Source organism: Anastrepha ludens, chromosome 2, assembly GCF_028408465.1.
Source record: "Anastrepha ludens isolate Willacy chromosome 2, idAnaLude1.1, whole genome shotgun sequence".
Classification (NCBI taxonomy): Eukaryota; Metazoa; Arthropoda; class Insecta; order Diptera; family Tephritidae; genus Anastrepha; species Anastrepha ludens.
In genome coordinates, this window is record NC_071498.1 from 64173979 (window position 1) to 64318157 (window position 144179).

A 144179-nucleotide genomic window follows, 5' to 3' on the forward strand; every position below is an offset into this window, starting at 1 on the left:
ATCCGAAGCGGTAGAAATAAGTTGTCCCCAAGACGTGCGCAAAAAGGAAATCTTCTCGCTATTCCAGAAGCAAGCCGTTAACCGATGAACTAACACGGATTCCTGCAAAATAACTAAACAAACGGGGCCCAATTTCGACAAATCCTGAACTGATAAGTCGTTAAGACAGCCACGGGCAGACAAATTCAGACTTACGTCAACAATAAATGGCCACTAATTTTTGGAAGACCATGCCAGGAAAATGGGGTGGCCTTGTAACGAGAGATGTAGAAACTGCAATTAAGAATAGTCTTTCAGTCGTTCACTCTCTGTGTGAGTGCCCAAGTCTGGGTACTCTAATGAATGCTGGGGGTTTTCTCGGTGGTTAACTGGTGAGAAATTTCAGAAAAGAACATAGACGACGCAGACAGGTTCATAGTCAACTCAAGATGGTTCCATTAATAAAAAGCAGTGGTGTATCAAAATGGCATCTTTTGTGCTAATTTGGTTTGGGCTATGTCACTCAGACAGCATCTCCACCACCACCATCACGACGGTAGCCTATTGTATTTTGCACCTAATATTTGTTTTTTTTTGTTTCTGTCGATACAACTAGCAAGTACAGCACTCAGACATTATTAAGTCCATTGTACTGCACTCGGCTTCCCTTTTTAGTTTTCTTGAAACCTACCCGACCTCTGAAAAAATCTGAGTAAATCTTGTGGTGCCAAACACCACATCAGTACCAAAGATCGAGAGCCTGATTCGAGCGAAAGTCGGGCAGTCGCACAGAAGATGGTCTTCCGTCTCATCCTCCTCTCCACATGCTGGGCAGAGTGCACTGTCTAAAATGTCTACCTTTTCCATGTGCTTCGCCCATAGAAAGTGGCTCGTCATCAGTCCAACCAGCTACCTACAGTCCCTTCTGCTTAATGACAGGAGAACCTGCGAGAGTCGGTCGGGCATGACAGTTTTGTCCACCCAATAATGAAATCACAGTAAAAAAATAATAAAAAAATATTCAAAAATAGGAAGTCAATAAACTGCTGCATTACTTGAATCAATTTTCAAAGCCGTTATGCCACTCAGAAATGGATACCTCCAAAAACGAGCTGTTTAAAGGCTTCAATAGTTAGTTTCTTCAGGCGTTGAAAATTGTTGACTTCGCATTTTATTTTTGATGTGAAATCATCAGATGCCAAATCAGGGCTGTAAGGCGGATTATCCATTGACTTGGTCTTTTGAATGCCCAAAATTTCTCCTTTGTGAGCAGATACGTGAGAGTGCGCATTGTCTTGCTTTTAAGTGCTTCTTCCACGATCAATTTTTCTCGGGTTAATCTCGTCTTGGAACACCCATACTGTCGAGCGTTGTTTTACTTCCAGCTCATACCTATGCATGGATATTCACCACTTCTTACGATATCATAGACGTGCTATGAACCAACGCGGCTGAATTTCTTCAGTTTCTTCTAATTTCAATATATTTCTTAACACCAATCGACAAAAGTACTTCTTGGAGCAATTGCCAAGTTATGGATCTCCAATGAGGGCAAATATTTTGGACGATTTTCATGTAATATTAATTAATGTAATAATATTATGCTGTTCCCACTAATGTCCAAAGATGCTTTTATTTCACGTTATGTCACATGACGATCTTGCTCAGCATCGATTGTTCTGGTACAACCACCGTTTCTGGAGGACCTTCACGAAATTTATCCTGCATGGTTTGACGGCCACGTTGGAGCTTATTGTTTCAAGGCGTTTCAAAGTGACTACGTGTGGTGCTTCAACGGCAAAAATCGAAATAAGTTGATCAATGCACTCCTATTTCTATAATCCACATCGAAAATCGTAATAAATCAACGCACGAAAACTCTCACGAGTTAATTACATCTTTTAAGCGAGATGTATTTGTAAACTCACTGATAAAAGAACAAACAGAAAGTGAGAACTTTATACGTGTATGTATGTTTGTGCTAACAAATACCAAAGTTTTCGATAAAAATATCAAATTACATCGCGCGTACCAGGAAAAGCGAGCAAAGTGAAACAGCAGTTTTTGCCTAGCCATACTTTATTCAAGTGGGGAAATAACTGATTGTGGTATACTCCGGTGAGCATTCGTTCCTTCTTTCTATGTTCTGGTGACATTTCCTGCCCTTGGCTTCTTCGAAGAAGATTCTCCCATCAAAATCTGCTATTTTGAGTTTCATGTAGCGAGTTTTCATCAACAGTGACCACTCAATACGAAATTTTTTTTTCGGATTTTCCTTAAGTATAATCGATAAAGCTGCAGTGCACCGCATCGAAATTATTCATCGTAAACAATCGTAAGCAATCGCTGCAACTATCAGCTCGTTGGCCTTTTCAGACTTAATTTAAATCTTTATTGCCATTCCATATTTTATCTTTTTATTTCGGCGTTCAGCAAGAAATATCCAACTTTCCTAACCTTTCATTGCTATAGTTTCTGCCATGACTGTCGTCTGCTAAAGCGAATCAAAGCAAGCATCGGCAATCGCACTGAATCAATCACACCCATGGCAGGAGTTCAGTAGGTACTTATTGATCGAGCCTCGTACATGAAGCGAATTATGCAGCAAAAAATGCCATACATTTATTTTGATCCCATTTTCAGACAAATATATGTACATACATGCATAAGCATATCAGTTAATCATACGGAGAGTATTAGTAGAAAATTGATTAATGATCGTCAATAATGCATCAGCAATTTTCGTTTGTTGCCTAAGTGGTGAATGTTCAGGAGTGCAAATAGACCGCTGATGGGTGATTACTGGTGGCAAGCATTTTAGTAATGGTGTCAATTCAATTAATTAAGCTCACTTGCGTGCTGAGCGCGCAGACTGACATTTAACCCATTACCAAAAAAAAAAGGAGAAACAAATATGAACGTAAGAAAAAAATAATAAATAAGACCGCCGAAATGAGGTGCTAACAGTTACTGCAATAGTTTGCCCGAAAAATTAATTTACTTGGGTTGTAAATAAATTTAGAGCTGACTGTATTTCCAGCAAAGAAGCTACAAGGACTTCAACTGTATGCGTCACTCAAATAGCATAGTACATTTTTTCTTAGTGACCCTTAAATGATGATAAATACTTCATGGTAATAAACGAACTGTCGTGCCATTTAAAGTTGAAAGGGCTGAAACTAGAATTGATTCTTCCGTAAATACCGTGAAGTCATCGATAATTTACTCCATAGCTTTTCAATACGTACGAAGTATCAACGAGCTCACTCTCGAGTTGCGGTTGAAATGTCAAAATATGCGAGTATGAGTAGTCTTGTTGTTTACCTAAACATAAGGTCGACCCTTGGAAGTTTACATATTCATTTTTGAACATGTCGGTGGCACTCATCACGAGAATGGGCCCAATATGAGGTAGGTGCTACAAATAGGAGGAGGAGCTCGGCCAAACACCTAACAGCAGTGTACGCGCCAATTATTTATTTATTTGTTTCGAAGCAAATAATTTTCTGGTCTGTCCACATTCAACTTTTTGTCAAATTATTTATCTAAAATATGTATTTAACTGTTTGCTTTTCTAGAAGAATTCTACAACGCAAATTCCAAATTTCACTATCTAAAATAAATTAAAAACTCGTATCCACCACAACCAAGTCATATCAACCACAAACGAAGAGGAGTCATTTTTCACTGAAGCTTCTCTGAACTCTAATTAATTTTACGTAATTTATTTTGTTTTACAGATTAATGAGCTGAGAAGTACAATAGTAAAAACTACGCACAAAAACAAATCATTCGATTAAAACAAAATTATCAAAAATAACATCAATGCGGTGACAAAAAAGCAGCAAATCAATGTCGTTCAAAAGAAAATATTATCGGCGTTAACTGTAGTGAGTTTTTTTTTAGTGTTGTGTACTGTATTCATGTCCGTGCCCTTAAGAAAATAAGACAACTGTCAATAAGTGTAAAGTGTTTAAAGTAAGCAATAACCCTTATCCCGTTTTATTTAACCAAACAATATTTTTAAACGATTTTACTATAAGAAACGAACAACGAAGCTACACCCACAGAGATATTCCTCTCAAATGGCCACGAATTGTGAACATATCGAGGTCAGCAACAGCAAAGATCCACGTAAATGCTCCATTGCGAGCACCGCTTCAACCGCATCGATGGCGCACGAAGAGCATGCGGACAGCTCTGAAAAGCTGCAGAGCAAAAGCGATAACTCCCTTTCCGATCAATCGACTAGCGCCAAAGTTAGTCAAGTTGTGCCGCTGCCCACTGGTCAGCATCGATTAGGGGACGATGTATTTGAGAACGCTTTCGACGCGTCAATGGACTGTTTAGAGCAAGCCGAAGCGGATGGCTACGAATCAGACTCGGAAAGCGCTAATGAGTACGATGATACGGTCAGCACTTCGGTGACGACTGGACTGCGCCGCATTGACAGCGACAATCAAACTTTCTCGAGTGGATTTGGCAGCTCAATGTTGAGTAGCTTTCCACCGACTAGCGCATTCGATTATAATAGTTGCAGTAGTAGTAGCGATAGCGAGGGAGAAGTAGGCAAAGATATGCAAAATGACGAGCGCTTGGGGAAATTCTTCCCGGCAGATTCACGCAATTTAGATATCTTTCATACGCGTCCCTATTTGCTGCCATTCGTGGAGCGTCGACGTCTGTCGCAGTGCAAGGAGGAGGATGAAGATGATGGCGATAAATCACCACAACCACATACAAGCGAAATGCCGGCGCCCAAATTCGAGAAACTCTCACATCCTACACCGCCCCCACCTCCTCCACCACCACCGCCAGCCACAGATGAGGCATCGGCGGAGAAATTCAAAGAGCTGGAGCGTTTGCGGCAGCAGTTCATGCACAAGATCGACATTATCAACACGAACAATGTGGAGGATATCAAAACCGTAACAGTAACCGCAGAGCATGTGTCACCGCCTCCGCCACCTCCCATACCGCCAACAATTTTGCCACCTTCGCTGATAAATTTGCTGCAATCGACTAAGAGAAAGGCGGTGCCGATGATAAAGGCATCCGAGCCCCAAGAAGCGATAATGCCGGCACCACAAAAATCACCAGCGGTATGTGAAACCTCCGTAGAAAATCGCCCAGGTACAGACACTACCAGTTGGAGCGCCAGCAGAAGCCCCAAAGTAAATACACAAACAATGCCATCCACGCTAATGACGCCCACTAGCGTCGCTTCAAGTTGTTCTAGCAGCGCAGTAGCCGCAAATACGCCAAAAAGCACGCGACCTCTGTTACAGTCTGCCGGCAGCTCCGAGAAACTCATCATCAAAGGAAAATTTACGGTTACCAAAGCAAAGGAGACGCCCGAACTCCAACAATTGCGCACCGAGGCGGACAAGCTCAAGCATTTAAGCTCAAGCGCCAATGCACACACCATTAGCTTCCCCAGCAGCTATGGTGGTTATACCTCTGTGCAGGGTCTATTCTCGCAGCGTTACGGTAGTCATAAATTTCCTGTCGCTGTGCCGCATCTTTCGAAGAAATTTTTCGATGCATCTTTGGTTGAAATTCGCACGCCGGCTGTGAGCAATACATCGCTCAATCAGGTAGACAATGAGGAGCGTCCGAAGAGCGAACAGATCTCAACCCCAGTCATTCCTTTTCTCAATCATCACCAAAGTTACAGTAATTGTGATAATAGTTTAGTCCAAACACGAGGTGATCTAGCGCATTTGGATGATGTGTGGATCAGAAGACGGGCGAACACAACGCCACCAAAGAGGCAAATAACGGATGAGGGTGCATTCGAGAGTGGCCGCACAACAGCTGCGCCATCAGATGATGTAAGTCTTACTATGTAGCAAATTTGGAATTATGTAGCTCCGTAGGTGAACCCTTTTCTGGGAAAGAACGTAAGAACTCATGCAATTACTTATTTTACATTTTTATTCCTCAAAGGTATTAAATCTAAGTGAAGCCGCAGCAAACTAAAACTGGTGCGGTGTGTTTCAAGATCGCTGCAGGGTCTCTTAAGTTCAAATTAAATACATATTTTGAGTGGGAATTCATTACCTGTTTATTTGCTTATACAGCAGAGCATCTACATGAATGATTTTCGAAAGGTCTCCCGCGTGTGCGTTTAAAGATGTCAATTCGTTCGGTAAAATTTTCTGCAATATTTAGGTATGATTCCGGCTCTATCTGAACAGTTCTTGATGATAATACCACCTTATCCATATCCCGGAATATGTTTCAGAAGATTCAAAATACAATTTTAATCCTCAAAAGTGTTATTAACGCCTTCACAGTACTCCCCATCAACTACGACGAGTTTGATCCAGCTCTCGATCTTCGCTTTTTCCATTACTGCCTTTCTGCTGTTAAAACGCGTTTCTCTTAATTGTTTTTTTGACTCGATCAAACAGAAATGGTCGCCGGGAGCCATACCAGGTGGATTCAATGGCTGTTTGATGGTATTCTTTGGTGATTTTTTGTTCGTTACCGCACGGTGTTTTCACCTGAGAAGACCTCTTCTTTTTTTTGTCGGGACAACTAGCAAATACAGCACTTAGATAACATGAAGTCAATTGTACTGCACTCGGGTGCAAAAGAAATCTGAGTAGATCTGGTGGTGCTAAGGAGCCAAGGAGATCGCTTCGAGTGAAGGCTGGTCAGAGTGCGCTGTCTGAGATGCCTACCTTTTCCATGTGCTTCGCCCATAGAAAGTGGCCCGTCAGCAGTCCAACCAGCTGCTCACAGTCAATTCTGCTTAATGATAGAAGAATCTGCGACAGTCTGATAGCTGCAGAAGAGAGTGGCAGAACGGGCTCGGGCCAAAGAAGTTGGTCTCAGAGCCCTTGAAGAACCGGAACCGTGATCGGTCCTGGAGCCATCTGTGGAAATGCGAAAAGAGTGTTTTGCCGGGTCCATTTTCAGAGTTCGACCACAATCGAGCTTATGATGGGATGGAGTCATGGAGCATGGAAAGAATCGTTGGATCGAAGTCCATGCCTTCTCTGTTGTCGAATACCGAAAAGGGGCCGTCCCAATTCCCATTGTGATTCAGCCTGCAGATGGGCTGAATTGCTTTGGATGTCTTTGATTCAACGAGTGACTTCCAAAGGAGTTTACTATCGAGGATTACTCCAAGATATTTGATTTTTTTCGATAGCTAGATTGTAACTTCTTTTAGCTTACGCAGAACGAGTTCGATAGCCCATTAGCACAACACCAATTGTCAACCATATCGCGAGTTTTTTGCACTTTTCTACAGGTGTTCATAAACGAAGGGCCTGTTAACACACAACGTCGTCCTATCAGGCATGCAGTGAAGATTTTCAAGGCTGCAATCAGGCATAGGGTCCACCTTTCTTCAGCATGACAGGATATATGCCATCTGGTCCGGGCGATTGGTCGATTTGCCATCAAATCTTTTGGCAGCCTCATTCACCACAGACCTGACAACGTACCAGTCACGCTGAAAATGTGTAGCAGCAGCCTCTTTTAATAAGAAAAGATCCAAACAAAAATTTTCCGAGGAATATTTTCGTGGTGCATTTTAGCCCTCCATCGACCCTTCAAAATTAATATTTTTTAGATTTTAAATTTTTTAATTTTTTTAATTTTAAATTTTTCGGTGTTTGACCGAGCTCCTCCTCCTATCTGTGGTGGTGTGCGTCTTGATGTTGTTCCACAAATGGAGGGACCTACAGTTTCAAGCCGATTCCGAACGGCAGATATTTTTTAAGGCAGAAATACACTCGGAGGTTTGCCATTGCTTGCCGAGGGGCGACCGCTATTAGAAAAAACTTTTTCTTCATTTTTGTGTTTCATCGAGATGCGAACTTACGTTCTCTCGGAATTCCGAATGGAACCCATTCGGCTGCAGCGGCCGCCAATTTATAAAAATTAGGATCAAAATTGCCCGCACCGCTAGGAAAGCTTGGATAAAAATGTTCCAAAAAATATGCGCCATAAAATTTTATTATAGAGTCTTAAAGACAATATTGATGGTAAATATAGTTTTATACGAGTTGTTTGTCTGAACTTTAGACCAGATAAGGAAAATTTCACATACATTTCAAAAAATGTTAATACAAAACGGCAAGTGATTAAATATTCTACAACTGCGCCTTTTTTACAATTGCTATACCCCCCATTCTTGTATATTTTCGGCTGCTGCACAGTGTTAGTTTTATACGGTTTTCGAGTGAAATCAAACTAATTTTAAAAAATTTTAGATTTTATACTTTGCATCTGTGAAAATAGATGAAATCGAGTTGTGGCAGCTGTCAAAACAAAATACAAATTGGCTGTTATTAGAAGCGGTGCTGTCAATGTCGAAAAACTTCGTTAAGACTTCCAAAAATCACACTCAATATTATGATTGAATGCGATGAACTTCAAGTGAGAAAAAATAATATGCAGTAAAATTCTGTGCTCCTTGAACATTCCATAAAGCGAATGAACAGCCAGATATACATACATATTTACTTAAGTACGTGCATACATATGTACATATATACATATATTGTGAGGTGTGACGTAATTGAATTAATTAATTACAATGAAAATTGGTTTCCGGTAATTGCAGCAGTCATAAATTTAAACAAACACTTATTATTATGAAAAACAGACGCAGTCCTATCAAATTAAATAATTAAGCGCTTCCTTCTCATCTTTCGCACGTACCTACGAGTATTCGCATTCCTTCACACATACATACATATGTATATGCATACAGTGGCTCACAGCTTATTTCATGCAGGCGAACTACTAAAACTTCGAATGCTGTATTTTGAAAGCTAAAACTTTTTTTGAAAGAATTTAAATATCCAATAGTTTATACGCAATTGCAGTACAAAAAGGCACTTCATATATTTTGTTAAGCCTTAAATAAAAAATATAAAAAACAAAAACACAAAACAGTTCAAAATCTTGTGTCACAGCTTGTTTCATGCAGTATTAATTTTTTTCTTAAATTTAAGTTAAACTAACGATTTTAAAATGATTCAGTACTTTCTGTGGTACCCTTTGGCTTTATTAACAGCTTTTAACCTCACTGGCATTGGCTCCACTATCCTTTTCGTTACTTTCGGTCCGATTTTGTTCCACTCCTCCAAAATTACGGTTTCTTTCTGATCTCTATTGCTTATGTGATGTGTGCGGATTTTTGTTTCCAGTAATGACCATAAATTCTTGATGACGTTCATGTCAGGTGATTGAGCCGGTGGTTGCATTAAATGTGAACAGTTGAATGACATATGAATGAGCCATGCCTGCACGATTGCCGCCTTATGTTTAGGCTCATTGCCCCGGTAGAAACGGAAATCTTGAGGTATTCCAAGTTTCGCACCACTTTGGAGTAGATTATCTTTTAGAATATCGAAGTACATTGTTTTGTCCATAATACCCTCGACAAACACTAAATTTCCTACTCCGGCTGCTGGCATACATACATGCCCATACCATTACACTGCCAACAACATGTTTCACGGTCGGGTTTATGTTGCTTTTGTGGAGCACTGTAGTAGGTTTCCACTAGACGTAAGACACTCCATCTGAGCCGAATAGGTTGAATTTGGACTCGTCAGAAAATATTACCGTTTTCCAGAAATCAAAATCTTTCATTTAGCGCTCGCTGGCGAAGGCAACTGGCTCAATTGATCTTTTTTATTTATGAATGGCTTCTTTCGTGCTACTCGACCATTAAAGTTCTTTTCACGTAGTACTCGTTGCACTGTTTCGACGCAACATGATTTGCCCACTTCCTGCTGATTTTCGTTTAGCAGTTTTGGAGCCAATAGCATTGGGTTTTCTTTCATTTTTCGAACAATTAAACGCTCATCACGTTCGTCAAAAATTTTATTTGGGGCACATCGGCCATTATTTTGCACCCGATTTTCATGAACGAAGCGTGCAATGATACTTTGTACTGTAGCAGCACTACTCAAACAAACTATTTCCGCAATTTTTCGCTGCGACTTTCCGCTTTGAAAATGCTTGATGACCAGTTCTCGCTGTTCAATCGTAGTACGTCGGCCCATTTTTTATATTGTTTTATATTGTCCACTTGGCGGTCACAGACATACTAAAAATTGCATAGAACAATAACTGTGCGCTAGTTACATACATAAACTAAAAATTCAAAATACCGTTAACCAAGCGACTAGCCGCCGCCAGAACATAAATAAGCGCTTGCATGAAATAAACTGTGAGCAAAGATATCGCATTGTGGTTGCATATCATCCCGTAGTGTGAGTGGGACTATATTTCCACGAATTCTGCTCTACTCATTATGCTAGCAAACCATTTAACTAAATATTTACATTAAATTTTTTAATTGCGACAATTTCTCATTCTGCAATAATTTAAATTCATAAACTGAAACTGCATGAAATAAGCTGTGAGCCACTGTATGTATAGTACATATGTACATACATATGTGTTGTTGCAAGTACAAGTGTTTGTATGTATGTATGTATATATGTACAATGACAAAAAGCTATCCAATCAACTTAAGAGTGCATAATCCGTTGTTGTATTATTGACAAACTATTGGCTTAGGACCATTGGCATGAAAGTACTTATTTGTATGCGAATATTTATCTAACCGCTTGTATGTACATATACGTATGTATGTGTGTGTTCATACAGCCGTCGAACGATACCAAAATATTTACAATTGTCTGCTTTTAACTTCAGCCGAAATAGCCTTGGGCTTTAGCCATTGTCGGTCAATACACCGAATGACGAGCTTTGCAAGAGGCCATTAGCCCTAAGACCTAAAGAAATGCGAAGTGGGAACGATTATGATTACGAATATTGTATTTTAAATGTTACATACATACATACATATGTACATATACAAATGGAGGTGTGTTTGTATACAACTGTTTGGCTGATTAAAACGAAAAAAAATATGGGTGTGTAGGTATTAATTGCCGCCTTACTTCGGCTCCAAAAGCGTAACGAGTAATTTTAGCATTCGATTATTGACTCGTACAGTTGTGTGCATTGCAATAGCGTCTGTCTGTACTAAAGTTTTCAAATCAACAGATTTTACTAAGCCCTTTTATATGTAGATTTCAGCTCCGCTATTTTCATACATTCTAGGTTAGGTTAAGTATTTGTGACAGGCGGTTTAGAATAACCAACTCACTTAGACACCATGATGCAGGCCGGTTGTGCTGCCACTGTGTAACACAAGAAACTCAGGGTTTATTCATTACTGAAGTGCAGCTATAAAAGCTGTTCGAAAAAAATTCGCAGAAATCCCCTTAGAAAGCAGAAAATCATGTCCAGGTAAATGAATATATCGACAGGATCCATGTCGAGACTAATTACAGATGCTCCCCACATGAAAGTCTTCCGTCACTCAACTGGTCATCTTTTGAGAAGGCGCTTGAAGAAAATTAGACTCAACAAATGTAAGCAGCTTCTTTGAGGGCACGCGGTCAATGGTCATGAAAATACTATTCTCACAGATGAGAAAAGTTTCACTGTTGAATAAGTTTTTAATAAGCAAAACGACAAAATCGATGCTAAAACTTCTAAAGACGAAAAAAACGTTATTCCAAGAGTTCAACGTGGTCACCATCCAGCCGCCGTAATGGTGTGGTGGGGTGCGTCTTGTAAAGGTGTTGCATCTCTTCATTTCTGCGAGGCAGGGGTTAAGACGGGGCCAAACGTGCGCCAGGAGAATGTTTGGATCTTCCAGCAAGATTCCGCTCCAGCCCATAAGGCAAAAACCAACCAGCAGTAGCTAAAAAACAATATTCCTGGGTTCATAGCCGCAGAAGATTGGCTGTCTGGAAGTTCAGATCTGAATCTATTGGACTACAGTTTGTGGTCAAATTTGGAGAACATGGCCTGTCGAAGTTCTTACAGCAATTTGGAGAGTCTCAAACAATTTTTGGATCGAGCAGAGATGCCAATTTCCATGGAAACCGTGCGTACTGCAATAGCTGAGTAGACTAATCGTAAAAGCAAATGGTGACCATTTCGAATGAAAATTTAATTTTCTTTTTAATATCTACACGATTAAATAAAACCAACTTCATTAAAAAAAAGTTAATAATTTCATATCTATAACGTTCATAACTTGTAACAGAACTTATGGCAGGACTAAGTATGTATGCACGCCCTTTATTGGTTGTTGGGCCGAGCTCTTCCTCCTATTTGTGACTGACTGAATACTACATTTAAAAGTAACGAAAGTAATAAAATAAAGCAAAACACATTAACGAGTGCGCAGCCTTGTATTGTTGTACCTTACTTTTCTTATACCTCCCTTGGACTCTATATAAATAAGTATTTATATGGGTTTTTATGAATAAACTTTCTACTTACGGAAACTTTTTAACAGTTTTTATCATAATTTTTTTTTGTTGCTTATCACATTCATTTTCGCTTCACTTGGCAACAATACCTCAGCATTTGTAAGCTCATCAAATATTTGTGTACACTTTTGGAAAATACTCAAAGGCAAAGTTTTACTCCCAAAGAGGCAGAAGGGTACACAAATATGTGAGACAAGTAACGAAAGAAGTTAATAAGCCGATATTAGGGTGGGTCAATTTTTTCAAAATCAGATTTGTATTGTACATAAAATGGATTTTTTTGATATGTAAATTAAACAAACTTAGATTTGGATAAATGGCTGCCCTTGCGAGGGGCCCCTTGAACAAATATTCAAAATTCGTCCGTTGTGATACCATAAAGGGGGTGAGGGGGAAAGTTGAAGGAAAGGAACCGAATGGGTGGAAAAAAAAGAAGAAGGTGCTTTGGATTAGAGGATGACGGCTAAATTAAACTAAATCTTGCAAAAAACAATTAAATTTTACACTATTTCAAAAAATTAAAAAAAATGTTATTAATCATTATTTTTTTTTTACAATTACACTGCCCTGCATCGGTTTTGCGAATAAGATGGGACCTAGTGATCCCGAAGGGAATTTTCGCGCTAAGCACGAATACGAGTTCAAAAATTTTCCATCACGTCAGGTTTTCGAGAAAAAGGGGGTTGAAACCCCTAAAAATAGCGTATTTGGCCATTTTTCAAAAATTGTGGAGCAGACCCCTGACGTGCTACGATCTTCGTTATTGTCAGTAATTGAAGGTCGAACTTTGCTCTTTGAAATAAGCCCAAACCCAAATTGTTCGCATGCACCCTTAGAGTAAGGGGCTGTACTTATGTCTACAGGGGTAGAGAAAAAAATGAACACAGGAACTTATCTACACCCAAGATAAGATATAATGAAAAGTGCAGTGTTCCTAAGGTATTTAGTGTCGCTGATTACAAATCTGAAGTCAAACATTCCATTTAAAAAGAAATAAAAAAATCAAATTCAAATTTTCAAATCTAATACATCGTCTGACACACGACCGCACACCTGATAAAATACATAAAAAAGTACCCGTGTTCGTCCGCCATTTTGAATTTTGGGAATCTAACTACAGGTTTGTAATCAGCGACACTAAATACCTTAGGAACACTGCACTTTTCATTATATCTTATCTTGGGTGTAGATAAGTTCCTATGTTCATTTTTTTCCCTACCCCCGTAGACATAAGTACACCCCCTACTCTAAGGCTGCATGCGAACAATTTGGGTTTGGGCTTATTTCAAAGAGCAAAGTTCAACCTTCAATTACTGACAATAACGAAGATCGTAGCACGTCAGGGTTCTGCTCCACAATTTTTTAAAAATGGCCAAAAACGCTATTTTTAGGGGTTTCAACCCCCTTTTTTTGAAAACCTGACGTGATGGAAAATTTTTGAACTCGGATTCGTGCTCAGCGCGAAAATTCCCTTCGGGAACACTAGGTCACATCTTATTCGCATCAGAAAAATTGAAATTTGCAGGGCAGTGTTATTTTAGGGGTAGTCAGAACTTTCAAAAACTTGATTTTTTTTTGCATTCTCTGAAAGTATAATTTCTTAAAAATATTGTGTGAATACGACAAATACTCTTCGAGTTATTCAAAAATTTACAAAGGGCGCTCGGCCGCTTCAGAGCGTTGCGTAACTTTAAATGAGTTTTTCTCAAAACTATGTTTTTTGAACTGGTGATCACTGTAACTTAAAAACGCTTGGTAGATTTCAATAAAATGTATGCTGCTTTTGAAAAACATAAAAAGCTCGTGCCTGATCGAAAGATTTTTTTCAAAAATTTCGATTTTTTTAACAATAAATTGTCGGTTTTTTTCTCCAAAATGTGGAAAATATTTCCTGAGGCCGCTTCGATCAGGCACAGGAATATCTATTAATAAAACTAATTTCTTTTGTCCGCTTGATTCTAGATGAATCTCCAAGGACTTGTCATGATCACCACAAGAGACTTTTGGAGAAACGGGCTCCGCACAAACAGCGATAACTTTTACAATTATTAATTTTTTTTTTTTGAAATTTTGCTAAAGTCTAGTCGAAACATGATGTACTATAGCTATGTTTTGATTTTTGTAAAATAAAGCAAGTTACTAGTAAACAATTTTTTTTTATTAAAAATAATCATTTTTTCGCGCCTCTGACTGCCCATAACTCCTTAACAACGTATTTAAACTTGTGATTTTTTTTCTTTAACAGGAACTTGAATTTGATTTGCTTTTCAGGTATTTTTGCTTCTTTCTAACTTCAATTCTCCCGTAACAATTTTAACAATTTCCCCTTAATTATCGCATTAATTAAATACAGCTTTTTTACAATTTCTGGGCCTTGAAATTGACCTTATAGCTTTTCACTGGTGCACTTTTTTATACAATTTTATGTAGAACGACGCTAGGAACGATGTCGAGAAAAGTCGTTCCTTACAAATTGTCCCACCCTAATGTGTATGCATGGCGTGTGTTTTAAGTAAAATATCAAAGTTTTTGACACATAAAAATCATCAATGGCTATTATGCGCGCTCACGCCTGCTAGAGTGATAGAGCGACGTTTATCGAAACTTCTTCCATATGGAAGGTGCTGCTGGTTGCTAAGTTATTTCATTATTTTTTCGCCCAGATTTACTACCAGCAATAAAATTTAAGTTTTTTTCAATTTTTGAATTAATTGCGAAAGTGAGCGGTGGCATGCCCATTTTTCAAAATGTGTATGCACCATCATCATTATCATCAGGCAGTGTTACAGCTCGGCGTGAGCTTTAGCTTCATCAATTAGCCCTCTCATAGTTCCATGATTCAAGACAGCAGACCCCCCAGTTATGTATTTTCAATTTATTGATATCTTCAATGACGTCGTCGAGGCAGAATTTCCTAGGCCTTCCTTCTTTTACATCTTCTGGCCAGTGCGTGGTAATTTCAGAAGTATTTTTCGAAGCGTTTCCTACCCATGATATGACCTAGCCATTGAAGTCTTTGCGTTTTGTCGAACTTTACCACTTCTTCCCCTTTTCGAATGCGCAGCTGCTCTTCGTTGTATATTACTTGATTCTAAATATAAGTATAACCACCATCTTTCAGCCGAATTAGATCATACACTTTTCGTAAGACTCTTCTTTCGAAAGTTCGGAAATTTGGTCCATCCTTGAATGGCCCATGACGCACGGCACATACGTAAAATTTGGACTTATTATTGTTTTGCAAATACTGTATTTAGAAAGCTCTGTTTGCTACAACAAGTCGACTTTAAATGTAGTCCTGAACACTATTGTCACTTTTTAGTAGTGCCGCCCAGTACTTGAAACCTCTCCACTCCTTCAAAAACGTACAGACAAATTCGGTTCCGCCTTTCAACCTCGCGTAACATTTTCATGTATTTGCTCCTATCGAAGTTGATATGAACCCGACAGCCTTTGCTTTTGTTTCGATGTTAGAGAAAAGTTCATCCACGCTCCTTCGATTTCGAGCGCCTGAATAGATGACCAGATTTCACATTGTCCTTGATTGGGTAGTGAAAAACCAAATTTGTATGTACTTTAAGGTAAAGATAAGAATATAGGCATTACTGTCGCATGACAGGTGGGCATGGTTATCAACCGATTTTGGGCGTCATTGCAAGTGTACCAGTGTTTAGAAATCTTCCTATTCTTTCCAAAACATCTCGCCTCCTTTTAATTCAGCCAAAGTCCCTTGAAAGCAAAATGACTATCCTCCTCTCTCTGACTTTTATATTTGGCGTGATAAATGGCCCTCATTACTGGTTGGTATCCAGTTCCAGGACTCTTGGTTTTATCTTCTTTTTAAAAACTTCAGTACAAATTTTGAGAAATAAATTTTGTTTCGAATTCGATTTGAAAAAATTATAAATCTTCCAAAAGGGTGACTAATTTTACGCCACCTTGTAGTTTATTGGCCTTTTCATTAAAACAAATAAAAAACTCATAATTTTCGAATTTTTTCCATAACCCAAATTTATAACTAAAAATGCTTCATTTATGGAAAAAATTCACCAAAAGTAAACAAATAAAAAACGAAACTTATGAAAAAGCAAATGGAATCCCAATAAACAATTAAAGCTAATAATAATGTTTTGTTGGAATGCGGAGATGGCAGCAAAAAATGATTACGTAAACAACAACGATAAACATAAACAAATAAATTAGGTAACGTGGAAGATAGCACGCCAAAGCAAAGCAAAAATAGTGATTCAATGAGTCGAATAAGTTTTTATGATTATAATTGTTGTTTTTGTTTGTTTGCGGAGCTAAACTTGCAAAGTAAACAGGACTTTTCATATAGGTATAAAAAATAAAATTTGTTTAATTGATTTATTATTTTCGGAATATTAGTCATTATTGGATATGTATGTATGGATGTATATTCACCTCTCGTCTCAATACCATATTTTAGTATATATACAGACGTAAATACATATGTATATGCTCCGGAGTGAGAGAGATCATCAGCTGGAATGCCTTTCCAGGTCTCGGCGCAAGCCTTTTGTATTGGATTCTGCATTGATAAAATCCTATCCTTTCAACGGCTCATTTACTTGCTTGACAATGAAACGCTGCCAAATCAGGTGAATACTGGGAGTGGTTGACACTTAAAACGGAATTTGGGTATGAAAAAAGTCCATCCAAATGTCATCGATGATGCATTTTGTTCAACAAACGCCAATTTTTTTTTATTAATTATTATTTGAAGTCTAAAACATAATTATAGTTTTTGCGGACCTTTTATAGTCCGGGAGCCAGGGGTCATTTTGACCTCATCATTTCATGCCGACTGATTTTAATGCTGAAGGCAGACGCCATCCAATGAATGACGAAACCAACCGTCAGCTGGTCCAGTAGCGGTGGGTACGTGCGTGGGATGCTGCGAAACGTGTCGAAACAAAATTTTTAACAACTCATTTAATACCGGCTTAAATTTTTTTTATGTATTGCAGACATTTAGTAGAATAAAAAAAATTGTCAGCTGCGCCGTAGAGGGGGAAAATACGTCAGCTGAACAGGCGAACTTGTAAAATAAATTAAAAAGTAAAACACTTATGGCGATTGAAATTTTTTCACATAATTTTGGACACATATGAAAATATAATAAGGATGGTCAGCTGCGTTTATAGCGGTGGGAAGACCGTCAGCCGTTTTTATGTTCTTACATAAATTGTACATGGATTTTGTCTGAGGGGACCCCTAGTGAAATTTTATGCCACAAAATTTTCTTTAGCATTTTAACCCTTTAGTGACCTTCAAAATACTATTTTATTCGTACTTTCTAAAAAGGGGCCAAAACGACCCTGCTTTAAGGGAATGTTCCATTAGTAAAATGTTCTACAAAATTATTCCTCGTAAAATTTTGCTATATTTTCCTTAATACCAATTTTCTCTGCGATATGTATTTTACCTCTTTTTTTTATTTATTCTAAAAACACTTAGGCAAAATATTGCAAAATTGAAATGGTCAAAGCAACGAAATTTGACCAAAGATTGCAAAACAATTTTAAAATTTTACTATATGGGTGTAGGTCTTGCATCCTGCGTTGGAGTTATTGCGCTCCTAAAAACTCTGTTGCGCAGTAAAGTGTGCTCTACATGGAAGAAAATACTCAGCATCGCAGGCAAAACAAACATCGTCATAAATCTTCGCGATTTGCGAGCGATTTCAAACTTACAATTTACTTATATGTATTCTTGTATGATTTTCTTGATTTTATCTCTTACCCTTTCCAATTTCGTTCAGCTTTCAACAGCAGTGGTTACATATGTACATGCATATGTACATACATATGTCTTTTATATATCTACTATAATGACTTTTTTATTATTCAAGTTTTGAACTGCCAAATACTCGTACATTACCCATCATTCAAATATTCAACGTTCGAAAAATAGAACTTTTGTGTGTCGAAACATATGTATGTATGTGCATAACATATATAAACACATATAAACGTAACATATAAAAAAATAAATATTCAAAATATTTAAAAATAAAGGTCAATGATTTGTTGGTTTGTTTATTTAGCACTAAAAAGTTTACGCATATTTTGCCGAGTTTGTTAAAGAATGAAATTTTACAATCTTGGTTTATGACGTCAATGGTAATTTATTTTTTTTTATATTATACTTTATATGTATGTGTGTAATTGCAAGCTTTCAAGCTGATCAGTAGCAAAGGGTTTGAAAGTTTACTCTTAAATTAATAGAAATGAGAAAAATTGTAAGCGTATAATAAAAAAAATTTAAAGAATTTGCATATATAATTTTAAGCATACATTGTTAAAAGGTGTGAGACAAAAAAAAGTAAATAATTACAAGTGAGGTTGAACACAACCTGGTATCAGTCCGTCAGTTCTTAAAATAAAAAACATTAGACATATGATTAAAATAACTGACGTTTTCATCCGGCAACTCTCATCGAGGGGAGCTTAGAGGCTTCCGGCTACTGCAGGGTTTTTAAATCTAGATTTAAGCAATTAATATGACGACAAGATTACTCAGCTCGATGAACCTCACTCCTTCAAAATTTGCTTGCTTTATAGACCCTCAAGCAATTCTCAAGCACCTCAGGTCGGTAACGACTCACATACATATGTATGTATATATAACTTCCTTTAACTCGGGTTATAGCATAGGACTAGGTAATGACTTACTAGGAATATATTTAGAAATGTCAAAGATCCTCACAATATATACGACAGCAGTAGCTGTAGTCCGCAATGTGTAGCGGACCCAAAGTCATAGTGGTGGAGAAAAGTACTTAGGAACCGGTTCTGTGTTTCTTGCTTTCAAAAGTTAATAAGAGGGACAGAGCAACTACTAACAGCAAATAAAATAAGTGAACATCTACAGAGTATAATGGGCACTTTGACTCTCGGGGTCTCAAAAACTAATATGCAGCTACTGGACGGTGTACTGGATTATTGGTCTTATGGTCGGCAAGTTTAGCGCTCCGAATAAAAATTTCTATATTGAGAAAGAGGTAGAGTCTATTAAGCAATTCAGAGCTTCAGAAATCCTCTTCTATTCGCTACTTCTCTGCTCGCTATCTCTCTGCTCGGCTCACTTGACGAAACATTTGCATGTAAAAGCAACAAAAAACTTTTCGCTGCCAGCGAATATGGTTATACCCCATTAAATTGATTGAACTCAATATTTTACAAAGAAATGTAATTTTAGGCAGCTGGAAAAAGGTGCCAAGATATGTTTTTTTTTATACCAGTTGCTTCATCATGACAAATATCACTTGCTAAGGCTTGGCGTAAAGAAGGGGCCTATATTTGTGAGGAAACACTTCTCCGAGTAGCTGGATAATTTAGATACAGTCTTGTTGAATTGACTTATTGGATTCGCCAAAGAATGGGCTGGTTTAAATATATTTAGTTATAGAACTAGGGGGGAAATTATTGGTCCCTTCTTTTTTTCAAAACATTTAAGATATCAGTTTAAAGCTCGAAGTCTTATTCTGCAAACCACCGGAAAGGGGAACCCACTGTTTTACACCGATTCTGCACGGTAGATATCTTCTTTTTATGAGCAGTTGTTTTGTGGCGGAAGAGCTGTTGAAAAAACTTTTTTAATATTATCACTAATGGGTTCTTCCAAGTTGGAAAGGTCCTAATAGTGTAACAGTAACTTTAGTAATAGTAATAGTAACTTGAGGTAGATGAAATAGATAAGCTTTTTATAGCCATTCTTAAAATTGAAATGAAATTTGAATAGGTCGAGCCAAGGAGCACCAAGAGGTGGCTCCTAAAACACTCAGGCTAAAAAGCCCGTTGCATTTAAAGCTCTGGAAAGAGGGTAAATAGTCAAGGAGGAAAGGAGAAAAGTATAAGAAAAAGAGATAGGAAAGAATAGAGACAAATGCAAAGGTAGTTAGTCCTTTGAGAATTTTCCAGATTCTTAGGCAAATCTGTAAATATCCTTCAGTTTTAGAGAACGAATATTACTCATTCACACGACATCGGAACCCAAAATTTGTAGCCTTGCTCTTGCAAAGGCAGGACATTCACAGAGAAAGTGATCTGTGCTATCCGCCTCCTCCAAGCAAGATAGGTATATCGGGTCCTCAATGATTCCATTAGTGGTCATATACTGACCCCATGGGTTGTGTCTTGTAATAATACCGATCATCAACTGATCGTCACTTCTCCCAAGTTTTATGATAGTAGAAAGTTTGACAGTTTTCTGTTCGGACTTGTCACAAAACACTTTGCAATTCTGCAGCGTTTTAGACCAGACCATCGCTCTTTATGTAAATTGCATACATAATCGCCGATCCTATTCATGATTCCTACGGAACTGATTCCGATTATTGGCTCTGGCTGATAAACTCTGGCTGATCATAGCCATTCTAATATTAGAGTCCTTTGTTTAAAGCAATAAGTTTACCTGTTCCCTGCCGACCGCTAACGTTCAGAATATCAAAAAGCCACCTTTAATAACTTCAAATCCCTAAAATCTATTTCTGCTAATAAGCTTAAGAAGTTCAATTGCTATAATAGCAATTATTATACATCGAATTGTTGTGTCCAACAGGGGTCGGTTATCGTGCCAAACAGAGGGAGGAAGAATTAATCCAATTACTTTTCCCAGCCTAGGTTACAAGGGTTGCTCAACCCATTGATTTTATTGCATAATGAATAAAAATCTTTGTGCTTCCCCTGAAGTACAGCTATTTACCCCTTTTTCTTAACAATTTCTTACAGAAAACCCAAAGTGAGTTGAATGCTCGGGCCAGGCAACTAATAGGAAAATGTCGTATCATGAGAAATTTTTTTTGGCCAGGATTGTGGGAGTTTCTATAATAACTCTGTCTAATACTGATCACTCAGCACGTTCAAACGCTAATAAATATGGAAGAAGATTTGCCCTGGGTAAACTTTGCAGAAACCACTAGTAGCGCAGAGAGTCGGGGTTTTTTTACGTCAGGTTATAAGTTCAATATTTTGGGGGAAAAGGTAAATAGTTTAACGAATATAGGATGTAACAAAACTTCGAATATAATTTCTGTTCTTAAATTTCTTCTTCTCTTCTTGATTGTCGCGTTAACTGCTTACGTGGTTTTGGCCGGGTTTAACAGAGCGCACCAGTCAGTTATTTCTCATGCTAACCGGCGCCAGTGGGAAACATCAAGTGAATCCAAGTCCTTCACCACCGGATCTTTCCAATGCAAAAGAGGCCTCCGTTTTTCTCTGCTATCACCAGCTGGTATCGCATCGAATACTTCCCGAGCCGGAGCATTTGCATCTATTCGGACGGTATGGCCCAGCCACCGTAGACGCTGGATCTTTATTCGCTATGACTATGCTGTCGTAAAGCGCATACAGCTATAACTCTCACAATGCCATAGTAGAATTAACAATAAATTTATTTGTAGTACATTTTAACCATCTACCTTCTACATAAATGTAGGTTAGGTTGAGAACACAGGCCGACAAAATTTAACCAACATTCAGACCCAGAAACCAGACTATATATTTCCGAAGGTTTATGATGCGCTGAATCCAAATCTGGCCTCAGAATTGCTCTATTAGTTTGAGTTTTCGAGATATCCTAACCTAAAAGTGCAAAAAAACCCATTTTTGCCCATATTTGAGGTTATGTAGCCTTGCAGATGTTTTCTTTCAATAAAATTAAAGGATGGCATCTTTAAATACAATCCTTCTTTTTTCAAATGGCGTTTTGTTTGCTCAAATATCATTTTTTTTCGCAGAGATATCGCATTTTGAAATTTTCATGTTTCGAAATTTTCCTACACCTGAAAATCGATTAAGATAACATAGACATGATATATTCGATTACTAATTTTCTTGAATTGAGTCTTATTTTTCTTAAAATTTTGTCTCACACCATAAGTGTGCTGACTCACCACATCCCTACACTATCTAACCTTTGGGTACCGAGTCACACACAGCCCTAACCCCTAGAAACCACCCCTATCATACCGCGAGCAGGCTAACCCACATAACCGCAAGCAGGCTTTCCCACAAACTCCAAATTTACATACTATTAATCCATATATTTCAGGCCCTCAAACCCAAGAAAATTAGTAAGCGACTATATCATGTCTATGTTATCTTAATCGATTTTCAGGTGTAGGAAAATTTCGAAACATGAAAATTTCAAAATGCGATATCTCTGCGAAAAAAATTGATATTTGAGCAAACAAAACGCCATTTGAAAAAAGAAGGATTGTATTTAAAGATGCCATCCTTTAATTTTGGTGAAAGAAAACATCTGCAAGGCTACATAACCTCAAATATGGGCAAAAATGGGGTTTTTTGCACTTTTAGGTTAGGATATCTCGAAAACTCAAACTAATAAATTAATTTTAGTTATCAATCCGAATTTCGCATGGACAGAGAAGCAGATATTAGTTTAAATTATTTCGGATACTTTTCCTTGTAGACTAGTGGAATTAGTTGAAAAAGATAGTTAGAGAGTTAAATGGTTCCACGGAAGTTTTAAACAAACAATTTTACTTGGGGTCACCGAAGACGAAAACCTCGTAAAGATTAAGGTGAATGCGCAAGAAAGCTTTTGGTATATTTCCATATTTTCCGCTACAAGCAATTTTTTGACTTAGGTTGAGGGCTGAACGGCTTGATAAAACTCACGAAGACGTGCATTTTTAATTATATAAAATGATATCTTCGGCTCCAGACACATAGCACTTTCAACACAATAAACCTTAGTGGCATAAGTGAGATCATTTTACAGATCAGCCAGCTCTACCTAACCTAACTTATCCCATAGATTGGATTGAATTTGAAGCAATTTTTCGGGTCCAGAGTTGTTGGTGTTTCATGTTTTTTTATTCCATATTAAAGTAAAATAATAAGAATGGCATAATAATAAATAACAGAACGAATGACTATAGCAGAAGTTCCGAAATATGGCTGTCGAAGCGCTTGGAAATGATAAATGGTTAATAATAATTAGCACATTGCCTGCTATCTTAGGTTTCTCCTAATTCCTTAATTTATTTTAGTAACTCCTCTATACATTATTTTTTTTTATCCCGTTCTGTCATTGGCGTACTTTGAACCGTTTCGTCGTGCTTTTCTCATCGTTTTTGAAATATATTTCTTTTATTTTGTATTAATTTTGTATTTTTTATGTTAATCTTTTAGTTGATTCGTTTGTTGTTTGTTTTAGTTTAGTTTTTCGCCTCTCGCATGTCTTGTATGTATTGGACATTTTTTGTGGTTTCTTATCGTTTTAGAAGTATTTCTCGTTTGGTTGAACTTGATTTGCATGTTGAGTAATTTACTTCTTTTTCCAATACTTTTTTATTTTATTTTATTTATTTTTTTTCCAATATTTACATTTTGTTTACCCATTCACCAAAATTCGTTGTGTCTTTTTTCTATTGACGCTTCGCCCTTGGAGTGCAATGTAGATACATACATACTTACATATATACATACATACCTATGCTTGTATACGCGATGCGCACGTGAGTGGAATACATTTTACCAGCTTTGGAACGCGTGTCTCTTGAAGAACTCTGCTAATGATTTATTTAATTTTATTATTATTAAATGTGGCCTTGTTCCCATTTGGGAGCTTTGTTGCATGAATATTAAATTTTAGTGCAAATTGAACTGTGCGTTTAGGTATCTCTAGCAGTAGGTAGGCAAAATATTTATAAAAATAATTTGGTAAAATTTTGCTGCATCGACAGATTAAATGTGCAATTGTGTTAATTGTGTTTTTGGCGAGCTTTGTATTTCTTTGAGTCTCTGATTTTCCGATACATCAGACAGCCAATTCTCGATGCTTCAATTTGAATAGGACTTTTCAGATATAATTTAACAAGGGAAATGTATTTTTAGCAGAATTGTACAAAATTTCAAATTAATTAGTTTAACTGAGCTAATTATGTTTCTAACGGACTCTTGAATCAGGTCAACATTTTTTTTTTGCAAAATCTTAGAAGTCAAAAATTTTCATTTCATTTTCAATTTTCATTTTTAAGTCATCAAAAACTATGCCTTAATTGATTTTTAGCAATTTTTTTTTAATATTGCAAGCTGCAGTACACTTCCATATACTAGGTTGCACAATAAGTTTTGCGGTTCGATAAGAAAAAACAATTTTATGGTTGGAAATACACTTTATTTTTCCGTAAAGTCTCCCTGAAAACGAATACATTTGTTCCAACGAAAATCCAATTTATGAATTCCATCTCTAAAGAGGTTAGTGGTAGTCAGAGGCCTGAAAAAATGCTGATTTTCAATAATTTTTTTTGCTAGTCAATTGTAAAATAAAGACAAAAATAAAAACATAGCATTAATACATCATGTTTTGACTTGACTTTAGCAAAATTTCAACAAAAAAAAAATTTTATAATTGTAAAAGTTATCGCTGTTTGCGCGGAACCCGTTTCTCCAGAAGTCCCTTGCGGTGATCATCACAAGTCCTTGGAGATTCATCTAAAATCAATTAATCTTGTGCCTGATCGAAGCTTTTTTTTCAAAATTAACAATATGGCGGCCTCAGGCAATATATTTCAGATTTTCGAGAAAAACCCCAACAATTAATTGTTTAAAAACTCGCAATTTAAAAAAAAAAATTCTTCGAGCAGGCACGCATACTTTAAGAAAATGGAAAAAAACACACAATTTTTTGAAAATTCTGACGGTCCCTAACCCCTGAACTGTTAATATGGAACCTCTGCAAAAAACGCTTCCACAGCTGTTGTAACCTCATCATATGATGAAAAACGCGTTCCAGGCGTGCATTTTTTTAAGTCTGGAAGCGGTGGATGCTCCAACAACTCGAACTTCAATGCATAGATTTTAGCCATTGTAATGATGGAAAAGATTTTTTTTTTTTGCAAACTGGATATTTTTCACGAACTTTCTCCATCAGTTGGTCCAAAAGGATACAATAATATTCAGAATTTATTGCTTTACCAGTTTGCAAGTAATCCACAAACAAAATTCCTTTCGCACTCCAAAAAACTGACAATTTCTGGACACGAACGCGTTTCGGAGCCAATGAAACAAATTCACACCACTCTTTAGCCTCTTGTTTTGGTTTAGGATCATGGTGATAGACCCAAAATTGATCCATAGTGAAGAATCGGCGCACAAAATCTACTTAATCGTTTCGAAAACCCTCTAAACGTTGCTGAGTAGATCGCATTCGAATTTATAATTGGCGCGTACACTTCTGTTAGGTGTTTGGCCGAGCTCCTCCTCCTATTTGCGATGTGCCTTTTGATGTTTTTTAAAAAATGGAACGACCTACAGTTTTTGGCTGACTCCGAACGGCAGAAATTTCTTATGAAGAGCTTTTTCATGGCAGAAATACACTCGAAGGTTTGCCATTGCCTGCCGAGGGGCGGTATAGCGGTATTAGAAAAAGTTTTTTCTATCATTTTACTGTTTCATGCACGGAGACTCGAACTTACGTACTCCCGAATGGTAGTCACGCACGAACCCATTCGTCTACTCTACTCCAGTTAAAAACTTTGAGGACTTCCCCGGACGAGGCTCAAAAAAATACCTCTCCAAAGCAAAATCAGAAAATTATTGATTTGTTTGTGACAAAGTCGAACTGTTGCGTGAAACTGAAGCCGTTTTAAGGAAAAATGGTCTGAATGTATCCAAAGACACGATTCGAAGACGTTTACGAGCAGAAGATCTTAAGGAAAGAGATATCCATGTGCATTTGCCTTAGCCCAGAACCGATTGGGCAACGTAACATTCACAAATGAAAATATAAGTAAAATAACATAAAATTATTCTATGGTTTAAGACTCTTTTTAAATTTTTTACTTGGATAAACTTATGCTACTTTTTCCCTTACTTCCGAATTACATCAATGGATTAAGTACAGGGTGCGGCACTCGAAGTGTAACCAATTAAAAAGAACTATAAATTTAGTTTGGAAAATTACTTTTATTCATTTCAAAGTAAAAAATATGTGAAAATAATACAAAATTAAGAATCAACTTACTTTTGCTCGATAGGACTACCTTTTGCCTTGACTATGGCGTTGAGACGGTCCAGAAACGAATCGCAAGCTGCCCGAATGTGACTTGCAGGTATTTTGGCCCACTCGCGAACAATGGCTTTTTTCAGCACCTCATGACTGTTGAATCTTTTAGTTCGGACTTTGCTCTCCAAAATAGCCCAAAAAGAGAGTAATCCACCGGATTCGCGTCTGGTGAATTTGAGAGCCATTGTGTGGACAATATGAAGTTCGGAACGTTGTTGTTTAGCCATTCTCGGTTCACTCGAACTTTGTGAGACGGTGCCGAGCCCTCTTGAAACGTCCATGGTCTGCCACCGAAATGTTTGTCTGCCCACGGCTTCGAAGCAACGACCATAATACTTTCCCGATAATATTTCCCATTTACTTTGACGCCAGGCTCGATGAAAACGATTGTAGAGCACTCATCTGCGGTTACAGCGGCCCAAACCATTACCTGTGGCGGGTGGCCAATTGATGACTCAATTTCTCGTATGAACGGTCAGTCAAATAAACCATATCATTTTGGGAGTTAACGAATTGCGCAATTTGAAAAATTTTCTCGTCACAAAACACAGTGTTCGGTAATTGACCGCTTTCGGCCAAGCGAAGCAACTCTTTCGTTCTCTCAAGTCTGACCTGTTGCTGCTTTGGTGTGAGATCATGCGCCTTTGGATCTTGTAAGGCTTGACTTTGAGATCGTTTTCAGTATACGGCGGATGCTACGGTCAGATATTTTCAGTTCTTTTGCCATTTGATTGGCACTTCGTCGGGGTTTCTTCACTTTTTGAAGCATTTCACGTGACGTTGCAGTCTTTTGATGACCACCTCCTTGACGTTTCGCGATGTTACCAGTGTCGTTGTAACGAATAATGACGAATGGGATATACAAAAACTTTATTTACTTTAAGGTGCTCTAGCTCACGCACAATCGCTGGTTGTGATTTGCCAGCCAAACATAATGCAATCACACTTTTACGTTTGAAATCCATTACAGATTTTTTTATTTCGCGTTTACTCTCGGCAAAATGCTTCTGCGCGCTTTGTAAACAATACTCTGGACTGTCATTTAGCCAACTAACAGACAGATGATGGTTGGTTACACTTCGAGTGCCGGACCCTGTAGCATCCGAAATCAGTGGTCAAACACATTTTATTATTGGATCATGGATTGCTACAAAAAATCATTAAGTGAACAAAGCGTTGATAACCAAAATATAAAATAAAAGGCATGCCAATTTAAAAATAAATATGTATGTAGTTATTTATGAATACACAAAATACTCGTATTTTCAAGCATTTCATTAGTTCCCGCTGGCGCTTCTTCGAATAATACGCAGATAATCTACTTTAGCCAAATGAAATTTAAAGATGTACATACAAACATACATGCATACACATATACATGCATACATACATACATACATACGTACATACATACGTACATATATTTATGTAGCTACTTATTCACGAAGCCTATACATATATGTACATATGTATGTGTGCATGCCTCTCAGCCAGCTTCCATGTTCCTTTATTGATTCTATTTCACTCCTTCCATCTTAGGTTGCCATTTGTTTATGTGCTGCTGCTAGCAAACACGTGACTTTACTTTGTGCCGAAGGTTTCAACTTTCCAGTTTACACTTTCTTAGGAACTTGTTGCATTCGCATTTGTTTTATTGCGCCTCGCTTCCATGGCTTCATCTGGCACATTGACGTTCCCTTTTTACTTTATTATAATATTTTTTTTTCTTTTTGTTTAATATATTCTCAACGGTTCTGGTTCTTCAAGTTCTCAGCTGTATTTGCATACCACATACAGACATCAGGCAGTGCTTTTATATACACACATACAAACATACAACAACGTGTTCTTCGTCACGTCATGACGTAATTGATCAACAAGCAGCGTACAGCGAAATATTCTTGGCATCAGCTGGCGCGTTGATTGCTTTCATGTACGCATTTTGCATACTTACATATTTACGTACATACATACATCTGCAGATTAAGTAGACATTGGGTTTAAAAATAGCAAACGTAATTTCACTATGAGGAGAGGATTGTCATGGGAGTCAGCTGGGTTCAACAGATGGAATAATTGTCACTTCAGAAAACTCGTGCTCTTTCGTCTTTAATTTTGTTTTGGCTCTTTGGCTTGGTGAAACACACTTTTATCTTTTGACTTTCTTTTTTTATTTGTAAGTTGTTGTTGTATATTCTTTGAAGTGTATGGATAATACCTTTTAAAATTTTGGGCTCGTTGTGTTCTTGTAAAATTTACTACCAACAGGCAAAATGGCAGCGAAAAAAGGCATCTAAGCTTATAATAAAAAGAGAGCTGGATGAGTAATTATGGTGTGGCGCATACAGCTTTGAGAAGCTTAGAGTCAGCTCCTCACTCTACAGATGCCTTGCTACACATCCACAGGGTAGACCAAAAGCAGATGTTCCCACGACAGTCGGTGCTACGTAGCCGGAACGACCTGGATTACAAAACGATCCGGGCTATCACTCCAGCAGCATTTCCTGGACATGTATTAGGAATGTGTATGATGTTACAACAACAGCAACTAAAATCAATATTTAAGGAGGCTGATAGATTTCAAGTTTGCTTGATAGCTATGGGTAAAGAAAATTTTTGAGGGGAACTTTAGCTGACGTAGGAACCTCGGATATGCTTAACAAAATGTATTCTTTTCACCATGAATTTTTAAGTATTTTTCAGTCATACGCTGTATGTTCAAAAAGTATCGCGAATTTTTTCAAAAATTATTTATTTATTCATTAATATATATTTTGTCCCCTTCAAAGTAATCCCCATGAGATATCAGGAACTTGTGCCAACGTTTTTTCCAATCTTCGAAGCACTTCAAAAAAACATTTTTTTATCTTGTTCAGCTCCTCCTTCGATGCCGTCTTTATCTCGTCAATGGTAGCATAGCGTCATCCTTTCATGGGCCTCTTCAGTTTCGGGAACAAGAAAAAGTCACAGGGGGCCAGATCTGGAGAATAGTGTGTTGTTTTTGACCAAAAAGTCGCGCACAAGCAACGATGTGTGAGCAGGAGCGGTATCGTGATGCAAGAGCTAATAATTGCTTCGCCCAAATTGCGCATAAACTGTGGGGATCCTGCAGAGAAAGAGACTTCCTCTGCAATTATCCGGGTCTGGCGGCTAAGCGCTTTAGGTTCCTTGGTGTACCTTTTGTGAATAGCAGCCAGCCTTGATCCCTTTTCTCTTCTCCACTTCATCAGCAGCACTGGATGGCTGTAGATGCTTTTTCTTTGTATAAATTTTGTCATTTTTCGCAGGTGGTGCTCTTGCCATGTAACCTAGTTACCTAGGGGCAGGTTTGGCATTTAAAACTGCATTTTAACAAAAATACTATTTTGACTCTGCTACAGTCAACTGAAAAGCTTGCCTTTAAAACAGAGTTCTGAATTTAAAATGGATTCAGCGTGATTTTAGAATTTTTTTATTTTTTGTTAACAAAATTACAATAAAAAAGTGTTCTTTATTTGAAAAGTTTAAATCAAGATTGAAAAATATGCTTTCCACTAAGGCGATATTTCAGGATTTTATTTGGCTTCTCGCCGACGGAAGTGTTGCTATCAATCGAAACAGTATCCTCCTCCAGATCGGGAGCTTTGATGTTCTGGGGAAGGCAGTCTTTGTTGTTGTTGATACCACAATTTCACGAAGGAGCTTGGGAAACACCAAACAAAAGGGTGTAAACGCCAATTATATACAAGGTGGCGCAAAATTAATAATCTAATTGATTTTTTTAACTTTTTTACTAAATAAAAAGTGAATTTGACGTTTACGCGCTCCATTGCTTGCTTGTTTATTTATATAATGCAGTTGTCTAGTTCACTAGTGTCAAATTGGTAAAAAATTTAAAACTTCCGATAGGGTGATTAATTTTGCGCCACTTTGTACTAAATTTGTCTACTTCACCAATATTAAATATGATTCACGGACGATTCCAGTTGCAAAAATTGTAAATCTTCTGATAGGGTGATTAGTTTTGCGCCACCTTGCATAGGGTTATCTAATAAGAGGTGTTATTTTGATATTCAAAGAAAAATGCTATTTTTTTATCTAAGTGATCGGATGTTTATTTCATTATAAAGAGGAAGGTACGCCGTTAGTAGTGGAAAATAACATCAGGCAAATGAACACCACGACCACGCTGACAGGGCAATATCCTTTTCATGAAATTTTCCATAACCGAATTACAAAGTGGCTGCCCTATGTCCTCGACAGCCTCACGAATTCCATCTTTGAGGTCTTGAATCGACCCTGGGCTGTTGGCGTAGACCTTCTCTTTCACGTGGCCCCAAAGAAAAAAGTCACACGCGGTGGCCAATTGTGATCACCTCTTCGAGAGATGACACGGTCCGGAAATTTTTCCCGTAAAAGATCATTGGTTTCGTTGATTGTGTGGCACGTAGCGCCGTCTTGTTGAAAATAAACGTTGTCCCGATCAATACCTTCGAATTCCGGCCATAAAAAATCGTTAATCATCTCTCGATAGCGCAATCCAATTCAAAATAACACTGTTATTGGAAAACCCTATATAAAAACAAGACAAAATATTTTATAACGTCAATCTCGTTATTAACCCTCTGTTGGACACCTTTTTTAAAACCTTCGATTAGGTATCCGGTAGGCCTTTTTTCATCCTGTTCGAGGAATCTTTTTAAAAGGTTATATCCAAAAACCCATAGAAATTTTAAATTTTATAAGGCTACCTGGAAGCTCAAGTCGTTAGCTAAAATAGAAATTTGTTAGACTCACGTCCAAAGCTGAAAAAGACAGTCTAGCCAAACCCGGGTGCCCAACAGAGGGTTAAACAGTCACACCTCGCATACTGAAACATTTACATTTATTGTATTTTTATAAAAGAACCTTAGATTTGGACCACCCTTTTTTTGGTTCCACTTCCAGTTGCTTTCTATTTACTTTCACACTTTTTTGCTTTGCATTGCCAATTTACGAGACAGTTTTTGGCCATAACCAAATATGACTTAACAGGACAAAAAATTTCTACGTCAGCGTTCGCATTGCAAACAACCTCTCAATTATTGCGACCCATTATCCTTTACTTTAGATGCTATGATTATCCGCTGCCTTTGTTGACTTGCGTTCACAAATTAATTGACCCCGTTCGATTAGGTCGCTGCGTGACTCCCAGTGGCCAAAATTCACTGCGGCCATTTAACTTGTGTCAACAAGTGTCTAACCACTACTTATGCAATTATAACGGGGTTTGATTGCAGTAAATGTAATTTATATGTGCACAAACATACACACATAACAGTATGGCAAAGGATCTGTTTGTACTTTTTCGCCAAATATAGACCGCGCGCCAGAAATGTACAGCCAGTGCTACTGGCGCTACTGAGTTGTACAGTTGCTGCTCTGGATTCTCTATTTATTAAGTTTAATTAAAAAAAAATTATTAAAAAAAGCTTTTTATGCAAAAAACGCCCAGAACATATACTCACAAACGACATGTACACTTTCAGGAACAAGATGGTCGCTTGCCCGGTTCGCGACCCTCCAGCGCACCGGCGGAACCCAATGCCAAAGCAGCACGCAAGGCTTCCAAAAAGATGGAGAAGGAGGCGAGGTGAGTGAACTGCCAAAAATTTATTAAAACTTATATGAACTTAGATAATATAGAAATTCTTACCTATTCATCCCGCCAGACGTCAAGAAAAGGAAGCGAATCGTCGCGAGAAGGAGGCACGGAAACTGGAGCGTGAAACGGCGCGTCGTCAAGAACGAGAGGCAGCCAAACTCGAGAAACTCAATCGCAACATGGAGAAAATATCGCGCAGTACAGAACGTGTTGGTGCCACACCGCGCTCCGGTTCGCTGGAGCGACGTCGTAGCGGCGAAGACTCGCCGGTGCTCAATCAGTCGACCGTGCACGGTATTGCGAGTCCCAATCGTCGCCCGACCATATTCGATGTGTTTCGACAGCGCGCCAAGCCAGATGCGAAGCGCAAAGATTCAGCGCTTTTGGTTGCCGGCAGTGGCGGCGTGACTGGTACGCCTGGTGCTGAAAGCAGCAGCGCCAGCAGCACACACTCGGGCGGCAGTGGCGGCATAATGAATCAAGTGAAGGTGGCCATGCAGAATTCAGGGCTGATCGGCCATCATCATCACGACAAACGTCAGCATCCGGCTGTCACGATAACCGCTGCCGAGGGCGGCAGTGCGAAGAATAAGTACAAAGATGGTTCGGCGCATCCACATCAAGGCAGTGATGCACAGGTAAGTGGGTGAGGAGGAGGCGAGTGAGTGAAGGCGATTACAGGAAATTAAGAGTAGAGAAACAGAAAATGTGCCAGGATATTTGAAAGTCGATTTTGTTTTATAGGAAGGTGGCATTTAAATGGTGCATTAGTAGAGAGCAAAAAGCACTACTTTAAGAAAGAGGAAAACGTAATTGTTTTAGCGATTCGTGTGTGCCGTCTTAGGAATATAAATTTGTAAAAGTGTACTTGCAATACAAGTAAAATATCTAAAGTTTTTTTTATGCTCTAGAAAAAATTTCTGTTAATAATTTTTAGCACACAATTTCAGGCGCATTCATTAAAGGTGCTAACACTAGACCAACAACAATGTTTTGTACGTTTTTTTGTGACGACAAAGTAGAAAACAAAGAATGAATTCGCCTTGTTCCATTCTGTGCTGACAGCTACATGGACACGGCGAAAGAAATAAACAAATCAGCTGGTTTACTAATACAACCTTTAATAGATTCGCCTTGATTATATCAGGATTGTTTTTGTTTTTTTTTTTTTACTTTGCCAATAAAATTAATAGACCTGCATGAAACGCGTCGTCCATATTAAGGGTTTTCCAATTAAGGGTTTTCCAATTAGAGGTGTTATTCCCGTAAAAGATCAATGGTTTCGTTGCTTGTGCGGCACGTAGCGCCGTCTTGTTGAAAATAAACGTTGTCCAGATCAATACCATCCAATTCCGGCCATAAAAAATAGTTAATCATCTCTCGATAGCGCAATCCTTTCACCGTAACTGTTGCTCCAGCTTCATTTTCAAAAAAGTAAGGTCCAATGACTCCACCGTAACATAAACCATACCAAACAGTTACACGTTGGGGGTAGGGAGGATTTTCAACAATAATTCTTGGATTTTCTTTGCCCCAGATCCGACAATTTTGCTTGTTGACGAAGCCACCGATGTGGAAATGGTCCTCATTACTCAAGATGATTTTTTTATGGAATTCCGCATCATTTTCATGCATTTCAACGACCCAATCAGTAAAGACACGACGTTGTTGATGATCGGCCGGTTCGACTTCTTGTGTTAACTGGAATTTATGAGCCTTAAGACCCAAATCTTTATGCAAAATACGGTGTAATGACGTTTGTGAAATGCTTATTTCCAAAGAACGACGAGGAATGGATCAACCTGGGTTTTCTTCAACACTTTCGGCTACAACAGCAATATTTTCGGCAGTTCTTGAGCGACGTGCACGGGTTTTATTCCTCACATCACTAACTTGTCCCAACAGCTCGAATTTTTCACCAATTTCTGTATTGCGGTCCGACAAGGTGCTTCACGATGACCCAAAAATGTTCGAGTTTTACGAACCGTCTCTGCAAAATTTTCACCATTTTTATAGTGCATTCAATAATTTCAATGCGTTGTGTAAGCGTAATGGCTTAGTTTCTACTCAAATATCAAAACATAACAGCTTCAAAAGCGACATCTACCGAAATAGCGGTAAATAAATAAAATAACATCTGTTATTTGGAAAACCATTTATGATCCACCTTTGTACGAGTTACATATCCTTGCTAAACGTCCGGACTTTACTTCTTCAATCTTCTCGATTTCGCCACCCTGATAGGAGTCCCTGATAAACCAAATTTATTTAGTCTTTGAATCAGAAGCCTGATACGCTTCCAATCAAAATAGTATCCTCAGTATACCCGTTTACCAATTGCTTTCCGGTATTGTCTGGTTTTTGGGCCACCATATTGCGATTTTTTATGAAAACATAATTTTAAAAACTCGCCACGTACTCTCAATGCGATTCCAGACCCCCACCCCGTCGGGAGCTGTTACCTTCAGGCAGTCCCTGCACCTGAAGATATAAAATCACTTCTTAAAATGTGCAATGACGTAAGCATAAGTTTGGCTTAGATCATGAATACTTCAAAATCCTTATGGACTTCAGAACTAATTTCTATTGGGTCCGAAAAATGTAAACCTTCCTCGGGTCCCACTTCTCTTAAAAGCTGAAGATTGGGCGAAATTTAACATTTGAGTCAAGGCTCAGTGCGAGTATTCACGAATTATGTGAAGTTGGAGGGAAAGATTGGTGGCGAAATCTTCTATAAACATTTTCCCATTGAGCTTAAACTTCTTCCTTCTCTCTTTGACAGCATTACACGCGGGGTGCGTCAAAGCTTCCTTCACATTACTTCTCCAAAACGGCCGATATTGTGATTTTTTGCTTCGCCGTTACGTATTCCCAAATCTTTGAGATCGCTTTCCACTGCGTCTATCCATCGGATTCTCGGTCTGTAATTGACCTTTACGCCCATTAGGCGCACAGCTGTCTCGTTCTGAGTGAGATCGTTTGGTTCGGAGGTGTACCGGATTCTATAGGTACCATCTTCCATTCATTCTTATTGGGCCGAAAATCTTTCTTAAAATTCTTCATTCCATGTTGGCAATCAGCGCGCAGTCAGCAACTTTAAGAGTTAGCTTTGTAGGTTTAGACAAGAGACGGGACTTGAACAAGTTAAGGTGAGCATAATACCTTTTGCTTGCAGACTACAGAAGTTGAATCACCGCTACATGCCAACACAACTCCCAAATACTTAAAATGCTGTCCCACATGAAAATTTTGCACCTGTGTAGACCGCCTCGACTTCAGCAAATACCTATATCGTTTGCTCTCGTTTACAAACAGACAATTCGCAATTTTTTATTTTTTTATTTTTAAAATGGTTTATTTTAAATCGTTCGCATTTTTCGAGGGAATAGCGATGACATCTGTGCAAGCACATATTTGGTTTTTTTTAATTAACAAGTTACCACCTTTGTAGACCTCCTTTACGACGAAGTGCAGCATCAAATTAAATTTGACAGACCTTGTTTTACACCTGTTTCAATAGAGAAAGAATCTGTGAGCTTCCCTTGAATGATACCTTTTGCTTTGTGGTTTGTGAGCGTTGTGATAACGAGCCTTATTAGTTTGACTGGTATTCCGAGACTTAGCAGTTGAATCCCATATCTTTTAACACTGTGGAAGGCTTGTTTAAAATCAATGAAGAGGCAATGATTAGCTAGCCCGTGTTCGTGATGTTTTGCGATTATTGTTGTCGGTTGTTGATTTTCCTCTACGAAATTCGCATTGGTAGTCATCAATAGGCTTAAATTTAAGTTTAGGCTCCCGAATTACTGCAGTGTATTCCAAGCAGATATATAGAGATCGCTGAGAGCCGACCAAGGCCCTCGGCTCTGGTCGCGAATGAGGTCGCGAAGAGCTTTACTTCCCTTTCGATTCGCATCCGAATACTTCGTTTTTGAGCTGATTTGAGTGCCAGTTTACAATAATATTCCTGGAATTTGTGATGACGATAATCAGGCTAACCAGGCCGCTCTTGAGGTATATTAGTTTCTCTGGTAAAGGGAAGAGTGAGGGTTTCTATAGCTACCTGTGCTTCGCTTAGTTCAACTAGCGCTCAGTGAGCATCTTGTCATGTAAGTTCGTGCGATGGTTCAATTAATTGAAAGTCTCAAATATTAAATTCGTTAGTTGTAAGACGTGACTCGGAAGAGTTTCTGGCACCAAGTGAATTTTATATTCATCTTTTCTTTGCCATAGGAGCCGTCATCGAAATCACTATTCGCTGCAAAGTTGAGCAGCCTTTCTGTGGCCACCATTGAAGTGGTGGCGTTCGAAGGAGCTTCTCATGCTAACCAAGTTGTAGCCCTATTTATTGGAGAAGGTATTAACTGGTCAATAGGAATTTATAGCTACAATACGGTGATAATCATAATTTCAAGAGCCCACTGTGGTGACGTGTATAAGGAAATTCGAGTTCTCAATCACAAAATAGTGAAATATTTGTATGAATTCAGATCTCCAAATTCCTAAAAGGTTCAATGCTTTAAGGTTGGTGTCGGGAAAGAAAAGTTTTATAGAACAATTAACACCGCATCAAAAGAAGAGAGTACAGTAAGGTACGATGCACTAGACAGGGATAGTTTACTGGGGCGGCAGCTCTTGGTCGTGAAAAACCCGAGTCATTCCGATAACGTGGAACCGGCTGCCATGGGAATGTTGCATGTGAAGGCACCCCACACGATACTAACCACCACTCACCTAACACCCCTTTCTCTCTGGGTACAACCTGACGAAACAACAACTTTTCTGGGCCTACCGTTAGATGAGCTAGACAAAGACGACAAGTGATATACTCTACACTGACAGGGCTTAGTATTGCTGCTACAACAACAACAATAAGAGTACAGCCCTATTGTATTAGTTTTCAATATCTGGAAATTTTTAGCATCTTAAAAATCCACAAATGTGCTGTAGTTCTTTAAGAAAATGCCTTCAATTCTGTCACTTTTCGATCTGCTCTTCATTTGCTGAAATGAAAACAAAAATCCTAATTAACGGTAATTTATTGCACTCATTTCACTTTTCCTTGTCTATCTAAATACAAAATTCACATCTCACTTTTTCCTTCATTCATGCAATTTTTTGCCCCATTACTTGCAGTACTACCACACCGTTACAGCGGTACGGCGTTCCGATGCATCCCGCTCACCAATGACCAAAGTAATGGATTTGTTTAGGAGCCGTTCGAATTCAGCGGCAACCGAGGCGGATAAACGCAAAGCGGTGAGTTTAAATTTAGCTCTAATTTATTTTTTTCTGGCCACTTTTTATTATTGTAATATTTATTCAACACACTTAATGTGTGGTGAAATGCGTAAAAAGCTCTTCGAAGTGGAAGTGCTTTCGTCATTATCGTGAGGTGAGCTTACTGGGATAATTGTTGAAAAGCTCTATTATGGAAAGGTGGAAAAGTTTGCTTTACTGTAACTATTGGCCGCTAGATGACGCTAAAGCAACTTAATGTGTTTAAAAAGATAACCAAACGAATACACTGGAAAAAATGTAAATTTGTTTTATTCAAAAGCCGATGATCTTTGTTGCTAAGGCATAATTGTACTTGTTTAGGTTTAATTTATTAGCCTTACACAATAATAAATAATCAAATGAGTAGTACGAAGAGATGATGGTAAATAGTAGTCTTTTAACGTTTTCTTCAGTTTGAGGCAAAGTGAAAAGATCTTTACAATTCTGGCCAATACGAGTATCAGATCGTTAACCGACTTTCAATTAATTCGACAGAAACAGCTTAAGGGCTCACGTAACAGAGGATGAGTTAACAAAAACACTGAGATTGTGTTAGTGATATACAAAAAAATCAACATAACCTTCACCTGGGTTACTTCGTTATCCTCTGAACAACGACTGATTGGAGGAATGTGAATCGAGCAGGCAGAAATCGGCTGCCGAGAGCCCTGTGACTTGGCAGCCGATGTTGATCGCACAAATGTGTTTTTCACCATAGCTAATGGCCAAACCTGGTAAATCTATTAGCCTTAGGTTTGACGGTTCTTATGTGGCTCCACAATCGTTTATCGGTTTAGGCCGAAATCAAAACGACTTTTCCAACTGCCTCTATTCTGTGTAAAATTGCTCTAAATATTCATACCAGCTGCAGACAGGTGCTTCGGAACTAGACCCTCGGTTTGTTTTCGCAGGTGTCTTACTTTTTTCTTCTTTATTTGCCAATTCGATTCCGAATATTTTTTCATCCACCTAAATCAAAGAGCCTTTTACCGGAGCATTCTAGTCCATTGAACCCAACGCAATTCTTATTTGAATTTTACAGTGTCAATGTAACCATAAAGCTCATGGAGCTCACCATTCGAATTTTTTCGATGCACTCCGTTTGCGCAAACAACGACAACCTTAAAAATAAATAAATAATTGGCGTGCACACTTCTTTGGGGTGGTTGGCCAAGCTTCTCCTTCTATTTGGAGTGTGCGTCTTGATGCTGATCCACAAATGGAGGGACCTACAGTTTTAAGCCGATTCCCAACGGCAAATGGGTTTTTATGAGGAGCTTCTCCATAGCGGAAATGCCCTGGAGGTTTATCATTGCCTGAAGAGGGGCGACCGCTATTAGAAAAAACTTTCTATCTAAAATTTGGTTTTTTATGTACGGAGATTCTAACCTACGCAATCCTGAATGGTAGTCAGACACCAACTTATTCTACTATGGCGGCCGTTCGAAAAATCATACATTTGTACAACGCAAGCTCCATCTAAGTATAACGGGCAACACCAATAGAGAATTTGCTTGGTTTGAGCAACAAAAGTCTTCCTGTATGAACGCGGTCTAATGAAACTCTCTTGAAATGGAGTAGGCAGCATTGAAAATAATGAGTTATAACAGTTTTATGGCAGTATAACCATTCTAACTAGCGGCGAATCTCGTTCGATAACTTTGATGTTGCTCCACATGCAAATTTTTCGTCAAGTGAGCGGAGCGCAGAGAGAGAGAATCTTATATTAATTGTTTTTATTGAGTGCTGCCGTCACATACATACAAACACACAGACATGATCGATATGCTGGCACGAAGAGGAAGAAGGATGCCGAACACTTTGTGTGCTTCTTCCTCACCTTAGTTAGGAGGAGTTTGGAACTTTTTGGTTAGATTTATTGAGTGTGGAACACTTGGGGTTTTCAAGGTGGCGAGGTATTTGTAAATATGGTTGATTTAAAACAAAATATTCGATAACCAGTATTGAGTACTTGTTGGTATCGAATTTTAATCTATCTTGATTTATACTTTATTGATTGTTAATGCTGATAGCATTGGAATCTAATTTAATGGCAAAACAATAGAAGGCAATTTTTCATAAATTTTGCTGTCGATCTATAAAATCTCAAAACTCCACCAAATCAACCATTAAGAGCTGTCAAAACGAAAGCGCCCAAACTATACTTTAACACATACACATGCATGCATATATCATACAATCATACGCATTTAAATATGTATATGTATGTGTGCATGTGCACCTGCTTATGAATTGCCAGCTTTTCATTCATTTGCTTCACGTTTGTCGCTCGATCATATCTCTCCTTCAGATAAGTATAAGCGTATGTATGTATGTAAAAACTGAAAGATAAAATGAAAACAAGAAACAAACAATAACAACAAGTAGTTAATAAAATCCAACTACTGTAGCTCACTTCAGACAATTGAATATTTGAAGAGATTATCGTTGTTGCGTAAAAGGGGGAAAAATGCAACAATTAGGCACATGCATACACACACACATACATACATGTGGGCCTCAATGACGTTGCTGTCTGCAAGAAGTCGAAATAGAAAGTCGAAATAATTCCTTATAAGTAGAAAACATCAAGCGCACACCCACGTTATCATCAATCAAAAAATTGTACGAAAAATTGAATTGGTAATGAGTAATAATTGCTATAATACGCAAAAAGGTAATTTATCGTAATCAAAGCATATTTATATGTATTTGTTGTTGCTATTATTTATTAGCTGGCATACGCCCGAAGGACGAAACATGCAGCTAATCGGTACGCTGTATTCGAAATATGTCGAAATGTTAGCTTGAAATGAAAATTTGTTTATATTTTTGTTTTTATTTTTTAATAAATTTAAGCTTGTGAAATTTATTGTTTCAAATTAAGACTTGTGGAAAAATTATTAGTAGCGCTTGCAGTTGTTTTCTTTACCAAAGATTCGACTTAATTGAGTTCGATATAATTGAGTCCTCCTTCAATTGCACCCTAATCTTTGTAGAATCATCATAATTTGTTCTAGCTTCTAATCTGTTTTCCTATGGCGAGCGAATGATTTAAATTTAAAGCCGCGTATGCCATCCGAATGCCCAACCCGGCTCTCTCTTAGACTTATTTACGGAACTGGGCTTGGATGAGAGATACTATGATGAGTAGAGGACACAAAAGACCATGAGGTCGAAGTGCAAACCTGTTTATAAAAATATAGTTCATAATAGAACAAAACCCATATAACTAAAAGTTTTATACTTTGTATAAATTTTTCAAATTCAGCAAAGAACAATTAAAAATTAAATAAAAATATTTTTTTTTTAATAAAAATAACTTATTTTTAATTAAAAAAATAAAAAAAAAACACTTTTTTATAAAAAAAAAAATAATAATAAAAAAACAAATAAATAGTTAATATGCAATGTGTCGCGCTAATATTATTGTTAACATGACATTTGACACTTGTGAACTAGACAGTATAGCATAGTATTTTATACTACAGACAAACAATGGAGCGCGTAGAGATCAAAAGAAAGAGATCAAAATATTATTTTTATTTTTAATTTGAAGAAAATGTTATTCAAAAACGAAAATAGGTGATTAAGTTTGCGCCACATTACATTTATACACATATTTATACAAATATTAGGAAAAAAAATGTAGCTTAAAAATATTTGGAAATTGTAAAAATATAATGTGACTTAATTATGTGAGCACAAGTGTGTCTATAGAGACATAAATTCCCACGATGGAAAGAATTTAAGAAAAATTTACAGAAAACAAGCGACGAGTTGACATCAATTTTTTTTTTTCATGCGACAAAATGTCTGCTTTTATTACACTGTGATGTGGATTTAATTTGGTTTTTTTTTTAACATTGAGAGAATTTTATTAAAATTAAAAACTTTTTTGTTTAACCACCCATATGGGGTTTGTATGCAAATAATTTTTGTTATCATGCAAAAAACTGTGAAGCACAAAACGAGAACAAATTTTGTATTCTCTGAATCAGCTGTTACTCGTATTGTTATTGTTGTTATAGGTGTATAAATATTCCCCATGTACGGGGAATGCTGCTCAAGTGGCAGTCCTTGGCCGAATATAAATCCGAACGCCTTACTCGCTCTCGCATTCACCGCTGCTTGCGATTTCGCAAACTATGAAATTCATATGTAAATAATTAAAAAAGGTTGTTTTTTTCATATAATGTTGGCTAACAGTTACTAAAACATATCAGAAGCAAAAGCTTGAAAATATAAACCATAAATAAGTAAAGGTAAAAGCGGCGAACAGCTGTTCCACAGCGATCATGCCATTTACGCCTACAAATTTATTTTGAGCTTTCAAGCTTTCAACTCGTATGCGCTCATTTCATGCGCACTCTCTTTCTTCGCTCTTTCATCATTGCATTAATGTTCTTTCGGTTCTCTGCTACATGCATTTTCGGCTACCGGCCGCATTTCCCTACCCCACATCCGGCTTAGGCCGATTCACTTATCCAGGCAGGTGCATTTTGTTTCCTCTACGTTTGCGGGTTAATGTGCGCGCATTTCTTCCTTTGCTTTATTGCTTTCTCTAACGGCAGCAGCAGCAGCTCAACTGTCATTTATTTTGTGTTCGATTGCTTGTTGTTGCTTGTTGCCAGCACCAGTCGTTGTCTGTCCCCATAAGCGCCAATTCAAACAACTCGCGCCCGTTGCCGCATTCTAACGCCAAAATTATACACGCGCGCGTCTAACTATTTGCCTTTCTTTGCCGCAAACATACGAGCACACACTTTACGCATTTTTTTTATGATAGTTCCGAATTGATGTATTTAGCTAACTGCTGTGTTTTAACCTGTGTTTTTGACTACCGATCAGCTTGCGGTAATACGCGGTTCCTCGCAACTTTTGCTTTGACGAAAAAAAAAGTATTAAACCAATTAATTCGGTGTGATTATTTTATAAAGAAAACATATAAAAAAAGATAGATATATTTGGGAATAAAAATTATTTGCTTAACGTGCTTTAAATGTGCTGAAATGCTTATCTTCTGCCATCGAAAAGGGTTATGTGTATGAATTAATTTCAGCAAATCAAGCAAACAGTGTGAAAACTTGAAGAATAAAGGCAATGTGGAATTAAAATATCAAATGATAACAAAAAGGCCGGGAATAGTTGTGCAATAAATTCTTAAAAAATTACCTTCAAAAGGGAGTTATCTACAAATGTTTGTGCTGGAAAATGTATGCTTGAATATGAAATTGTGTGGTTGTGTGTTTTGTGTAAATTGCCTACCAACAGCCGATAGTAATACCCTTTGTGCTATGCTAAATATATTTGTTATAATTTTCACTAAAAAATAAAACAAAAATATTTTCGTATTATATAAATATAAATATTAATTTTGTATTTTATATCAAATGCAAAAAATCGCTAAAGGTGATTATTATTTTATTTACAAACAACGCGGGCAGTCAAATGTCAGATGTCTTTCTTATCACATCAATCACAATGTTTTGATACACTACAAAACACTGACTTCAGTGTATAATTCCTAGACAGCACCTTTTTTCTGTCATCTTTGCCAATTTTCAAGTAGATAGATGTACAATTTTACACGATAGCACACCGCGTTAAAATTATTAAAACTTGTTATGAAAATTGTCGATCTTTAAGAGCAACATATCGCAAAATTCGTGATTTTTTTGCTGGTAGAAATTATCCAAATGAGTCGATAATTTAAAGGTTGGTGAAAAAAATTCAAAAAACTGGTTCTATCGAGGATAGAAAAAGAACTGGCGGACAAAAGGCTGGACGTTGAGTTCTTGAATGAATCTTCGAAAATCGATATCTCGACGTTCGGCGGAGATTACTTGTAGATGTGCGGTGGTTATAGAGGGCATTTAAGTTATGCCATTTTTCACATATAAAAGAGCCGTCTTTTGAATAAAAATAGTGAAATCTGTAAGAATCCAAATTATTTAAAAAAAAATCTGGATGGTTCTTTTGAGAGACTCTTTATTGTAAATATGTCTATATGTTGCTTAAAATTTGTATGCGTGAATTAAAACAAAAAAAAATTAATAAATTAAAATAAAAAAAAAATTAATGAATTAAAATTAAAAAATTAATAAATTAAAATAAAAAAATAACAAATAAAATAAATAAAAAAATTAATACATTTTTTTCTCATAATAAAATATTGATAAATTAAAACAAAAGCATTAATAAATGAAAAAAATTATAACTTAAAATAAAAAGATTTATAAATTAAAATAACGAAATTAATAAATTAAAAGTTAAAACATTAATAAACTGAAATTAAAAAAATTAATAAATTAAACAAAAATTAAAATAAAAATTAATAATATTAAAATAAAAAAAAATTATGAAATAAAATTAAAAAAATATAAATTGATATAAAAAATGATTAAATTAAAACAAAAAAAATTATAACTTATAGTAAAAAAATCAATAAATTAAAATAAAAAATCGATAAATTGAAATAAAAAAAATAAAAATTTAAAGTAAAAAATTAATAAAGCAAAATAATAATAATAAATTAATATAAAAACATTTATAAATTAAAATGAAAAAACTAATAAATCAAAATAAAAAATTAATAAATTATAATAAAAAATTAATGAATCAAAATAAAAAACTAATAAAATAAAAAAATAAATTATTTAAAATTAATAAATTAAATAATGAAATTATAAATCAAAATAAAAAATTAATAAAGTAAAATATAAAAATTAATAAATCAAAATAAAACAATAATAACAAAAAAAACTTTAAATAAAAAAAATTAATAAATTGAAAGAAAGATAAATTAAAATAAAAAAATAATAGCTGTTGAAACTAAACGAAAACTGAGAAAACACTATGGATGTGATATCAATAAAAGGATTATTATGCAGCTTTTTTCAATAGCTATGAATGTGATATTCATATTTAATATATGGCACTAAAAATGTAATAAATGGTTACGAGACTTGGCGCTCAATATTTTATTAAATACTTTTTTTTTATTTATTTTTTTTTTCATTTTTTCTCTATTAACGATTCTTATTCATTGTTTAGAAGCCTTGTACAACTGCATCTAGTATATATAAAACTATACGAATACGCAAATTTTATTTGATAATTTAACTTGAAATGAAAACACAGTAAAGTAGTACTAAATGCGGGTTTATTATTTTTCAAAATATTCTCCTCTTAAAACGACCTGTTTACAGCGACCTTCAACAGCTTCTTCAGACTTTGAAAAACGAACATCTTCGAATTTAATTTTTCATGTTCGGTAGCAAAAAAGAAATCATTGGGTGCCAAATCCAGGTTCTGAGGCGGAAGACCCATTCAATGAATTACAGCTCGGAGTAAGCCAGTACTTCCTTCACAATCGCGCTCCATACCACTCGGTTCATTGCGCCGCTTCTCTTAGCATTTATAAGAGACAAATCTGCATCAACATCATCTGCCCATCTTCTTGGCGGTTTTCATGCTTTTACTGCCCCTAATACGAGAGTTGAAAGTCTTTTTCGTAATTCCGTTGTCGTCCATGAGTAGGTGTCGAAACCATTTCAGCCGCTGGGTTTTAGCGAAACGTACAATTTTTTGACCTGATATCAGCTGTTCGATCTCATCGTTGTATCTGCTTATTCCCTTACTGGTCCAAATATCCTTCTTTGGATTTTATGCTCACAGCTAAAAGTTCTTTATCTTAGATGTCAGTACCTATGCATCGCAGCCATATGTTGTTACTGGTCTTATTAGCGTCCTATAGATTTGTAGCTTACACGACCTCGAGAGTAAATTATTTTTGACAAGTTTCAGGTGAGCAAAACAACTTATATTAGCAGCTTGTGGCATAACATTCCCAGATTAGGAGGTTAGGAGGTCTGCAGCGCTGCTAAGGTTTATACCCAGGTATTTAAAACTCTCCATTATATGAAAAATATATGGGCTGACCTCCAGGTTGCCGTAACGTGTAACATTCAAAAATCCAACCTTACCTTATCGACATTAACTTCAAGGCCGATCAGTTTTGCTTTAGTTATCAGCTTCAACGTACAGTCAACAAGTGCGCGTTGGGTTCTCGCAACGATTGCAGGGTCGTCAGCATAGCCGCAAACTGAATGTTTTTCGTGAAAATAGTTGCTCCAGGGCGGATATCGCTGATTACAAAGATTAAATATGATCCATGTACACTTGTGGTCGAATAATTAAGTCACTTCATCCTTTAACAATATTCACAAAATATTTCTTGATAATTTTTTTTGATTAATTTTTGTAAAAACATAGTTCAAGAATAGCAAAAACTACATAAACCAAAGCTGCAAAAATTGCAAAAAATACTACAATTTATAAAAAATTTCAAAAAATTAGCAACAAAATTTTTAAATTATTAATACGATTTCTTTAGAAATTTTGAGAGTCTGGAGTTTTATAGCCCATTCAATTTTACTATAATAAAGTGCAAGTTTGAAGTCGCTCTTAAATCGTTTTGATTTTTGACAATCTTTTTTGCATGCGATGTGGAACATTTTCTTCCATATAAAAAGCTTCTGATCCTGTGGTTTTGTGGAAGGCTACGCGCTGCACACCCAGAAGTTTTCTAAAAATTCTGCTTTTTATATATTATTATATATACAAATTTAACAAAAGTAATCAAAATTTGTATACAGTCAAAGTGACGGCATGCTTGGCGCTGCTGCTACAGGGTAAGCCGTGCATGCCAATTGTTCAAATATTTTTTTAAGCTTATATATATAATAGAGACAATAATAACTTGTTTGTTATTTATTTATTTTTTTATTTTTTACTTGGTTTTGGCAATTTCCCAGAAAATGTAGTTTTCTGTTTGTTTGTACTTTTTGTTGGATATATTTTTCGTATTCTCGTTTGGCTCCAAAGTTCGTGTTTCTAGTGTTAAATGTACATAAGTTCCTCAATTTCTACCATCTACTTTGCCATTGCAAAGTTTGCTGAACCATTCTAAATAAAATTTAAATATATGAATGGCGTACGACGTCATTTGCAAAATTTATAAATCTTCCGCGAGGGTGACTAATTGTGTGCCACCTTGTAAAATTGCCCATGCAAGCGATGTATATCTAATTTGTCCTTCTTGTTTTACAAAAATGCAATTTTCCATTAAAAAAGTTCACTGTGCGGCGCATGTCGATTATAAGGTAGTGAAATTTAATTATTTTCACCGCTGAATTGTGCAGCATGGAACGAAAATTTCACTACAAATTGAATGTTATATTTCCTGAAAGCAAAGCTTGTCAAACAGTTTTATTTATTAGATTTTCAATATTCATTTTCAAATGCATAAAAGCATTCAGTTTTATGTTTGACTTCACATTCGTTGCGCAGAAAATTAAAATTATAAATAGAAAAAATATATTGGTATGCAGGAAAACAAGCAGGGAAAACTTAAAAAATTATAAAAAAAGAAATGCAACAACATTTAGTGAAGCATTTGAAAATAAAACTACAAAGAAGTTCAAAAAAGTTTAACAGACGCTTAAAATTTTAAATTTAAATAGTATAAGAATTTTGTGAAAATAACCAGTGCAACCAGCACTGCCCTTTTTGTTTTTATTCATCATTTAAATTTTTATTATTAAATTTTTTATTACTAAATTTTTTAGTATTAAATATTTATTTGAAAATTTTTTATTACTAAACTTTTTACTATTGAACTTTTATTACTCAATATTTTCTTTTTAAGTTTTTTATTATTAAAATGTTTATCATACAATTTTTATTACTCTTTTATTTTATACATTTTTTTATTATAAAATTTTTTATTATTAAATTTTTTATTATTAATTTTTTTCTTATTAAAATTTTTATTATAATTTTTATTACTAAATTTTTTATCATACAATTATTAAAATTTTTAACATTAAATTATATTCTAATTTTCTTTATTAAATTTTTTCTTATACAACCTTTTTATTACTAAATTTTTTATTATTATATTTTGTCTTACTAATTTTTTCATAATTCTTTTATTACTAAAATTTGTTCACATTTTTTATTTTTTTTTATTAAATTTCTTAGTATTAAATTTTTTATTATTAAATTTTTCATTAGTAAAATTTTTATTTTTAAATTTTTATAGCATTACAATTTTTATCATACAATTTTTTTAACTCAATATATTGTTTAAAGTTTTATAGTATTAAAAATTTTTCCATACTATTTTTTATTACTAATTCTTATAAAATTTTTTATTACTAAAATTTTGATTATTAAATTTTTTATTATTAATTTTTTTATCATTAAAATCTGTATTATAAAATTTTTTATAAGTAAATTTTTTATTATTAAATTTTTATCATAGATTTTTTTATTATTAAGTTTTTTAACATAAACTTTTTAAATTCTAATTTTTTTTATAAAATTTTTTTTATTACTAAAATTTTTATTATTAAACCTTTTATTACTATTTTATTAAATATTTTATTAATAAATTATTAAATTCTTTTTATTAAATTTCTTATTATTATTAAAATTTGTATTATTAAGTTTTTTCTTATTTACTTATATTAACTTATTAATCTTATATTTTTTATCATTATATTTATTTTTTTGTTGAAAAACAAAAAATTTACTTACACATGCCAGCCCCACAATTGCACGCTCGCCAACTCTGACCTACCTTGTTTACTCACTCAGTCGCTCACTTAATTAATCAGCAACGGCACGTGACCGGCCAATTGCCAGCAAATGCTGTCAGACAAGCGTCAGTGCCTCCAAGCAGTCCGCCAGCTAGCCAACCACAAGCTCATCCAACCATCAATCAACGCCGCTCCAAAGCTATTGTGGCATGCCACACACTCGCGCGTCTGCTCAACTGTTCGCCTACGAGGCACCAACACCTCACGCTTAAGCTTTTAGAGATTACGTATACGCAGCGTGTGACCATTGCAAATACAAACATATGTAATAGGTGTCCCATTAAGGTAGTTTATTTGGAATTTAGTGATTGATTTTTATTTTTGCTTTGGTCATGCATTTTACAGTTGTCATGTGTGAAGAGTGGGGTTAAGTCATTAGGGATCCGCTACGGAATTGGCGAGTGTTTTTTGGGAGACGGTTCGAAAATGATGGTATTTCGCACTGTAACTCTAAGAATTGGCCATTAAGTTGATGCGTTCTTTTTTTTGTTTGAAGAAGCGGTGAACGCCAATAACGCAACAACAATTCCTGAACTGAGCAAATGGACTCAACGCATTAATTAATGAAATTGGGCCTGTGTTATGCAAAACAGCCAAAGAAATGTTCGCCATCACTCACGGTGCGTTCATTTATCGCATATTATTTTGCGTCCACAATCCATACCTCTACATTCCTTATTACGTTAAACACATCAGAATTTTTCCAAAATTCATTTGGTCTTAACGACACACCCTATTCATGGTGTGCGCACATTTTGTACTCGCTGCAATTTTGCTTTAAAATAATTAGCAATTTAGCGTTAATTTGTCCGATGTGTAAGCGGCAGATTGTAGAGAAAACTGCATACGTACATCTGTAGCTACACCTGTGTTTTAAATAATAGCAGCATGGCAGGTTGTAAAGTTTGACTGCTTAATTTTTTGTATGTAATTTTTTAATAAAGATCTTAAAGATATTTTAAAGATAATAAGGTTAATACTAAAACAAAAACCTATTAACCTTTTGCAAAAATAAAAAGAAAATCGATACATCGAAAATTCCTCGTATGCCGTTTCGTATCTATGCCATTTTGAAGTGTTAAAAACGGTGAAATTTTTTATTTTTTTTACGATGTTGTGCTCGACTATTTTTTTTTTATGAAGAAAATGCACAATACTCCCAGCAAAAAAATTTTAAAAATCAACGCAATTTTTGAGCCACTTGAAACTTGCAATTTGTTACTCCAAAAAGTTAAGTTTGCACACTTAGATTAGTAAGTATTTATTGTAGTGTATACTATATTTTCATATAAAAATAAGAAAAAATATAAATTTAAATGTTTATACAATTTTTTTTTTATTTTTTTAATTTTCTACAAAGTTTTAAGCTTTGGGTTATATAGTATTTGTTGTAGCATAACCTATATTTTCATATAAAAACAACAAAGTATTTCAATAATAAATAACTAGTCAAAACATCGCAATATCTCCCGCTGCTATTATTGTGCACACAGGTGTATATTTTTTACATGCAAATGCATGTACATATCTTCTTTTTTTTGTTTTTGTAAAGAGGAAGTGCAAAAATCGCACTCAATGCCAAAAAATAAATTAAACACATAATGTGCCGTCACAGTTTACATTAAATATTTTGAAAATGTTATTATATTTGTTGTTGTCACCCCCACCAATTTATGTGAAGGAGCCAGCTGTTTTGACGCCAAAAATTTTCAAGTTCATTGACGGTCGAATAGAGAAAATGGAAAATCATTGCCTGTCGCGCAGATATTGCAAATTTGTGTGCGAAAAATAATTCTTAAAATGTAAACAGATTTTCGGTTTTTTTTTTCTTCTTGACACAAATTCGTAATAATTTCAGCAATGCGCTAAAAAGTAAAACAGAGTAAATTGAACGGGCAGGTGCCGAGTGTCAACAAACAGTTGTTTTGATTTTCTTTTGAGCATTCAGAGTATTTTGAGATACATATTTCTTAAGAAGATTAATAAATTAATTATTTCATGATTTATATTTTTTAAGAAAATTAATAAACACAAAGTCCTTAGATTCTTAAATTTGTATGTGATTTCTGTGAGGAAAGTGACATTATCCAAAAAAAATTTTCTTTTTCTTCAAACACCTTCAATTATTTCGGCATTCAACTTCTTAATGTGGCCATTTGAGCATTTTTTATTACGATTTCAAAGTTGAAAAAACGAGCAATAAAAGTCTGCACGGGTCAGAGGACTTTAAACAAATTTTTGAATTTTTACATTTTTTCGTGCAAACAGAGGGGGCTTCCACAATTTCATGCTGCCTCCGTACGACACTTGGTTGCATTAAAATATTTTTATGAGAACAACTCACTTAAAGGCTTGCAATTAGTGAGAAGGGGGTACTAAATATGGTTTCGAATAGATATTTTAAAAATTGGATTTAAATGCGCTTGAGGAGGGATGATATTTCCTGTTCCTATAGATTTTTTTTAAAATGGCTTAGAAGTGCTAAAGAGCCATTTTAGGTCAGACTATATGTTAGATTTCCTTGTAGACCTGATTGTTAGAGATATTTCGTTAATAATAATAATAGACTGACGCATATATTCTCAAATTTGTAGTGGAATCTTAAAATTGTCCAACAAATGGTGCAACCCCTGAATGGCGGATGATTTTTTATGCGATAAATTTTAATGGCAGGATCTGCTTTTGCCTTTGGAAGATTGCATTAAAAATTATCGCATCGCTTGCTAAAGCTTAGCGCTGTCAGATTCTAAACATATGTTTAATATGACAAGTGCTGCCAGCTTGCTTAATGCATACATAAAATATGTTATATTACTGTGGTTCTAATACAACTTTGGTCAACTCTGGACATATCATTGCTGCGACGGCAGCTTTGATGATGCATTAGGCATTTTCCACTCCCTTACCCGCAAAAAGAAAAAAAAAATTCCTACTAAATAAATGTTCACTACATATGGCAGTTGTCACCTTTCAAAGTAGTTCATAAAAGTCAACAACCCATTGGAGCACCGCTCATAACAGACAAATACAATAGAATAATCAATCGAAACGAAATGTTAATTGATCAATAACAACAAATAAAACAACGAAGTAACGAGCATGTCAATGTAATAAAAGAAATACCGTATAGCGAATTGTAAAATTGTGTACGAGCATTAGGGTGGGATCGTGAAGTCGCTTCTTTTACGCTTTAGTTATGACAGCGACAAAACATAGCAAAAAGTAGAAATGGATTCATTGTTTTCAAAATATTCTTATTAGAAGTCAATACACCTCTGCATTCGTCTAAACCACTATTCACGAAATTAAATTCATCCTGCAAGGATCGACGGCCACGTTGGAATTCGTTGCACCAGCCTTTTACAGTGGCTAAGTGCGGTGCTTTAACGCCAAAGGACGGAGTAAGTTTATCAAAGCACTCCTCTCTCGATAATCCTCTTAGAAAATCGTAATAAATCCTCCCAAATTTTGAATGAGAAAGATCAATTTTCAATGAAAAAGATCACATAAAGCTCGTAAGTGAAAACGTTATCTGGAAGTTTATGCTTAAAAATACCAAACTTTTCGATGGGTATATCGAATTTCAGCTCATCACTGTTACAAAGGCTCAAAATATATACGGCAAGCCTCTTAAATAGAAAAAACATGCCATAATATATAAAGTAACTGCCTGGCGGTGGAAGAATTTTAAAAATTTCGTTTTATGAATTCAAAAATGCTTTTCAGAATACAAAAGATTTGTTTTTCATGAAATACAATAAAAAAAATTTTTTTATTAAATGCAAAAGATTTTTTTTATAATTTTATAAAAAAGATTTGTTTTTCATAAAATATAATACAAAAGATTCTTTTTCTTAAATACAATATATTTTTTTTTTTGTAATTTTGATAAAATTTCATCAGATAATCAAGAAGGTTTTGGTTTTTCATTACTTTGCTGAATCAAACAAGAAATTTACTACTCATTTTATGAAGATATGATTTTAAATAAAGCTGAAAATATATTACACATAACAATAATGAGAAAGTTTTAAGGAAATATCTACATTTTTGCCTACTCTTATCCCCGTCATGTACGCATATTTTTCCAAAAACTAGATTTAATTTATATATTTATTTATTTACAAGGTGGCGCAAAATTTTGTTTTCGAATAATTTTTGTACTAAATAATCGAAAAATTATTTTACTAAGTAAAAAAATTTTGGTAACTAAAAAACTTTTACTAAATAAAAAACATTTTCTACTAAATCAATTTTTTACAAAATTTTTTACAAAAAAAATTATTTTTTCTAAATCAATTTTTTATTAAATTTTTTTATAAAAAAAAATTGTTGATAATTTTTTTAATAAATAACACTTTTTTACTAAAGTTTATTAAATATTTTTTGTTAAATAAATTTTTTTCCTAATTAAATATTTTTTTAATAATTTTTTACTAAATTTTTCTAAATAACAAATTTTTTTTACTAAATAAAAAAATGATTTTGAATGATGAGAATCTTTATTTTGACCTTTATGCTTGTTACTAAATAAAATTTTTACTAAATAAATTTTTTTTTTTAAAGTAAGAAAATAATTTAACTAAATAAAATTGTTTACTAAACGAAAAAAATTAAAAAATCTTTTACTAAATAAAAAAATGTTACTAAACAATTTTTTTCTAAATAAAAAAAAAGAAATTTACCAAAAAACATATTTTGTTTTACTAAATACAAAATTTTTTCTGAAAAAACATTTTCTTATTAAATAAACGATTTACTAAATTACGATTTAAAAAAAGTTTACAACATTTTTTTATTAAAAATTTTTATAGTAAAAAATTTACTAAATTTTTTTACTAAATAATTATTTTTTTTACTAAATAAAAATGATTTTGATTGATTTGACTTTACGCTTGTCTGTTTGTTTACTGCAGCTGTCTAGTTCACGCCATTTGCAAAAATTAGAAATCGTCCAATTGTGCGATTAATTGTGTGTGATTAATTGTGCGCCACCTTGTAATCCGAATTCACATTTTGTATTTTCTTTCCACTCTTATCACATTTGGATTAAGGGTTAAAATGAAAGAATTTTGGCATATCTGCAGTTTTCATTCAACATTTTTTTTTATAAAAAAATTGTTCGGTTCCCTCAGAGCAATAAGTACCCACATTTTTCTTTAACTCATTTTTTATAAAAAGCCGAACCGTGCACTCATCGTGAAGAACCCTTTATATCATTGAACGCATACCAAGTGCGTGAGTGTATGTGCGTGCGCGCATGCAAGATAAAGTGGCTGACCTCAGTAGAGCAAACTAATAATTCACTTCATCGAACGAAGTGAATAACTGAATTGCAATTAATAGAATAAAAATGGCAAGTAGTGGAGGGGGAAAACTGAAAGCAAGAAAATATAAAAATTTAAAAAATGATCGCTTAAGTTGTAAAAGCAAATCGTTTTAAGGAACAGAAGTTAAATTAATAAATAATTAAAATAATAAATAACTAAAATAATAAATAACTAAAACAATGAATACTAAAAACTGTCATGAAATGAAAACATTTATAAGAATCGATTAAATCCATTACGTAAAGAAGTAGCATTACATTAAGTTTGTAAAAACCATAAAAAAAAAATAAAAAATATAAAGTAAAAAAATAAAGAAATAAAACAAGTATTTTAATCACCTAAACCGAAAAAGGCACCGCAAAGCTGTAAATAGATTTTTCAACTAAATCAACAATTTTACTTTAAACACATAACAAATAGTAGCTTAAAAGCTTTTAATATATGTACAGTCGCAACTAGTTAGCGAATGTTTATAGAAAAATGCTTGAAATTTAGAAAGTAACTAAAAAGGTAATGCGTTGCCGCTGCCGCAATACTTCCGAGTTGGTTTTTGTTTGCACTTCTCAGTGCACTCCATCACTCAGATAATCAATCGAATGTTGGTTTGCTAATTACATGAGATTGCAGCGCTTTTGTTTACATTAGATTTGTAAAATGCGAAAAATAAATTTGAAAAAAAAATATTTATTACAAATATGTGTAAAAATTACGGAACAAAACAAACAAATTCTCACTTCCAGTCGGGTGCGAATTAATAATTGCAAAGTTGGAGTACAGTGAACGCCAATAAATAATGCCTCCAATAGATAAATGAACAAAAATAAGGAACATGTCTTTAATTGGTTGCTGAGAATACTTAGAACTAATATTATTTTAACATACACCTCGCGGCAAAAGGATAGCTCGTCAAATATTTTTATTTATTTATATCTATTTTTATTTTTATTATTTTTTATTTATTTATTTTTTTTTATTTAATTTTTCATAATTTCTTTTGTTTTTTTTTTTTTGTTTTTAAGATAATTAGTTAATCTAACCAAAAATCCAATTTTTAAATTTATATTGAACAAACATGAAACAAAATCGGACAAGCTTTACATCCCAATTCCGCGACTTTTATTCGAATTTCTAGAATGATTTTTGGTATGCAGTTTTATAGCTTATTAAATTTTAATATAATAAAGTGTAAGTTTGAAGTTGCTAAAAAATCACGTTGATTTTTTATAATTTCTATCCTTGACGGTGTTGCGCATTTTCTCCATATAAGAGTATTTTGATAGTTTCGTTTTATGTAGAAAATGTATAAACGTATATTGTCGCGTGCTGAAGAACAAATAAATTTGGTGGGCTCTTTCACCTTAAATTCTCAATTAAACAAAAGTTTTCTTTTATCAAACGATTTAGCCCGCACAAGCCCTATAAATACCCCTCAGCGCTTTTCACAATTCGGAAGTTCACACATTTTCGCATGCCATTCAATTTGTTGCCACAATTTTTGTACATTTTTGGCGCCAAATTTGATTAGTATATTTTCATGACTTACTATATGTATAGTTATGTAAATATATTTAGTTTTGAAAGTATGCCAAATAAATTATTAGTACATTATTTAATAGTACATTAGAAACACACGCCACATAAAGAAATGAAATGCGACGGCTGAAATTATTTCCCCGACTGCCATTTGTGGTGATCGTTAAGCAGCTCTTAGAAGTACTAAAATGTAATGGGTTATGGAGGTGCTTTAGTGGGACCTGTATTATAGACCACACCATTTCTTTTAGAGCTGAATAAATCTAACTGAAATCTAGATTAGGCAAACGAAACTTTGTCTAAACCTAAACCCACTACTATCTAGATTTGCTCCCAAAAAGGAAAATAAAAAGTGTCATTAAACCTCCCTAAGGATAAACTGAGAAGGACACGGGCAATTTCTCAGGTCATTCAGATCAGATTGCGAAGTCGTCTGCACAGGATTGGTATATGGTCCACTGACTCCTGTCGTTTCTGCCACCTGGCCGCGAATATCCCAGCATAACTTCTTTTCGAATGTGAAGTTATAGCGCGAAGAAGATCGACATATCTCGGTCAAGTGCGGCCAGAAGAAAGGCTCATACGTTCAGCCCAACCCAGCTCTATGTTAGATTTATTAGAAGAACTGGCCTACATTTGTATACAAAGTTTTGTTTATTTTCTGCACTGACGTCATCCGATTGTTGAAATCGCCGAAAATAAAGTAGCGGTTTTCGGAAGGCGCCACCTTCTGTAATCTCTGCATGGTTGCTTAAACTCTTAAACTAAGAAAAATTTATCAGAGCAGGTTTAGCAACTTTTAGGGAATACGAAGCGCATATTTTCGTTAAAAATATAAAGTATGAGCTGAAGTTTCCTTTATATACAAGGTGAAGTCCAAAATAAACAAGACTGGCGTCATAAAAATGTTTTTGGCGGCCCCATCTTTTTAATAAGTTAGTGCGTTGGAAGTAACATCACTTCTGACTTCCAGTGAAAGCTTGGTGACATTCTGATAACTGTCATAAATGACAATGAACCTAGTCATAAATGGCAATGAACCAAGTCAGTAATCACCAAAAATTCCATGGCAATTGTTTGAAAATTTATCAAAAAAGAACCGAAATCATTGTTGAAATTCATGGAATCGGAGTTGAATATCTCCAAAACATCGATTTAACGCATTTTAACTGATCATTTGGGCTTACAAAAGGACTGTGCCCGTTTAATTTCACACAAATTAACTGAGGACCAAAAATTGCTCAGAATTAAACATTCGAAAGACCTCATTAAAGAGGCGAGAAAAGACGAGAACTGCTTTTACAACATTGTGACTGGTGATGAAACGTGGTGTTTCCAACATCCGACATGAAACTAAGGAAGGCCCCAGACGAGTCACCACCAACGCATTTGTCGAATTCGCCCTGAATACCGCGAAGGAGGAAGCTGGCGCTTATTGCATGATAATGCTACATCTCATCGATCCACTCTTGTAACTGATTTTTTGACTAGAAATCGCATTTAACCATCAATCACTCACCGTATTCGCCTCATATGGCTCCCTGTGGCTTCTACCTATTCAGAAAATTACACTTGACCATGAAAGGAAAACGTTTAGCGCCCATAGAGGCCATTCAAAAGACTTGTACCGACATCATGGAGGACATTCCGGTCAATGACTTGAAACACTCTTTCGAAAAGCTTTTAGATCGCGCAAAACAGTGTATCGAAGGAGGAGACTATTTTGAATAAATAAACTCGAAGTTATCAGAACAAAACTTCTGTCGTTTCTATTTTAGCTCAGTCTTGTGTATTTTGGACTTCACCTTGTACGTGCCGCCCAATGCAAACTGAGCAATTCAAAGAGCTTAATATCTTAAATATGCTCTAGTTGGATTAATTTAAAGTAAAAGTCAACACAAAGAAAATATTTTAATATTTAAACTTAATTTTTTTTATTTAAGTTTCTGCTTGCTTAATTTATTATTTTGTTAAATTTTACTCAAGTTCCTGAAAAAGGGTTCTTAAATCACTGCTAGCTATTCCGCTCACTTTTGTAATCTCATATTTCGCCACAATAAAATATAAGAAATTGAATTATGTTCTAGATAATCCCTGTCAAACACAAAGGCAAAGTACGAAGTAAAAATAAAAAATAAAAAAAAGTGAAGTATTGAAGTTGACCATACAATGCCTATATCTCAATATCTGAGGCTATCTTATCGAAGAAGAACTTATCAAATGAAGTATACGCTATACATTTTTTTTATATTTTAAAATTTAGTTAGGTGCTCAATTGGCTCTCTATTTATCGGGGAGCGAAAGGGAAAATGGCAAATTAATAAGGCGTACATACCAGGGACGTTTGAAAAGTCCGTACAAAAATAATAACTACTTAATTGTTTGAATAAATTTTTTTAATTTTTCGAGTTATTTTGGAAGTGAAACTTCTTACGCGTCGATGAACGAGCGAGAATGGAGAGTAAAATATCAAGGCCTTGCAACGTTTTGGGTATTTTCGTTCCGCGAGAGAGAAAAAAGATGTAACGTAGAGGAAAAGGAGAGAGAGAGCTATACCTTATATATTGTATAAATCTTAGATACACTTTAGGCTACTTTTCACGAGTTTTTCCTTGTGGTTGCTAATTTCTAGTGAGAAATAACACTGCCTACTTTTTGGCGCTGTTTGTTGGTGCAAACTTGTAGGAAATATATTTTTGGTGCCTTCTTTTTGGCGTTATATTTCCTTGGTACCTACTGTTTGGGGCGTTTTTTGGTCCCAATTTTTTTGGTGTTTTTTTTTTGGTGCCTCTTTTTTGGCGCTTATTTCCCTTTCCTGGCTATTGCTTGTGCATACTATAAAGTGCTATCCATTTAGGTGTCGGATTTATTGGTATTGCCTAGCGGTAATTTGAGCCGTTGCTGCGGTCCTAGAATCGGTACCTGCACCGGTCGACCCCTCTCCGTTTTTTTAAATTTTTTCTATTTGTATTCTCTGCAAATGTTGTGAATTTATTTAGATATATATTCTCTCTCTCTCTCTCTCTCTCTCTCTCTCTCTCTCTCTCTCTCTCTCTCTCTCTCTCACTCATTCTCCCTCTCTCTCTCTCTCTCACTCATTCTCCCTCGGGTCTCTCCCTTTGTCTGTCTTGAAAGTTTCACTTCTGTTATGTGTACTCTACACGCACTCTTTTTCTTTAAGTTTTTTGACTCCTTCCGAATAATAGGATTTGTCTGAAAAGTAGGCAATGGTTCCAGCAATCACCTTATTTTTCTCGTCAGGCCTGTTTTTCAAATTGGATAACAAATAGTAGTCTGAATATGAGAGATGTGCAACCAGTTGGAACTCTGCCTCCATTAATTTTGTGACCACAACTACTGAGGCGGTGAGCTGGTGCGCTGTGTGATGGAAAACGACTTTTTGAAAATCACTCGTCTTCCTCGATTCAGCGAATACCAAACGCAAAGGAATTGATCGATCTGGCTGAAACTTGGTGTGTGTGTTCTTCCAAGGGATGCTTCTAACTAAGCATAGTAGCGATACGCGCTAGTAGTGCCATCTCTCCGACTTTGCGGTGACTTTTCAAACGCGTCTCGTAGTAAACGGTTTTTTTTCGCGGAAGCTTTTGATGATACCTACAATAAATTAGTAAAAAAATATAAGACCTCTTGGAACCAGTGTCATATTACTCATCAAATACACTCACAACAAGTTTTCAAAACAACTTAAAAGCTTCCCAGTTGGACTTGCAAGCGCATGTGCCCACAAGGTTTTTTATCCTGGAAATAGTGACAAAACCTGAAGTTTTGATACCTTTTGCGCGAAGGTGTGGCCAAAAAAATAAAAGATGGTTTGTTTGCTTCTTAACAATCATCAGGTTTTCATATGCTTTTATTGTTACCTTTTCTTCGCAACGGTCTGTTGATGTTGTTGTTGTAGCAGCATACTTACATACGGGAAATGCTGCCAGAGTAACAGTCCTTGGCCGGATATAGATCCGGGTCGTTTCGGTAACGTAGAACCGACTATCGTGGAAACGTTCGCAACGACCTCTCAGCACCTGCTGTTTTTAGCCTTAAAAACTACCTTTGAAAGTACCCTACATTTTTCTATTCCTTTCATGCTTCCTTCTCTACTTTTAGCAAACTGAAAAATATGCATATTTTTGGCTAAGAAATCAGTATGCAAGAGACATGATTTCAGAAGCACATTCCAAATGTCCGACTGGGTTATTAAGAAAATAAATATACCAATGTATTAAAATTTTCCAAAAAAAAGTAGTAAATTTGTGTAGCTTGTAAAATGATTGCCAATCAAATAAATCATTTATAAATAAATATACGACTATTTTAAATTCGCAAAGATTGGTTTGAATAATAAATGACGTCAATTAAAAAATTTGTTAGAAACTTGATGATTTGAGATTAATTAATTAAAACTAATGGATTTATAGTGCAGTTGTTCAATTGAGCGTAAAATTTTAAAATATTTGCACCCTCTTGGTTCAAATTAATCTATGCTTCCTCCAATAACTTATTTATAACAGAAAGTATCGGGTTTCATTCCCACTTTCCGACGACAGTCGGTTCTACGTTACCCGGATTTATATCCGGTCAGGGACTGTTGTCACTCCAGCAGCATTCCCCGTTCATATATGGGGAATGTTTATGCCATTTGGAAACCAATTTAACAGCAATGTTGTTGTTGTTGTAGCAGTAACTTTGCCCTGTCAGTGTAGTGTAATCACCGGTCGTCTTCGTCTAGCTCATCTAAGGTTGCAAAGACAGTGCACGCTGAGACGAAGACGAAGATGAAGACGAAACGCAAGCAATCAGCTTCAAACGCTGCTGTACTGAATTTGAAGACGAATCGCTTGCTAGTTACCGTGGTTTTTGTTTGTTTGTTCTGCCTATGCTTTGGCACGTTAATTAAGTTAAGACAGTCGATAAACAAGTAATTAAATGAGAAGTAATAATCAATAAAAGGCATAAAACTAAATATATTTTAAATTATTTTTTACCTTAACGTCACAATTAGCCTTTCAGCACATATAATTGGCGTTTTATTAAAATTAGTCCAATTTTTAATAATAAGTGGCTAAATTTTAATTAGAATATAATCAAATGCGCTAATTGTCATTCTGGTATATTCCACAAATTTCTTTTCATCGTGGCGCAGCTCATCATACAAATGATGAAATTCACCAAATGCTTCTCTTCCCACATTTATAGGGTGTACTTTTTTACTTACTTTTATACGTTTTAATTTAAAATATAAGCTTTGCTCAATCAGCAGGTCACCATCTGATGAGGAATCCATTGCGACTAACATAACAAAAGCGCAACCAATTCGTCTTGCACTGTGCAACCTATTCGCTTACTCGCAACGCAAGCAATTTCTCTTCAGCTTCGTCTTCATCTTCGTCTTCGTCTCAGCGTGCACTGTGTTTGCAACCTAACCTTTTTAATGCTAGTTGCTTTTTTATTTGTTGTTGTTGTTTTAGAAGCTTACTTGCTTCTTCAGTCTTCTGTTTGAATTGGAGTATTTAATTCGTTCATTATAGAACACATATCAAATTTATATTTATGCTAAAAATAGGAGAAAAAGTAATTTTTTGTACTAAAACTCGATCCCAGTGCGCGTAATCACTAATTTATTTATTTAATGTTCTCCTTTTTATTAGTGTAATATGTAGAATATTAGAATACAGAGAGCAGACATAGTTTTCTGCTCTCTGTATTCTAATATTCTAGAGGAAGTTAATGAAGAGAGAAGGCGCAAATGTTAAATAACATTTTTCCTTGTTTTAGATTGAAGATCGATAACATTCTCTGGTTCTATGTTATAAAGATGTTTACGCTGTTAACATAACATTTTCTTATATGCATTTTCTGTTATGCCGACAAAGTTGACAGCGTTAAGAGAGTTTTTAAGTTTTGATACAACAACAATTGCATGTTAATTCGGGTATTTAACTGCTAACGGAAGCTCGAAGGCAACTGGAAATATGTTTTTAGCGAAATAAAAATTAATAAAAATGCTGAAGATATCTTAAAATAATTACATTTCTCTCTCTTAACATTAACACCTTTTATTTTTAACAGCCAATAAGTACTTTCTTAAATTACATCTACTGGTGGATTTTATGCATTGGAGGTTGAATTTTTAGGCTGCTCGATCTAAAAAAATGTCCCCAACCAACCTGTCTCCAAGTGCGCCTTTAATTTCATAGTAAACATAAATTATGTGCAATCCTCAGTGCGGCATCTCATTTAATGGATAATTTTAGTTTATTTTCAAACAATTAGAAATATTCGCATTTCCTAGAAAAATGAGCATTGAAACATGAAAAGGTTATTTTCTTATCATTATTCTTATCTTATTTTTTTTAGTACTGTTCAATACTACGTACGAGCTCACTTTATTTTCAAAAATTTATTGACACATAAAAAATAATAAAATACAAACATACAGTGGGGCTACGGGCAAAATAAAAGCTTAGTTTTCTAAACAAAAACAGGTATTTTAATAAATTATTGTAAAAATTATATTCGTTTCTGACACGTAGCGCTTGCATTTGCTTGTTGTTTAAATCAAATTGAAATAACTTTGTTTACACTTGCGAGTGTATACATAAGTATGTATGTATGTCATAAGAAGATTTGTGCACAAATTTATTAAGGAACTTACCCACGTGACTTAGCAGTAATAATAGATGAGTACATGCATGCAAATGTATGTATGTATAGAAATTTTTGGAATTTTAAGTTTTATATCAAATACACCAACCTGATTGCTCAATTTTATGAAAAATTTTCAAACCATATTTTCTCATTTATACGAGTGTTGTCGTCGGCTTATCAGCAGACCATAGTGCGGCGATCTAAAGCAGTAGCCTCATTAATTCAATTTTATTACTAACATTATAGGGAATAGTTTCAGTCTCAACTGGTCATAATTGTTAATTAGTTTTTTTTTTTTTTTGAATTTTTTTTCTTTATTTTTTTAATTTTTGTTTAAATTTTTTTTTTAATTTTTGTATAAATTTTTTTAAATTTTTTCAAATAGATACTCAAGTACATATACATATATACATATATAAATATAAATATATGCAACCAGGTCATATTTTCAAAATAAAAAACAAAAGCAAAAAAATATTATTTTATTTATTTTTTCAAAAATTGTTTCATGATTTTGCGCACCATTCGATGATACCCGCATTCAAATGCTTATATCCAAGGCTATTCGTACAGTTAGTGGCAGTAGATCATTTATACAGTCGAACTTCCATATAGTGAATTCGCACGGGACCTGAAAATCACTTCACTATATAGAAACTTCATTATAAAGAAACATTGATTTTTTATGTAATTTTATTTAAAATAATCAGTGAGTTTGGTTTGAATTACAGTCTTCCATTTTTCATTTTCAATAAAAGCTTCCAAATCATGTAGAGAGTTGAAAACATTAATCGGCACGTCACTCCTCATTTCCACAAAGGTTCTAATTACGCTAATGGATGAAGCAGCTTGTATCAACGTAGGTAATGCCTCCTCAGTTTCTGCCAATTCTTCAACGGTCAAATCGTGTACATCGTTGTCTGAAATAATATTTACATATTAAATTTTTGTTTGACTATAAAAAGATAAATGCTTACCAGGTTCAGCTGGAACTCCGCGACTTTCAAAAATGCTGTTGAGAATATCTTCTTCGGATGGGTTGTCCCAAGTCTGCACACCATTATCAACATTTTCGTAGTCATCAAACGATGCTTCGATATTTGCTACTTTTTTAAATGAAGACTGTAAAGCAGCCAAATCTGATATTGAAAGAAGGTCCTCTTCATCCCAATGCTCAAATGGAATCTGCATAGCATCTTTTGAAAATCCAGCCTTTTTAAAACAGTTGGCAATTGTTTCTGGTTTAACATAGACATTCCATACATTGCTAAGATTTCGAACTGCTTGCAGCAAGTCTATGGCCACAACAGAATTTCCCTCATCCACTTGAGTCAATATATTCGTTAAAATTCGTTTTCTGTAATGTTGTTTCATGTTGTAGATAATGCCTTCGTCCATTGGTTGCAGTAACGAAGGCATGTTGGGAGGAAAATAAGCGAGATGAATGTTTCTCAACTTGTCTCTTACATCTTTAGGGTGGGCAGTGCAGTTATCAACAAAAAACAACACCTTTCTGTTTTGACCACAAGATTTTTTGTCGAGTTTTACAATCCGTTTCGTAAAAATCTCACTGGTCATCCATGCTTTTTTGTTAAACTCATAATCGACACCTAAAGATTTTATTCCCTTGAAGCACCTCGGATTTTTGGCCTTTCCGATTACCAGCAATTTTAGCTTTTCTGATCCAGTCATATTGCTTCCCACCAGGACAGTTATTCTCTCCTTGCTTTGCTTCCCACCAAAGCATTTTTCATTTTTGAATGCCAGTGTTTTAGTTGGCAAGCATTTGAAAAACAAAGCAGTCTCGTCGGCATTAAAATGTCGTTAATGTTGTAATTTTCAATTAATTTCGGTAAGACGTTCGTTACCCATTCATCATGGTTTTCTATGTTGGCGTCAGCACTTTCCCCACATAATGTCTTTTGAATAACGCCATGCCGACTTTTGAACTTGTCTAACCAACCTGTACTTGCCTCAAATTCGTGGTGTCCTAGTGCTTCCGCAAAATCTTTGGCCTTTTGCTTCAATAATGGTCCAGATAAAGGGAGATTCTTACCACGTGCAACGAGTAACCATTTCAGCATTGCTTCGTCAATATCCTCAAAATGACAAGGTCGAAGTGTTTTGCGTTTGGTATTTACTGCCAAATCCTCCGCATTTTTTAAAATCACTTCCTTATTTTTTAAAATATTTGATAAAGTGCTGGGAAGAACTCCGAATTCATTGGCAATATCTTCTTTTTTTTTTTCTTTCCTTCATTAACTTTGTTAATCATTAATAACTTTTTTTCAAGCGAAATGCTGCTTCGATGCGTCATTTTAACTTCAATCACTGAATAAAACTGTAATAGCTCAGCTCTTTCTGTTTTAATTTTGGGATTCCCCTCATTACAGTTTGCCCACATCTAACTGTAATTTTTTGCAACAGAAAACTTTTGAAAAAATCCACTATATGGAGACAAAAACTTAGGACGCTTGAATTTCCAGCTGTAAAATTTGTTCATTATATAGAAAACTTCACTATATAGAAATTCATTATCAGGAGACAAAAATACACCGAAAGTAGAACGAAAAAGCAGTGTCTTCGAAACCAGTTCATTATAAGGAGAGCTTCATTATATGGAAGTTCACTGTAGAGAAGTTCGACTGTATTTATTTACTCTCTCAATTGGCAATCTTTGATTATAAAATTTGACATTATAGGAGCCAGAAACAAAAACAAAATACATTGCTCTTGTCATTTCCATGGCAGCCGGTTCTACGTTAGGGGGCGTCCATAAATTACGTGAGGTGTTTTTTTCAATTTTCTGACCCTCCCTCCCCCCCTGGTGAGATGTCGTGAGATTTTATTCAACCCCCTCCCCCATCCCCCAATCTCACGTGAGATTATTCAAAATGTGGGTTTCTTATGTAAACGCGTTGGATTGATATTGTAAAAAGTAAAAAAATTTGCTTCGTGCTTTTATTTACGACTAGTTAAGACTAGTAATCAATATTGCTGAGAGTTATAAGTGTAATAAAAATTTAACAATAGAAGACTTAAATCGTAACTACTGCGATTAAAAAAAGAATATCTACTCTAATTCAGTCCATGGAGAATCAAGCGCGGTTTCAAGAGAGACTATTGGGACCAACATGTCCATATGATTTTCAGTAAAATCATGTGCTCCTTCAACTTCGTTCTAATCTAGCCACTGTAAGCCGTTGACGCTTGCGCACAGTAACTCATTAGCTCGTCTTGTGACAATCCGTGAGGGTCGCACTTTGCGGAACATACGCGCTTGCTTAGCTGGTGTAATGTGAGCTGCTCTCCTGTGCTCTGCAGCTCTTGTGATAGATGCGAAGTAAATACCGCATGTACTGCAGCATATTTTCTCTAAATCATCACGTATACTTGGGCAATAGAGATCAATAGGCGTGCTGATGAAGGCATTCAGCGGTTGAATCGGTACGCGTATTAGAAATGGAGCAAATGATTTTCCGTCATGTTCTTTAAAGTCCGGAATTGTCAAACGTCAACCTGAGAGATAGGGCGTTCGGCTCATAGTGGCGCGAAAACAACCGACGGGCTACACTGTACCGCAAATTCAGATTAAATTGAGCTATTTGGTATAAAACAAATATGACGGTTTGACATGTATCAGTAGTAATGTATAACGTCGAAGTATGAATGAAATTATTTTCTTTCGAACGAATTAGTGAATGATCTTAATCATACTACGATTACGCTTGAGATTAAATCTTAAGCATGTACAATTTTTTTGTTTCAATCAGAAAAAAAATTGCGTGATATTTGCCGAGACCCCCCCTCTCTCCAACGTAAGATTAGATGAGATTTGACTCGACCCCCTCCCCCCTTAAACATCTCACGTAATTTATGGACGCCCCCTTACCAGAATGACTCGGGTTTTTCCCCGACCAAGGGCTGCCGCCCCAGTGAACTAGCCCTGTCTAGTGTACCGTATCCCCACATTGCTCTTGTTGTTTTTACTCTAATGCTACCAACTGTTCAATGTGCTTTGCTTATACCTAAATACAAACAAAGAGTACTACCGTATGTTAATATAAAAGCATTTGGTGGCAAAGCGGGACTGTTCAGGGGATCATTTATTACTTCCATGTTTTGGATGGTCAAATAGTAAAAATGGAAGAATGGAATGTAGAAGCCAAAGAATGCAAAAACTCCTTTCTTTCAAACATTTAAATTCAAAAGAATTACCCTAAAACTTCCAAAGGTTGCTGTTCTTTCTCCTCAACTATTCAACTTTTAGATCTCAAAACTTCCCCAACTAACAGGTGGAGTTTCAGCGTTGCTTGGCCATCCGAAGCAAAGTTGTGAGAGTCACTTCGGCTGACAAGCCATTGGGTGTTCGGCAGCAATATTCTGCACTCTCTTCTCATGCGTTCTTGAGGTAATGGCACAATTCAGGCTAGCTTTGCTTGATTGGCTTCGATAACTGCCAATTTTCAAATTTCATATAAAAATTAAAAATATTTGACACCTCCAATTTTTAATGGACAAAATCAGTCAGTGTTAACGTGACTCGGCCCTTTTGGCACCCCTTAATGTGATTTGAAATGTATTAATATTATTTAAAAAAGTGATGTTCAAATATCATTTTCTTTAACTACTCAATTAGTAGTTATTCTCCGCGTGTAGCCCATTTTAGTTTTTTGTGTGTTAAATTTTTTCCATGTCTCATATTCATATTTGCTCGGCGCATTTATGAAGCCTTTTTCTCTTTTTTATTTTGTTTCCCCCCTTTGCTTTTCTTTCTGCATATTTGCCTTTAATTAAATTATCGTTTGTATTTACGTTTTCGCCTTGAGTGGCGACGCCTCGCCACGAATTTTCACACACCCGCACATGCATAGGCAAACATGCTTGGAGTATCAACAGATATCTATGTACATACACTAGGTGTGATAATTCTACGCTCCTCATGTTTTTAAATACTATTTGTCATCATCGCTATTTACTAACGTAAAAGTCAGGCTGGCGACCAAAAATTATGCATCTCCGCAATGCCACGCCATAGATTCTAACGGTACTTATTTCGGTAATACGTGGTAAGGAAGGGTATCAAAAGTGTAAGCTCATCATTTAAGGATTCGCTTTTTGAGTTGTTAGAAATTAAAATTTTTATTTAATAAACTATTACTTTATCCGTTTTCGATAGAAATCTGTGCGGAGCCTCACGATGGAAGCAAAAACAAAAAATATTGACATTGGCGAGAAGAAAGTCATAATAAAATTTTGGAAAGAGTGCCAAAAATATTGGTAAATAAGAAGAAAACAGTCAGGGAGTGGACATCAGTTCGGACAGTAATTCAAAAAAACTACAGAAATATCGGAATTATAACTTGAAGGCCAAAAGCATGGAAACCATATAAATTAACAGAAAGGGAAAATCGCATTGTTATAGGGCATGTGAAGAAAGATTCAAGGATAACTGATTCAAAAGTTAAAGATGAAATAATTTCGCTTTCACTGCGAAAAGAGTCGCAAGAGAAACCGGCTGTGATAACTGCTTCTAGTCAACGCATCGTTCCCTTCAATTTTTCCTTCCAGTATGAATTGTAACATGTGGTATTAGGTGTTATCCATTATGTGTCCAAGAAAAGTTGTCATGCGACGTTTTATTGTTTGTAGAAGTTCGCGGTCTCGATTAACTCTTTGTTAGAAACCAGATTGGTCCATGGAATTTTCAAAATTCGCCTAATATCAACATTTGAAGGCCTCGAGTCTATTCATGTCCGAGATTTTGAGTGTCCAAGATGCCATGCCCTATAAGAGTACAGACCACCAATAACATTTCACAAAACGAACTTCAAGATTCATTTCGAAGCCATGGCAGCTTAAGATCTTTCTAAACTTACAGAATGTAGATCGACCCAAGTCAACTCTAGTTCTTATTTCGGCTGATATCTTAATTTTCATTAAGCCAACAATGGATAAATTTGCTCACTTGGATTTTTAAAACAAAAATTAAAGCAAGACGCCGAGATGCTAATGTTATCAAATGAATGCTGCTTTTGAAAAGCCAATGATCCCAAGCATACGTAGTAAAGTTATTGCTTCTCTTTAATATCCCCAATCTATTGCCACCACATTCACAATCATAAACCCTGTCGAAGATTTATGTGCGCTTTTGGTAATAAATATAAGGAAACGTCCAATTACAAGCAAAGAGGTTTTGAAAAATGTTATGTGGGAGGAGTGGGAGAAGATTTCTGTGGAAGAGGTTACAAATTCATAAACTCTATGGCCAATTGGCTTAATTCTCCCTTGGGCACCTAGGTCTGGCCGTACCTTTTCGAGTTTGAATTTAATTTTCTATCGATTTATGGATATAACCTTTTAAAAAGGATAATCAAATAAGACGAAAAAAAAAGATTTAAAAAGTTACACCTTCGGTTGGACAGAGGTCTGGCTAGACCTCTATGCATTTATCTGCATTTGTATGGAAATATGTGGCAAATGCGTCACATTTATAATTAATTTTTAAGTATCCCATTGAGCTACATACAGAAGCAAAAATAATCGCTGAAAATATTTTGGTTAGTGAAAAAAATGATTTTTTTGTTTTGGTCTTTATTTTGACTCATATCGAAGAAGGTTGAAAAATAAAATTTGACACCTCCTTGTGGACAAACACGACAATCTCCCTTTGCTATGATTGTATCGGCTCCGGTAGGTTGGTTAAACATTTTTCTAATAGCGGACGCCCCTCGGCAGGCAATGACAAAGCTCCGAGTGTATTTCTGTCATGAAAAAGCTCCTCATAAAAAATATCTGCCGTTCGGAGTCGGCTTGAAACTGTAGGTCCCTCCATGTGTGGAACAACATCAAGACGCAGGCCACAAAGAGGAGGAGGAACTCTGCCAAACACCCAAAAGGCGTCTACGCGCCAACTACCCACGAAGGAGCGTTGACTTATGACACTAAGTGTATATTTTGGCTCAGCTCCGTGAGAGCGCATTCGGCAGCACATTTGTTGCATCCCATTGATTTCTACACTTTGCAGGTATTCTTATTTTCCTGTTGACTTTTTTCTGTGTAAATATTTTGCCTTCATTCAGCGTCTTTGTACTTAGCTGCTCTTCTACATTTAGTTTTTAATACCCTTTATCTCGGAACTGTATTTAGATCAAACGTTTCTCGTGAATTTTGAAAATATTGATGTTATTCGATTTTCAATATGCCATCTTTATTTGTTTTCAAACACTTTGTAGCATTTATAGTTCTATATGGCTGAGCAGCACACGTCATGCAGCATTTGAGATACTTATCGAGGACTTCAATACCCTGCAAAACACTGTTTTGGGTGCTAATAATGTGAAATATTAATAGTATAAAAATCCATGTTATTAATATATTTATTATTCATATATTATCATATATTTTTGCTTTTAATTTGTGTGTGTTTTTGTGTTGTAACCAAAAAGAGGTTATTGTACAATAATTCGTAATTCGTAAATTTAGCTGATAAGGGTTTTTGCAAAATGATGAAAAGTTCAGTTAAACATCAAAGCAAGCACTGCATCTCATCAATATCTTCACATAACAGTGAGACTCTTTACAAGAATCCCTCGAACCAGAAGGCTAAATGAATACATTCCAACAAGAGCTCATCCCGAAGCTCAAATAATGCATTGCACCTCATCGCAGCAACAAGTTTTTATCAAAAAAGAGACACAAGGCTCAATAAATTTATCAGGAAGTGATTTTTCACCGCACTGGTGAGCGCCATGATGTACAGAATGTAAAGACAACGTCAGACCATTACTCGGCTCTCAGAGAATTTGAAGGAATCAGCGGATTTGCTGGCTGGGGTTATGATAGCGGTTCATTTACGACAAAGGATGGCAAAAATTAAGATTGTGTGGGCAATGTACGAAAAAATCAACGCAACTATTGCTCACGACACTGCCATGCCATCTGAACGACGACTGATTAGAAGAGCACAAGAATTCGCATGTGTCTTTGGGTGTGTGCTAACAGAACTTACGAGTTATTAAGCTCAAATAAATTAACTTGTTAATAGGCTAACCAAGAAGCTCGGTTAACTCTCGCTATTCTCTGTTCCCCTACTCTCTAAAAAGGGTATGGATTTCATTTTAATATCAAGTTTTGAACACAAAAATAATACAAAACAATTATTAAGCCCACTGAGATTAGAATTTGTTTTCATAAATTGTCCTTAAATTTTCAGAAAAATAATGTGATGAGATGGAATAGCTGGTTTTTACACTTTTAAATGCTTCCTTTTAGTTAGATGGAGCGCAATTGAATTGGAATGTAGGGAACGTAGGGTAGGGTTTGGAACTCTGCTTGATGCATCTGGCAAATCCTCGGAATTAGCATTGAAAGTTAGCTTGAACTGGTGGCCATCTCCACTTGGTAGATATTTAAGAGACTTGCTCTGATGCCGTATGATCCTTTCTTGCTGCTTGACTACCATTCTTTGGTCTGGGGTTTCGAAATCCATTATGGGTATACAACTTTAAATGATAGGAAATAGTTTTTCTTCATTGCGGTTGACACACAGCCGCAATAGCGAACTTCTGAATGCACTTTTGCTGTGCGAAGAGCCTCTCATAAGAATCATCTGCCGGTTGGAGGCGATGTGTGCGCTAATTATGCATATGCATACACATACACACACATTCATGCTTACGTGAATATACAAGCAATACAATGTTGCATTCATTTTCATTACTATTTCGTCATTTGACGTTGTCTCATTTCACAAATTTCCTCAATTAAGCTCAAGGTCAAGGATTAATTTGTTGTCTGCAGGTTTTTGTTTACTCTGCGTATTCAATTTAATTTCCCTTTTTGTTGTTTTCATCAGTACGGTTGGTTATTTTTGGTTTAGTGCAATGATTGAAAATTGTATACAACTACAAACATACATACATATGTGCATATGTATCTACAGCCCGTGACAAATGATAGCACAACAATATTTCCACTATTTAGTTTTGATTTTTTTTTTTTTTTTTTTTTTGTTTTGAGTACTCATTGTTTTTATAGAAAAGTAAATTTTTCATCCTAAATCAACGGTTTTTAATTGGAATTCGTAGATAAATTTCTGGTACACAGATTTGTAGTTTATTAAATTTTAATACAACAAAGTGCAAGATGTATTGTACAAAGTCCCGTTGATTTTTTATAATTTTTTTCCTTGACGGCTTTGTGCATTTTCTTTATACACAAAAAAGTTGTCGTGCATTCGTTATATGCAGAAGATTCGCAGCACTGCCAAGGAAACAAGTTATAAAAAGTTTGTGGATTTTTTTTAATCTTTGTATACAAATTTAAAATTGAATTTATATGATTTCTGTTAAACTATAATTAATAAAAAATTATGAACATTAAAAAAATTAATTTTAGACATTAGACAAATAGTCAAACTGGTTGCGCTATCGTTTTGTAGCGGAGTGTACATGTACATGTATGGTAAGCGTCGAGTTTGAATATTCGTAAATATTATTTATTGTTTAAGGGTTTGTGCTAAATATTAATTAACATATTTTTTTGTATTTTTTATAACTTTTTGTCTTTTATTAATTATTTAATTTTATTTACTATTTAGTTTATTTCGTTTTCATTTATTTTATTTGATTGGTTGGTTGGTTTAAGGGTGACCCCGCATCGGAGTGCCACATAGACCGCGAGTTGGGTCCGTTGTGTTGCCCTAGAGCTCATTATGTTTTATGATTTCCCCACCTAACCGAAATTTTAATTGTAGATTTTGGTCAAAGATATTAATTCGTTTCGAGAATTTGATGAGAGATTCAATTTTCAGGTTCGAGAGTACTGAAAGATTGTCAATTGTGGGAGAGCCTAGAAGAGCGAGTCGACTTCTGGCTAGACCGGGACAACTGCACAGCAAATGTCTACTCGATACTTCCTCATCTTCGTCCCCGCAGTATCTGCACAGGTCGTTTTGAGGAACCCCGAGCCGACGTGCGTGAGTGCCCAAAAGGCAGTGGCCGGTGATAAGAGATATTATATGCCTTAGTTCGTGTTTCGAAAGACTTATAAGGGTTTTTGTCTGTTTCAGATTGTAGGATGGCCAAATTTGTCTGGTAGTGACGCAAGTAGTTTCCACTCGCCACCTCAGATCATTTTAATTTATTTTAATGCCATTTTATTTTGCATCATTTTTTATTTTATTGTATTTTGTTTTTTTTTATTTTTTTTATATTTCATTACACTTTATTTTTATTTATTTATTTTTTTATATTATTTTATTCCATTTTATTGTATTTTAATTTTTTATCTTATTTCATTCCATTTTATCTTATTTAATTTTTTTTATTTCTTATATTTAATATTATTTTTTTCCTAACATTTTATTTACTTTTATTTTTTCCCCATTTCATTTTATTTTATTTTTTTATTTTTTATTTCACTTTGTTCTATTTCATTTTATTTTATTTCATTACATTTCATTTTATTTTTGTCTTTGATTGCATTCCATTTTATATTATTTTAATATTTTTATATCAGTTTTTAAAAATTTTCTATTTTATTTTATTTTTTGTTTCACTTTATTTTATTTCATTACATTTCAGTTTATTTTTATTTATTGATTTCATAACATTTTGTTTTTTTATAATTTTTTTAATTTTATTTCATTTTATTTTATTTTATTTTTTTATTTTTTATTTCTCTTTGTTCTATTTCATTTTATTTTATCTCATTCCAAATACTTATCTTAATGCTTTTATTTTATTTCATTACATTTTATTTTATTTAAATTATTTATTTATTTTTATTTCATATTATTTTTTCGTAACATTTTATTTAGTTTTATTTTTTCCCAATTTTATTTTATTTTTGTTCTTGATTGCATTCCATTTTATATTATTTAATATTTTTATTTCAGTTTTTAAAAATTTTCTATTTTATTTTATTTTTTATTTCACAACATTTCAGTTTATTTTTATTTATTGATTTCATAACATTTTGTTTTTATTGTTTTTTTTTTTCATTTTATTTTATTTGTTTTTTTATTTCACATTATTTTATTTCATTTCATTTTATTTTATTTTATTTTATTTTATTTTATTTTTTATTTAACTTTATTCTGTTTAATTTAATTTTATTTTTATTTTTGATTTAATGTTTTTTTTTGTTTTTTTATTTCATTTTATTTTATCTAATTCCAAATACTTATTTTAATTATTTTATTTAATTTTTTCCGTTTTATTTTATTTCATTTCATTTTCACTTATTTTTTTTACTTTCTTTGTTTTGTTTACTTTATATTTTTCGCCTTTATTGCTAGGCATTTCGCTAATAATCTTATCTTATTTTATTATTGTTGGACATGCAAGCTTAGGCTTAAGCGGATAGCCTAGAAGTGTTTGTATGTTTATTTACAATTTTGGAGATTTTAATTTAAATATTTAGATAAAGATTATTGTTTGATAAAACCGTCATAAAAACTTGAAAAGTTTAACAAAGAATTTACTGATTTAAAGAGTTGGTGTTAAAAATGGACTAATACCATAGTCATGTGGTGTGTTATCGCTCAATTTCATATAACACGTCATAAGAGCAAGTGTGCACATACATACATGCATATGTTTATTAGCAGAGCGTGATCGTCTGCTAGTTCGATCCCAGCATTTTGGCTGTTATAAACTGTCTCACGGGACAAGCTTTTTCATTAGTCCGGCAGAGGCACCGAAAGTGACATAGCAACAAGTATGATAGTTTCCAACATGGATGTTGTAGTGAGAGTATTTCTGGCTGTAGCGTAACAATTGAATAAACAAGCAAGAGAACGGCGTTGTAGGGGAAATTCGCTCGTGAATAAGAATTAAAGAAAAAATGCAACAATAATGGCTGATCCCACAAATGTAACTGTTAGTGCAGAGCTATTTGCGTGCATAGTATTCTATACTCCCCATCTCATCCTCATCATGTTCTTCCTCTTCTTCTAAGCGCCACAGTTCGCTATCTCTCCCTATTTAAAGCCATTTCCTTCCAACGCCTCACGTTTAGCTTTCTAAGGTTTGCATCCAGATCTTCGATACATCTTTTCCTTATGTGTTCTCTTTTTCGGTCTCCAACCGGGCACAATTCAATTTCTTATCGTGTTGCTCTCTCTCTCTCTGAGCATTCTTCTAATATGCTCGAGCCATCTTATCCTCTGAGACTTAATGAACTGTATACGGTTACGTTGGAAGCTCTTACGAGTATAGCACCCGATAAGTCAAATTTATGTGCAAAATAGAAAAAAGTTCTTTCTATTACTAAGAAATATTTATGTATGTAGATGCATATGCATGCATATCTTAAAGTGCGATTATACGAAAAAATCGTATACTCGTATTGTCTGCTTCTCGAATACTTTTTTTTTGCAAATTTATCTTTCAAATTTGCGTACTAAATCCGAAAAATCTGCATTAGCTGGCATTAAGTTATCAAAACAATGCACAATTGTAATCTGCATTTTTAACTGTCACTTAAGGTCATTAGATTATATAGATTTATATAATAGAACATAAAGAGCGTAGTCACTCATCAACCGAAATAAACACAATTAAAAAGGGGAAACTCAAGCTGTACAACAGAGATGAATGAGATGATTTTATGACTTGAAATTGTCTATGTATTATGACTACGCCCATACACATATGTATGTATGTACATGCTTAAGCTTGTACAGTGGCTTTCAGAAGTATTTTCCATAGTCCCCAATATGTAGAAATTACAATTTTTTTGGGTACTAAGAAAAGGAATTTACTTTTTTAACTGCGTATTCTAATTGTGGCGCATTATGTAAAGAAATTTGGTAGTCAGCAACCGGAAACGAAGAGCTGCCCAACAAAAACCTTAAATAAACTATTAAGCACGGCGGAGATTCAGTCATAGTTTAATATTCTATGGCTGTTCGGGGAGTGCGATATGATGGATAAGCATTTTCATTTGTGCTTTCTCAAGGAAATTTACATTTCAGTGTTGAAAAAATGCATATATCAGGAATGAATTTTTATTTCAACACGATAATAATGGCAAACATATGGCTTATGATATTAAAATATGGATTCTTCTCAACAGAAATTATATGCAAATACCTCAGGGTATGAATCCTATGTAAAATAAGAGGTGCTATTTTGATATTCAAAGAAAAATGCTATTTTTTAATATAAATGATCGAATGTTTATTTCATTATAAAGAGGAAGGTATGCCGTTAATAGTGGAAAATAACATCAGACAAATGACCCCCACGACCACGCTTACAGGACAATATCATTGTCATGAAATTTTTCATAACCGAAATGTCCTCGATAGCATCTCGAATTACATCTTTCAGGTCTTGAATCGACCCTGGGCTGTTGGCGTAGACCTTCTCTTTCACGTGGCCCTAAAGAAAAAAGTCAGAAGGTAATCTAACACAAGATCTCGGTGGATAATTGTGATCACCTCTTCGAGAAAAAACACGGTCCGGAAACTTTCCCCGTAAAACATCAATAGTTTCGTTGCTTGTGTGACACGTAGCACCGTCTTGTTGAAAATAAACGTTGTCCAGATCAAAACCATCCAATTTCGGAAATAAATAATCGTTAATCATCTCTCGGTAGCGCAATCCATTCTAAAAAGCACCTGTTATTGGAAAACCCTTTAGTATGAACTATATTTTTATAAAACAAAATTTAAATTACAAAATAAATAATCAAATGGTCTAAACTTATCAGTATGTGGTGTACACTTTATTTTGATGCTGACGGTATATGTATGTATGTATATAAATATGTATATGTATAAGCATATTTCCCAACATAATTTCCAACCGCCAAAAGCGAAGTCATTTGCATTGAACTATGAACCGTTGTATTAAGAAATTAGGTTCCGAAAGAGCTACAAGACTTGAACATTTTACTAAAAAAAAAAACAAAAAAACATAAACCAAAAAACTGCTTTCTTTGAACTTTTTATTTTCAAAGTAAATCATATTTATCTGGAGCATTGGAGTTTTTTTTATTACTTAACCAAAAAATTTTAATTGAAAAATTATGCAAATATACTCGTATTTGGAATACATTTTTTCATTTTCCAATTTTGAGTAGTACTCAAGACGAGTTGGCGATGATAAGGAATTTTAAAAATAACTGCCCAAAGCGTGCTTGACCCTACCTAACATACACACACACACAATTTCATATAATTAAGCTGAATGAAAGCGCTGCTGGTGCCATCTGGCGGTAAAGAGCTGCGTTGCACAGCTGGTGGTCGAAAGCTTTCAACAGTGCATTTATTCATATGATTTCTTTTTATAACATTTTAAAAACTTTTTTAAAAATAAAAATTTTTTAAATTTAATTTTTTTAGAAAATTGCAAAATTATATAATTTGCCATAAGACATAAAACTAAAAAAAGGCAAAAATAATGAAACAATCAATAAAATATTTGTAGTGCTTCAATTAGGAACCCACTCACTTACGTGCATATACAACTAACTATTTTACATATATACTCGTGTGGTAGAGTATGTAAGATATGCGAGGTGGCTGTGAAACAGTAGCAGAAAAGTGAGCTGAGTATGCAATTTTAATCAAGTTTATCAAACTAGCAAACGGACCTCAATATTTCGACAAAAATTTTAAAGAGTGCAAAGAAATTCAAAAACAATAAAAAGTCAAGCAAATGCAACGAAAAAAAAAACATTAAAAATATAAATGAAGAAAAATTAAAATAAAAAAATAAATTAAAAAATTAAAATAAATTATAATAATGAAATAAAATAAAGCAAAAATTTATAAAAATAAAATAAAATAAACTAAAAATAAATTAACGTAAAAAAAGCTGAATTGACTAAGCAATATTAAATACTTTTAATGAACATTTTAAAAACTCCAAAATTTAAAAAAGTGCAATACAGTGCCAGAAGAAAACTTTCAAGAAATGCTAAGAGAATGTACATAAAAAAATAAATAAGTACGCGCTGGATTAAAAAAATTATTTTAATTATAGAAGTTTAATTAAGAGCAGATATTTAACATTTCGTGATAATAAAAGTTATAAAATAAGGCAAAATACAAAAATTATGTAGTTTTAGTAACAAAATAGTAAAAACACGCACAAAAATTATAAAAGTAACAAAATTGTAAAAAAAGCAACAAAAAAATTATTAAAGTTATAAAAATAACAAAATAGTAAAAAAGCAAAAAAAACAATTTTTTTTTAATGATAGAAAATTTAAATGGGAGTTTAAACTTAATACTGAATACTGAATATTTCCAGATTTAAATTGTTTAATAACAAAAAAAAATCCAAAATATGTTTAGAAAAGTGCAAAAGTTAAAATCTTTAAGTAATACGGCCTGAAAGTGAGGGAAACCAGTGAAATTTCTTGAAAATTAATTAGTAAAAAACAATAACAGTAAAATAAAAATTAAAGGGTGTCGACGAAATCATAAAAATTTAATTTTAAGAGCGAATATGTGAAAATTATTTTTATGAAAATAAACCAAATCAATTAAAATCCAAAAAATCAGTAAAATTCTCTAAAAATAGTAGAAAGCTGCTTAAAAAAGAGAGAAATAATAATTTGGAAAAGAAAATTTTTATATAAATCGAACGCCACAGGTACATTCATTAAAAAAATGGGCGTAAAAATAATCAATATCGATAAAAATAATAATAATCGAATAAACAAAACCTCCTAAAAATAGTTTAAAGCTGCTTAAAAAGGAGAACAAAAAATATTTCGAAAAAACTTTTATTTAAATCGAACGATTTTCTTTTAACTTCTTCCGTAAAAATAGAGTAAAGCTGCTTAAAAAAAGAAAAAAAAATTGGAAAACAAATAATTTGGGATTTTTGTTTTTAGATCGCACCGAACGCCTTACTTTAATAAACCAAAAGTTCATAAAAAAACAATATCAATAAAGTAAATAAAACCTCCTAAAAATAGAGTAAAGCTGCCTTACAAAAAACAAGAAAAACTCTTTGGAAAAAAATGAAAAAAAATTTTGGAAAACAATGCGTTGAATAAAAAAGTATTAGAAAAACAATTTTTTGCGAAAAAAAATTAACAAAATTTCGAAGAATAAAACTTTTTAAGTAAAAATAAAACTTTTTACATCGAAAGATTTACTTTTATACAAAAGTGTGTAAAAAAGTGCGTAAATTAAATAATTAAAATCTCCTAAAAATAGTGTAAAAAGTATGTAAGAATTATTTTTATAAAAATAAACCAAATCAATAAAAATCCAAGAAATCAGTAAAATCCTTTAGAAATAGTAGTAAGCAGTTTTCCAGAGCTTTCAAAAGTAAAAAAAAAAATTTTAAAAATTATTTGCAAAAAAATAATTAGAAAAATTTTTGTTTTTAAATCAAGTGATCTACCGCTTTATTTTACAAATAAAAGTGCATAAAAATAAACAATATCAATAAAATAAATAAAACCTCCTAAAAATTGTTTAAAGCTGCTTAATAAATAAATATTTCGAAAAAAAAACTTTTATTTAAATCGAACGAATTAGTTTTATAAAAAGTGCATAAAAATAAACAAATATCAATAAAATCAGTAAAACCCTCTAAAGATAGTGTGAAGCTGCTTGAAACAGCAACAAAAAAATATTTTGAACAAAAAGAAAGTAACAAAAAATCCAACGCTTAATTGCAAAATTGCAAAATTCATAAAAATATTCAACTCAAATGTGATGCTAAATTCAAAGTGCCAAAATTGCTTTCAATTTACTTACTGTGATCTCAAAAAGTTCCAAAACCAATTTGATAATTTAGTATTTTAAATAAGCCATATTTAAAAATTGAGAAACAACAAAGAAAAATATTCAAAATATATATAAAAATTGCATAACGAACTAGTCAACTAGCAAATTAAAAAACGATATATATTTAAACAAATATATGAATTAAAAAAATTTATAAATTTAAAAAAATATTTAATAAAAAAAAATATACAAATTTAAAAAGGTGTATCATCAAAAACTCACGAAAAGTCTACGAAATTAAATACAATATCAAATATTTAAAAAATTCGCATATGAAATAAATGTATGAATGTGATACAAAAATATTTAAAACAAAGTAATTTTATTATCAAATATAAATTTTAACCCAAAAAACTCGATAAAAATCATAAAATATGTCTGCTGTTAAACGTTGGATTTCCCGCTATGCCAACAACTCATCGTCATCGTCCTCCTCTTCGTCGTCACAATCAAAAGCGTCACGTGGCCGCAGTCAGTCGCTCGATGTGCAAGCGCTCGAGCGAAGCGGTGTACGAATGCTGCTGCAAAATGTAAAGGAAGAGTAACGAGCAAATATTATTTATTTATTTATTGTATTAGGATAATAAATTGAATCTAAGCAAATCCACTGCTAGCGCCTACCAGCGAAGGCTATCGTTAAGTATACATAAATATTTTTTGCCTAACCATAAATACTACCAAAAATATGCGACATTGCTTGATTTATTTAGCTTGAGCTTGCAAACACACCTCGACACCTATAAAAAATAATAAATAAATGTTGCGCATTAAGTTTCCCACATATTTATTTAGATTTGGGTAGGGGAAGTTGGAAAGAGGAAGGGCGGTCAGTTACTATGGTGGAGCACGCGAAGTTGTTCGAGTACAACAGCTCTATGTGCGAGAGAGAAAGACCTCTTGCTACTGTTGAGAAAAGTCTCCTTATAGCTTTCAAGCACACGATATATCTACATATGTACATACATATGTATGTCTCGCAGGTGTCTTGATGGCCATGGTTGGGGCTTAAATGGAAAGCTTCGGCTGATAGCGGTGCAAGCAGTTTGTGCTTTCAATAATTTCATAAACTTGCGGAGAATTTCAACTGTATGAAAAATAAAATAAATTCCTGGTTACCCTACGAAATTTTGAAATTTATTGAAGCAAAAGTCACCGCTGCATGAAGTTATCACATTTTTGAACCGCATCAGCTAAACTCTGCGCCTTGTTCGGTCGTGCAATTCTTCATGACTTAATCTGACTATTCTTAGTACTTACACGTGGCAGTTGTGAATCCACAGCGCTGTACGATCGACATGAAAATTGCGCCAAGCTCATGCAGTTTATAAGACATCCAATGGTTAGTCACTGTTTAGTGAAGAACGTCTGGCTTTCACCTGATGTCAGTTGGCACTGGAGAGATATGATTGAAACCTTTATGGAACTCGACCAAAGTCGCTTAGACGATTTCTGTTGCTATCAAGAGAAATAAGTTATAATTTATGATTTATAAAAAATGATTAAAAAATAAAAATTAAATTTCAAGTTGGCCAAATCACCTATAGCTTTTGTTTATAGAACCTGTACAGAAATCTAAAAAAATGTCCGCATGTTTTTTATGCGTTATGTCAAACTTAAAGAAGTAAACCTATAGATTCACCTTGAAGTAAATGGCAAAAGCAACGAATATTGCCTAAAACAATTTTGTCCGTGTGACCGTAAATGAAACATCAAAAGAAAATATTCTGTGTCTCCCTTCCAAATATCTCTGCATGTAAATCGAGACATAGAAATTTATTAAAACATCTTAAGGCACCTTTCTGGTCTAAAGACGTGAAAATTGAAGGCGTCGAAAATTGAACAAAAACAATCGGTATCAATTGAAAATCGTTTTTTTTTTCATTAGATCAATTCTTTATTTACAAAAATAAAAAAATTTAATATTTTTTTCAATGACAATAATAAAAAAATTGCTTCCAATGACGTAACACATGCCACTGGCGTAACTGATTGAGCTGTTCAGGTACGTTTGAAAAAAAAAAAACTCGGTCGATTATTCATCAAGAGATATGTCGCTATGGTGGGTGGGTAGCAGATTTACAAAAAACAAAAAAAAAAATTCTAGATATTTTATCTGTTTATTGGAAAAACAAAAAAAAAAAGGATTTTATTCCACGTTCTCGCTCTTAAACAATAGAAAATTTGATTATAAAACTATAATTCTGCTACCCGCGGGAGCCACAAGTCTACTCAATAACATATTAAAAATTCAAATCAATGGGTTCAGTACTTTTTGAGAAATTACCAACGCAAACTCGGAAAAAATAGTTTCGAGAAAAACACGGTTAGAGCGCTTATACCTGGGCGTCGTACTCCAAATCGATCTCGTTTGAAAGGACTGTAACTTCTAAACTTCAACGAATTTCAATATAAAAATTTGCAAGTATATGTATGTTTGAAAGTATAAGCTATCATAACATGAAAAAAATCATTTTTTTCGAAATTCTAGACCAGAAAGGTGCCGTACGTATATACATATGTACATACATACGTCTCAAAAGGGATGCGTTTTAAGCAAGTTTTATTCAAAATAATGTCTATATTGAAGGCGTCTTAAAGACTCTTCATTTCTTACAAATATTGTGGACTTTTGTTTTAAATAATAAATTATTTTTACATTATAAATATTTTTTATATAATTTAATCCGCAACCATTCAACAAAGTTTGGTTGCTCTGGTTCTTCTTATGCAACTAAACCAGAATATTCAACACTTTTGTTGCTAATTTAGAAAATTTACAAAAAATTATTATTTTTTTATTTTTTTTATTTACAGCGAGCAGCAGCACATCAACAACAATTGGCAGTGCAAAGTGAGTACATCGAATGTAAAATGTTTGTTCCCCATTTAATTTCATTATAAAATAATTACAACGAGTAACAGAAAGCGTGGCATTTAAATGCTTAATTAAAATTGTTATAATTTTTTTTTTTTGTACCAGAATTATGTAAGTCTTCCGTTTTACTTTCATTTACTTATTTATTTTCTTCCACCATTGTTTATTTTTTGTTGTTAGGGGTCTGGACTACTAGGTTCCAGCATTGTTTCCCTTTGATTTCGGAATTTCTTCTCTTATTTTTAATTATTTGTGTACATATATGTATGTATATGCGCATATGTTCAATTTCAATTCAATCCACCAACAAAAATATTTTCGTTTAGTCAATTATTTGTACTTTTGGACGCGCAATGTTTTCGTACACACATTAAAAAAAAATATATCGACGCAAAAAATGTATACAAATGTAATTAAAAATTGTAATGTGCAGGAAAATCAACCCCATTGATGTCAATAAATGCCAAAGTAATGTATGTACATACATATGTATGTATGTACATGTGAATATAACCCAGCGAATGGATAATATAACAAATACTACAAAGTGTATGCAAAAGCAACCAAAACAACATTTTGCCTAACCTTGACTTTGAAAAACTCCTCAGAACATAAATGTAACAGCAACAAGAAAAGCGAAGAAGCAAACGATAACAAAAACAAAAAATCTGGAGCAAATTGAATGCAGAGGGAATGGAGCGAAAACAAATTAAAACAAACACACACACGCGCACATACGAACAAACCAGTTTTGAGCAATGGCAACAAAAATAAACATAATACATAAATATAAAGTTTGAAAATAAAAACAAAAAATACTGCATTGCATTTCAATGCTCTCACTCACTCACTCACTCAGAAGGGGAAAAGTGAATTCCTGAGAAACTGCATTTATTCAAAAGCCCAGTAGCATGCACGATTATGAATATAATATATTATATAAAACATATCTACATATTTATGTACGTGTATGTATAGGTGCAAGTGTAAACAAACAGGATCACTATCAAAAAAGAGGGCAATAAGACATAACTGATCGTAAAACATTTTTATGGGACAACATAGGAAGAGAGTTCTTCAATGTCATGGCAGCGGGAAGACCTTGAAATTAAACTGTTTTATGTGAAGAAGTTTAAACATATGACAACATTTGTATGTATGTACAAACCTACCTTTATTTATATACCTATGTACATACATATTCACAGTGACGCATACCAGTTTGAAAGAGTGGTCTCTGCTTGGGACTTGAATACTTTAGCGGCTTATGTAAAGAACTTCTATTTTTTTTTGTATTTATACAACAATTTCAAAGTTGCGATTTTAAGGAGGGATTTAACTGCCCTTGTTGTTGCTTTTAATCGGGCAACATAATATGTATATTTGAATATTTTTATGCTGCCAGCAGCTGCTCAAGCAACTCGACAAGGGAACATTTTTTTTTTTTTAATATGACAATTTTTTTCTCATTTAATTTTGGGGATATGATTTAATATTATATTATCGGCCATCTGCTACAAACCACGCATTTTATTCCGAAATCGAAATTGAAAATTGCACCAATTTGAGCTGAGTTGAGATGAATTGAGTTTAAGATGTAATAAAATTCACGGAATTCGAAGTTAAATGCGAAACAGCTGATTGTCAGACAACAGAAATTTCTATTTGATTTGCGTTGAAATTAGTATTTTTTTCTGCTTATTTCTTGCATCAAAACAAATTGAAAAGAAATGAGAAATTTGAGCCACATCTTCTAAAAGATCACTCCAACGCTTCGGACATTAGAGGCGGTGTAAGTTACAAAGCTTTCTGCTCAAGATTAACGTACGACATTTTACAACTTTGGGCCTTTTAAGGTATTAATAAAGCCATTCTAGTTCATAAAGTTGACAAAGTCATACTAGTTCGAGAGTGACTAGAATGTTCCTAGTTATAAAATGACTACTTGAGGCATTTTTTTCTATTAATATAAATAAGATTGCTTCAAATGTGAACCATGAAAAACGACCACTTTCTGCTTTATGAACTAGAAAAAGGCGCACTAGTTCAAAAATGACTGGAATTTTACTACTTACAAAAGGACCACTTCGAGGTGTATTCAAAGCAAATATTTTTTTCTATTAATATAAATAAGAATGCTTCAAGTGTGAATCGTGAAATGTGACCACATTCTAGTTCATGAACTGGAAGAAGTCATACTAGTTTGAGAGTAGTTCGAATTGTACTAGTTGCAAAATTACTAGTTAGCGGTGGATTCAAAATAAAACTTTTTTCTATTACTGAATATAAATAAAAATGCTTTTAACCTAAGGATGCCGATGAGAATTCGACTATTAGAGGCAATTATTGGCTTTTTTTGTGCATCACAAACTAGTTTATGCTTGAAGTTATTGATTTCGCCATGGTGTTTAGGCTATCTACATAAGTAAAGAAAGGCGAAAGAAGAACAAAGTAAAGACAAATTTTTGTCGATTAATGAGCTTTGGGAAAATTGGATTTGCGATGTGCCCCCTAATTAAGTCAATAATACGTATGGATAGAATGTATATATATGTATGTACGTATGTATGTATGTACGTATGTATGTATGTATGTATGTATGTATGTATGTATGTATGTATGTCTTATATTTCAGATTTTTTTTGTCGGTTCTCAAAAGAGCTATGTGTGGAACATACGGTAGTATTAAGGGGAAGGTATGCTAGTATGTGGAGTTCTAGTGCATAATTGAAGAGAGCGAATGTATGACTTTTTCTTGTCTCACTCTTTGAGGAATAAGATTTTACAAAAGAATATAGCAACTGGTAGAAAAATCCATAAACTAAGAGACTTTCGTAGCTGCTGACAGGAAAATATATTCCATAACTCTCCCCCTCCCTCCCTTTCACTTCTGAAAAATTTCCTTGCGCCTTTAAGTATGCAGCAAATTGCCTTTTTTGTTCAACATTTCATTTGCAGACAAGCTCGTCCCGAAGCTATGGTAATATACCCACTCTCTCTCTGATAATTACACAAAGCACATTTGTTATATATCACAAAACTCACAAAGCTAATAGCATTAGCAAATCGAAGAAATTGCCTCACATTATTTGCTTTATACGGGGTTTGTACAGCTGGCAAATATTAAGTTTTGATCGCAAAAAAATATGATTGATATTTCAGCAATGAAAGCCTGCGCCGTTTATATTGAAATTTGTCCCAATTGGAAGGAGACGGGGAAGCATGCAAAATGAAAGAACTAGTTTTTGTATGAACTTTTTATTTGCTTTGCTTCATTGTCTGTTGGAAAAAGCAAGCAATGCACAAATAACGTTGGGACTTTTGTAAATTGTAGTGAATCAGTCCCGTTAGCAATAAGAGAGAGAGCCTCAAAAGAGGTTGCATTTTAGAAATTGTCACAAATATACCGTAAATATTATGAGAGATAGAAATATTTGAGTGATTTCATGTGAAGTGATCCAAGTATTTTGTACACTGTTGTCGATTTTCCTGAAAATTGGTTTACTTGTATATTTGCGTATAATAAGAAGTAAATTGAAATTTTGTTTGTAACCTTATAATTTTGAGATTGATTTAATGTTGAAAATAGTAGTATAAAGTTTTTAAGGATGAAATATTTTCTGTTCTTTTGGACATTTTTTTTTTTTTGAAATTTCTTAAGACTAAAACTTTATAAATTTTTTTTTTAAATAAAATGTTAAAAATTCCGAGGATATTTCGTTTTAAAAACTCGAAACCTACATAAATTTTTATTATTGAATAAATCTCAAAATTATTAGACCAAAAAAAAATATTTTAGTTCTTATTATAGTATTACTAGTTTAGTTCTTATATTGTATATTATAACCAAGCCACAAATAAACTACTTTTCAGAAAAATTGATGAAATATCCACCATACTTGGGTCACTTGCCTTGGAATCCCTCATCTAAAAATCCGTTGTATACATCTTCCAATTTTATTAGTATATTAGAATATGTCAGAAAAGAGTAGTATGTGTCAAAAATGATACACCAAGTAGGATTCTGATTTTTTTTTGTTGGGCTCAACCAACGGGTTAAACCCTATCGTTCGGCAAATCATCAATCATTCTTCGCCTCATTCATCATCATCCGAAAGTTCAACGTATGCTTGTGCAAAAAAAGAAAATAAACTTTCTCAATACGATTAAGTATGAAACGAATACATACATACATACATACATTTCAGGAAAATCATATGCACATATGTTTGTAAACAGGTAAAGTAAAGTAAAGATACCTGCATTTTATTTAGAGGCCTACCCAACGCAATATTTAACGCATGTACATATGTATCTGTATGGAACAACATCAAGACGCACAAATAGGAGGAGGAGCTCGGCCAAGCATCCAATAAGGATGTACGCGCCAATTATATATATACATATATACCTGTATATATGTATGTATATGTATATCTATACCAAATACAAATGTATCTATGCCTTAAATACAAATATATTTACATACATATGTAGATATACTCTCATAATAAGTTTGTACAAGTTGAAATAAATTGCGCATCAGTTTTCGTTCGGCACAAACTCGCCCTGCAAGAACTCTTGAAATTGGCATTCTTTAAGTTAGTATGGCATCTAAGTGAAATTAATATTCCAACAGGATAATAAAAAAAGTTAAAAGGTAAAAATACCCCTATTGAAGGACACTGCATCTACATACGTGGAGGCGCTCTTCACTACAAATTATCAAATGTCTTCCCTCATTTTCAGAGTGTGACACAACTTAGCGATGGGCGACAGGAGCAGTGCCTTTGCCCTGTCAATGTAGCGTAATCACCGGCCGTCTTCGTCTAGCTCAGATAACGGTAGGTCCAGGAAACTAGCTGTTTCGACGGGTTGGGTCCAGAGGGAGAGGGGTGTTAGATGAGTGGGTTTAATGGGGCATGTGAAAAGGTGGTTAGTGTCGTGCGGGGTGCCTTCACATGCTGGACATACTTATGTTTAGTATGTCGGTGGCAATTCTGGATAAGTGGGAGTTTAAGTTGGAGCTCTTCGTCTGCGATTGGTGGTAGTTGGACTCCGATAACGGCATTCGGGGGTCGGGAGCTTAAGAAGGTGATGAGAGTCTCCCGATGAATGTCGTTTATGGTCTGTCTGTACACTGTCCTATCCAGTAGCTATCTGTTTGTTTTGTCTGAGATCTCGTCCCCGTAGTTGACACCCTAGCAGAAACTGCTTACTGAGCAATTTGTTATGCTCCTTAACAAGCAGCATTAGGACCTCATCATGTAGGCGTTGTATTGGTGACATCGAAAGACATTTTGTCGCGGTCCTTAATGCAGTGTTTTGGCAGGTCTGAAATAAATACACGAGGCTTTGATGGTAGTTCCAACTTAATAGGGATTTTCTAAATTAATTGGTGTCCACCGTTTCGTAAGATGGGCTCCATTTTTTAAGATCATTATTTCAAAATTTGCTTTGGGATCGCCGAAACGGGCGAGCATCCAAATTTTTCAAAGTTTTGTGACCAATTCAAAATCAAAATCAAATTTTCAAATCATATTCATAATTTTAAATGATGCAAAGTTCAGTTATTAAATGGACCACCCCTTTATATTATATAATTGTATGGGAAAAGATCGCTTTTTCTCCTTCGTATAAATATGTGTTGGTGTAGTAGTGAACAACCAACGAAATTATTTGCGTCGCAGTCGGCAAAAGTCTATGAAACTGCAGGTGGCAAATGACTGCATGTCGCACCGAAAGGGAGTGAAGAAAGCAGTAGATAAAGTAGCAGGAGAATAGAAATAACACATATTAGAATAAATTTAAGTGCAAGCATTACATTAACAACGTTTAGTTAGGTTGTGGAAATTGATTTTCGGTCATACAATTAAGTAAAGCTATCGCACAAACAAAAACCCGCAACCGCATTGGATGTGAAATTTTTTTTTTTCATAATTTTTATTTTATATATTTTTTCTTTCATTTATTGATTTTTTTTTTATTGTTTTTATTTTATTTTTAAATTTCTCATTAACCTTTTTTTTACAATATTTTTTAACATTTTTTTTGTCATTAATTTGGTTTTTATTTATTTATTGTTTTTACTTTATTTTTTATTCATTTTTTTTTGTCATTCATTTGTTTTTTATTTATTTATTGTTTTTATTTTATTTTGTATATACATTTATTTTATTTTAGTTTTTCATTCATTTATTTATTTATATATTTTTTATTCACTAATTTTTTGTTTAATTTTTTATTCATTTATTTTTTTGTTTATTCATGTAAGAATCATAGCAAACAATGATTGTAAGAATCATAGCAGGCCATGATTTGTAAGAATCATAGGTGGTCATGTATATTTTTGGTTCCGCCGTTATTCTTAGTTTTAATATGTACAGTTAGTTGAAATAAAGCAACCGAGCAGTGGAAACGTGCGTTTTCTTTTTCGGTTATATAAAGGTAAAATAACCTTACATTGGTTATGGGCCCAGATCACGTGGGCAATTGATTTTGTTTCTTTTTTGGGTATCGCGTTGATACGGAAAAATGAGTGCAATCGCAAATATTGAAAAAGTTTCCCAGGACATTTACGCGACGTGGTCGGTACAGGTAAAAAGCCTGTTAGTAACATTAGATTTGTGGGAATATGTGGTTGGCGAAAAGCCGGACGAAGAGATTGCAAGGGCTCTCTGGGTAAAAAGTGACCAGAAAGCATTGGCAACAATTACATTGTGCGTAAAATCTAGCGAATTAATACACGTAAAAAGTTGTGCAACTTCAAAGGAAGCGTGGCGGGTCCTAAATTCAATTTATTGCACAGATAGTGCCGCGCGTAAGGTTGCTCTATTTAAAAAGTTAATACACTTCAAAATTTCCATGCAATACAAGTTCGCAGCGCGTGTAAATGAGTTTCGTTCAATTGTTGAGGATCTTAGAGAAATAGGAATTGTGGAGCCAGACGACTTCATCTCAATTTTGCTTCTCTGTAGTCTCCCTGATGAGATGGAAAGTTTTGTAGTGGCTATTGAAAGCCGGGATACCTTGCTGAAATTCGATGCGTTGGTGTCAAAAATTTTGGAAAGCGAAATACACCAAAATGAAAAGTGTTCAACTGCTGATGAAAAGGTGTTTTTGGCCAAGTCCAAAAGTCGACAAAAAATTGTGTGTTTTAAATGTGGCAAAAAGGGACATATACGTGCCCAGTGTAAAGTGTCAGTGCCTAAAGAAAAAAGAAATGAAAAGGCATGTTGTTTGTTTGAAGAGCGAAAAAATGTTATTGACACGTGGATTTTGGACAGTGGTGCTAGTTCGCACATGTGTATGAAAAAAAGTTTTTTCAACTCAATTGAGCCCAGAAGGCAAGAAATAGTGCTTGCAACGGGAAAAACAATTTATGCGAAAGGTATAGGTACGGTGAGCTTAAAAACGGAATTTATGAACTTAATTTTATATAATGTGTGGTATGTTCCAGAACTAAAATCAAATTTTTTCTCAATTGGCAAAGCCATAGAATACGGCCATTCAATAAAATTTTCGGAAAATTACGCATTAATGGAAACAAAAGAAGGAGAAAGCATGTTAAAAGCAAAGTTAGTCGGTGGTGTATTTGTTGTTAAAATGACAATTAGAAAACCAGTTGAAAAGTTAAATGCCTTAATTGAAAATAAAATGTTAGAAAAGTGGCATAAAAGGTTCGGACATGTAAATATAAACGATTTGCGAGTTCTGTCAAACAAAAATCTGGTACGAGGTTTGAATATAAGTGGCATTCATAATTATCAGTGTGTGACTTGTGCTGTTTGCGAAATTCGTAGCTTGCCTTACAGGTCATATGGTAGGGTATTATCGGAAAACGTGCTGGACTTGATTCATACAGATCTTTGTGGTCCCATGCGGGTTAAATCGTTGGGGGGAGCGTCATATTTCATTACATTTACTGATGATTTCTCCCGTTATATGCCAGTGTATTTTTTGAAAAATAAATCTCATGCTTTTGATGCATTTAAACATTTTGCTGTGACTGCGGAGACACAGATAGGCCGAAAAATAAAAACTGTGAGAAGTGATAATGGTAAAGAGTTTGCCAATATGATGTTTAAGCGGTATTTTAGTGAAAGGGGTATTGTTCACCAAGCTTCAGTTAGCTATTCGCCTCAACAAAATGGCGTGGCTGAGAGAGCGAACAGAACATTAGTGGAAAAGGCGCGTTGTTTACTCGAAAGTTCGACATTGCCTCAATATTTGTGGGGAGAAGCCATTAATACATCGGTGTACTTGAGAAATAGAACAATAACTAAAGTGTTGAAAAACTTAACTCCTTATCAAGTGTGGTATAAAAGGAAACCTTCGGTGTCACATTTTAAAATTTTTGGCTGTGACGTGGTGGCTTTAAAGAAAGGGCCATATAAAGGTGGCAAATTCGATACAAAAGGCACTAAACTAAAATTTGTTGGCTATGCCGGAAGTGCTAAAGGCTATAGACTTTATAATCAAAACAAGCGAAGTATTGTTATAGCTCGTGATTGTACAATATATTTTTTGAAACGTCTTTTGAACCAATTTTAATACAAGAAGACGTTAGTGAAGAAGTACCTTTCTACCATGAAATAAAAGAGTCATCTCCATCGGATGATGGCAAGTGCGGTGAAATTCAGAATGAAAGTGTTGTTGAAGAGCAACTCGAAGACAATGGCGATGATGATGATGAGGGGTATTCTTTAGATGAAGAAAACGACCCGGTAGTTACGCGAAAAAGAGGTCGAGGAAGACCAAAATTATTACGAACAGGTACTGTTGGTAGACCAAAAAGACGGTATAATGAGGTAGAGGTTTTAAATTACATTGCTGAGAGTCCTGAAACTGTAGAAGAAGCTTTGTCTTCGCCAGAACGTGAATATTGGGAGGAAGATATGCAAATAGAGTTCGATTCGCTTACTAAAAATAATACGTGGGTGTTGGTGGACCGACCAAAACATAAAAACGTCATTGGTTGTAGGTGGGTGTTCACCAAGAAGCGAAAACCATGTGGTCGTATCGAAAAGTACAAAGCGAGATTGGTAGCTCAGGGGTGCTCCCAAAGGCGCAACATTGATTACACCGAGACTTACGCACCTGTTGTACGACATTCGACCATTCGATTCTTGTTGGCTTTAGCAGCGAAGTACCAACTGGTGGTTAATCATGTCGATGTGGTATCAGCTTATTTAAATGGTGATTTAAACGAAGACGTCTTCATGGTACAACCATTAGCGTTTGAAAGTTCAAGATACCCCAATAAGGTGTGCAAATTAATTAAACCCATCTACGGTCTTAAACAGGCAGGCCGCGAGTGGAACAAAAAGATCTCCGAAATCCTCACGACTATGGGCTTCAAAAGATGTCAAGCGGATAGTTGAGTATATTTTAAGAGGGAGTATAGTTCCATGTGTCTTATTGGTTTGTACGTGGATGATATGCTGTTAGCTTGCTCTAATGCAGGGCAGACGAAAATTATTTTAAAGCAGCTAAATGAGTTTGTTGAAGCTGTAGATAAAGGGCCGGTATCGTTTTATTTGGGTATGGAAATAGAGAGAGATGCATCTACCGGCGCAATATCAATTCATCAAGAACATTATGTGAATCAACTTCTTAAAACATGGGGAATGGACTCATGCAAGTCGGCAACTACACCTTGGGTTGATGGCACGGTACTCAAGAAGTGTGAGAAGCAGTGTAAAGATATTGACGCGATGCGATACCAAAGTTTAATCGGAGGGCTGATGTACCTGGCGGTAATATCTAGGCCAGATATCGCCCATGTTGTATCTAAATTATCACAATTTAATAGACATCCACATGAAGAACATTTTAAAGCTGCGAAGCACGTGTTACGATATTTGAAGCAGAGTTCAGCAGCGAAAATAACTTATTCATCTACTGGCGAAAATTTGGTGTGCTACACAGATTCCGACTGGGCTGGTGACGTATCTGATCGCAAATCATACAGCGGTTACGTAGTATTCATGTCTGATGGTCTGGTTTCTTGGGAATCAAAAAAGCAGTCTATCGTTGCCCTCAGTACAATGGAGGCAAAATATATAGCTCTATGTCAAGGCGCAAAAGATGTTGTTTTTCTTCGAGCGTTGTTGCGTGAAATGGGGTATGACGGATACGTAAATGAACCTACGAACATGCATTGCTGAAGAACCCGATGGTGCACAAGCGCAGTAAACACATAGATTTAAGATTTCATTACGTCCGTGAGTTGTTTGAAAAGGGCGAAATCGAGGTACATTTTGTAAATTCTGATGCAAATGCAGCAGATATAATGACTAAATTTTTAAAGAAATTGAAACATAAAAATGGATGTAAATTGCTAAAGCTTACAATGTAATTAAAATGTACTCAAAAGTAGCAATACAGTTACAGTTTTGTCGTAATGAAAATATTAAAATACGGAAAATTTTGAAAAATGTAATTTATAAAATAACTGGGTTGAGAGGGAGAATTGTAAGAATCATAGCAAACAATGATTGTAAGAATCACAGCAAACAATGATTGTAAGAATCATAGCAGGCCATGATTTGTAAGAATCATAGGTGGTCATGTATATTTTTGGTTCCGCCGTTATTCTTAGTTTTAATATGTACAGTTAGTTGAAATAAAGCAACCGAGCAGTGGAAACGTGCGTTTTCTTTTTCGGTTATATAAAGGTAAAATAACCTTACAATTCATTGCTTTTATTTTATTTTTATTTTGATTTTTCCCTTGATTTATTTATATATTTTTTGTTCATTTATTTTATTTTATTTTTTATTCATTTACTTTTTTTTATTCATAAAAATAACCTGTAACCCGCTTCGTCAATTCCTTTTCGATTGATTAAAAAGCCTCTGATTTGAACTGTACTTGCTCTAAAGATTAAAAAAAAAATCTCAATAAATTTTATAACCGGCTTATTGTTTTCGCATTACCTTTCTCCGTTTAGCTTCCATGTTAATGTGTACATATGTAATCTCGGCATTCGTTAAAAATGTAGGTGTAATACGAGTATATCGGCTGTTTTGTGACTGGCTGTACTCAAGCGTTCAGCTTTCAGCGGTTTTTTGGTCTTGACCTTGAAAGCTGCTTTTATGTACATATACAAATAACTATGCTTGCACTAATGTGTGTGTATGCACTTATTTAAGGAGAACGTTTCAATCACACAGCGTTGCATTTCACCCTCAATATATGTATGTATGGACGGCTGCTGCTCAATGTATTAGTTTATTCCTTTAACAACATTAGCTGCTGGCAAATGTACAGTAGCCGCTCGCTTATTGTGGACTAATTCGAACAGATCGTATTGAAGTGAATTATTTATATATGGAATATGGAAGCATTTGCCACTACATCAACATAAGTGACGCCATCAATCTAATGACGAAAATAATAAAAGTGCGTGTAGCGTAGTCCACCTAACAGGAGTGCAACTTTCAAGGCAGACAAAGAAAGAGGGAGAGACCCGAGAGAGAATGAGAGAGAGAGAGAGAAAGAATATATAACTAAATAAATTCACAACATTTGCAGAGAATACAAATAGACAAAATTTACAAAAATAATAATACGCGTGGTATATCAACTGCGTATATATAGCGTATGTCGCCAACGCGTACTGCCACAGCACGCACAATACGATCTGTCGTATTCTAACTATACGTTGCTCTCTCTCGCTCCGATGTATTAGCGTGGCGTTAGAACCGTGCGCACATATAGCGTCTAACGTGCATAGACAAGGCACGCGCATGCGCAATACCATCTATCCTATTCTAACAATATGTTGCGCTCTTTCGCTCTACTATAGTAATATGGTGTTAGTGCTGTACGTTTACGCGTCACTCTCTTTCTCTATCTGTTATATTCTAACGCCTTGTATATAATGTATACGTGGTTCTCTCTTGCTCCTACAATACGAGTAACGTCGTACGACTTCGACTATAGCCTTATCGTAGGAATGGGAGAGAGACGAAGGACCGCACAAAAGGATGACGTGAATAGCCTAAAGTATATCTAACATATATGTAAGCTATAGCTCTCTCTCTCTCCTTTTCCTCCACGTTATATATTTTTTCTCTCTCGCGGAACGAAAATGCCCAAAACGTTGCATGACCTTGCAATTTTACTCTTAAGAAGATTTACTTCAAAAAGTCATGACAGAGAAAAGTTGCATTGAGATTTTACTCTTAAGAAGATTTACTTCAAAAAGTAATGCCAGAGAAAAGTTGCATGCCATTTTGCCATTATTTTGCCTCAACACGGGTGAATGTAATGAATTTTTATAGTAAGCAGTAGCTTATTGAAGGATCGCAGGGCATTCGTGATTCCGATTCTGTCGACTTTTATGGATTGTCTTTTAATATTCTCGCATACACCTTTTTGGCCGAGCTCCTTCTCCTATTTGTGGTTTACGTCTTGATTTTGTTCCACAAATGGAGGGACCTACAGTTTCAAGCCGACTCCGAACGGCAAATATTTTTTTATGAGCATCTTTCTCATGGTAAAAAGCATTCGGAGGTTTGTCATTGCCAGCCGAAGAGTGACTGCTATTGGAAAAAACTTTTTCTATCATTTAGTGTTTAGTAGCGTCCAGGTAGGTGTAGTGCAGCGTCACTTCCATGTAGTACAAAAGAAATATGTACATATGTATTCATATACAATTTTCATGCTGGCACTCCTATTATTTTGTGGACAACTGTATGCATGCACTCATTCATGTGCATGTATGCTCGTTCTATTATTTCCCCGTCAGATGCTTTTTTGTGGTAGTTGTTCATGTCTTTCGTTTGCATTTTGCATTTACTTTCAGTTTTTATAACTTTTCACTTTCGTTAATGCATTTTTTAGCCTACTCGAATGTTACATTCATAAATATATATACACAATCATATTTATTCATAAATACAAACATACATATGTACTTACATACCCACATACTTTTGTCGCTTGCTATCGCTCATCACAAGCAACTCTTCTAACTCAATGCAACTGCTTTTATTTGTTGTTTGTTTGGCATTTTTGTTCCCTTATAATGCTCCAGCACGTCCAGTAAATCCATACATAGTCTGCATAAGAACAAAAATTTTAAATTCATACACACACACACACTCATACATACAACAAATATAAAGTTGAAGCGCAACGAAAAAGCGTATGAAAACAAAATCATGAAATATTCCAGCCTCGTCCACCAGTCAACCTTGCAGCCCTCAGCTCGCCCTGCCATGCCTTCGTTTTTCTTACACGCCCTTCCACTCCTTCGTTTGAGTTTTTATTTGTTTACTCATTTATTTTTGTCTTGCCATATGTAATACGTTTTTATGTTTGTAACATTCCTCATTTTTATTTTCGTGCTTGCGTTTGTTTTTTTTTTTTATTTTTTTTTTTGTTTTTATTGTTTTGCTCATTCTGTTTGTAATTGGGCTGTGTGTGTGTAGTCTGGCCTGGAAAGAAGCAAGCTGGAGCGGCAATGACGCAATTCTCCAGCTACTAACGACAAACGCGCAGTCTTGAAAATTTTATACAGATTGAATACGACGAGTACGCGTTCAGCGCAGGAAGCTTGTAAAATGTGTATGTATGTATGAATGTATGTACGCGTGTATTCATTACATAAACTTGTTAATGATGAGCGAATTTGTTAAGGGGACGTGAGAAAAGGGGTTAGTGGTGCTTTGGGCTATATCATTACTTGGTAGGTATGTAAATACGAATGTACATATGTATGTACTATTTATGTGATTGAGTGATGTGGAGAGGAGTCGGGTGTGTGTGTGTTTGCATATCTGCTATTTTCAAATAGTACAAATAAATTTTGCCATAACATTGAACTTTATATTGATTCAGCAATTCACACACCCGACGTTTGCCCTGGAGGAAAATCCACTAGTTCCGAACTGGTACAGGATTAGTACAGTAGTTCCCGGTTAATTGAACTTGAAAAATTACACAACTTTCGGTTCAATTATCCGATGATTGAATACTCAATACTCAATTAAAGAAATTCCGCTAATTTGGACAACCTGACAGACTGAAAGAATATTACTTACGCTTTCTTATAGATTTTCGTCACCAATGAACATAATTTTTCACTGTTTATCACATAACACTTGACATGAAAAATGCGGTTTTTTTGTTCAAAATAGCTTTATTCATCAAAGTAATTTCCATCAAGAGCTACACAATCATTCCAGCGCCGCTCTAACATTCAATTGTACTTCTGAAAAGTCTCAGGCTTAACATAGAAAACACGTTTTTTTTAGGCTTTATTCAGCAACCTAATTTCCATCTAGAACAACGCAATCCATCCAGCGCAGCTATATGATTTATCTTTTGTCTCAAGTCAGGCCCCAGTTCCAGCGATAACCTCTTCATTCGAGCGAAATTTCTTACCGGCAAGCCTTTTTTTAGATCTGTGAACGGCCAGTAGTCGCTTAGAGCAAAATCTGGTGAATACGGTGGGTGAGAGCAATTCGGAGTTCAATGCATGTAGTCTTAGCACTGGACAGAATCATTAACGCGTTCTTGTTTTTGGTCAACGCGGCACCCACTTAGAGCTGAGCTTTCTCATAGTCAAATCTCATGCAATATGAAGTCAATCCGTTCTTTTGATATCTTTACGATGTCAGCTAACTCACACAGCTTCACTTTTCGATCATCCAAAACGATTTTGTGGATTTTTTTGATTTTTCTGCTGTTACTGCCTCATTTGGATGCCCGCCGCGTTGTGCATCATCGGTGTCTCTATGACCACGTTTAAAGTCAGAAAACCATCGTCTTATTGTTGTATCTGATAGAGCGATGCAGCGTCGTCCCCCCCATAACACTTTTCAAGCCATTGCCTCGCTTGAATGTCATTTTTTCCCATGAGGAAGCGGTGTAAAATTCAAACACGAAATTCTTTTCCATTCATTGTTTTGAAAAAAAAAAAGTACGTCACTCTTAGCGCAGTAACTCACGAACTAATGAATTTAATATCATGAAATTTTCCCAGATGTTTTTTCAAAGTGAGTACTAAGTGAAAAATAGGTGAATGCAATAAAACTTGTTCCGTGTATGTGTTAGGCCCGGGAATTTTCAGTGTACACATATGTGTTTGTCTTTTGTTTTGTTAGTAATAAAATAATTTTCATTTTAAAATAAAACAGTATACTACTCGTACAAGGTGGCGCAAAACTAATCACCCTATCGGAAGATTTAAACTTTTACAAATGGCATCGTAAGTCAAATATACTTACATATTTGACACTCGTGAACTAAACAGCTTCAGCATGCAAATAGACAAGCAATGATGGAGCGCGTAAAGGTCTAAATAAAGATTTCCATCATTCAAAATAATTTTCTTATTAAGTAAAAAAGCGGTTCTAAAACAAAACTGCATTTGTATTTCTTATGTAATTACATATGTACTTATGTATGTGTATATATCACATATTTATTTTTAAAGTTTTTTCAAAGTAGCTTTATACATACATACATACATATGTATGTTATTTTGATCCTACTACATTATTATGCGTGAATAATACCATAAACAAAACGAAATTGATTTAATCTTAGTATTCTTAGAGTCTGAATTTATGTACATTAAACTCGTCCCTTTTCGAGCATTAAATACTGTATGTAAATATGTGGGTGGATAAAAATTAAAAAAAAAAAAGTACTTAGTAGTATCGATTGCAAGCATAATTTGAATTGTTTGCTTCCTTTTAAGAATTGTTATTTGTTATTTATTATTCGCCATTCGATATGCCCACTTACAATGCGTATTAGGCAATCATAAGAAACAAACAATATTAGAATAACAACCCACACCCTTACAATTATGTACAAATGTAAAAAAAGTTACTTGACATTAATGTATAGTACAAAAGAAAACGGAACATATTTGTGAAGTAAATCAGCAATAAGAAGGCTAAGAAGCCCAAGTGTGGGTTGGGGTAAAACAAAAAATATTAGTGATAACAATTGGACATAATTGGGAACAAATATAAAAAATAAAAATAATTGAACGAAAAAATAAAGTAAAATAATAAAAAAATAAAACGAGAAAAAAATAAAAAAAATTAGAAAAATTAGAAAAAAGTGAGAAAAAAATGAAATGAAAAAGCGGGAATAAAGGAAATAAAAACAATAAATAAAGTTAAATAAAACGAATGACACAAAAATAAAATAATAAAAAAATAATAGAAAAGGAAAGGAATGAAAAATAAGTTAATATCAACACTTAAAATTCAAAAAAAAAAAAAAAAATAAATAAATAAATAAAATTAAATAAAACGAATCACACAAAAATAAAATAATAAAAAAATAAAGGAAAGAAAAATAAATTAATATAAAAATATAAAATGAAAAAAAAACACTAAATAAAATTAAATGAAGCGAATCGCACCACTTAACCGCCATCTTCGTTACTTATGTAGATATCGCGCGATAAGTTACACTAAATACCTACATGCGTATGTACATACATACATATTATATATGGTATATGTGTGTAGGTATATTTATGGTATATGACTGTGCATATATACATACATAGCTACTTGCTCTCTCGCCAGCACTATAACCTAACCAACACCACACTGTTTTCCTAACCTACCTCACCTACACCAAATTGTAACGGTATGCTATGTATTAATTTGCTTGTTATTTCGCATTTCGGTCGAAGCATGTGCCGAAATCACGAGTGTCTCAGCGATCCCAAAACCCGATGGCTTGCATACCTACATACATACATATTTCCGAATCAGGTGACCGCACTATTTACTCTCCACAGGGCGTATACTATTATACATACTTACATAGATTTCATACATACACTGAAGAGCAAAACTGTAACAAAATGTAATACTTTCTATTTCAACAAATTTTTTTTTAGACATGTTTTAACAAATCAAATATTTTTTTGCATAACTTTATTGGCATGTATGTATGTACTCTCTCTCTCAAACCGGTTTGGTGTCAATGCAACAACAACAACACTAGTAGCAAGCAATAATGCAAATAAAGACAAATGTTACAGTTTTGCACTCACTCTTAATTTTCAAATTTTCCGTTATTTTTCTCGTAATTATATATTTGGTGGATTTTTAATTATTATAAACGTGACCGTGAATAAGACAAAATGTTAAATCGGGAAGTACAACGCCAAATAATTGATTTGCTGAAGAAGGGCGAGTCTATAAGAAAAATAGCTAAAAAATTCGAAGTGAGCCACATGGCTGTGCAAAGGCTGCGGAAAAATGTACCAGACGCTGTTCCCAGTAACAAAGGAGGCCGGCCAAGGAAGATAAGCGACCGCGATGCCCGCCAGCTGGCAAATTTGGTAACAAGCAGCAAGGCGGTCACTCCCAAAGAAGCACTAAAGATGCTGGATATTGATGCCAGTCAGTGGACAGCCAGGCGCAGCCTGTCAAAACTGGGGCTAAAGGCAGCGGAGAAGAAAACCAAGCCAATGCTGACAAAAAGACATGTGCGGTTGAGGCGGGATTTTGTTGCGGCTCACCAAAGCTGGACAGTTGAAGATTGGGATCAGGTACGTCTTTATAAATGGATTATAAAAGACCTTTTTTCATAAAATTTCAAAGCAATTGCAGGTTATTTGGTCTGATGAAACCAAAATCAATCGATTTCAGTCAGATGGTCGGGCCTGGTATTGGGTTAAAGACCCAAATGCAGTCCAGCCACATCACATCAAGCAGACAGTAAAACATGGTGGTGGCTCCGTTATGGTGTGGGGCTGCATTTCCAAAAATGGTGTGGGTCCTTTAGTACGAATAGACGGTATAATGCGGAAAGAGGAATACCTGGCCATATTGCAACAAAATCTGCCGGGTGTAGTGGAAAGTATGGGTCTTGCTGCTGAAAAAGTAATTTTTCAGCAAGACAATGACCCTAAGCACACCGCACATGTTGTACGAAATTGGATGCAACGCCAAAAATTTCGTAACTTGAAGTGGCCTCCACAATCACCGGACATGAACCCAATCGAAAATTTATGGAGTCATGTAAAATCGAAGCTTGCCGAATATTCAAGTCCGCCCAGTGGAGTTAATGGGCTGTGGGAGCGAACACGCGATGTATGGGATGCTATTCCGACTGACTTTGTCTTGAGGTATACACAAAGTATGCCCAATCGTATCCACGAGCTGAAAAAATCCAAAGGATATTGGACATCTTATTAATATTTATTTTATTTATTGTAAAAAATAAAAAATGGGTTGAGTGCAAAACTGTAACATTTGTCTTTATTTGCATTATTGCTTGCTACTAGTGTTGTTGTTGTTGCATTGACACCAAACCGGTTTGAGAGAGAGAGTACATACATGCCAATAAAGTTATGCAAAAAAAATATTTGATTTGTTAAAACATGTCTAAAAAAAAATGTGTTGAAATAGAAAGTATTACATTTTGTTACAGTTTTGCTCTTCAGTTATTTGTTTAAAGAGGGCAGCGTTCTAACCTTTTAACCGAGCACAACGCACCTACTAGTTTAGAAGCCGGCGTCCGACCGTCCAACTACCCGAAATACCCATCAGCCGGTATTGCCTACGTGATAAAAGTCATGTTGCGCAATAAATGCTGCTCTATGTGCACCACCTCACCTACTGAAGATGTGGCCCCAGAGTATGTAAAGTATGCATACATATTTATCAGTACTAGGCACAGTAGAAGCCAGACCGACTTCTTAACAGACCTAGCGCACTACTACGAGAATGTATGTTGTTATCATAACAAAATACGTGAATGGGTTTCTTCTCCTTTCACTTTTTGTTGTTTTTGTCTTTGACCGCCAGTTCTACCAGCTGGATTTTGTTTTTGTTATTTTTTTTTCTTTTCTTCTTTTGTGAAAATGGAAAATTTCTGAAAACAATACAAACGTGTGAATGAGATAGATTTATGTGTAGTATAAGAAAGAGAGAGAACGACAAATAGCTCAGAGAGAACGCGCATGCGTTGAAAAGTGAGGCAATAACGCGTATTGCGGTCACATAAACATAATGTTAAAATACACTCTATTTGCTCGCTTGCTTGCTTGTTAATAATTTTACTGTGATTGACCGACTTAAAACAGTTAATGTTTACACGGAAGCCGCATACATACATACATATGTAAATGGTTGCTTAGGAGTTGTAATAAAAATTAACGCTCGGCAGCGAAAAGCTGATCTCTCGATCCACCCAAGTGGATGCATATCTATACATTCCCCTGTTGTGGTTCAAGTTATTCAAACAAAACGCCGAATTCCATAAGTCACACCCACTAATTAAATTTTTAACAGAGTAACTTCTTAAATCTTCTTAATTTTTGAGTTGAGACAAAGCTAAGGCCGGGCTTTCTCCCGTGATGGTTACATGCTTATCAGTCGTAGCTCAAAGTTGACAACATGCAGGTTTAAGACTAGGGACGATCGGTGGGATATAAGCTGCAACATTTTTATTTATTTTATTTAAAAACGGCTCGAGCAATCGAGTTTTCTTATAATAATAGTGACTTTTAGATGTTTAAGCCGAGTTTCAATAATGCGCCTATAGATATACATATATATTTGTTTTCATTGTAGAAATGCCCTCGGAGGTACACCTGTTTTGTTTTAGGTTTGCAGTCAGATTCAAATCTCACTTGAATAGAAGGTGGTGATCATCTCGTACCGCTCTGCGTCAATTTTACAAAACTTCTGTGCGTATTTTCACATTTCTGCAACAGTGGGGCGTCATATCCATAAATCGATAGAAAATTAAATTTTGAGAAAGCTACCTGGAAGCTCAAGTCGTTGGCTATAATAGAAATATATGTCAAATTTACGTCCAAAGTCGAAAAAGCCAGTCTAGCGAGACCCGGGTGCCCAAAGGAGGGTTGAATAAATTAAAATATTGTTAAACTAAACCTCCTAAAACCTCCTAAAACTCAATTATGAGTTAAAATTTATTGTATGGTATAACTTCAGTATCTTGCAGAAACCCTTTTTAATTGGCAACTCTATCAGCGCTCAATTCTCCCGCGTTCAGACGTTTTACTACTCTCTACATTTTATGTACATATGTTCCTCTTAGAACCACCCCTGGTCGCTGTTGAAAGTGAAAGTGTTTACATAACCGACCACAAAAACAATAAAAATACACATTTCAGTTTGTAGGTGGCCGTCATGGACTTTTGCGAAAGGAGAAATTATGAATAATATAAATTAACCCAAACCAAGTTAACAAACTCTTTGCTTCTTATATTCTTCATTTATTCTTTTTAATTAAATTGCTTACTCAAATTTCATATTGATTTCTGCAATAAGCTTATAATGCAAGTATTATAAAACTGCTTATTTAAGTTCCTAGAATTAAGTCACGCCACCATTTTCATTAATATAAATTAAGTAGTTTACTTGTTTAAGCGGCTTTTTGGTTTAAGAACTATGAGTGAATAAAGTGTGGTCAGTTGGACCGATAACAAAAATTTTTTTAGAACTTGTATTTTTCAAGTTCTTAACTTATATAATGTTCAAAAAGTATACAGATTTTCTTTTACTTTTATTTTTTTACTTTTATTTTAATTTTTTTTTTTTGCAATAAATCAATCGTTTATAACTTCATCTCGTATATTAATAATCTCTCGGCGCATATCTGCACCATTAAGTGGTCTCAAAATCACGAAAGAAGGGGACAAATACCGTATAAATTTTCAATTTCACAAAACAATTTAGATTCATAAGAAGATCCATAGAATATGTGCTTCAATAATTGTGTGTCTTTCAATAATTTTCAAATGCGTTGATTATTTACAATATTACATAGTACTTTGTTACGTAAGTAGCCTTCATTGCGTGAAATTCCAAATCCGTATATGTATTTTGAAATAAGTTCAATCAGTTGCTAGCGATTATCTGGCAATCCCATTCTAGTACTATATTTTTTCGTTGACTCATGGGGGGATTAATTGTCCCTGTCAACGCTAATGGCGGCAATCATACATTGCAACAACATATTGCAGCGCTTTGCGGCTACGACGCTCAATAAGTGGTTGTTTCGAAAACAGATTTATCTCATCTCTCACTCGCCCCCACAACTACATACATATGTTTGTACGTATACAGCTGCGGTACTAAAAATCGGGGCACAAAAAAATTTCATTTTATGTTGCATCAAATTTTTCATGCGCGTATTTGGTAATTTTTAATTAATATCAGAAATAAATATTCTGCATATTTTTTGTTGGGGTAGGAATACGGGAATTTCGTGCATCTTGCGCTTTCAAAAAATAATTTTAAATTATAGGGTAGTATAAGTAAAATTTATAATAAAATTTTCACTATAAATATTGCACTACCATGTAAATATATTGGATATAAAGTATTATAAAGTAATCGTGCTAATATTTGCTCGAGCTCAATAACTTTACTACGACTTTGATGCGCTCCAACAGTAAGTTAATCAAATATTTCTGTACTCCTTGCTTTTGACAGAACTTCGAGAGCTTAAATCATCATTTTCAGGAACTATTCTTTTGAAAATTTAGACATCACCGATTTCAACGAACTCAGTAAACTGTAACTATCACTTCAACTACGCAGCTTTCCATAAAGTAGAAACACTAAAGATAATTTTTTTTTGGGTGTACAGACCGCGAAATAAAAATAGCACCTCAACTTTTTGACCAGTTTTGATTTTTGGTTTTTTTAATGCTAATTTTGTTTTATAAGAGCATAGCTCGTTGCTTAACACTTTGAACGCTAACGGGGGTTTTAATAAAATATAAAAAAAAAACTGTTTTAGGTTTTATCTAATAGGATATTTAAGAATATAAATATTTTTATTTATTTCGATGCATTTTTGCGCAATATAAAAAGATAAAAGTAGTCATGTAGTGTCAGTCACCGGTGTCTGACACGGCTCCATTGGAACATTCAGCAGTGACTGAAGTGTTAACAAAACATCATTTGGATTTAAAATTTCAATCTATATACAAAAATTAGAAAAAATTGACAAATCTTCATAAAAATTACAAAGCTTTAAGCAGAATTTAAGAGATAACTGGAGTGTGGAGATTTACAGCCCATCGATTTCAAATTTTTGTATAATAAAGTGCACGTTTGAAGCTGCTAGAAAATTCAGTTGATTTTATATTTATTGTTTTGCTTGATAGTGTTGCGTATTTTCTCCATATAACAAATCCACAAAATTTTTCTTTCCTAGGGAAAAAATGCGCAACACGGTCAGGGGGAAAAATTATCTAAAATCAACAAGAACTTTGAGCAGCGAAAATTTGCTCTTTGTTATACTAAAATTGAATAGTCTACAAAAATGCGTACCTCAATTTTTTTCCTAAACTGTAAAATAAATTTTTTGAAATTTTAATAAAATTTGGTCTAATTTTTGTAATTCCTGTTCAAAGTTCATAACTTTGATTAATAAGAGGCAATGAACTATATTTTTATAAAAAATTAAATTTAATTAAAAAATAAGTAAATAAATAGTCAAGACTTATGAAAAAGTTAAAGTGCTATTTTTTCTACGCGGCCTGTATTTATCCTGAAAAATGGGCCCACCCGCGGAATTTTATACCTCCTAGAACCTATAACCCGCTGAATGCACGCTTGCTACCAATTTAGATTTTTATGTCCGCAACTGTCAATACAGGGTTTGCCAAATCAAAACAATCGCATTCCATTGTATGGTGTAACATTTCAGATTTTAAATCGCAAATACGATTAATTTTATATTTCTATAAGTTTCCTTTGTTCATGGAGCTTTTGGGATCGCCTTATGCTCGGAAATATGAAAGTGTAATATAATATATACAAATGCGACCCTTTGCTCCCTCGCAGAACAATAGGAAATTATAAAATGAAAATATATGCATGTATACAAATATGTTTTTTATGGTTACTATTGAAATGAAACTTGTTTGGTATGTTTTCGAATATAAATAATAAAATTGTGTATTCAAGTGGAGTCTTAAGAATTCTTAAATTCGGAAATCTTAATTGTCCAGATTTTGTGCAGCAATTTTTTCTGTGCATTCAACTCTCTAAAACATTAGAATTTGACTTAATACTTTTTGCATTTTTTTATTTTGCTTGCAACTTACTTATTTCTAGAGTTCGTTTGCCGCGAAAACTGTATAATATATTTTTCTATGGAAAAACTTTATTTTGAAAACGTTGCAAGAATCTAAGAAATTTTTGGAATTTTATTTGCTCAGCAACAAACTTTTTAAGAATTCCGAGGGTTCACTGTACTCAAACTAATTTTGTTCGATACTAACTCGTGTATGCTGATTTTTCATATTTTGCCAAAATCTAACCCGGGATGAACCCTAAGTATTCATTGAGGCGTAGCGTTTTATAAGTTAAACTTATTCTAAAAACGTTTTAGATAAAAATAATATGAATAATGGTGGGTTAGGTTGAAGTGGCTGCCGCTCAGACCAAAAATCGTATCCCATTCCATTATTATAAATACTAAGGCGAATAAATAATTGATAAAAACCAGCTGAAATCCTCCGTTGCTAGCGCTGCGTTACCTTTTTGTTTATTTAACAATTACATTGTTATTTAAGCTTAAAAAAAAAAGAAAGTAAAAAAAAAAAAAATATATATATATATATATATTATAAGGCTCTGTACAACCTTCCACCTTGAAGAAATTGCTAAAAACTCATCCAAAATCTGGACTCTAAAAACTACAAGCAAATATTTTAAAAGTAACACAGTGACTTACTAGACTTATCGCAGGTCATTGTCTACCCAGCACACATGGCCTCGTCGGCAAATGATTTTCGACGCAGCAGTCGTAATGTCGGAGAGCATTCCATGCTACAATTACTCTGCTAATTACCTCAATTGTTTAGCGGACTTGGGTTTAGCGTACATACAATGCTAAGGTTTAGTAGATTTACATGGCATCATACTAATGCTTGGTGTCGATGATAGACATAATTGCATAACCTAAGCTACGGCGCATGCTTCTTTACTCTATAAAACCAACATGAGCACGTCAATTCAAAGAAAAAGTTCAGCTTAAACCTAAATGCTCGTAATGTGTACATATTTTTAGAATAGAAGCAAATACGAAAGTGCTAAATTCTGTCTACACTGAACTTAATATTTATACTCGCGAGCATTTTAATTAAATATATTTGGATTGGCTACTCATTTTTGTGATCTAGAAAACCATAGACAATGGTTAACCCTTTTCGGTTGATGCCGCCATAGTGGCAATGCGTCGTTACCAGGCTGGCGAACATCAGCCATTATGAGGGAAGTAAACATTTTCGGGATCAGTAGAGCTGAATCAGTAGCAAGTTATACTATTAGGGTAAGGTTAATATCGGCTAAATGAATGGAAATTTAGTGTTATCAAATAAAAAGTGGGCGTGGTTATTATCTGATATCAATAATATTTATTTTAGATATGAATGAGGAGGTGAGCAGCTCGCCTACAAAGTTTGCGCGAGTTTTATTAAGTCATTCAAATTTTTCAAAATTTTACTTGCGTTGTATTTACTAATTTTTATCTTTTCCATATGTGAGAAATTTCCTTTATTTTTATATTTATTTCTTTTGCAAATTACTTTTATATAAGGTAAGTGTTTGGGTTATTGAACGATTTTGTCCATTTCCATTACGAACCTGCCTTGGAAAATGTAATATGCGTATTAAGTTTCGTTGAAAAAAATTTAATTTCTCCACGAGTTATCGAGCGTACGGACTGACTGGCTCGACTGTTCTCATCACTCTGAGCGGCTTGATATATTTTATTTATTTATTTTTTTTAATTTTTTTTTAAATTTATTTATTTTTTATTTTTTTTAAATTTATTTATTTATTTATTTATTCATTTAATAATCTAAAAATGTTAAATTAATTCTAAATAACTTAATCAAAAATAAAAATAAATTAAACTTACAATTTACTTGTTTCATTGTAATGAATGAAAGAAAATGTAACATCTCTTATAGTTTACAGGGAAAGAATGTTAAAGGATACTTAGAATTCAACTTAACAACTCATTTAGTAACATTTTGAAGTGGTGCTTTGTGAAAGAAAAATCTAAACCAATATGATTTGAAAGCGCATTAAATTCTCTCTAAGTTCTAAAAGCCGTAGCATTGGAAGCATAATTAGTTCTAAGCTTCCCTCAGGAATATTGAAATTAATAGTCTCTAGTAGCGATGAGGAGTCAATATGTAGATTACTATATCTATAGCGATTCCTGTATGCTGTTACTAAAACAGCTATGTCAACAAAATTATAATAAAGGGTTTTCCAATAACAGGTGTTATTTTGAATAGCCCGCTATTTCGGTACATGTCGCTTTTGAAGCTGTCATTTTTTGATATTTGACAAGTAGAAACAACGCCATTAATAAAATTGGAACGATACACACTTACCCAACGCATTGAAATGATTGAAATTCACTACAAAAGTGGTGAAATTTTGGCAGAGACGTAAAACTCCAACATTTTTGGGTCATCGTGAGCACCTTGTCGGACCGCAATACAGAAATTGGTGAACAAATTCGAGCTTTTGGGACAAGTTAGTGATGTGAGGAATAAAACCCGTGCACGTCGCTTAAGAACAGCCGAAAATATTGCTGTTGTTGCCGAAAGTGTTGAAGAAAACCCAGGTTGATCCATTCCTCGTCGTTCTTTGGAATATAGGCATTTCACAAACGTTATTACACCGTATTTTGCATAAAGATTTGGGTGTTAAGGCTTGTAAAGTCCAGTTAACACAAGAACTCAAACCGGCCGATCATCAACAACGTCGTGTCTTTGCTGATTGGGTCGTCGGATTCTGTCTGCTCAAAAAATCCATAGCGACAGTTACGGTGAATGGATTGCGCTATCGAGAGATGAATAACGATTTTTTATGGCCGGAATTGGATGGTATTGACGGCGCTACGTGCCACACAAGCAACTAATCCATTCTTTGAATATCAAAATAACACCTCTTATTGGAAAACCCTTTATATTACAATATAAATAAAAATATGATATCATGAGTTAGTTGTGCCCCCTTTTCTCTGGACCAATCAATAATAAGCACCAAGCGAGTATTTTATATTTGATATTTGTTCACGTATGTATACATACTTGCACATGTGTGATACTTAAGTACCAATGCATGTAGGTGTAAGTAAGCTTACCTAAATATTTTGAAATCTACAATCAAATCTTAAAGGTAAATATTTTGACATGAGCACTTATTCCATCGATAGATAGCACTATCAATTTTCTAATATGACATTTCGACTGGACTGTAATTTACAAACACAAACAATAAAGCAATTTGCAGCGGTAAACCCACATAGTCGAAATTATTTAAAGAACAACAAAAACTGATTATATTTACAAATCAAATACCTAACACTAAACTACAAATTGTCAGCAAACTAACAACTGGACATGGGAGAGGCGCAACCATGTCGTGTACGCATGTATGGATGTGTGTATGTGCATATATATTTGCGCAGTGCGAAAGAGAATAAATTTGAATAGCATTTCATTGTGAAGTGGAGCCCCGGAATGGAGTGGTGATTGGGGAGTTAAGGTGCGCAGCTATAAATAAAATAAATATGAAGCACGAAAATAATTGCATATATAAAAAGGCTTAGACTTAGGTGACTTTAATACATATTCTAAGTTCGTAAAAACATATGTATTTACATTCATTTAATTTACAGGCGCTTCACTTGTAGGTGAATAGGTTAGCAGCCACTGTTAGCATGTTTGTTTTTCAAAAATCGTATAGCACTGTACTGAACACCTCTGCCATAAAGCACATTACTCACTTCCAGCTCCTGGAGTGCAATTTAAATTTGTAGCGCTGATAAAGACATTTAATGTATGTATGTATGTATGTATGTATGTACCTATTTGGTGTGATTGCATGCTTGAGATGGTATGGTGTGCGAGAGCGATATAAAGTATTTATGTGTGGAATGTGTACTAAAAGTTCTTCCTACCGGCTTTTGTAACTGCGTAATATAGCAGGTAAGTACAGTGAAGACTTAAGACTATTTTTTTGCAGATTTTCTTATTCAATAAGATTTTCATATAATTAATATCAAATAATTTGTATAGTGGAATTATAATTATAAGCAAGAATATAAGTAAATCATTACAAGTAAAAATTATCAAAAGTTATAACATCCCCAAAAACAGGCCGCTTTACTTTCTCGAATCTCTACTGTATTAAATTGTAAAAAGTTTCAGTAGGAAAGTAAAAAACAAAATAAACAAAAGTCTCAATTGTGGTGCCGGTAAAAATAAGCAAATAAATATTGGTCTTTTCGAATGTATGAGAAACCAGCCAACCACAAGCAGTGGCCGGGTACACGCCACACACACACGCGAGTCCGTGCAAATATATGCATATGGCGTAGTACGTAAACAAGAATATTTTGGTATTTTGCTCCCTGCTGTGAGCCATACTGCACTCAGCTGACTCTCACGATTTTCGTATGTATATGTAAATGCTGGTACTGAACCCCCACTGTAAGATACAGTGCCATCAGATAATGTTAATGCATGTTTCATGTACAATGTTCACACAATTATACATTCTCTACTCTGTTCTACGGCTTTTTACGGCCGCTAGACTTTACAGTGCGCTGTTAATCTACGGGTTTGTGCCTTTAGTGCGCTTAGCACAATGCACAGTAGGCCGGGTCGATTTGTGGGGAGGCAAAAATATCGCCCATTGCTCTGTGAAAATCATATTCTAGGGATCAAAATAAGAAACTTTGCCGAAGGAACCATACCTCTAAAACGAATTCTGATGCCCCCCAATTTGGGTCGAACTTTTAGTGTCTTTTGTGGGGAGGCAAAAAAATCGCCCATTGCTCTGTGAAAATCATATTCTAGGGTTCAAAATAAGAAACTTTGCCGAAGGAACCATACCTCTAAAACGAATTCTGATGTCCCCCAATTTGGGTCGAACTTTTTAGTTTCTTTTCTCATGTAAAGACCAAAAATGGTGATATTTTTAAATGATTGTATGGGGAACCCCCCAGGGGATCGGTGGATCGGCCGTCCAAAGTTAGTGGGGGTCGGTCATACATTTGGACTCGATTGGAGCACTCTAAATGGGTCAAAGAGGGATTTTTTGTTCGATCCAAATTGGGGGACATCAGAATTCGTTTTAGAGGTATGGTTCCTTCGGCAAAGTTTCTTATTTTGATCCCTAGAATACGATTTTCACAGAGCAATGAGCGATTTTTAAATCGACCCGCCCTAATGCACAGTGATGCTAATGGTACCTACTCTTTATAAATTCGATACAGAATAATTACCTAAACCTTTATGAATTATTTATCTTACATACATATGTACATACATACGAGTGAACATACATGGATTGTCGCTGAAAATTTGTGTTCAATGATTTTAATGACAACTAAAAAATGATTTTACTGTTTTTGCTTCTTCTATCCATTTGCGGAACAACATCAAGACGCACACCACAAATACGAGGAGGAGCTCGGCCAAACACCTAACAGAAGTGTACGCGCCAATTATTTATTTTTTATTTATTTTTATTCAGTTGTGAATTACAGAGTATTAAGAATGAAAGTCAACAAAGAGGAAATTCGGTACTTATACAGATTTTGTTTAATAAAGGCGAAAGCGCAAGCCAGGCTGCTGAAAGTGTGAGTGGTGTTTACGGTGCCAATACTATAACAGCTAATGACGTGCAATTTTTGTTTCGTCGATTCCGTTCAGGCATTTTTGATGTTAAAGAAAATGTTGATAATGTCGATAATGTCGAAAAAAGCACAGAAATAATCAAAGTCGATCGACATGCTAGTAGTTGTAGCATAGCTCATGAGCTAAAGATCGACCATAAAACAGTTTTAAACCATGTGCACAAAAATTTTACGCAAAAATAATGAATTTCTTTTTCCCCAAACCTAATATATAAATACGTCTTACACTGAGATGAAACTCGTTGTAATGGTTCTTTCAAAAGTGACGCCCAGATGTCAGTCGTCCACAAAACCTAGACAGTAAAGATGCAGAATTTTGCACCATAGCACAACACCTTAAAATGATTAAAATTTGTTATGAAAATGGTCGATCTTCAAGAAAAACATATCGCAAAATTCGCAATTCAAAGTTTAATGAAAAAATTTAAAGATACTGATTCTGTTGTGGATACAAGGGCGGTCAATAAGTCCGTGACTTTTTGTATTTCTGACCTCTTTACTGAAAAAGAAATACTGCTCCTGTCAACAGGCATCTGTCAGTTGACTCCTGTCAAAATTTGAACGTGCTGCGTCAGTTAGTTTGTGTTTTACAGCTACCTTTATCAGACTACCCAGTAATTCACAGTCGACCACAAACGCAATGGTGTAAACACTTCACAGGAAGGTTTGGCGTTGTTTAATCGCAATATGGAGGAGTTTTTGCGCCGCTTTGTAACCGTGGACGAAACATAGATCCATCACCACACACCAGAGACCAAACAACAGTCGAATGAGTGGGTTTCTAAGGGTGAATCGGCTTAATAAGCACACGAAATTCAGTTTTTTCCATTTTCTCCTCAAATTACAAATTTTCAAATTAATGGGTACTGTGAGTGGTAAAATAGGTTTTCAAAGATGTCATTTTAACAAGAAGATACCTTCCAAAATTTCATTTTCTTCAGTACTTAATTATCTTGCCTATTATTATTAAAGAGCAATAGATGATGATGCCTCAAAATTTTCAAACTTGCTGACAGAAAGCTCTAGAACTCCAAACCGTTACGATAATATTATTTTTCTTATATGGAAGTTGTTGCTGTTACTTTTTTTTCAATATATAAAATCTATGAACAACAAATTCTTACAGACTACTAACACAAATTAAATAAAATTAAATACAACATTTCAGACGGTTAATGAAAACAACTTTAAACAAAGAAAAATAAAACTTGATAAGAGATGAGATCCCGTTGAATTCGCATTGAGATCCTGTTGCTCCTGTTGAGCGAGCAATTGGCGTATTTCGGGTATAATTTGTTTTGTTATAGCTTCCATAAAACAGGTAGGAATTTCGAAGTTCTCTTCTTTGAACATTAAAATATATTTTTTCCAGAAGAGCAGTACACTCAAAATCTCCCTTAATAAAAACATCTCCCATATACAAAAGTTAAGGAAGGAGAGATCTTCTACTTTCTAGAGGTTTGAGATTTAAAAGATGAAAGAGGTTCAGTAAATCGTAAAGATCGCAAAGCAGACTTGAGAAAAGCCTTTTTAATTTTCTCTATCCTTTTGATTGTGAATTGATGATTGGGCCACCAAATAATAGGGGCATACTCAAGGTGAGAACGTATAAAAGAGGTGTAAATAAATTTCAATGTGTATGGATTCGAGAACTCCGAGCTATTCCGCTAAATAAAACCAAGTATCGCATTTGAAATGATAAAGTTAATGTGATTAATAAAAGGTTCGTACTTCAATTTCGCAATGACTATATGAGCATTTATATTTATATTCCGAAATCAAATATTTTTATCTTAAACTATTCAAATCGTTACACTATGCAGCGAATGTTAGTTCCCGTTCAATTAACATTATCTAAAACTCATTCCATCTGCAGACCACCAATGCAATACAGTAATGTTACGCACGTTTTCAGCGCTCGCACAGCGGCTAGGAGAGCGTATGCCGTATGCTCCTCTGTTGTCATACATTTGTATGCGCATGGGTATTTTTTATCATTTTGCGTTAGTATGTGTGGCTATTGTTGGACGACTTGCACAGTAGTTGAAGAATCTGTAGGTAGTGGAGTGGCGCGTATTATAACAATTCAGTTCACTTTCAACTAGCGAGTTAAATAGTGGTGCAAGTTTTCATACATTTACCTGTGTAATGTTTGTGGAAGGAAATTTTTTCGCTGCAGAGCGTGTAGAACAAATTCAAATTTAAAGTGCATTAAAGCATTATGCAAAAATACAGCGTTTTAATGAAGCAAAATTTATAGTAAAGTACTTGATTACTTTCAAAACTAAAGTAAAAATTTTACATTATTTTGCCCAATCAAAGTCGTGCGGCTTAGCGGTTGTCTCAGACCACTTCAACAGTAGATTTTTTCCTAGAAATCGTTAGATTTCAAGCGTGTTTGAGTGCTCTTTCATAAATTTATAAAAGAAATGAATTTTATATATTTTCATTTTGTTTAAATGCTTATTTGCCACACACAAAAAGCATAAAATTAAAATCACGTGCTGAATTGGAAATTTTTTCTTGTTAAATTTTACCAATCTGTGTAAAGACACTAAGCAAAAAGAAAAGTGTAGCTAGATAAACCGGTTGGTAGTTGAGGTGGATAAATTTATCGTTTTATTTTTTAACAATATCTAAAAAGGTAACAAATAAATAAAACTCAATGGGAAGCAGTGCCTAATAAAAGCGGCCTACAACCGGTTGCCTACCTTGGACGGGTTTGGAAGAAATTAACATGCTTATGTGGAATGGAGAAAATATTTAAAAATAAATTTGTGCTTAAAAAATTTAATTTTTAAACGAATTAACAATTAAAAGGGTAAAAAAATAATACAACAAATTATTAAAAAAATTAAAAATTGGTGAAATAATTCAGTACTTTTTTTGAAGAAGAAATTAAAGAAGAAAAGAATACGAGAATATATTTGTAAATAATTTTAAGTCCAAATAAGCAAGTCGCCGGGTACAACAAACTATTACGTAAGTGTTTTAAGCAACTTTTATTTATTTTTTATAATAATTTCCACATGTCCTATTAGTGCGTTGTCGCGCTCTCTCTTTCTCTCCCGCCCTAACACACAGGAAATAGTTAATAGTTCTTAAGGCATATTTTTTGTATGCACTTATGGGTTTATATTTATGTATTTGTATGTATGTATGCATATATCATATTTATGGCATTTTTACATATCAACTTAGCTAGTGATAAATGCCGAGAAAAGAACTTAGAAATTATAATTGCGCACACTATGAGCATGTCAACAATGTGACTATCAACAAAGTGACAAACTGACTACACATCTTTAGCCTGAAGCTAGCACTGTAGCTCGCAATCTCAGCTTTTTTGTTGGCAACATTCAATGTGGAAGTAAAAGTTACCTTCAGCGCTGGTTTTCTTAACTGAAACCGCGCTTTCTTCCTCTGCTTGTGCTGCCTTTGAATGTGAAAAATGTATGTGCACAAATATGGAGTTTTTTCATTTATTTATTTGTGTGCAAAGTTGCCATAGTTGTTATGACATTTTTATATTTGTTGCGAAATTTTATTTATGTTTTATTTATTTGCTGATAAAATTATTTCTTTTTTTGTGTTTATATACACACGCAAATACTTGCGGTCTGCATTGCTAATTAAAATACATAAATTTTTATAAGCTGTTGTGATAAATGAATATTCGGACATACAGTGAGAAACTTTATATTCGGGTTTTTATGATATGGTCTTAATTTGTGTATTCTTGTCCTATTTTGTTTATGGCAATTCAATTTTTTAACTATTGCCAATATATTGAATTGAAATAAATATGTCTAACGCCCATCTAATGGGAACTTGATTTTTTTTAAATTTTTTTTAAGTTTAATTCAAATTTATAATCATATTATATAATAAAAACCGAATATTAAATTTACCCACTGTAAGTAGCCAAAAACATAAGTATATAAACACAAATGCAGATACAACATCAATAACCGCAAATAAAGAACCAATTTAAGAGAGGAATCGCCAAGGTTATAGTTATAGTGCCACTTTATTAATATTATTATGACACTACTATAAGTAAAAAAAATATATTATAATGTATAAGATATGTATATATTAAATAAGTATGTAGATCATTCGACGCATCTCTGCTTTATTAAGTGTTTCGCCCAGCTTCTTTTTCAATTTGTTATGCGGGCATTCTTCTAAAAATCTATGCAATATGCATTCAGCATTAATGCATTTAGAAAATAAAAAAGTAAGAGAAATTATTCTGTTTCAATATTAATATTTAATTTAAAATTTTATATTATTTTGAAAACAATCTCTTAACTCTACAAAATGATGATGATTATGCGATTGCATTGCTGAGGCCTCATTCTCATATTTTAGCTAACGTTTCATTACTCTATGTGTTTTGTTTTTGCCGCTACACATTCCCCTGACTTATGAGAGCCAACCATGTTGTACCGCTGGTACCTACTTATAACAACAACATATGAAGGTCTCAAATATTTGTTTACATATTTTCCACTTTGTTTGTGTTTAGCTGCTGCTTGTTTTTTTGCTTTTTCGTACGTTGCACAATTATCAAGTGCTCATTATATATACATACATGTATGTGTGCTTGTATATGATTGCATATGTGTAACAATTTTGGAGTAAAAGTAATCAAAGTGTGCTAGGTCAGGCACAATGCTAAATAAGTAGTATTAAAAGCGGGAAGTACACATTAGCATATAAAATTTTGAGTCAAATTGTTAAAAACCAATAATTTGATAAAAACAAAAAAATAAAATAAAAATAAAAAAAAAAAATAAAAAATATTAAATTAAAAAAAATTAAATAACAAATAAAAAAAATAAAAAATAAATGGGCCGTGAAAATAAATGGCACTGGCACTCGTGAGAAGGCAAAAATAGATTTTTCAACTGCAAAGAATTGAGATACCAACCTAATTTTCTGCACGCGGTCTCCCGTTATTCTTATTTCTTCCTTTTCAATTTCTTCTAAAATGGCGCTTATTAAGTAATTTAAAAATAAATTCCATGTCCCGCTAAGCAACAAAGAACATTTACGTAATATATAATAATGGTAAATTGAAAAATAGATACATAGAAGTATAGAAAGTGTAGAAAAAAAAACGAATTTTCAAAGCATTTAAAATGTGCTTAGCGGACTTGTGTAGCCGGTAAAATTATTATTTTGACTTTTTTTTGTTAAATTTCAAAGGCATAGAATAAAAGCTACTCTAAAAATAGCCCAGCAATTATTAACCCTGTATGGGCAGGCTGTTTGAAAATTTACAAGGCATGCGTTTAGCGGCATAATGCGGGTACAAACATGCATATATACGTTTCCATGGTACAAGGTGGCGTAAAAATTAATCACACCATCCGAATCTTTATAATTTTTGCAAATGGCGTCGTGCCGTCAACCATATTTGACACTAGAAAATTAGACAATTGTGCGTAAAAGTCAAAATAAAGATTTCCATTTTTCAGTATCATTTTTTTGTTTTATTAAGTATAAAATTTATAAAAAAACAATACCGCAATTTTCCATAAGTGTTTGAACACCTGAAACCTAACCACTTTTTACGAAGGTTTAATGTTCGTTTCGACCACTTTTTAGTAGACAAACTTCTACCACTTTTTTTAGTTTTATTTTTTTTTTTGCTAAATATTATTGTCCGACATTTTGCTATTTTTATATGCAAAGATAAAGGAAAATATAGCGATCAATGAGACAAACTCAGAAAATGAAATCGTTTGACAAAGCGGCAAAGTCTAAAAATTAGACAAGTAGACTTTCAAATAATTCTGTTGTTCTGAACTTATGGAATAACTCTCTAGATAAAAAATTAATCTATTTGACGCAAATTATTTTTGGTGTTCCGGCAACCCAGGCAGTTTTAGCATTTTTGGAAATGGCAGTTTTCGTCTTAAAATTTATTCAGCAATCCAGGCGTTTTTAAAAGCGGCATTTACATTTTTGGCCATAAATTATATACTCTCGCACCTGTGAGCAAATATTTAGGACGACGTTCAAAATACGCGTTGATTTTTTTTTTTTTTGTTTTGTTGCATGCAATGTTGAGAATTTTCTTCTTTTATATATTCTTTGTTATACTAATTATAAATGGGCTATAAAAATGCATAGCTCTCTAAAAATTCTAAATAAAATGTTGGAAATTTTGGCTGTGCTTTCCTTTTCTACCACGATATATTTGCTTATACTGTGTAAGTGCGTGGACCGAATTTAAAAATTAATACACGCAAATGTAGTCACTATATCAGCCTTTTGATTTATATTACTTTTTATAAATTAAAATTAAGAATTAATAGCAATATTTAACGTTACAAATGCATCTTTTTTGCATAAGCTTGAAAAAATGCCCTATTACAGACGCTTATTTCACTTAAATACAAACACAGAAGAGTAACAAAATCACTTATAAACATTTTTTATTACATTAAGATTCGATTTAAAGCTATTTTTACTAAATAATAGTCCAAATTCTATTAAAATTCTATTATTACAAATGTTCTTCTAACCGTTTGTAATGCCGTGCAGAATAAATTTGAGGAGCGAACTGTCAAACGAACGATGAGATAGAGAAGATCAAAGCGAAATAAGAAAAACCCAGTCAACCAAAAGGGAACAATTATTTTATTATTATTTTTATTATTTATAGGGGCGCCTTTTTGATTTCAAATATACATATATATTACAAAAACAAATATTTTTACAAATACTGAAAATTTGGAATAAAAATCGCGCGATTTTTAGTCCAAATTTTCGCCTGCGGCGCTTTTTTGATTTCAAATATACATGTATATTACAAAAACAAATATTTTTACAAAAAAAAAAAAAATTTATAAATAGTGAAATAATGCAAAATCGGACAATTTTTGACCTAAATTTTCGCCATGGGCACTCATAACTTTTACGATAAAACAACGTTTTCATAAGTGCTATGAAATATAAAACCTAAGTTAAATGCTTGCTGGGTTGACGACTACTGTATACTCTTCTCTTCAACTGTATTTCAGTACAAACTGCAAATGCGGTCAGAAAAAACCTAATTTTTAAACTTCTCCTGGGGGTTCTATAGGGACAGTAGGAGGTTGGGACTTTCACAGTTATAATGGTGTGACTTTACTCTTTCTAATGGGCCACGCCAAATTTTTTATATTTTTTCCAGTTTTTTATTTTTGTTTAACTTCATGCAAAGCTTTGAATTTTTCTAAAGATTCCGAATAAAAAGTTGGAAATTTGGATGTATTTTTTCCAGTTTTTTATTTTTTTTTTAAATGTATGCAAAGTTTGGATTTTTACCACACTACAATTGTTTATTTTTTCTTTTTGGAGGAAGTTATAAATGCCTAATACATCTTCAAAGCTGCCGTCGCTATGTCCGACGCAATGGTATGTCCGGAAACTAAAAGTTTCTTCTATTCGCCACTACTCTGCTCGACTAACTTGTCGAAAAATTTGCGTGCGAAAGCAACAACAAGGTTGTCGAGCAAGATTCGCTGCTAGCAAGTCTGGTTATACCTCATAAAACTGGTACAACTCACTACTTTACCAACAAATGTACTTTTAGGCGGCTCTATACCAGCGTTGCCAAGATATTTTCATTTATACCAGTTGCTTCATTTATTCGCCCCTTGCTAAGTCTGGGCGAAAAAAGGGGTCTTACATAAATAAATGTCGGAAAATGTTTTTGCTTTTAACTCCCGAACCGAAACCTCGATTCAAAAACAAAAATAAACCAAACAACCCTTTGAGGTACTAATTCCAAGGTCAAACGACCAAATTTTTTTGGCCGCGCAAATCTTCAAATACATACATACCTACGATACGCAATTGGACAGACACATTTATTTCTTTCAAAATACATCTCTCTTTAAACATTTTTGTTTTGATAATTTTATTTTTGCCATAAAAACAAGACAAAAGCAATAAAAAGTATTTTTGCTAACCGGCAAAATGTACAAAAAGTGTGCATTAAAAAATAAATAAAAATAAACTAAAACCGCGTTCGCCACTCATTGCCCACTTCATTTGCCGGTTTGCTGTTGACTTGAGGTGAGCAATCGGGCATACATAGTAGTTGTACGTACGTATGTATGTACGTAGATATGTGAATAGGTGAGTATTTGAGTATGTGAGGATGTGAATGCATATATGTATGGGCATATCCATGTTTGTGCTTGTGTTGCTGCACACACAAAATTTTTATATCTACCACAACAACAGAGTAGATGGAAACAGAAAGAAACAAAAATTGGACGCGAAACCAACTACGAAAACAACAAAATATAAAATGAAAAAAAAAAAATTTAAATATTATATAGAAAAAATTTTTGAGAATGAGAAATTGCGCAGCACAACTTTTTTCTTTCAAGAGACAAGACAAAATACATAAGTGGGAATGAAAAGGGACAAAAACAACAAAAAAACAAGTACATGCATCGATAGCAATTTGAAACCACAAGTCTTAGATGGAATGAAAAGCAAATGCTTCAGGTTTTGGATAATATAAACAAAAACAAGCATACAAGCCATGGAAGTGGGGAAGTGTGGAAGAGAGATTGTAAAAGTAGTAAGTGCCTAGAAGCAAAACAACATTAAAAAATACATAGAAGCCAAGAAAATAACAATTATCAGTCACTTCATACCAGCTGTTTGTTTTTTTTTTCTTTGCTCTTAAATTCACGGCACGTCAACTCTCTCCACTTGAGCGCACTTCAGTTTGAATTGCCTTTCCTTTGTCTCACGAATAGTATTCAAATTGTTTTTCTGACTGCTGTCACCTGATGCTTTTTTTTTTTTAACTAAATTAACCGAAAATGACGCCTTTGAGTGCCTAAAGAAACTCTGCGTTAGCAAAATCGAGGAACAGGAAAGGCCAAACCCACGATAAAATATGAGCAGAGTTGGTAAATTTTGTTTTAGCTTGAATTGAGTGAAAGAGCATTTAGAGAATTTTTCAAGTTCTCAAAAAACAAAAAAAAAAAAAAAAAAAAAAAAAAAAAAATCATAAGATAATCACACTGTTTTTAATTAAATGAAAATGAGGGAGTCCAGTTATGTGAGTCAAATGAGACGCCTACCTGGTTCCCTCCACATTTCTAACTTTAGAAATCTATAGATTTGGATTGTGCAAAAATAAATGAATAATTGGCGCGTACACTTCTGTTAAGTGTTCGGCCGAGCTCCTCCTCCTCCTATTTGTGATGCGCGTCTTGTTTTTGCTCCACAAATGGAGGGACCTATAGTTTTAAGCCGACTCCGAACATCAAATGGTTCTGTTTTTATGAGGAGCTTTTTCAAGGCAGAAATACACTCGGAAGTGTGGCATTTCCTGCTGCCGAAGGGCGATCGCTATTAAAAAAACCTTTTTCTACCATTTTGGGGTGTCATGTACGGAAAATCAATCCTAGGCGCACCGCTACGGCGGACACCAAACTATCATAAGCGTACATTTTTGGACCACAGATTATTTTCGGGGGTCGTCTCAGATAAAGCAGAGATCTGACTATTAGATGAGTGATTTTCAGGAAGAGTGCAAAGAGGCTTTGTGATAGCTCCAATTGTCTTTCGGTAAAACGATATGTTTAGAGAGCTTGAGACCACAATCAAATGGTTTTAACTGTAGGCGAATTCATAAAACAAGGAGGCGCAAAATTAATCACCTTATTGGAAGTTTTATAATTTTTGCTATTGGCGACGTAGGGTCAAAATAAAGATTTCTATCGCTCAGAATATTTTTTTTTTTTATTTAATAAAAAAATTAGTCAAAAACAATATTAAATTTTTAATCTTGACAATCCCCTATCCTGTTTTTAGCCCTTTCAAACTTAGTAAGTCAAATAACATGGCAATTACAGCACCCTTGTGAATACCTCCAAATATCAGATTCTTTAAGCTTGCGCTGAATTCTCACTCTCCTGAAAGGCTAATTTTTCATACTTTCCACTTGTCAGTTCATCTGTGTAAATCTAAAACAACAACAAATGGCTAAAGTGCATATTTTTGTTATACTTATTAAAAAAGGAGTTTATTTTTCTCTCTGCTATTTTTAGTTGTTTGTCGGGTGGCCATAACTTTTCTAAAGCCCTCGAATTTTTCTCAATATTGCGTACTTCGTAGTTGCGGTTATGGTTACATATTTGCCCCAATTTGGAAATTTTTACGTAACTTGCTTTTGTGCAAGTTAAAAAGTATTCCCCACTTTTCTCCTCCTTTCGTCATTTATAATATTTTTTTTGCAGAATTTCTTGCCGTTAGAGCCCAGTGATTGATGGAGTTAAGAAAGCGTTCTCTTTCTTGGTTCTCTTTTGTTTTTTATTTTGTTTGTTTGTTTTTTTTTGTTTTTTTTTTTTTTTGTTTTTCGTTTTTTTTAACGATTCACTTTCTTTCTTTATTCCTTACTTCTATTTATGTTATTCGCTCAGTGATTAATGAAAATATAAAAGAATTGAGTGTTGTTTTATTTTGTTGATTTTGTATGATTTACGTGAAGTTTGTTATTATACCTACATATTTTTGTTTTTGTTTTTTTAGATATTTTTTTTTCGATAACCTTTAATGGAATTCTCTTGTTCTAGATGGAAAATAATCGAATTTTTTTTTTTTGAACGCAAATACCATAAGTTGGTTTTTGATCAATATTCTTTGTTGCTGCCTATTATATATTAGTAACTTTGCAGACCATTTAATTTTGTTGGTAAAAGTGGAAGTATTGGTATAATTTGCCATATTTATTTTGTAGAATTATTTTTCAGAACTCATTTTGTTTTTATTTTGATTTAATTTAATTTATATGCACAATCATTCTATTTTATTTTATTTACTTAATACGCCAAAGTGCGTGAATGATTTTTATTTAATACCGTTTTCGCCTAATTTCTTACCCTTCTACATGTATGACAAATATACTTGAAATATATTCAGACAAGTCTTAATTAATTTTTATCACTGTTTTGTCAAATTTTTCTGGTGTGTCTTTGGTCAACTTGATTTTACTACTACTCTTTCAATGCAGTTATACCGAAATTTGCGTCTTTATGACATTAGAATATATTACTCGCATCTTTTAGTAGATAAGCACAGACTGCTGACGTGTGCGTCTCTTCAGTGGCTACCGCTACATAGTATATATGTATGAGTAGTGTACACAATTAGTAGTAGCAGTGAGTAGTGTACTCGATGTACTCGAAAAGGTATAGTGGTTCATTCTAGTTAGATGTTGTGTAGTAACTTGTAGGAGAATTATAATGTTAAACAATGGGTGTCGCAAAATTAATCATCCAATTTTGTTCTTGAAAATGCTTTTTTACTATTTAAAATAAATGATTTTGAGTGATGGAAATCCTTATTTTAACCTTTACAGTTCACTAGACAGGGCTGTTGTTGTTGTTGTTGTTGAGGTGGTTGAGCATTTCTGAGCTGAATATGCTCCTAATTAGTGACCAGCACCGTTTTACTACCACTATCTCGTGTGATGATGATTAAGGTTTTGTTTTTTTTTTTTTTCCCAAGTCAGATCCATTTAGTGAGGTCCAAGTATAAGACAGGGCTAGTTTACTGGGGCGGCAGCCCTTGGTCGGGAAAACCCGAGTCATTCCGGTAACGTAGAACCGGCTGCCATGGAATGCTTCGTTGCTTGTCTGCTTGTATGCTGCAGCTGACTAGTTCACGTGTGTCAAATATGTTTGACGTACGTCGCCATATGCAAAAATTAAAAAACTTCCGGGTGTGAGGTGATTAATATGCGTTAGTTCGAGCTCATATGTGGAGATTTGATAGTAGTGTCCATTCAAAAAATAGTGTACGTATATTTCTCTGTATTCATTTCTACTCTGGAAGGAAACGACTTTCGAAGTAAAATGAACACTTTAAAGCCAGTTTTCTCGATTTTCTTTTTTTATTTTTATTTTTATTTTTTCTGGTTAAGTAAGCAGTTTGCCAAAACGCGAAATATGTGGAAAAATATGCTAAATGGTGAGCAAATATGAAATATCTCAACAAAACTCGGTGACTGACGCCTTCCACTCTTGATATAAGCACGAGAGAAATTGGATACTAACCGCGCCCATCAGCTATATAAATGTAATTTCCAAAAGGGCCAAATATGTCGGGTGCGTTACTCATGTCTTTGTTGCATGCTGCTTCGGTCTTCTCATAATGTGCCCATACCAGCGCAAGCGATTTTCTCTCAATTTCTCTGTTATTGGAGCCCTTGACAACTACCTCTGATGCGTTTATTGCTTATCTTATCTAGTTTTGTTACGCCCGATGCCCATCGCAATATTCTCATCTACGCCACATGGATTATTTGCTCCTGGCCAGCATTCTAAGACATACGCTACTGCAGATCTAACCAAAGCTTTATAAATCTTGTGCCAAAATTTCGACCCTATTTTAACCAGTTTAGGACTAGTCACTTTTTGAAGGTCCAGTGCAAAGATTGTATTTTTCTAAATGTATTGCACACGTTTTATAGAAAAATTTTGAGCACAATTATCGACCCGATTTTAACTAGTTTAGGACTAGTTACCTTTTCACGACCAAAATTGTCCACTGCAAACAGATTGCCTTTCCGAATTCTTTGCACTCGATTTATCGAAAAATGTTGAGTAAAATTATCGACCCGATTTTAACTAGTTTAGGACTAGTCACCTTTGGAAACCAAAATTGTCCAGTGCAACAAGATTCTACGTATTTGATGAATAATGATTGCAATAAATTGATTATTATTGTTGTTGTAGCAGCATAAATATTTCCCGTGAATATACGGGGAATGCTGCTGAAGTGACAGTCATTGGCCGGATATAAATCCGAGTCGTAGTGGTTACGTAGAACCGACTGTCGTGGGTGCACAATACCATTGCAAAAAAATATATATATATTTTAAATCGATGCGATTTTTGAGACACTTCAAATCTTTACTGAATTGTACTAAAATTGAATGAACTATAACACTGCAACTCAAATTTTTTTTCAAATTCTGCTTAAAGTTTGGGAATTTTATTGATAATTTTATGCATTTTTTCTAAATTTCTTACAAAGTTTGAAACTTTGATTCATCTAGCCTTTTTTGAAGCATAAACTATGTCTTCATTGCAAATTAATTAAAATTACATTTAAAAAATTGACTGTCAAAATGTATAGTCACAAGAGAGGTAGATGCATTTTTCTTCGATGTTTGCAGATACAAACAATTTTTCTAAATAGCTCCTCCGTAGGCAAGAAAGTTTTCTCACCTCATTAATAGGTTTTTAAATTAAGCCAATTTAATCAGCCAAAGTGGTCAGTTTCCTAGAAAATCGTTAACCAGCACTTAATGAAAGACTTCAGTAATTATTGTAGTTTCTGCGTGAAGCCCTCAGGAGTCAATCAAGTGACAATGCCGCTCGGCCGGATGGTGCCAAGACAAAACAAATAATCAATTTGAACAATAGTAGGCGTGGAGCGACGCACGTGTGTGCTGTTTATCCCATTAATGTAGCGGAATAATTAAATAGGGGTAAATGAGCGGAGTGACAGCAGGTGGCTTGTTCCTCTATACCGATTCACATTCATCTCCATATATGTATGTATGTGTGTGTGTGTGTGTGTACGCACTTTGACAGCCTTCATAACCTGTTTATGACGAAATATTTAGAAAAGGTAAATTGGTTTTGGCTTTTTTTTGTACTACTCTACATATACTGTTATCTGCTTACATTGGTGCAGCCAACCAATTAATTTGCAAGCCAATTTGTTGCGTAATTTTCACTAAACCGCTTGACTACCCCAATTTCGACGAATTATCCGTGAAGTGCGTTCGAAAAGCGTCATTAATTATATTCCACTAATGAACGCTTTTCGCTTCTGCGTGTATATGTATGGATGAGTGTATATTTGTGAATTCACCTTAGTTCTATTCTATTTTATAGTCGTTTAATTGGTCCTCTACCTTCCGGTTTGCAATGAATTTGTTTAACAATTGGGCCGATTTTTTCCCCAGTTAAGTTGTAATTGGGTCAATTGTTTGCGAAATTGCTCGCTTATTATTATCGAGTAAGCTGCTTTCCAAATGTAATTTTATGCGCGCGAACATTTTCATTAATTGCTGCTGTATGTGTGAGCAAGTAATGATTTTACAGAGCGTTCTATGGAATATTTGAAGTCAATATAAAGGAATTTTCAATAGGGTCAGTACAAATGAACTCTGTCTTTTTTTTATTTTTTAACAGCGCCCAAACAGCATTCAAGATTAATTTTTTTTATTTATTTATTAACTCTTTTATTTATTAAAAAAAAAAATTACTTCTATTGTAAAATTTTTTTGTTTTCGACAGCGCCCAATCAGCATTCAAGATTAAACGTTTTTTATTTTTTATTAATTTTTTTTATTTATTTTTTTTATTTTTTTTTTATTTTTATTGTTAAAATTTTCTTTGACAGCGCCCAAACAGCATTCGAGATTAAATTTTTTTATATTTTTTATTTTTTATTAATTTTTTTGTATTTATTTTTATTTTTCATTTATTTTTGATTTATATTTTTTATTCATATTTTTTATTCTTATTTTGTTTTCGAGAAGTTCACGACTGAGTAATGTTTGGAAATAATTAAAAATTACTAACGAAATTCTTACTCGGTTCACTGACCGCGTTCACAGGTCATGGCTTTGAAAACTGCTTTTACGCTCATTTTAAAAATTTACAAGAATTTGAATTTAGCTTAGTTTAGCTTCCAATTAATATTTGAATTTACGCCCCTTTCACAATCACTTCACTTTTCAAACGACCCCGTCGTATGCATAATTCACATGCATATGCACGTATGTGTGTGTTAGAAGTGTAGTAAAAAGGTTACTGCACATTTTTTCTTAAACCGCTAATGCGTCAGCAGCATACGAAGTTAACTTTTTAATGACACGTCCGATTATTTATCGACATTTTATTTCTCCTATTTAATTATCTAAATTTAGAACGCCACTATTTTTCAAAATTAAGCAAAAAGTGCATCTACTTACATTGTTTGTGGGACGGAGCAGGTCTTGAACCTAAGTGTGCGCACATCTAAAGTCTATTTATGAGAAAACTTTAAGTTTTTTTAAGTCCTTTTTTTCAGAATAATAATTGCAGTTCAATGTGAAAATTTGTTATTAAATATTTTCTTTGGCAAAACTGAATGTTTAAACAACAAAAAAAAAACAAACATTTGTAATAAACAATAGTTTCCTTTGATCTGTTTCGCATACATTTTCTCAAGTTGTTAGGAAAAAGTGATCATAATTCGCGGTAGCTAATTTTAGATTTTCACTGATTAAATTAAATGTCTGTTGGTTCACTTTCTAGTTATTGTTGTTGTTGCCGTAGTAACTTTGCCCGGTCAGTGTGGTGTAATCACCGGCCGTCTTCGTCTAGCTCATCTAACGGTAGGCCCAGGAAACTAGCTGTTTCCACAGGTTGGGTCCAGAAGGAGAGGGGTGTTAGATGAGTGGGTTTGATGGGCCATGTGAAAAGGTGGTTAGTATCGTGCGGGGTGCCTTCACATGCCGTTTACTTTCTAGTAAAAAAATCTGATCGAAACCTAAAAAAGGTTCCAGTTTTCCAACCGGAGTTATGCCAAAATATTTCGGGAAAAATATTAAGAGCTCACGTGTATAAAGTTTTTTATAAATATGAGTAAAACTATATTAATTAAAAAAAATTTGAATCAAGGTTTTTATAAATACAATTAAAACTAAAACAAAACTAAGTAAATAAAAATGTTATTAAATTTTTTATTTATTTTTAGCTTTCTCAGCTTTTTTGAACAAAATATTATTAAGCAAATTTTAAATTCTGAATTGAAAAACAAAAAAAAAAAAAACAAAATAAAAAAATTTTGGTTTTTTTTTTTAAAAAGTATTTTCGCCAAAAAACTTATTAGATCAATTTTATCAGAAAAAAAAACACGAAACAAAAAATAAAAGTCACTTATTTCTGACGCTCAAGAAATAAGCTTTATTTCCTATCAAAAGAAAACAATAAAACTTAGAAAATATTCATATTTTTGCAAAAAAAAAATATGGCAAATAGTTTATCAGACAGCACTCGAAAAGAAATTGATTAAATGTGTGATAGTGTTTTGATAGTTAGTGCTGAATCACCATAAATATTCCCTATGCATATACGGGAAATGCTGCTGAGGTGACAGTCCTTGGTCGGACTTAAATCCGGGTCGTTCCGATTAAGTAGATCCGACTTTTTGATAGATAGATTGATCTGCTTTATTTAAAAATTGAAAAGAGATTTTTAATCAAAATTTTTACAAAATTTTTTTTAAACTAAATTTTTTTTCGAAATTTTTTTAATCTTAAAGTATTTCAGTAACGGTGATCTAAAATTATCCATATTCGAAACAATTCTTATATGATACTTCGCACTTTTTAATTTTTTTGAAAACAAATATTATTTTCGGTCCCTGGTTTTCAAATTATTCGCTTAACAGTATATTTATTTCTGATACATGAAATTTACATGCAAATATACAATCAGCAAGATTTCAGAATGCTAACACAACGCGAATGAAAAAGTTTACTTGGAGGGTGAATTACTCTCTGGAGCGCAAGAGCCCACAAGGTGATTTCGATACTGCTGCTTTCGGATGCTAGCAATCGGATTTGAACTTTGTTGTGCATTTTCTCCATCTACAAAAATTTCGGACATTCGTTATATGTATGGAGAAAGTGCGTAACATCATCAAGGGGAAAAGTTATAAAAAGACAACCAGATTTTCTAGCTGCTTTAAACTTGCACTTAATTGTACTAAAATTATGATGAGTTTGGCTTTTTTAATTCTGATAAAAAAATTTTAAATTTGTATGAAAATGTGTTAAATATTTTTTAATTTGATACGGTTTTACGTTAGACAGTGAGACAGTTTTATAAAAAAAATATAAGGCATTGAAAAAAAGCACAAAATTTCTTCATCCGATTTTGACGACTAACAAATAAATACTTTCCACATCAGCACTTAAATATGAAGTAGCAACATAGAAGCGAATATCATTTTAGGCGAAAGGAAAGCTACTTCTGACAAAATTTATTCAGCACATGGATTTCTAAGCACACCTCTTAGGTGCAAAGCAACTTCGGTCGCAAATTCTTTTATGTAAGTGTCTAAGTGGCTAGGCTTTCATATAAGCTCTCCAGTCGACTTATTTATCCACTTATATATACGCGTACAGTATGCGACTAAAGTCTTCATACAACCACAAAATATCAAGTAATTGCAGTAAAAAACTTTCTAATTAAATTAATCTAAAATTCGAATAAAAATCTAGAAACAAAACTTATTTCGGCTTAGTAATTTTTTTTTATGTCTTTTGTTTAGCAGGGGGCCGTTTTTAGGGGGTATATGAACGCTTTAATACAGGCATTGTATGTATATGAGGATGCAACATTCTACATGCAAAACATAAAAATCAGAATGTTTCCCATAAAACTTTTTATTTTACAAGACTTCCGCCAAAAAAATTCGAAAAGATATTAAGATTTACGTCAGTTGAACCGATTTGAAAGTACCTCTAAAAATCCCGTTACTTTGCAATCGCCGCTAATATTTTTAGACAAATATTTTTGACGTCCTATGTTTCAATTAAAGTTAAAGGAAATAAAATAAATAAGACATTGTTTTTGTGCAGATATTGTATATTTAAGTTATAGTTTTGAGAAAATATTGAAAGAAAAACAAAGTTTTTAAATAAATCGCGTAACAACTCAAAATTTCCAAATTTTAGTTTTTTGCAAGAAAACAATGTACAGTGGTCATCTCTACCCACTATAAAAATCGTTCAGTGGTTTGTCTAGTCTTTCGTTAAAAAAACCGTTATGACTCTCTCTTTGTTTTCAGAATGACTTCTTTTGTCTCAACTAAAGAGTTACTTTTAGTTGTCTCCAAGTGTTTGAACAAATTTGTGTCACATAAAGTGTAACATTTTGAATTGTGCCTGTTTACAACCAAACGGTTTGTTTAAGGGGGGAAGCTGGTCTAGAGCGCAAAAAATGGGCATATTTTATGAATTTATTTTGACTCAACAAAGGAATCAATCGAAAATCTGTGAAATAGGTTTAATAATATAGCTTTCATGGTACAAATACAAAATTTTTCGTCTGAATTAATTTCAAAATGGCCGCTGTCCAGCAGTTCTCCTAAGGCGCCTTTTTTTCTAGTGGGTCCATTGCCGAAGACGTAAACTCCTTAATTTTTGTCCTGGATCAAAAAATAAAATTTTTTTAGTTTCTATATAACAACAGAAAGAGACGTACGTAGGATTTTTTCGATATTTTGTTTTTTCGCGAAATGGTGCACGTTTGAACAAAAAGTTACAATTTTCACTATAAAGAACGACATAAAATTGTTGATTAAAAAAAAAACTATGTAATATAAATAAAAAATCCTACGTACGTCTCCGGAGAAAGGTATTTCGAATGTATTGTCAAAATTTCGTAAGAATCGGTAAAGATTTGTTCGAGTTATGTCTTCGGCCAGTTTAAAAAAAGTGATTTCGAGAAAAACGCGTTTAAAGTTGTAAGTAGCGTTCGGGGCATACCTGCGAGGCACTGCCGTCGAATGAAAAATTTGGGCATTTAGACATTTTTGCTGGCATCCCTCATTTGGTATATTATTTCTAAGACCCTAAAGCACCTTTTAAGACAAAAAAAAATTTTTCGATTTTTTCAAAATTCTAGACCAGCTTCCCCCCTTAAGTTACGTGTTATTTTTTCAGTTAAACAGAGACAACTCAAAATAACACCACTAAGTGTATAAAAAAATTTCAGGAAAAGAGTAACAACTCAAAAATTTGTTATTTTGGCGCAACTATATTACTAAACAAATAAAAATGAAACAACCGTTATATTGTTTTTAATGATATTTTCGTGCAATTACATTTTTTTTCCTGTAATATATTATTAATATTTACGGAAACAGTTTTTCGTCTCTACTGAAAATATTCAGATTTTGAGTTGTTACGCTTTAACGTAACAAGTGCGAAATGTCAAACTATTTCTATGTATAACATGCAATGTCATTAACAGACTTCTGCTAACTCTTTCTTTATTGGTCTTGGTTTTCTTTTTTTTTTATAAAACTCAACGAACGGCCCCTGCTTAAGATCAAGAATCGCCTGATTACTCAATGTTACTTACACCGAGATTTTTATTAAGATTTTTTTTTTAATTATTTAATTTATCATTGAACTCAGCACACTTTAAATTTAACAGTTTTATTTTTCACGTTACCCAATTTTTTATTAACAGCAAACGAATATAATCGAATATTCCTTCAACTTTTAGTAGTCAATACGAAAGTTACCATAGAGTCAGGGGAAAATATTTCTTCATGCATATTTCTAGAGACTTTATTTACTATAAACATTTTTCTATTCTATTCTAATCTATTCTATTCTATTCTATTCTATTCTATTCTATTCTATTCTATTCTATTCTATTCTATTCTATTCTATTCTATGCTATTCTATTCTATTCTATTCTATTCTATTCTATTCTATTCTATTCTATTCTATTCTATTCTATTCTATTCTATTCTATTCTATTCTATTCTATTCTATTCTATTCTTTTCTTTTCTATTCTATTCTATTCTATTCTATTCTATTCTATTCTATTCTATTCTATTCTATTCTATTCTATTCTATTCTATTCTATTCTATTCTATTCTATTCTATTCTATTCTATTCTATTCTATTCTATTCTATTCTATTCTATTCTATTCTATTCTTTTCTATTCTATTCTATTCTATTCTATTCTATTCTATTCTATTCTATCAGCTGTTTTATTATTATTACCACCCAGTAAAGTGATAAAACAGCTAATTGTCAACAATTTTATATGCATAGAAGATGCAAAAGGGGCAAAGGTTGCCACCCTTTTGTTAGACCTCATGCACAGTTGGCTGATTTGAGTCTGATGCTCAAGTTTTAATTGAATTCCTTGCAGTCGTAGATGTGCCCTCCTGACTCGAATGTACACAGCCTCATTGCCATTAGTATTTACTTAACTGGTGTCTAAACAAATGTACATATCTACAAACACGAAAAGAAAACATTTATTCTTAGCTTGTCATTACTTGTTAAATAATTATAATCCGAAGGTTGTTTGCATTTAAATTTCCCAAAGCACTTCTACAAATATTTGTGAGTGTTCGGAAATTCAAGCAAAAATAGAATTTCATGTCATAATGCAAGTGCTAATTAATTTACGCGCAAATATCACTCGCTAACCGACCGGCTGACGCACAGATTGGTGCCATTAAACGCCAACGACGACGTGAATGAACTGAGCTTCATACTGTCAATATCTAAAAAGTACTCGTAAGTGCACGTGTGTAAGTACGCATCTGTGAACTTTACAAAAAAATGAAAAAAAAAACCAGTTAACTTGACTTTTGCAGGTTTTATATGAACCAATCCTGTTTGTTGATTGACAAATTTAAAACAAGGTGGCGTTAATCACTCTATCGGAAGATTTATAATCAATCACATTCGACACTTGTGAGCAAAACCAATTTAATACAACGTTTCGCAAAATTAATCACTATATTTTTTTTAAATTTGACGCTTGTGAACTAGGCACCTGCAGTAAACAAACAATCAAAAAATGGAAAGCGTAAAGGAGAAAATAAAGAATTTCATCAGTTAAAATCATTTTTTTTTTTGTATTTTGTTAAAAAGTTATTAAAAACCAAACTTGGATGATTAATTTTGCGCCACCTTATAAATGAGTCTTTAATATTTCAAATTTTGCAAGTGCTAAATCTCATCCACATTGATCTTACATAGACCAGAACTAGTACCTGTAGTTGCCGCGGGACTCTATGGAGGCATACGCTACACATCTGCCTCGGGTTATTGCCGTTCCATGCAAATAAAACGCAGAAAAAAAGTCTAGTCTGTCACACGGAATGTGCCCAAGAATATATCCAGCATTTCCATCATTACACCCTAGTTTTGCCATAGTTTCGTCGCGTGGGATGGCCCAACCACTACTGCCTCCCTTAGTCCGGTTGCCAACTAAACAATAATTACATTTGAAGCGATGACAAAACAGCTGTGCGTGGCGGCTTGTTATTTTGCGTATACAACTCTAGAATAAATATAATACAATTACAAGTGACAAACAAATTTCAAGGCAAAGCAAACAAAAATCTAGGTCGAAAGAGTTAAAACATGTCGCTAGTTGACTTCCTTGAGAAGCTCAGAGCATCCAACTTTTACCTTCACCTTCACTGTTTAGCATTTCAAGAGATTTGCTGACGTGACCCCTCCAACTAGGCCTATTGAGGTGCTAAGAAAGTCTGCTTTCACATTTTCCCCTTAATGTGAAGCCCTTTCTCTCTGCCTTTTGTCATGCGTATATGCAAGCTGATTGGTTGACATTAAGTTAGGTGCATGCCTTTGCTTAATATACGAATTAAGTAGTGTTTCAAACGTTCTTAATACGAACGAGGTGTGCGACTTATGAGTCGTCGATAGCCTGCGGGTTACAAGTGACTGTTCTCACTTTTGCTAAGGCGATTAAAATTGTTTTGTCAAATGTCCACATATACAATTACATCCAATTATAATACTTACGTACGCATTTGTGCGTACATACATACATACATATGTACAATTGCATGCGTACACGTGTTTGTCCCGAAATGTTTGTAAATTCATTCATTCCATATTTTTTGTTTGTTGACAACTTAACAAAATTTACACATACATATGTACATTCATCTATATATATTCACTTCTATACTTGCATATTTACAAATATTTGTGAGTGTATATAAAAAGGCATGCATTGCTCGCCTTTATCGTTAACTGGTCGTGACACTTGATTGTGCTACGTGCGTGCGCGACGTTGTTTGTTAAGCAAATCTCCTTGAAAACACGAGAGTGAGAGAAACATGTGTGCAGTCCGATTTGTAAATTTTACACTTTTAGAACCGGGCACGAGTACATGTAAATACACATACACTCATACCTATTTGTGAATATATTACCCAGTGCTTAGCTGTACCTGTATACTCGAATGTGCACACACTTGAATTAAGTTGACTCTGTTGTTGTGTTTTTTTTTCTTCCCGTTTATTTCTGGTTAACATTGAAAACTCTCGGCATGATAGTGTGCACAGTTCATCCCACACATTTACATGCACGCCTATGAGACGCTTTTAAATCCGGTTGTTGGATTATTTATTTCATCGTATGAAGTTTACATTTCTCACTGATGCTAATTACGAATTCATAGCCCTTTTTTGTTGTCAGGTAAATGAACGGGCTTTTTTTTTTTTTGAAAAATCATTATTGATTTAGAAAATTTAAAATAAATATAAAAATAGGAATATAAATTGTGGTACAAATTTTTTTCCACTTCAGAAAAAAATGTGTAATTTCAAGTTCGATTTTTACTGAAATTTAGTATTACTTTACCTATTGCTGTTGAAATAGTGTGACGTGATAGAATCAGTCTTTAGCCTTAGTCAAGTGCTTCCGGCAGTGTAGGCCCGATGCTGTCCATTTCACGCCGCTGATGCCGTTCTAAGTTCCGCCCAAAGGAAGAAATTCCGGCCTGTCACTCCCCGTACATATAGGTACATATGAGGAATTTTATGCTGCTACAAAAACAACAAAAATGATTTGTCCACGTCACTCGGACACCAATTGCTAATATTTTTCATAATTTGAAACGATTGGTTTGTAATATAAACCCTTTCTGTTAGAAAAAATGTTTTCCATCCTACGATTGCGTCCAATTCAGCTTCTGGCAGCAAAAGTTCACAATTATGCCTTGCTGGGTACCTGGTCACCTCAAAAGCTCAACGAGCTGGTAGTAAGAGAATCAACAAGCATCGGACCATTATGTGGTTTTAGTTGGTTATTTCAAAGATTTCGAACTACTCCAGAGGGGAGTAGATGGCGAAGGCAGGCGAAACTGTTTGGCTGTTAGTTTGCTCACACTGTAGTATCGGTGGAGGAGTCTGAGTTGACCTTATACTATCGTGGTTAGGCACTGGGAAACAAAAGATCGTTTATGGCACATGAAGAAATGGAGGTCCATCTTTTCTGCGCATTGCTGAGACACAACAGTCAGGAGGATGCCGATGATCGGGTAGGAGATCTCTGAGATCAATTCAGTCCCCTTTCTAGCAAGCGCATCAGCAATTTCATTTCCCTCTATGATTCTATATCCTGGAACCCAAATCAGAGAAATGTTACCTCCACTCCCAAGATATTTGATTTCCTCCTTGCAGGAGTTGACTAGTTTGGATGTGCACCGTGGTATCGTCAGAGCCTTGATCGCATCCTAATCGACACCATTCGAACATCTTCTTTACCATATCCTTTTCTCCTTCAGCTCTTTCCTGGTTGAAGGCACCACAATAGGCGGTGTGTTTTTGATCTTTTATCTATCCGAGTGAGTGGCCGCCGTAGCCGAATGGGTTGGTGCGTGACTACCATTCGGAATTCACAGAGAGAACGTAGGTTCTCGGTGAAATACCAAAATTAAGAAAAACATTTTCCTAATAGCGGTCGCCCCTCGGCAGGCAATGGCAAACCTCCGAGAGTATTTCTGCCATGAAGAAGCTCCTCATAAAAATATCTGCCGTTCGGAGTCGGCTTGAAACTGTAGGTCCCTCCATTTGTGGAACAACATCAAGACGCACACCACAAATAGGAGGAGGAGCTCGGAAAAACACCCAAAAAGGGTGTACGCGCCAATTATATATATATATATATATATATATATATCCAAGTGAGCACCTCATCCTATCCATCCATCCATAGCGAATTTCGACGATCTTAGCTGCCCACCCAGACAAGATACACATAAATATTTCATAAAATATATATACTATATAGGAATGTGTGTGTTACGCCATACGAGCTTCTGAAACTTAAGTTCTGGGTCCAAAGTTTAACGAAATTTGTAAACAACAGCAAAAAAACACTAAAAATACGACTGACATTCTAACATTTTTTTTTGTAATATTTTTCTGAACACCTATGTACATACATGCGCATTGTATTTACCCATTTCTGGAGAAACCATTTCTGAAGACGTTTTGCATAACACTTAGAAATTTGTTTTCAAAATGCAAATATTCTCAAAGTTTAAAGCAATTAATAGTCAATTAAATATGTACATACATACATATGAATGTGTTTTTGTCAATAATGGAGATTGATTAGAACAATAAGTTGAACTCAGGCTTAGAAATGTGCTTTGTGCCTGTGGATGACTCGTCGACGCATGTTGGCAAATAAACTTAAAATGTGTGTATGTGCACATACATATTTACCTATAAAACACATATAAGTATATGGATATGTTGTGCAGCCAAGCTAGAGCTAAATATATTGATTAGATCTATTTGTTCATTGTTTTCTGAACCAGCTTCCTTTTGGCCTAGCTATCCCAAAACGCATGCGGCTCTGAATTTCTTTGCTGCATATTTATGAGAAGAGGTCAAAAAGTTTACGTAATGCAGAGGAAGCGGATGAAATTTAAAAATAGTTTTTTAAATAAATTTTTTTAAATTAATTTTTTTTTGTTAAAAGTTTTTTTTATTGTAATTTAAAATTTTTTTTGAATAAAAAAAATTAATTTAAAAAACTTGTTTTTTCTTTTCGTTATATATTCCTAAAACATCTGTGATAAAGCGTATCTACGCCATCATCATGTCATTTCATATCTAGGCGTGCAATATAAGCTGACTTCACTTCAACCTGATCAGTAAATTTTTCTTCTAGGCAGCTCTTTTTTTCAATTAACATAATTGAGTATTTTCATAAACAAACTGCTGCCATGACCCCGTTTACAGCAGCCCGTCAGCTGATTCTTTCAAATTCGCTCAGAACCGGTTAATGGTCTGATATTGGCCAAACCTTCCAATTTTATTTTCACACCAATGCATTCCATTCCCTTTATATCTCGTAAACAAAAATTATGAACCATCAAAATAATTCAAGAGAAGTTTCACTCTTGTTTCCAAAAGCAGTGTACATTTTTTTTGTGGCGTTGCAACCAAAGTTTCTTTACAATTTTTTGTTTTTTTCACCGTAGCTATCAAGCAAACCTTGAAATCTATCATCCTTGGATTGGACGAGTGTGTGAGTACGTGTAAAATGAGCGGGCAGAATTTTGCTGTCGAGTCCCCGATGGCAGCCGAAGTTACTCTCACAATTTTGTTTTTCACCATAGCTGAGACCAAACTTGGTAATCGATCATCCTTGAAGTAATGTGATTGTAGTTGTTGTAATTACTATTTTTTTCTATTTCCCATTTTAACTGTCTATTCTAATCGGTTTGACTGCCTGCTGCAGAAAAGGGAAATTGGAAAATACTTCGCAGTCTTTCAGCGATCGGTTATTGCGATGAACAAATTCTCAGAAGCATACGTTCAGGCAACACTCTATGCCACAGGACAGAGGGCAACGGCATTCCTTACGGAAGTCTATGACATCTTGAATGTGGCGTACTGGCTAATTGAGAAAAAATGGCATGGTAGCAGTCTTGGAATTTGTAGTGACAGTCAAGCTGCACTGAAAGCCCTTGTTAACCCACGCTGCTCTTCGAAGTTAGTCGGTGAATGTAAGACAAAACTGAACAGTGTCGCAAAGCACAATAAAGTTAGTCTTATTTGGGTGCCAGGACATTGTGATATTACAGGGAACGAATTAGCTGATAAATTGGCAATTGAAGGCTCTGCAAGTATCAATTCCGTATCGATTCAACTATGGATTGACGACTTCATGAGGTCTACCCATAGAGGACGTTGGTCTGGGTTGAACTCGTGCAGAGTAGCCAAGTACTTTGTGAAAGAACCAAATAGGAAAATAGCGACCTTTCTCCTAAACGGTCCTGAGAGTACTGGACCTACTAAAAAAAGGACCTGAGAGTACTGGTAGGTGTAATCATAGGGTACAACGCCTGTAGTCTGCATATAGCTGCCATGGGGGTGGTAGACAGCCCGATATGTCCGTTTCCATGACAGTCGGTTCTACGTTAGCGCAACGACCTGGATTTATATCCGGCCAAGCACCCAGCACCATTCCCCGTAAGTAAATATGGGGAATGTTTATGCTGCTACAAAAACAACAGCCCGATATGCCTATCCTGTCTTGAGGATGACGATACTGCAGAACATTTTCTATATAGCTGTCCGCCGTTTTCCAGAATCAGACTTAGGATATTGGGTTGCGATATACTCAGTATGGATAAAGTTCATACTTTTCCTTTTCCGGATCTGTTAAGATTCATTAACGAATCCTAGAGATTTGTGGAAGATTGACCTCAAACTAATTTATACGTCTTACCACCCACTTTTTATCTTTCTTATCTCTATTCCTTCTACTGAAATCTATCCAGGTGTAGTACAATGGACTACTGACTGAGTGCTTGCACGTGTACACCCCCTCCCCGCCCCACAAATCTAATCTAATCTAATCTAGCACTCCGTATTCGATCAAGAAACTTTGCTGCTGCGCAGTTAAGCAGTAATTTTGAGACTTTTTCTACCTTGAGTGCTGGCCAATGCTTTCAGTTTTTAAATTTTTACTCAAATGAATTATTACACACAATTCCGGTATTCCTGTCCGAGTTTCGGTATCCCGAGTTTACTCTAAAACTATCAAAATTCCCCGCTAATATTGGTATCCCTAATATATACCTATGTGTGTGCATATATGTATGTGCATACTCGCAGTTGTAAAATGTAAAACTTTTCTTGCCAGCAGTTAACAACTCATAACTCATAAGCCACTAATTATATACAACTCGTAGGTATGTATATCGTCTAGCCATGAAAGAGCATCAATTTCACGACTTTTGTGGTATTTTTATTAGTGGGTTGGACTCAATGTGCACTTATAGTTCAGAAACAACAAAAAAATAAAATTATAAAGGAAAAAAATGTTCCAACTAATACATACATACATACATATGTAAGTAGTATGTGCAGTTATTTGCTTTTTTTTTAATATTTCACACAATGCAACTTGCGCTTTTGTTTTACTTGTCATTGGCCATGAAACTTTTGCGCATTGGTTTTATCTCCACCCTCGCTGTGTTACATTTAGTTTACATATTTACAAATTTATAAATATGCATTTTTTTCTAAATGCACATGTATGTGGGCTTTTCCATTTAATGGCGCTTGAAAGCGCGCATGTGTGTGTGTGTATTGGCACAGTTCAATCGGGCAGCCGGCCGGCCGGCTTTTTGCCCAGTGTAGGTATGTAACTTTTTACTGGTACTATTGAGCTGCCTCAACAAACTTTTGATTTTTAATTAGCAGTTTTTAGGATTGTGGCATTGAAAGCTGTAATTTAGGTGACATTTTTCATCCATTAAATTTAATTTCATATTTTTTTTGAAACATTTATAGAAATGGGTGTCTCAAGGTGAAATTTAATAGCTATTTTGTAGGGGTCATAATTTGTTACAATTGATTTTATATTTATTATAGATATTCAGCTCACTTAAAATTGTTAAGTATTGCAGGTACTTTCTAAAGTGTGTACTTTGAGGCGCTTAAGCTATGCTAAATTAAGTTATGGTCATGCGAATCTAGCGCTACGTGGCAAGACGAATCAGGCGTGGAACTGATTATACTCTACACTGCACCCAGAAACTTTGTAAGTCAGCTTCCACCCATCTTTGCTACTGTCACCCTTATTTTTTTTTATTCAAATTATAGCATTGCAAACTGACATCTCTAAGTCCCGATTTACACACAGCGACATCTGGAGGGGAGACACTGGAAATTCTCTTTTGATGTTTGATTCGTGGTCACAGAGGCAAAATTGTTTTCGGCAACATTCGATGCTTTCGGTGTTTTCGTCTATAAGTTTGATATAAGCACAAAGCGTGTCGCCAGTACGGGCATTCCCATGGCAACCGGTTCTACGTTACCGGAATGACTCTGGTTTTTCCCGACAAAGGGCGGCCGCCCCAGTAAACTAGCCCGTTTATCATCATCAGTACGGGAGACAAAATCCCCTCTCTCTTCGCCGTCCGTCTTTCTTCTACCAACAAACGCTTCCCTGTGTAAATCGGCACTAATTTGACGACACTAGAAAGGCTTGTTGTTGTTGTAGCAGACAGGCCTATTTAGTATTTGCTGTTATTTCTGTCTTTTGCCGCATTTCTAAACAACATTTCTTAATTCTGTACAACTCGCTTTTCTTGTAAGAGTCGGAACCAAAGAAAAAGAAGCCTTCGAAGTTCAAGAAGTTATGTGAAACGTTGAATGGATTTATATGGCTAATAAGTGGCCGGGCTCTATAGACATATTTTACATCGTTCATTAAATTTTGTTAAAAATATCTTCGGTAGTCCATCAAATATCAAGTTTTTTGCATCTGTTCTTGAACTGTGTTTGCTCTTAGGTGGTACGAAGGACGCCGACATAGCGTAAATTTGGTGTTCGTAGCAAGACACGAAAGCATTAAAAGTATCGAATTTGGCCGTGGATCGACGCGCATCACGTCAGCTTCAGATTTTTGCTCTTCATTAATGTATTGGAGCAGAAAGAGTTAAAAATGCGAAATTTGAGCACAACAACTGAAAAATGTCAGCTTGGGGAGCAAAGGAGAAGAAATAAATGTCAATATTTGTGAAGCTTAGGTAACTTTCGGTGTGTATTTCTGCCATGAAAGAGCTTCTTATAAGAAATCATATGCCATTCAGAGGCGACATAAAACCGAAGATCCCTCCATTTCCCATGGAAAAAAACATAGAGATGTACAACGCAATTGTTGAGGAGGAGCTCGACCAAACAGCCAGCAAAGGTGGCGCAAAATCAACCATTCAATTTGTTTTTGAAAAACTTGTTTACTATATAAAAAGCAATGATTTTATTTTTCCGTTTGTATACCGTAGCTGTCTAGTTCACTAGTGTAAAATTTGCAAAAATTATAAATCTACCGATAGGGTGATTTATTTTGCGCCACCTTTATTTTAAATTTGTCTACTTCACTAATATCAAATTTGATTGACGTACGATGCCATTTGCATAACTTATAAATCTTCCTATAGGGTGATTAATTTTGCGTCACCTTGTATTAAATTTGTCAATTTGCTCAAATTATAAATGTTCTGATAGGGTGATTAATTTTGCGCCACCATGTATAAAGTAGCTGCAACTCTGCCGAAGAAAAAGATTTTGTAAAACATTTCCGCTATAGTTCCTTGGATTTATATAGTTTTAAGGTAAATTGCACATTATGGGGCAGCCACATTAGGAGGCAGATTTTTAACTCATTGGTATATTAAATTGGTAGCCAAGGTGACGCTCTTCTTTTTGCTTTGAGAGTGAGATGGACGAAAAATATGACAGAAAAACTACGATAATCAAGAAAAAAAAATTGGCTTTTCCCAAATTTTCCAAAATTCTTGAACAAAAGGAGCTTCTTTCTATACGCTCAAAGGCAGGGCATTTGTTCTTGACAGCATTAAAGAAGTATCTCAAATAGGGTTGCCAAAATTAATAAAATTCGTTAAATCCACAAGTTGGTTCAGAGAAGATTCAAGAGTGTAAAGGACGAGCTCCAGTTGTTTTTGTTGAAATAATCCTAATTAGCGACCAGAACCGTTTTACTAACTGCCCTCGTGTGATGATTTCTTTTTTCGTTTTTTTTTTTTGTTTTTCTACGTCAGATCCATTTAGTGAGGTCCAAGTATAGCAGCAAATTCTTTATCCCGATGTCTGAGATCCCATTAATTTGCTGTAAGAAAGGCTTACCGAAGGCTTTCGCTTGAGTTGGGTTCTAAGGCCTTGATAGCAGCTTGACTATCTAAAAAGATAGCTACTCTTACACCAACTTACTTGTAGAGTTTTAGTGATTTACATGCTTCTCTGATTGCTAAAAGTTCTACCTGGAACTCGCTGGTATAGTCGGGAAGTCGAATTGACTGAAATAGGTTGAGCGGGTCCGAATGGAAGCCAGCTCATCTTAGAACCGTCAGTGTAGATTTCAATATCCTATCTTCCAATCACCTTCCCTTTGCCCCATTCGGCTCTGCTCCCTAACTAAATTTATTTATTTAGTAAAATTACTTCGAACTAGTTTTAATTCGTCCCAAGTCGTCAAATTTATAAACTTTAGCTTGAACTAAACTTTCTTATGCACTTATCTCTACGAACTTTCCATCTATGGCGATCATCCATAAAATTTTCTGCTTACAATTTTTGTAGAGCACTTTAACCATCTAATTACCTTGTTAGCTTCCTTTCATTACAGCTGTTTAGTGAACGGGTCCAAAATGGCCATTTGAGTAGGATTAAGAGGGTAAAAATCTACTACCAAATGAATCCTGTTAAATACAGAACAACTTTTGCTGCTTCAACTCGTTACTTGAGAGGCTCGCGCTCTGTCCATACCCTTTGAGCTCTCGTTCTTCTCAATGTTGTTGGCGCCTAGTGTCATTGTTATTTGAGTACCCAACACTCAGCAGACTTGCTTTACCAGTTCCAATTGTCTATTCTCTCTGGCACGTGTTAAGATTAGCGACAGACATATTTTCTATTGTTTTGCTTCACACCAGCGCTATAGACAAAACAAAATATATCTACTTTTACGTATTTTTGTTTTCCTACATACCAAACGGCTTAGGTCTTAATCTTGAAACAAAGCCGAATACACAGCGTGCAGCCTTGCAATTGTCGCGCTTCATCCAAGCAAAGCAATTAATCTTCTTGACACTATTGATTCAAATGTTTTAGGCAAGCATATTTTTATTATTTCTATTTCTGTTTCATTTTTGGTTTCTATTTCTATTATTCACCCATTTATTTTGCTGGCATTTGCCTTTTTGCCGACACCCTTTTAAATCGTTCGCTTCCCCTTGAATGACGTCAATTATTTGCACAAACATTTCACCAGCGCCGGTACTTTTTCATCTGTTTACAAATCTGCAAATTTTAAATAATTATTTTTTATTTTTTTGATGGCACGTACATACATACACATGGATGTATTTACGAGTATATATGTTTGTGCAAAATTATTTCTTATTTGAGTGATGCAGCTCATCTCACTAATTTCCACTTTTGCTTCGTTTCCCTTACCTCTTCTGCCTTTCCTTTTTTCTCATTAGCTCTCTTCTATTGGTGTGCAAAAGAGGTTACACTTTTCATGCTCGATAATTGTGGCGATTTTATGAAATCCGATCTCAAGCATTTGTGTAGCTCTCTAATTAATGCCCCAAAGTGATTAATTTTTTATGGTATGCCGCTGCGAAAATTCTGGTATTTTTTTCTTTTTTGTTTTATCGAATTTTTAATTAGCATTCGCAACAAAACGAAAGCTTTTTAGTTAATAAACCGGCTAAAGTGCGGCTCTTTGACTATGGGACAGCAGGTGTATGAATAAATTATGTTATTTTCATGTGATTTTGATTACGAGGCCTGGTTGTTATGCGTATTACGAGCTGATATGTAAAACAGGCAGAAGAGTTGTTGTGGGTGCTACTAATACCGTGGCGCACCTGGACCAAAATAGAGGGACTATTGCCAGTTCCCCTTCCCCAAGAAAAGGCAAATATACTGTCAGCTGCCTTCTCGAGCCAGACAGTATCTCTGATTAACTTAATCAGCTCGCTTTACCTCAGTGTTCGTGTCTTAATTTATTTTTGTATTTAGCTGGTAATTTCAAGGCTTTTCTTTGTCTTCGACATTTGCAATGGCTGTTCACCATCCTACGCAATCTATCATAATTGATCCTGAACTCTTGCACACTTGAACTCCAACGACACTCCCTGCCACATGAAAGCGTATCATTAGTCCGATCGACCTGTCCTGCGGCTCTTTCGAAACCACCTAACTTTCCCGGCAACCTGTGTCGTACCACAAATAAAACTAGAGATTTATAATGCATCCATTCATTCCCAGGCAAATTCTACTTGGCCTTCAAGTTCGTGTGCAAACCAGTTGACACAATGCACTACTGCTTTCCAAATTAAGGTAGTCGCCCGGTGTGAGGGGTTCGAAGCACATCTTAAAAATATACTATACAAATTTCAGACAGAAATTTTATTTATTTTTAAAGTTATAGCTAAAATAAAAGAGCGCGCCGTAGTGTGTATGAAAGCATGTGACATGCCAGCAGCAGCTGTTGTCGAAATTTTAAACGCGTTTTTCTCAAAACCATGTTTTCGAAATTTCGGGGAATCACTGACTCAAAACTATTCAACCGATTTGGCTAAAAATTTAACCCGTTATTCTAGACACACATATCTATCTTTAAAACATTTAATTTTTCAATAATAAACTATTTAATTTAAACAATTTATGAAGAAAAAAAATTAGATTTTGAGAACTTTTTTCACAAGTCCGCCATTTTTTTTTTTTTTTTATGTATATTTTAGGTTCAGGACCTAAAATAAAGTCTACAGAATAATAATCAGAATCTGGACTAAGTTCAATTGAGTTGTCTACCGCAGACATGTGGCCGATATCAGGACGAGTGCAATAGAAGTTTACTGGTAGCAGCCTAACTAGCAATCCCCAAAGGCTCGAATGCTCCTATCTTCTATGAAACTTCAGCCAAGATAAGTACATATGTGGCCTCCACGAGAGATATTCTCTCAATTAAAGATACGCGTGCTGAGGGGGCACAGCGCAGTAGCAGCGTGTGCTTATAAGATAAGAATCTCGGACGGCGAGGAATGCAGAAAATGTAGGGAACAAGGCTCAAGGGATACTGTAGAGCATATCCTTTGCGAATGTTCTGCGTTATTTAAAAAATATTTGGGGCACGACAGTTTGATGGATTGGAAGATATCTCAGTCGTGAGTTGGTGATGTCTCCTTAATTCGCAATAGGAACAGACACCATGCGGGTGGACTATTTCAAAACGCATAACGAATGAACTCCATCTATTACCGCTATGGATCGAACCGGTTCATACGTGACTGCAAGTCAATCAGTTCAACCTAACCTAACTTAAAGATGGCTTCTCTTAAAAACTTTTAGGAGGGACAAAATAGATTTTAGAGCTATGTTTTTTCTTTCTTTCTTAGAAGTTGATGTAGAATTCAAAACTGCTAAGATGATGGCGAAAAAAAATGTATCCGCTCTAATGTCTGTGTAGATAACTACTCGTATATGTACTTCTACTCACATGCATATCTATGTGGTTTTTGATACGAGTATCACTCGCTTTTTTAATAATTCAAAGATTTTTATTTTTCTTCTACTTCTACTACTGCTACCCTATTTGTTCAACGCCAACCAACCAACCATTAAAAATATTTGCTTGATTAGATGCCCAATGGCAAATAAAGAGAGTGAACGCACAGTAAAAAAAGAGCTTTCGAGTTTAAGTTTCTTTTTAGTAGTGGTTTTTTTTTGTGTTTTTTTTTTTGGTTTTTTTTTTTGGTTTTTTTATATATTATACAGTTCAAAACAAAAATCTACAATTCACAAAAATTATATGTTTCAACAAGACGGTGCCACATGCCGAATACTTTAAGAACCAGAGCGTTTGCATCCATGGCCAAGACAACGGAGCCGCTGGATCTTTATTCGTTGCGGTATGTCTATGTCGTCGTACAGCTCATTGTTCCATCGCCTGCATGCAAAGGTTGAAAAATCTTCCGCAGCATCTTTCTCTCAAACACTCCAAGCGACGCCTCATCGGTTGCTGTCATCGTGCAAGCTTCTGTGCCACGAATTAGGACGAGCATGATGAGTGCTTTATGAATGTTAGTTTTGTTCTCTCTCCCTCTCCCACATGTGAGTATATTAAAAAGCAGATTATTAATTCCTCAAGGCGAACTTGAAAGACCCTGTACAAGAGTAAGGCAAATTCAAACAATTTACCAATTAAATAGACAGATAAATTCCGTATGTATTTAGGAGCAAAAAGTTATTTTGCCAGTAACTAGGTATGTACGTGTGTACTTGTATATATGTAGATACGTGATACATGCATACATTCATACTTGATTGAGTGATTTGACTTTTTTGTAATTTATTTCTTTATACTCGAAAATTTGGCGTAATATATTTCGGCATTTTCGGCGGCTTATCGGGTTCGTTCGCTTCTGACAGTGCGTGCTGGTGCGAGAGCATACACAAATGTATGTGTGTATGTGCAGCAAGGTGTCTCACCAAACAAAAACAAATGTTGTTATTTCCCCAACCGCATCAAAAAGAGAAAAGTTCTGTTTATTTTGGAACACCTTTTATATTTTTTTTATTATTTTTTTATGCTTCTTTTGGTGTCATCGATATGTTATGGATTTGGCGATTTTTTTTTAACTTGCTGATCTGGGAATGAAACTATTTTTTTTTGTTGCATGATTTGATTAA

At 34.5% G+C, this 144179-nt stretch overlaps 2 protein-coding genes across 2 annotated transcripts; both read left to right on the forward strand.

Moving 5' to 3' along the window:
• The first annotated feature begins 3715 nt into the window (after positions 1–3715).
• On the forward strand, positions 3716–81134 carry LOC128864537 (uncharacterized). Its single transcript, XM_054104283.1, has 5 exons — positions 3716–5813; positions 31880–31983; positions 32063–32633; positions 37132–37254; positions 81048–81134. The coding sequence occupies exons 1-5, from the start codon at positions 4065–4067 to the stop codon at positions 81132–81134; spliced, it is 2634 nt and encodes an 877-aa protein (XP_053960258.1). The 5' UTR covers positions 3716–4064.
• A 9384-nt stretch (positions 81135–90518) lies between these two features.
• LOC128864606 (uncharacterized) lies at positions 90519–91277 on the forward strand. Its single transcript, XM_054104394.1, has one exon. The coding sequence runs from the start codon at positions 90519–90521 to the stop codon at positions 91275–91277; it is 759 nt and encodes a 252-aa protein (XP_053960369.1).
• Positions 91278–144179: the final 52902 nt, after the last annotated feature.

Bases quoted from the DNA above. Each gene is read 5' to 3' on its own strand.
- LOC128864606 (XM_054104394.1), top strand. From the start codon at position 90,519: ATGTGTCTTATTGGTTTGTACGTGGATGATATGCTGTTAGCTTGCTCT.
- LOC128864537 (XM_054104283.1), top strand. From the start codon at position 4,065: ATGGCCACGAATTGTGAACATATCGAGGTCAGCAACAGCAAAGATCCA. The intron at 5,814-31,879 runs GTAAGTCTTACT...GTACACTTTCAG, and splicing joins CAGCTGCGCCATCAGATGAT to GAACAAGATGGTCGCTTGCC. The intron at 31,984-32,062 runs GTGAGTGAACTG...TCATCCCGCCAG, and splicing joins AAGATGGAGAAGGAGGCGAG to ACGTCAAGAAAAGGAAGCGA.